General features: G+C 42.6%; 5 protein-coding genes and 2 long non-coding RNA genes across 14 annotated transcripts; 3 read left to right on the top strand and 4 right to left on the bottom strand.

Moving 5' to 3' along the window:
• Positions 1–39,643: 39,643 nt before the first annotated feature.
• KRAS (KRAS proto-oncogene, GTPase) lies at positions 39,644–64,336 on the top strand. Of its 3 annotated transcripts, none has more exons than XM_053942872.1 (5): positions 39,644–39,771; positions 40,622–40,860; positions 46,334–46,512; positions 48,208–48,367; positions 60,744–64,336. In XM_053942872.1, the coding sequence occupies exons 2-5, from the start codon at positions 40,750–40,752 to the stop codon at positions 60,858–60,860; spliced, it is 567 nt and encodes a 188-aa protein (XP_053798847.1). In that variant the 5' UTR covers positions 39,644–39,771; positions 40,622–40,749; the 3' UTR covers positions 60,861–64,336. The 3 variants fall into 3 exon arrangements, with proteins under 3 accessions (XP_053798847.1, XP_053798846.1, XP_053798845.1); XM_053942871.1 differs by lacking the exon at positions 60,744–64,336 and adding an exon at positions 54,328–54,447 and having other exon boundaries at positions 40,738–40,860; XM_053942870.1 differs by lacking the exon at positions 60,744–64,336 and adding an exon at positions 54,328–54,447.
• Positions 64,337–66,813: 2,477 nt separating this feature from the next.
• ETFRF1 (electron transfer flavoprotein regulatory factor 1) lies at positions 66,814–68,508 on the bottom strand. 2 transcript variants are annotated; one of them, XM_053942873.1, is made up of 3 exons: positions 68,442–68,508; positions 67,399–67,504; positions 66,842–67,292 (listed from the first exon to the last, which is right to left on the bottom strand). In XM_053942873.1, exons 2-3 carry the CDS (start codon positions 67,441–67,443, stop codon positions 67,080–67,082), a joined length of 258 nt encoding a protein of 85 aa, XP_053798848.1. In that variant the 5' UTR covers positions 67,444–67,504; positions 68,442–68,508; the 3' UTR covers positions 66,842–67,079. The 2 variants fall into 2 exon arrangements, with proteins under 2 accessions (XP_053798849.1, XP_053798848.1); XM_053942874.1 differs by lacking the exon at positions 68,442–68,508 and having other exon boundaries at positions 66,814–67,292; positions 67,399–67,450.
• A 35-nt stretch (positions 68,509–68,543) lies between these two features.
• Positions 68,544–86,702, top strand: DNAI7 (dynein axonemal intermediate chain 7). 3 transcript variants are annotated; one of them, XM_053943193.1, is made up of 16 exons: positions 68,544–68,637; positions 69,137–69,151; positions 71,128–71,164; positions 72,188–72,279; positions 73,191–73,292; positions 75,538–75,675; positions 76,395–76,541; positions 77,574–77,677; positions 78,921–79,200; positions 80,611–80,716; positions 83,026–83,183; positions 83,891–84,035; positions 84,282–84,496; positions 84,858–85,025; positions 85,202–85,315; positions 85,877–86,702. In XM_053943193.1, exons 1-16 carry the CDS (start codon positions 68,635–68,637, stop codon positions 86,150–86,152), a joined length of 2,100 nt encoding a protein of 699 aa, XP_053799168.1. In that variant the 5' UTR covers positions 68,544–68,634; the 3' UTR covers positions 86,153–86,702. The 3 variants fall into 3 exon arrangements, with proteins under 3 accessions (XP_053799168.1, XP_053799165.1, XP_053799164.1); XM_053943190.1 differs by lacking the exon at positions 85,877–86,702 and having other exon boundaries at positions 72,194–72,279; positions 85,202–85,870; XM_053943189.1 differs by lacking the exon at positions 85,877–86,702 and having other exon boundaries at positions 85,202–85,870.
• On the bottom strand, positions 86,577–88,608 carry LOC128788473 (proline-rich protein 2-like). The gene is made up of 3 exons (XM_053943538.1): positions 88,210–88,608; positions 86,790–87,349; positions 86,577–86,663 (listed from the first exon to the last, which is right to left on the bottom strand). Exons 1-3 carry the CDS (start codon positions 88,606–88,608, stop codon positions 86,654–86,656), a joined length of 969 nt encoding a protein of 322 aa, XP_053799513.1. The 3' UTR covers positions 86,577–86,653.
• An 882-nt stretch (positions 88,609–89,490) lies between these two features.
• LOC128788204 (uncharacterized) lies at positions 89,491–91,469 on the bottom strand. The gene is made up of 2 exons (XR_008430989.1): positions 90,473–91,469; positions 89,491–90,343 (listed from the first exon to the last, which is right to left on the bottom strand). It is a non-coding gene; the product is annotated as an uncharacterized LOC128788204 (long non-coding RNA).
• Positions 91,470–96,567: 5,098 nt separating this feature from the next.
• On the bottom strand, positions 96,568–123,255 carry ARFGAP3 (ADP ribosylation factor GTPase activating protein 3). 2 transcript variants are annotated; one of them, XM_053942438.1, is made up of 16 exons: positions 123,030–123,255; positions 117,252–117,370; positions 116,710–116,782; positions 114,209–114,340; positions 112,691–112,777; positions 111,753–111,834; positions 111,416–111,472; positions 110,271–110,317; positions 109,079–109,224; positions 106,918–107,043; positions 106,358–106,480; positions 103,725–103,862; positions 102,921–103,044; positions 101,899–101,989; positions 98,599–98,720; positions 96,568–97,938 (listed from the first exon to the last, which is right to left on the bottom strand). In XM_053942438.1, exons 1-16 carry the CDS (start codon positions 123,096–123,098, stop codon positions 97,921–97,923), a joined length of 1,554 nt encoding a protein of 517 aa, XP_053798413.1. In that variant the 5' UTR covers positions 123,099–123,255; the 3' UTR covers positions 96,568–97,920. The 2 variants fall into 2 exon arrangements, with proteins under 2 accessions (XP_053798413.1, XP_053798414.1); XM_053942439.1 differs by lacking the exon at positions 123,030–123,255 and adding an exon at positions 122,740–122,829.
• Positions 123,256–123,354: 99 nt separating this feature from the next.
• Positions 123,355–124,589, top strand: LOC128787884 (uncharacterized). 2 transcript variants are annotated; one of them, XR_008430891.1, is made up of 2 exons: positions 123,355–123,426; positions 124,399–124,589. It is a non-coding gene; the product is annotated as an uncharacterized LOC128787884 (long non-coding RNA). The 2 variants fall into 2 exon arrangements; XR_008430892.1 differs by lacking the exon at positions 123,355–123,426 and adding an exon at positions 123,444–123,713.
• Positions 124,590–141,758: the final 17,169 nt, after the last annotated feature.

Below are 141,758 nucleotides of genomic sequence, written 5' to 3'. Positions count from 1 at the left end.
CAGGATAACCTGGCACTCACAAGAGCATTGAACAGTGTAGAAGTGCCAAGAGCAATATAGGATTTGATAGGACTTGGCTGGCTGCACGGTGTGAATATTTACAGATCATAGATCTGAGTCTTTATGGCACTGCCTCTTGTGTGGTCATTTATTATGCCTTAAAATGGGTGAGCAGTCAGCCTTTGAAGTACTTCATAGCAACTTTGCAGTGGAATGGGTGACTGTAAAGTGTGTTATCATTTTGTACTCTAAATCTATTAATGCAACAAGACCTTCCTACCCTAATGCTTGCATTTTCTCACAACCAGGTTCTGGTTCTATTTGTCTTTTGGAGGAAAACTGGCATCTCTGGATGTGCATGTAGACACAGGCAAAGTGATTAGCCTGCCTTGCTGGTGGCACCACGTAAGTAGGTTTTGATTACAGCACAAATCAACTGCTGTTGTGGTAGCAAGAGCAAACAGAGCTGTGTTCTGAGTAGGTTTCAGATGGTGAGGCAGTGCATCTCCACGGGTACCATGGTGGTGCTGCTCCAAAAGGTTTCAACTTCTGGAGCTCTTTGACATCAGCAGGAGGCAAAGCAAGGAAAGGGTAGCTACAAAAGAGAGCTCCCCATTCTCAACCCGCCCTGCTCAGACAGATTGGCTTTTACTTCTGGGGTGGAGGGCCAGTGCTCAAGATGCAAAAATGTACCTCCTTGTTACACACAGGGAGCACTGGGACATGGGAATCAAATCCAGCCACAGCACCACCACCCTTAGGCATGTGGGACATCTCTGAGGTCAAGGAGACTTGAGGGCCAGTGCAAGCAGCCAGCTGGCCTGTGGCAGTGGGACTTTGTGGGGCAGCAGGGTGGGAAGGTCCCTGTGCTGGAGCAGATTTTGCCATCCACCCCTCCCTCAGAGCTGTGCCTATTGGGAGCTACCCAATCTTTGGCTGCATAAGGAGCTAAGTTTGGTGGCTTGGAAGCAGAGATAGAGGGGGCATGGGGGTGAGTCTGACAGAGGTTATGGCACATTACCAGAGCAGAAAAAAAAAAAAAAAAAAAAAAAAAGGTGATTTTAAAAGCCTGGACTCTTTGCCAGCTGAAATAGGAAAATCAGGAGAGAGGGAGAAATATGAACTGCCCATTTTAACTGTTATTTACACAAGAACCCAGCTGCACATTGGGCTGTGAATGCATTCCCTGCTCTTCTCCAGCACACAAATGCAACGCAGCCATGAAACATGAGTTAACATGACAACTGAGACCCGCAGCCTGTGGGTCTCAGCATTATCACTCTGTTTTCCCTTCCCTTGCCCTCAGCACACAAGCCCTGTGAGAGCCCATCAGGCTCAGACAAGTCCCTGGGGCTGCAGAAGAAGCAGAACCCCAGGTTCCACCAGCAGCAAGCAGGGATACAGCAGCAGCTGCCATTCACTCTCATTTACGGCCCAGCTCTTCTTGTGAATGGCAGAGTCTTCACACTGAAGGCCAAATACCAAGGGAGCTCTGGATGTGTTTAAACAAAGCTAAGCTTAATTAGAGCTGCTCAAAAATTAAATGCAGAAGCAGAGTGTTTTTATGTTTTCACTCAGGAATATATAAGGCTCTCGGGCAGATCTAGGTCGCCTCAGCTCAAGCAGAATTACTGAGGAGCACAGCATGTGGGCATTGTTCTGCCTGTTCAGTGGGAAAGGGGTAACTCCTACAGGAGCTGCAATTCCCCCACTCACAGCTCTGGCCTTCGGAGCTGGATGAGGCACAGACAATGCCAAGAACTCAGAAACCTCGAGTTATTGTTCATATAACAGATTCTGGCTCATTTTGCCTTTTGGCTTGTCTTCTCTCTCTCTCTCTCTCTCTCCTTTACAGCTACCACAATGCATGCTCCTGCAGAGTCATGAGATGCAGAAATTCTTTCTTTTCTCTGATTAAAGCTGGGACTCTGTTATAATCATATGGTTCAGAGTGCCATAGGTCTAAGAAAAACACCCCACATAGGAGCCTTGAGATCAATCCCCATATATTTCCACCTCCAAGTTGTGCTGCTGAGCTGTTACCAAGCAAAAAGGGCATTTTGTATCCTAAGGAATACTCAGGCTTTTGATTTTGTCTGCTGCCTTTCAAGCAGCAGTCTGCAGGTCAAGGCTCTGCCTAAGGAAGCTGCTTGCCCCTGAGTCACTGCTTGTGTGGATCCCTTGTTTAGGTGAGGGTGGGATGGGCTGTGGTGGGTGCAGCACAAGGCTGGAGGCACAGCAGCAATTTGAAGGTCCTTCAGATCAAAGGTTTGGGAAAGGTCAAGTGTTTAGCATGGATGGGCTTTGGGGTCAGCTGGGCTTGAGGTAAGGCCCTGTGACTGCTGCAGGGCATGGGAAATCTCTCTCCTGTTTGCCCAAGAGATTCTTCCTCCTGCAGGCAAAGCAGAGAAGGTCTGTGTCTTGCTGAAGAATCAGGGCAACTCAGTAAATTCCAGGAGCTGTCGAAATTCTGGATTTTCATGCCAAGAAATATGAACATTTTCTAATATTATTTCAGGGTGAGTCAGCAAAAACTCAATAGCAGTCGTCATTCTTAATTTGACCTCATTTGGAATAAGATATTCAGCTTGCAGCAATGATAACAGACCTAAAGGAGCTCTCTGAACAGCCCCTTGGGATCTTGGGATATGAGAAAGCAAAATCCTGCTCCCACAAAGCACCTTGCTTTTTTTTTTTTTTTTTTTTTTTTTTTTTTTTTTTTTTTGGCCTGGCACCTCTTTTTCAAAGGTGCTGTGTTCTCAGAAATTTTTGGGCAATTCCAGTGAATACACTAGATTCTAGAAAGTGCAGCTTTGCAAGAAGCAGGTGCTCAGGGCATCCTGCTTTCCTATTTTTTTTTTTTTTTTTTATCATAGACTGATTTGGGCTGGAAGGGACCATAAAGATCATCTCATTCCAACCCCCTGCTATGGTCAGGGACACCTTCCACTATCTCAGGTTGCTTAGAGCCCCATCCAACCTGGAACAGGGCTCCACTCTCCCAGCCAGCTGGTCCAGCCCCAAGCTGGCTTGGAGTGACCTCTCCTGGCTCTGTGTGCTCCACTGCCTTGTGCCCAGCTGTGGTTTGCATGGTCATCATTGACTGTGGTGTGACACACTCTTGACACTCACAATTCCAAGGGTCTTATTTGTCTTTCCCACCCCTCATAATTCCAGAAACACATCACCAGGACATGCTGCTTGTGGGCCAGATCCGAATCCTCTCCAAGGCAGGGGGACAGCACCGTGCTCAGCATCAGCATCAGAGTGGGGAGGTAAGATCTTACAATTTATCCTCCCTTTTGGTCCAGACGCCCATAGATTTAGTCTCCTTTCCCCATGCCCTTTTTTTTAGCACACAAAATCAGGGTCCATTTCCATGACACTCTTTTATGACCTGCACCTCAAATGGAGAAGACATTTTTTAGCCTACAGGGTAGAGGCTTTGCTTGTCAAAAGTAGCAACTCCAATTCCTGTGCTGAGGCTCACATTTTCACAGTAAACCCTTCATACCTTTTATTATCTCCTTGCTAAATGGTTTGGTGCATTAATTATGATTATCATCCAATATATGGAATGTATTTCAACAGCGCTTTGGGGTGAAGAAGCAAAACACAATATACCAATTTTGGAGTAATTTTCATGCATTTTGTGTGCACCCAGATCCCGTGAGGTGGGGGCACTACTTGAACTTTAGAGCTTCTCATTCAGTTTTCACTAATAACTTTTCCGAGGCGCTGAGGGTGGCCTTGAGAATAAGGACACGAACTGAGGGGTGGAGAGTAGTGCAAGGCAGGGCAGGATAAGGCACGGCCAGGCCAGGGCTGATCCGGGATGGGGGGATCGGGGGGCCGCGGGATGGGAGGATCGGGGGGTCGCGGCGCGCTCCCCCCTCTGGCCGCTAGGGGGCGCTGCGACCCCGCCGGGCAAACCGCGCCGCTCGCCCCGCCCTGTGCCCTCCGGCCACGCCTTCTTATGCAAATCTATGGAGAGGCTCAGCCAATGGGAGCGCGCCGCCGGCGTTGTATTTATAGCAGCTATTTAAGGAGCCGCGCGAGCCACTCCCGCCGGGAGCGGCGTCCCGGCCCCGATTCCCGGCACTGGGACCGCTCCGGCACCGGGACCGCTCCGGCACCGGCCTCCAGCTCACAGAGCGCTCGCGAAAGCTTCCCCCGCCGTTCTGCCGATGCCGCGGGTTTCAGTTTCACCGCGTTTCACTCCCATCCTCCCCGGACACAGCTCGGCGCTGTGACAAGGCTTTTTTGCCCACCCCCGCCTGATACAGGTTCAGCGGTGAGGGTTGGAAGGGAGCCTCGGTGATGCTCCAGGGCTGGCGGAGGTGTCCCGGCATCTGTAGGTGTGTCAGATGGCGTAATCCTCGGCACTGGCGGGGCATCGGGATTTTGAAGCTGTTCAGCCCCGAGGGAGGCTCTGGTGATCAAAGCCCGACTCGCCAGCTCACTCTCAGCCCTTACGCAGGGGTTTTCTGTCAAGAGCAGCAGCTTTGTGTCTCCATAAGCTACACTTGTCATTTGTCATACAGCTTGCAGTGCTACTGCAATCAGCAGCGTTTCCCTTCATTTGGAATCCCAGCCTGCTGTTTCTGGGCGTGTTGTGTTTTCATACACAGCCTTTCATCTGGTTGATACCTGTGTTTGTCTCTCCTTCCCACAGCACAGCTGAGTGCTGATTCTGTGAATAAGAGTTGCAAATGTCTTTACTCTTGTTTTAAAGAAAAACATCTCATCAAAGAATCACAGAATGTGCAGAGCTGTAAGGGACACACAGGGATCATCCAGTCCCACCCCTGGCTATGCACAGGACACCCCACAAATCCCACCCTGTGCCTGAGAGCATTGTCCAAATGCTCCTGGAACTCTGGCAGCCTTGAGGCTGTGACCATTCCCTGGGGAGCCTGTTCAGTGCCCCAGCACCCTCTGGGGGAGGAACCCTTCCCTCATAACCAACCTAAACCTCCCTAAGCTGTTGGCAAGGCAGCCTGGATACTTTGCTAAGGTATCACAGAATAGCCTGTGTTGGAAGGGACTTTAAAGGCCGTCTCTTTCCAACCCTGCAGCCTGGATTGATGCCAGGAGTTGTCCTGACCCAGGTGCATCACCAGCCCTTGGTCCTGTTAAACCCTGTGAGATTCCCATGGCCCAGAGCTCAACCTTGCCCAGGTCTCTCTGGCTGCCCTCCCGTCCTTCAGGTGTGGCAGCCCACCACACTGCACATAATTAAAAGAAGGACATGAATGTGGATGGGGACAGGAACTGCTCCAATCCTTACTGCTTGGCACAGCAGAGGCAGACTGACAAGTTTTCCCCCTGGCTTTTATTAAGATTTCCTTCAAACCAAGAAAAGAAGAAAACCCCACAGCAACCCCAGAGCCTACCTGTGTGTTGAGAGCTGGCTGCCATCAGGGCTTTGGGTAGCCTCATGTCCCTGCTGCCAGTTTCTTGCCAGCACTCTGCCTTGACGGTGCTGCAGGGTCATGATTGACTTGACCCCCGTTCCATTAGAGCAGGACAGTGGTTTCCAGAATGAAACTGTAGTGGATGTGGGAAAGGGTGAGATCTTGGGAGTAAATCAGTAAAAAAGGCAACAAATGACTCGTTGAGCATTTAAAATTACAACCAATGCCCATTCAATCAGTGCAGAGACTTATTAGAATAGTAATTTTAAGATCCTGTGGGTCAGGCCCTTGAAGGAACTGTGTGCTAAAGTATTGTGATGGGAAAGTGCATTTTACAAGGGCTTTCTGGAATTCTTAAGCTACCATAGTGGGAGAGAGGGAGAAATGTATTTCGTAGCTGGAATGTGCTCCAAGTGACCTGGTTTTGTTTAGTTGGGGTTTTTCTCTGTTTTTCTAACTGCACTTTTGTAGACTTCTGCTTGAGAATTGACTGCAATGTTCACAAAAAAACTTAAAGCTGTAGGTTTTACTACCTTTAGCCTGTGGTTAAATCAACAGGGAATCCCTGGATATAGGGAAGTTTACGTGGCAATGTATGACCAGTGCATGAAATAGATGCCAGTAATTCTGTACTTTTTTCATGTTCTGGATTATATTCCTTAATAAATGAAAGCAAAAACCAACCAGATCCACAAAGAGTGGAGTTAGGCTGGGTGTGAAGCGTCACCAGCAAATACCATCTGCATGCTCACATTGGTCAGGAATATAAAGGATTCCCAAATCCCCGCCCCTCTACTCAGCGTGTACAAAGAAAGGGACTGCTTTCAAATTGAAAACGACCAGATATCAGCAGGGAGCAAAGCAAGGAAGGAGGTTCATGCACATCCCAGCCGAAATGGGATGGAGCTGGGCAGCAAGGCGTGCGTGCACAGCAGTCCCCTGCGGCTGCTGAGCAGGAGGCTTTTGTTCTGCAGGACAGGATCAGGTGGAGAGGCAGGGCCCGGGCTGGCACAGAGAAATCGAGCTCCATCTGTGACTGAGCAGCCTGTGAGGGTGACTGGCTTTCTGAAAGGCTTGTGTTGAAATTTAGCAGCCCCTTGTGTGTTCTGGCAGGGACTCGTGCTTGTTGGTGAGCTGCCTGAATCCAGCAGTGATGCTAAGGTCCCCCTGTCCCTCTCCCAGGCACTCGCCTGCATGTTTCTGCCTACCTGTTGTCCTAGTAAAGTCTCACTCTAGTTATAACCTCTGATACACTTGTGGTTTGTTTGTTTGTTTGTTTTTAAATCACTACCCCTGATGAAAATGGAATAGCTTAGTGAATGCCTCAGGCTGCTGATGGCTTTGGGAGCAGCACAACCTTGCTTCCCATAATTGTGTCCGCACTTGGACTTGTGCTAATAAAGATCTTTTACTAAAGATATTGAATAATAGTCAATGTAGTTATACTAGTATAGAGATGTATATACAGAGAGATATGTGTGTATATAAACATATATAAAGGGAATAATCCTTTGGGTTTTGCTTCTTTAAACATGTTCCATGAAGGCTGGAATTTGGGACTGTCTAAGGCAGCAGAAGTTGTCTGGTTTGAGCAGTGTTGGTAGGATTAAGCACTCTGGGGCTGTGGCAGGGATACCCTTACATTGATGTTTCCAATTAATATTGATTCACTGAGATCACGGCAAAGTAAATGCAGTTCTCTGGAGTTTGTAGCTATCTGGCAAGGACTGTGCAGATCTAAGTGCTTGCTGGCAGCAGAAGGGAGGTGATCTGCTCCCAGTCATCCCCCCAAAGGCTCCAGGGTGGGTGCTACACAGTCACTGTCTCTGTTGCTTGTCAGTCCACAGGTAGAGCTGCCGGAAGTCAGTCACACAGCACAAGACTACTAATGTTGAGGCAAATCACTGAAAAAAGTCACTTCTATACTTGGTTAATGAGCTGAATTAATTCCCACGTGGTTTTGGTGAGCAATAGAGACAGTGCAAGACCATACAGGGCACCCTGGGGAGGGAAAGGGGGACACACTGCCTGTTTTTGGAGGCCACAAGCATCTGGCTAAAGTGCAGGATCACAGAATCACAGAATGGCCTGCATTGGAAGGGACCTTAAAGACTATCTAATTCCACCCCCCTGCCATGGGCACAGACACCTTCCACTATCCCAGGTTGTTCAAAGCCCCATCCAACCCAGCCTTGAACATTACCAGGGATGGGGATGAGGTTGGGCAACACAAGTAAGACATTGCCAGAATCTGGCCCAGAATTGCCACATTTGCTTTCCCAGACTGGTTATTTCAACAAGGCTGTAGGAAGATGCCATTTTTCACATGCAGCTTTCTGGCTGTCTGTAATTGTCTCCTGGCTGAAAACTGCCACTCCCAGCAAGCTCCCGGTCTGTGGGAGCACATCCTAATTCTTTTCAGGCAAAAATGAGGCAGGCTGGTTTGAATAGTTGCAATAGTCAGTCTGAGCTCATCTGAAGAGAAAGGAGGAGTGCTCACTGGAACTGCTCCACAGGCAGTTGGAAGAGGCCAACATCCAGCAGAGGGGCTTGGGGTGGTAACAGATTTTACCAGCAGAGCCAGATTCAGAAGATGACATAAGTTCACAGCCAAAAGAAAAAAAGTCACCTCTAGATCCAAAATGCCTCATACCCTTACAAAAAGCAGTATTCAAGCCTTTTTTTGGGTTTGGGGTTTTTTTTTGTTGTTGTTTTTGTTTGTTTGTTTGTTTTGTTTTGGGGTGGGGTTTTTGTTTGGTTGGTTTTGTTTTGTTTTTGTTTTGTTTTGGTTTTTTGTTTTTGGAGTAGCACTCAGGCTACTTTATGTACATTTTGCTGAGTTTTTTCCTCCTGTAAATTGCACAAATCTTTGGATCTTTCCAGCAGCTCGAATCCTGCGTATCAATACAAGAACATTAAAGTCTGCAAGCCAGAGTCAGAGTACAAAACCTGGACTTTGTATGGTGGAGTTTGGCTTGCCATCTGCCTGACAGTGCCAAGGAAGTACAGCAGTGACACCATGGTGAGTAGGATCCCACAGGAAACACAAACCATGGGGAGCTGCTGAGGAAGGTGCTTGCCTTTTTCACATAGGCTAGGAACCCAAACAGGGAGGGTGTCACACTCAGTGGACAGCTCTCCACAGCAACATTGCAAGAGTGGCTTTGGGCCTCATCTGGAGATGTGGCTCTCAATGAGTTCATTCTTTTCTCTTCCTTTTTTTTTTTTTTTCATGTCCTTCTGTCTGTCTTGTTAATTATTAATTCAGTGTGTTGAGAGCCACATTCTTCTGAGCGGCTCCTCCCATGTTTCCAACCTGGGCAACTTGTCTTGCCCTATTAGTCTGTAGACTAAAATTGTTCCTTCATAAAGGTCTGTACTCTGGAAAGGAACCCAGGTGTCAGAGTGTACAGAAGGTGTGTCATCCCAGCCTTGTGGTGTGTTATGAGAGCTGCCTGCCTTAGCCATTATGCAGCTTTTTTACATGACCTCAGCAGCGTTCGGTAAAGTGGCCTCAGGTTGTCGGGGACTCTGCGGTCTTTTCAGCACATGCAATTAATCAGGAGGGGAAAATAAATCTAGCATCAGAATGAGCATTTTACTGGAACGGAGTTGCAATTTCTGTGCATAATTTAACACTTTGGGGAGGGACCGTTCTCTGCTTGCCTGAAATAATTTAGAGGCGGTTTTGAAATAGAACACATTTGTGTAAATATGTCTTGGGATTAAAGAGCTCACATTTAGTTCCTGCAGCATTACATCTCTGTCTATAGAATATGCCATACAGTAATCTCTAAACCCTGTTCTGCAAACTGTTTCTTGTATGAAGAGACTCAAAATAGTTCTTCTGGCATAGTTTCATTTTTTCCCTCCCAAATACGAGTCTGTAACATAAAACCCAGTGCAAGGTAACTCTGTGCCTGTTTTATACATGGGGAAACTGAGGGGAAGTTTGGCTGAAAGTGGCCTCAAGCTAGTGGTTCACATTTTTCAGTACTTACCAAGGAAAGGAGCTGTTTTGACATGTGGGTTTCCCCAAATTGCAGCCCTCAGAGTTACAGCTTGCTTTTTAAAGCTGTCCCAAAATTACCTGATTAATCTGCTTTAGACCCCAGTGTATAGTTCAGAGGCCACATCTGTGTTTCATCCTGTGCCGTCTTAGTAACAAACCAATTTATGGACCCTCAGCGAGAAATCCTGCAGTGACAAAGTGGATAATACTTTTTGTATAGAATCTGGAAATATGTTGGGGCCCACTGACATGTCCTATTTACAAACACCTTTGCACCGCCCTTCTTTCTCATTTCCTCTGAGACTGGGGAGCTTGTTTGGGATCAGACAGTGTTCGCCTTACTCTTTGAAAAGCTCACCAATTGTGTGTTCAAGGCCTAAAGGATCTCTGGGATGTGCCAGCACAGCAGGATCAGAGTCTCAGGCAGCAGGCCTTAGCGATGGCATTTAGAGATCCCTTTTTGCTGTGACAATGCTGTGACGTTTGCTCAGCTAAGAATAGTCACTTGTAATAAGTTTCCCATATGGTGCTTTCAATACCAGTAAACAAAAGCTCTCTCAATCAAGTGAGGAGCAGTGCTTTGAGTTAATGCGTTTTTGAAGCCAGGGCTCATTTATTTTACAATTAACCAAAACCTGTTGGGTAGGTTGGGGTGTAGGTTGCCACACTTCAGACTCCAGTCATTTGCACTCCTTAGCCAGTGGCCTCAGCCTTTTACCTTCATGCATGTTATCTGTAGGAGGGCAGAAGATTTGAGCTTCTCCAGGATAAGGAACATCCTTGCTTTATACAAAATAGCATTTTCAGATATCTGGGTCAGGCCTATTTCATGCAGTGTCAGGGGACTTGTGTTGGAGCCATGCAAAGGGCAGAAAGGAAGAGCCAGGGAGTTCATTCTCCTGATGAGACTGAGGGTTCCAGATGGTTTAAGGGCCACAACAGCATTTAAGTGGAACTGAAGGGTCACCCAGAAGTCCCTTGCTCAGCTGTCACTGAACTCCAGAGTTGTCTACGCTCATGTCACACTGCCTCGTTCTGCTGTGCCTCTTCTGGAGTTTCATTTTCTATGAGTTCCATTTTTTTCACTCCAAGTTTCCTAAGGTTCCTCTTTGCAGACAGGTAATCAGCCCAGCTGTTTATCTTGCCATTCCTTATCCCATTCCAGGAACAGACTCCTGGAGATGCGGCATGTGAGGCTTCCACTGAACCAGGCTCAGTGCATTTTCATTTGATGCACTGAACCTGAGTCCCTGCTGCTCCATGGAAAGCTGCAGCTCTGAACCTGACCCCGACAGCTTCCTTGGAGGTTGTGCAGTCAGGTCCCTGCTGCATTAGATAAGGCTCACCTCATTTTCCTATCCATCAGCTAAGCAAGAACTTCCAATCTGCTCAGTTCAGCGTTCGGGATATTCAGGATTGCAGCAAGGGGCAGGACAAGGAATTCGGTTCTCCCCTGCTTGTCTCCCACTGATGTCCAAATCCACGAGGAGCTGCTTTGTTTTGTTCATTTCCCCATTTCATGCCTCTGTTGGAGGAACAGAGCTTGATTTCTGGCTTGATTTCTGCCCCACCCTTGGTACAGCCCTGAATACATTAGTGGTTCCTGCAGAGCCCCAGAAGGGAACCACAGGATTGATTTTGGCTGCAAGTGATCAAAACAGGGATTTTTAAGCAGGTGTCAGAACTGCTACCAGTAACAGGATTTGGAGGGGGGTGATTGCATCATTGTAGAGCAAGTCAGAATTTTGCCAGGAATGAAGTTGGCCAAGGGTTGTTACTAAAACTCACAGCCAACAGCAAAACCCCACCAGTGCACACCCCAGTTTAGCCTGGTGAGCTGTTGTCAGTAGTCAGGGGAAAGGCAGATCTGCAGAGCAGACAAAAGCTGCATTTAACCACCTGCATGCCCTGGCACACCAAGGATAGGGAGCAGGTTTTACATGGTCAGGAACTGTTTTGTCCAAAACACTGCCTGATTTTTGTGATTGAACCCCTTGAGTGCTCTTCCCTTGGCCTGGCTGGGTTGTGTGCATGCATTTGGTGCATAGATTCTTGCACAAGCTAATCTGAAATTAATTTTCAGCAAAGGCTTATGTGTAGAATGGAGGAAGTGCACTGGCTGAATGTTTTTTTGCCCAGGCACCTCCAATGCGTGCAGAAACCTACCACAAAAAAGCTGTGAAGAGTGACAAAAAGATTAACTGAACAAGCTGTGTGTGTTATATGTATTTTGCCTTAGCCCTCACTATGACAACATCTTGTAGCTGGCATTTGCATGAAGAATACACAGGCATGGGACACAGAAACAAAACTCAGCACTTCCCAACTGCTTCAGTAAAGTGTTCACACATCCAAAAAGTGAAGGCTAACAATATGACAAGGACAGCTGCTGTTTTGTAATGTGTTATCCCTTATCAAACTGTGAAATAATGAGAAAATTACAGTTCCTATCATTATCACATCACCCGTGGGCTTTATTGCTGGGCTGGTGCAGCTTTACTGTGTTGTTTTGGGCAAGTGATTTGAGCCTGTGGTGCCTTGGTTTCCCCTGCTGCACAATGTGGGAACACCCACTGCACAGGAGAAGGGGGAATGGCTTCACACTGACAGAGAGGAGGTTTAGACTGGATATGGGGAAGAAATTCTTTATTGTGAGGGTGCTGAGGCCCTGACACAGATTGGTCAGAGGAGCTGTGGCTGCCCCATCCCTGGCAGTGTTTCAGGCCAGGCTGGACAGGGCTTGGAGCACTCTGGGATACTGGAAGGTGTCCCTGCCCACAGCAGTTGGAACGAGATGATCTTTAAGGTCCTTTCCAACCCAGGCCATTCCATGATCTGCCCCTGGGAAGCAGCTTGCAACAGCACCTCACCTGTTGATTGTCTTTGGAAGAGCCCACCTGTGGGGATACAAAATGTTATTCCACAGGTGTTTTCTCAAGAGATTCAACAAAAAATCAGCCTCACTGAGTCTGGACACCATCCCAAGGTGCTGGGCAGTGCCCATTCTCCCTGTGAAGGGTGCAGGGAGAGAAGTGAGGTGCTGCTGGAAACAGGTCTGGTGTCCCACTTTCTGTCCATTAACAGCTCGTTCATCAGCACAGAGGCTCTCACAGCTGTAGGATCACACACGGGGTACTTCTGCTTGCTTCACTTTGTATCACAGGAAAAGCCCAGCTGACTTTTCCTTCCTTCCTTTCTTCCTTCCTTCCTCCCTCCCTTCCATTCTTCTAACAAATTGGTGGGGGCAGGGCCCCATTTCTGAGCTCGCCAGAAAAAATTTCAACACGTGTAAAAATTTAAATATTTCAGGTCATGTAGAAATGCTGCTTTTTGTTTCATGATGTACCAAAATAAAATAATTGCTAGACTTAGGACTCTGTAAGCAAAACCTGTTCTCTCCCTTTTTTGTTTTATTTTCTTTTTTTCTTTCTTTAATGAGACATTTCCTTGATCTCAATTGAAAGTTTAGGGTTTGAGGGTTTTTTCAAGTCCATACAGAAGACAAATGAAAAAATCAAAAAGGTGTGCTAATGCTTATCAGGCATTACAAAAAATGTACTTACACCAATGGTAAGGGGAAACAGCCTGAAAATAAGAGTTAATTCAAACCAGAACCTGAGTTCCAAACACTGAATGTTTTTGAAGAATTCTGAAATCCAAACATTGGTACTGCAGACTTTTATAAAATAAGGCAGAACTATGTGTGAAATGTCAGAAGTCGAGATTGTTTTTTCACATTTGGCTCTCTGTTCTACAACCCTTTGTCCTTTTTAGTCTAAGTCTTTTTCAGTAGCTACAGTGGCCATTTGGGCAGTTTTTTCTTTCCAAAGAGATGCTACAGAAGAGGGAAAAAAAAATTGGAAAAAAAAAAAAAAAAAAAGGGGAGGACTGTTCTGTCAGAAGGAAATTTCTCCAGGATATCTATCAGATGGTGACAGTGCTACTGCAGTCAGCAGTCTTCATCATCTGCAGCATCACAGGGGTTTTGCACAGTTTCTATTTCAGAGTATTCCATATAATACCAAAAACACCCCACTATTTTAAATTATGGAAAACCTGCTGTATTTCTGAGGTTTTGGAGCATCGCAGGGATGTCTTCTCATTTATTAAATGTTCTTTTGCTTATGATATTATCCTGTGATTTTAAAGATAGCCCAATGTCATGGTTCAACCCCAACTGGTAACTCCTTTTATTTATGTCAGACCTTATCTACAGCTTTTCACAGGCTTCAGTTTTAAATGGAGACAAAGCAAAAGGAGGTTATGGTTTATCTTTCTCATGCTGCTGGTTTTTTAGAAGCATAATTTAGTCATGATAAGGGAGGGAACTGCACAGAAAAGTTCTCTCATGGGGACTTCAAAGCCTTTCCAGCACCCTGTGGCATCCTCTTGTGTGGTTTATTTGGGGGTGAAGGTTGGGAAAATGCCTTTGGAGATTTTGTTATAGTTTGGATGGCTAACAAGAGAATGCATGTTTGACTGCAGGGTAGAAATGAGAAACAAAGAGAGCAGTTCACCCCTCCCCAGCCCTGTGACCCCTTGGAGGCTGTGCAGCTGCTCAAAGGGGACATCACACAGCAGAACTGGCTTTCCTTGGGGTTTGTGCTGGAAGAGAAGGTAAAGCAGCCTGTGGAACTTCTGTCTTGCTCCCAACATGGGCACATGTAAAGCTGGGGAGGGCAGAGGTTACCCTGAGAGGGTTTCCCCACTCCCTTGGAAACAGTCCTCCAGCTGCTTTAATTTAGGCTGAACACAGGGCTAGTCCTGCAGAGAGCCAAACATGAGAGGCCACCGTGGTGGTCTAGAACAAGGGAGGTGCCGAGATGTAGGGTCTGATACAAGCCTGGAACAAATCATATGAAATCCTTTCAGCCCTTTGAGCCTAATGTGAGGGTATTGAGGGTGAAACTGATGGCATTAAAACCCTTTCTGCTTCCTTAGTTGCAGAGCAGGCTGTTTACAGCAAAGATTATAGACCATGGAAAATCGATTCAGGGGTTGCTGAGCTCAAATCACGCTGCAGTGCTCTGCTGAAATCATCCCAGGGCCATTAGAACGAGTGCTAAGTGCTCATGTTGCCCGTGCTGCACAGAGCCAGGGGGACTTTGCCTGTCCAGAGGGAATTGCCCAGACAGAGGTATTACAGATCTGAATTTCCCTGAATTTCAAGAGCTGGTTTGTAGTCACACCTGTATTTCTGACAGATATCTTAGTGCTTCCAAATTACATAATAAACACCAGCAGATGGGTTCTCCTTTGGTGATGTAGCAGAAAGTAGTTTTCTCCCAAGGACAGCTGTGCTGAAATAAGTGGTTTGTTCCCACATGTCCACACAGAAACTCTTGCTCTCCTGTAACTATAAGTGGCTTCATTTTAAATTGCAGTCCAGGACAAACACTTGGCACTTTCACAACTGGCAGCTGTGAACAGACATGATGCAAGGACTTGTACTCATTTAAAGTTCTGTTTTATGCCTAATTTACATATACTGGCTGAGAAAGTAAAAAAACACATCCTTCCTAAAACCTGCAAGGTGAATTTTCTTTGGAATGAGAGTCTGAACCTCTTCAGTGAGACTTCAGCAGGACATGCCTGAGCCCTCAGAGTTTAGCACCAAAGCTGCTAATGTTTCCCAGAGAGCTTGATGCAGTTGGAGGGGAAGGTTTTAGAGCTCAGGGATGCTCTGTGGTGACTCTCCTGTTCCATAGAGGAGTTCCCAAAACTGTGGAGATCCTGGTGTCACACTAATAGTGAACTAGGCAATCTCTGTGACCTTGACTTTGAGGCAAAGTCATGTCAGTTCTTTGGACATCCACAAGGTTGTATAAGTCTAATTGTTTTTTAGTTCTTGCTGCTGTTATTATTGTTGCTTTGCAGAGGTGATGTCAGCTGCAGGTCTAGTTTTCAACTTTTACCCAGTTTGTCGTTTTTTTTTTTTTTTAGTTGAGAGATGGGTGCATTGTTCAGCCCATCACCACAATGGTGGAAGAGTAGAGAACAAAATGGAACAAAGTGTTTAAGCACTGGAGGTGAAATACTTGATTCCTTGCCTGTGGGATGTTCCATGATAGGAGAAATCCTGCTGTTTGGCATGAAAGATGGTAATAATGAAGGTGAGGGTGATAATCCAGAAAATGTCCAAGTATTTAGCAGGACTGTGGAAACAGCAGTAGATGCAGGAGAGGACTGGATGAAAACCAGCAAGGAGGGGGTTCTGTGAGACAATCTGATGAATGCACAAAGCAATGTAAATCAAGGCAAACAGGGAGCAGTCATTCTTGAGGAAGACCTCATTAGGAGATACTAGGAAGGTGCCTCCTGCTTTGCCAAGGGCAAGCACAGTTCAGGTGGGGCTGGAATACAGGTGCTTGGTGTGAATCCTGCCCCTGGAGCCTTCCCATTTCCAGGGAATCTGTCCCTGGCTGGGAGGTGCAGCCTTTGGCTCAGCTTAATAAAGGGGAGCACATAGGCAAGAGCTGTCCTGAGTGCAAAGTTTCACTTCAATTACCAGTGGCTTGTAGGGGTAGGAGGTTGCTAGCCTGCTCCTGATGCAGGATCTGGGCCTTTGCTGGCAGAAGTTCTTCTGAATTGTTGCTCCTGGAATCTGTTATTTCTCAATCTTTCAAACATGCCAGAACTTGGCTGGCAATAAACTGTTCTCACCAGAGAGGAGCATATAAAACCTTGATGGAAACCTCTGATCAAACTGATCACTTGATTAGATGGTCTCCCAGGGAACTGATCTAGAATAATCATCGCAGTGAGAGGAAGAGGAACTGTTTTGTCCTGCTGCAGATCTGCTCCCTGGCAGGACTCTTGGATCCCTGGTGAGTAACCAGGTGGGGAGTAGATATTGCCCTCTCAAGTGCATTTTTGATGAGGTAATGAAGAGGGACTGTGAGTCTGTGTTTTTGCTCTTGTCTTCTGAGTAATTATGGTGCTCTTCTGCAACATTTAGAAAATCTAACCTCTAAAATTATTTGTCTGTGAAATATCTGAAATAACACACCCAGCAGAGAGAAAAAAGAGGTTAGAGCACTGACCTGGGTTCTGACTGCAGCTTTAACAGAGATGTTTATGTCCATTTAAGAAGTTTACATACAACTTCCTGTGCCTGATATTTCTATACAGTGGGGATAGTTGTATTTCCTTTATTTAAAAATATTGATTGATAATCTTTGGACACTGTGCTATGTAAGAATACTGTGCATGCACATTAGCCTATAAAGCTCCCTTGGGATTGGACATAAACTCTTCCCTGCATTTTGGATGGGCCAAAAGCATAAAATCATAGAAAGACTGTTGAAATAATAGAAAAATCTGTTGAAGGGAACCTTAAAGCCCATCCAGTTCCAGCCCCTCTTACCATGGGCAGGGACACCCTCCACAATCTAAGGTTGCTCAGAGCCCCATCCAGCCTGGCCTTGGACACATACAGAGATCCAGGGGCAGCCACAGCTGCTCTGGACAAACTGTGCCAGGACTTCAGCACCCTCACAGGGAACAATTTCTTTCTCATATCCAATCTAAACCCATTCTCTGTTAGTTTAAATCCATTCCCCTTGTCCTGTCACTCCAAGCCCTGTCAGGTAGTCTCTCCCCATCTTTCCTCTGGGTTCCCTTCAGGCACTGCAAGGCCACAATGAGGTCACCCCAAAGCCTTCTCCTCTCCAAGCTGAACAATCCCAATTCCCTCAGGCTTTTCTCACAGCTCCATCCTGCTGATCCCCTTGGTGTCCCTGCTCTGACCTGGCTCCAGCAGCTCCCTGTCCTTCCTGTGCTGGACCCAGCGTGGATGCAGCCCTGCAGGTGGTCATTTAGTACTCCTCCGCCAAATTAGAGTCAGAAATTCCCAGTCCTTCACCAAAGTATGGTCAGATACTCCCAGTCCAGGATCCCCTTGGTGTGAATGGCAGGAAGTCAGCCCAGCAGAGGTTAATGCAGCAATGACCTTTTTCCAGCTGGACTCCAGCTGCCAGTCCCAGCTGCCAGCTGCAGAGAAGGGAAAGGGGTGGAGAGAAGTGCTGCTAGTCCAAAGGTAGGAAAGGCCTCATGTTGCAGAAATTAAAGGTCTCTCATTCTGCCATGTTTGTTTGCCTTCTGAGAAGTCCATTCTACTTCATTTCCCTCCTTGCTCATTAGCGAAGCAAGAATCTTTTCTAAATCTGGGAGATCATCCTCAGTAATGAAAGCAACCAGAGCACACACTGTTCAGAATGCCTGAATAAGAACTAACTTTCACATAGTGAAGACTCACCTGTGCCTGGCATAGCTTGGGATCAGCTGATTTCAATCTAAGCTAAAATGGGTGGTCTTTGTGCCTGTTCTCTTCCATTCACTTAAATGCAATTTTTTTTTTCCCTGAGGACAACTGAGAGACTTCCTCCATAAATGTGTAATTTTTTAGATGTGTTTCTGTAGCAGCTGCATAGAGAAGCTTAATTGATTTGTGTAAAGTCTAGGAGTCATAAACTCTAAAAAATGTTTCAGAAATGATATCATTATCCGTTTTCACTGTCAAACCCTGTTTCCTGAGAGACCAAGAGGTCTGACAGCCTCTCTTTAATGTGACAATCAGTTTTCACATCTCTCCCCAAAGCTCTGAAAGCAGACTCTACCTTCACTGCAATTATGAGTCAGCTTTTATACAGAGGGTGACTCAAATATGCAACCCTGGCACCTGTTCCCTGCCTGCCTGGGTTTGGGGAGCGCTGATGGTGGCACACAGGGCAAAGGTAAACAGGAGCTTCCCAGAAGCTGTTTGCCTTGGGTGATAAAGAACAAAAGCTGCTACTTAAAGGTGCTCAGGACACTGAGCTGGAGGAGTGGGGCATTGTAGAGAGGTCTTGTGTCACTTGCCTGGCAGAGGGAGCGGCCTCAGGGATGGATGCCAGGGCCTCTCACACTTCCTCTGGCACCTCATTTTGCCTGCCCTGTGCACGTTCAGGGGGAAGGAGGAGGGCAAATTAAGTTAGCTAATTGTATTAATGCTACTGAGGCACCTCATGGATGAAAAGCACTATTCAAGTGTCTATTAACATTATTATTATTAGGGAAAAAAAATCCTCAAGAGAGGAAGCTACACTGCATCTTGCCCAGTCATGCCACTGCAGACATGTGAAAGGGGTGAAAACCAGAGCTCCACTTTAACAAGGAGGTACCAATGTTAAATTTACGTGCATGACACTGGTTTTGATTTGTCCTTGCAAATTTACAACGTGCAGCTGCAAACAACATTCCCAAACCAAGAACTGGTTGCTCAGCTTTCCCATGTATGTCATTGTCTGAAGTAATTAATGACTGTCACGTGAAATCTCAGCCAGGATGCCTTTCAGACAGGTATCTGCCTTCAGTGTGGTTGCCATGTGCATATTCCCGTGGAAAATAAGTTCAAGTGTAGGGAAATGCTGCTTACTGAGTATATGTGCTTGGTCCTGTCAGGTAGAAAAGGTGTTTTACACCTCCTCAGAGACAGCTCTGACACATCAGGCCTGGCACAGGGATTGGTATTTCCAAAACAAAAGGTACAGTTTTGGGAGGTGAGGCTTGAAACCAGGAAGGAGGGCCAAGTTGGGAGAAACGTGAGATGTGAACCTGAGCAATTCCCATACAAATTCCACACAAAAGTGAAACTGCAGAGCTGGTGTGGTTCTACCAGCTGTAAATGCTGCCTGAAGGCAGAAGTGTGCACAGGGAACAGGGATCCAGTCTGACCATGTGGGTTAAGAGTGGATCTACATCTTATCAGCTTAAGGGGGAAGGAGGACAGGAGGAGGATTTAAGGATTTCATCACATGATAAATGTTTTTTTTTCTGTCCTCTTTGTCACCTCTGCCTTCATAAATCTTTACAAGATGTTATGGATTTTGGATTGCTTATATTTTGAGCTTATTTTGCTCTTATTTGCTTTTACCTCACTCTGGCTTATGCTAAAGGCAATTGCAAGGTGAGGGTCTTTCATTGAGATACATGCTACCTGCAGGAGTGGAGGTGTTAAAATGAGGGTACTGGAATGCTGTCTCTGTGCCCAGCAGCTCAAAACCCTTCTGCAGGGTAGCCAGAAGCTTTGCAGTGATGCACACGGGGCTGTTTGCATCTCATAATTCAGGAGCCCTGGTACAAGTGTTTTCTGGTGGCTGGTGTTAATCATAATAGTCAGAACAGTGCCAGCAGCCCAGAGCCATGGAAGGGATTTTCTGATTGCGGCAGAATTGCGTAGGATCCGTGCGTGTTTGCCAGTGAGCATGAATCACAGTCTATTCCTGATAAGTCCAGTGACAACCATAGTGCTTCAGTGACAGGAAGGGAAAATTATAGTAGTTTCATTTTTCCTGTGTATTTTGAGTGTACACCTTTGCTGGCAGAAAATAGTCTCAGAAAGAAGCATTCTGCCAGGGCAAGGAAGGCAAGAGCCTCCCCGCATGCATTAGGAAAGCTTTACCAGCAGATTCAAAGGGGTGATCTTTCCTCTGTTCAGCACTGCTGAGACACATCTGGAGCATTGGATCCAGTCCTGGGGTCCCCAGCATTAGGGAGACATGGAAATACAGAGTGAATCCAGCAAAGGTCCCGTAAGGTGATTAAGGGATTGGTATCTCAGTCCCACAAGGAGAGGCTGAGAGGCTGGTGGATTTTATCCATGTGTATAGAGAACTGACAATAGGATATAAAGAAGATTAAGTCAGGCTTTCCCAGGGACATGACAAGGGCAAATAAGAGAGAATCTACCATTTACTGTAAGGGTCATCAAACACTGGAACAAGTTGCCCAAAGAGATTGTGGAGTCTCTGACCTTGGGGATATTCAAAATCTAGCTGGGCATGGTCCTGAGCAGCCTGGTCCTTCCTTGAGCAGAGGGTAGGATAAGTTGATCTCTGGAGGTGCCTGGAGAAATGATTACCTGTAAGACCAGGTAGCCAAACCATGGTGTACCATGCTGGAATATGTGTGAGGTCAATAAACCATACTCTGAAAACTGTAGAAAGCTGTTCAGAGAGCTACTGATGGTGTGAGGAAAAGGCCCAGTGAGCTCAGAGTGCTGCTGGTTGCACATGACCATACAGAGGCTGCTGGGTCGGGTTCATCCCTGGTTGGTCAGCCACAATTTGGGACAGACAAAAGTACCTTCAGCTCACCCATCTGGTTGTGTGGCAAAAAGGGACTGGTGGCAAAGCAGGCAACCTGGGAGGCTAAAGCTATTTTAGATCAGGTGTGGGAAAAGCAGACAGCCACCAGGAAGCCTCAGGTTCAGGTTTTGGGAAGGTGAGTGGAGCTGCAGCAACAGGGACAAGGAGCCAGACAGGCCAAGTGGGACAGGTTGCAACAGAGGCAAATTAACATCCAACATCCCAGGAGCAGCTCAGCTGTTGCATCACCTGTCTGTAGGGCACTGTGTTCCAAGGAACACTCCTGTGGGGTAATACCTCACACTTTTCCAAAGGCTGGGAGATGGCTCCACACCACCTGAGTTAACTCACAGTGAAAAGGAGGAGGTTTGGCTTTTTCTGGCTCTAAGTCCAGAATGGGCATTACTTATAGACCTCCTTTTGCCAAAGTTTTGCATTGTTCCAAAGACAGTTCACCAGAAAATTGGAAGCTTCAAGAAGTAAAACAATGTCAGTATCATCATATGTTAAATTCCATATCTTTGTGGAAAAACTGGTTAGTAACAAGAGAGCAATAAGAAACAATGCCTTTCATTTTTGCCTAAACAAGGGACAGAAAGGAAAGAAATCTAAGGTTATCTACTCTCTTCAAGGACACATCCAGGCAGGAAAAGCCCCTTGCTCTTTATCCTTTTCCAGCTGAGATACTTCCTGATAAATACATCCAGACATTCAGGGCTAGAGTACATCCTATATCTTCAGATTGTGTTCAGAGAGTAAAATTCTCAGTCTGGGAAGATATTCCAGCTTTCCTATTTCTCCTCACATTTATTTATGACCACCATATTTACCTCCAGTTTTTATTTAAGGCAGGCAATGGGACTGAATTCTTCTATTTCCACCCTTTCCCTCCCCTCCCAATATTGATCTGTGAGCAATTTCATCGTTTCCCATTGATTCTCCAGGCTCAGTCACTTTCTGGGCTTGATCCCTGCTAGGTTGGTAACTCATGGAGGTTTAGGTTGCATTTCTCAGCAGCGTGCTGACCTCATTCTGAGGTGTGTCCTCCCTCAGAGTACAGATGTGTGAGCTGATGAGTACACGTCATGTACACTCATATCTGGAATCCATGCAGCGAGCTCCTGACAGCAACTGCATCCCAGGGTAGTCAGCCCTGTCTCGGTCACAGAGGGCATGGGGTGAAGAATGTTCTGTTGGAGAGAGACTTCTCCAAACAAACAATTGGTGTTTGTGCCACGTGGGTGGGCTGCTGGGTCCTTTCAAAAGGCTTTCCAGAGCACAGGAGTGTTTCCAAAGCAGTGCTGTGGCTTTGCCTGGGAGCAAGGAGGGGGCAGAAAGTTCTTCATGTTGGGGAGACCCCATTAGCTAATTAACAAGAACGATGAGCTCAAGATCGTTGCCTTGACCACACCTTTGTCCTCTGGGCAAAACCTAGGGAACACAAGGGGACACAAGGCAGCTCATTGAGCTTCACTGTGCTGCGTGGAAAACTGCCTCTGAAGTCATCTTTCCTTATGCTAAAATATTTTTAACTAACTGAGAGAAATTTAATTCTTCCCATATACACATCAACAAATAACTCAATCCCACCCACGAATATGCAAACAAATGCATAACTTACGCCAAGTATTTCTCCCTCTCGCTGCCAAGTAAGAAAGGGAGATTGTTACTGCGACTTCTGTTTCCAAATACTTGGGAGGTGCTCCAATTCTGCAGTGAGGGGGACTATATAATACCTAGGCTGGAGCTGAAAGAGCTCCAGCAGCAGCTCAAAGCCTGGCTGAAATAGCTGAGTGGTGAGATTCTCCCCCTAAATTATGTTAGCAGAGCCCTACCTTTAAGTGAAAGCACACATCCACCTCCTCCAGCACAGCTACCTTGCTAATTGCAAACAGGCTGCAAACATCCCAGCTGCTGCCCCACGGCTTTGTGGGGTGTGAAACTGAGCCCAGCATAGCCCAATCCTTGCCCAGCACCCCCTCCTTGCTCTATTCTATTTTGGGCTGTGGCGAGGTGCTGGGACCGAGGCGGTGGAAGAAAAGGCCGGTTGTTCAGCGCCTGGTGACACAGGGCTGGAGGAAGGATGTGTGCTTGGAAGATGTGCAGAAACCATCAGGAGGGTGTGTGCAGCCAGGGCCGGGGGACCCAGCTACTGGAGGAAGAAGGCAGGGAAGGGAGAAGCAAGGGAGGATGGGGGTAGAAGGAGCAGGGCTGGAGGGACAGAGACTAAGGTGGGACTACAAAAGTCACTGCTGGATGTAAAACATCTGAAGATAAACTTGAAGACCTCCTTTGGGCTGAGAATTGCTTTTAAATGTTGATTTGGTCACCTTAGAAGAACTAGATTTTAAAGCCCAAATGGTTGAACTGAATACAGAACCTCTGGTGAGAGTAAAATCTGTCAAAGTGATCTTTCTGCTCCCTCTAAACTTTGCAGGTCTGGGATCAATTTGGCTTCAGACTATTTAAAGTCATAATTTCTCTCTCATAGGAGTTGTTCCATTGCAGGGGGTGCCTTAGGTTTGGCCCAGACAGTGTCCTAAAGAGTTTCCTGGTCTGAGCTGGGAACAAGTGGATGAATCATCTTTATACCAAATCTGGATTTCTCTTAGTGTCAACAAAACAGCAGCTTCTCTTTTAGGACACCCCTTTGCCATACAGGGCCACCACAAAGAGGTGAACCCTGGTAGCCAGAGCTGCATTTGGCCCACAATGTTAAAGGGAGCCTAAATCACAGAAGGGAGACTGTGCAGCAAAAAACACACCAGAGGGTGTGAGGAGTGAAAGGCCAGAAATGAGCCCTCCTGTTTGCTCTGTGTGCTCCACACCTTCTCTGCCCCCCAGCTTAGCTGTGCCAGTGGCTCAGCCTGGAACCACTAACTCAAATCCTGGCAGGATTGACTCAGCCCCTCTGTAATTTTGAGGCTGAAGGAAACTGTGAAACTAAAGATTCTGTGGCGAGGTGTTTGCCTCAGAACACGTGGCCAAAATTGTCCTGGTGCTTTTTGTATGTGGCATGCTGAGCTGACTGGTCTGCTCCCATTGGGTCTTCATTCCTTCCAGTGCATTAATTACCTTGATTACTGCCTCAGTATTGCTGAATTAGTCACGTGTTTTGAGGGAGGGAGTGTAGTGTATATTTACCATCCACATCTTCAGTGGGTGCTGGTTGATGTAGTCCTGTTGCCATTCCCGGAGTTACAATGATCTGCACAAGCCAGAGATCTGCTCATTAAACCCAGCCATTAAAATTCACAGTAGTCCCTTGATTTCAGCTTTTTCATGGGTTATTAGTTGAGATGGACTATTTACACTTGGATATAAAAAAAGCCTGTGGGCAGTTTTTAAAAGGATCAGTTTGAAATGTCTTTTATTATCTGTCAGGCTGGAAGAGTGTTGGATGGGAATTTTGTTTCTTTTCTTTAAGGGAAAATAAAACAAACATGGGTGTCAAAATGTGACCCAACCCATGCTTTTTAAAACTCTCTAACTTCCTAGACTTAAAAACAACTTTTTATGGTTTTCTTTTTTAAAAATAAAATATTGCTAAAAATATTCTTCTGACCTGAAAATTTAGACTGCCAATATTCAAGGATTCAAATAAGCTTTTATAGCCAAGTTACAAATCTATGAAAAATAGATTTATCATCTAAGTAGAAATTAACTTGAACTAAGCCAAGATCCACATGATTCCTTTATGTTTCAGGATGAAATGTTTGTTGTTCTTCCTTTTCCCTCCCAACTCTTGTAAAGGCTTGATATATGGACAAATGCTTTTTAAAATATGTCATAACTTAGGTTCTTAAAAGATAAAGCTCTCAACATAAAACCAACTCAAAGGACCTTATCATTCAGTTCTTTCTCTAAAGGTTTTCCATGCTCTAAATGAAATTATGAGAAGTAATTTGAGATGTTGCCAAATACAGTGATGAGTAAGTGGACTCCTGAGCAGTCACAGCAGCAGCAGCATTTAACTTGTTGCTCAGGAGTCCCTGTAGTTTCTGAAAATAGAATTCCAGCCCTGTGGGACAGAGATTTCACTCTTAAGGTCTGTGCATGGGAACACCTGCATCTTTTGACATTCTTCTTGGAGGGGGTGTCCTGGGGGTCTCACAGCCTGAATCCCCTTGGATTGCAGTGGTTTCCCAGCACAAAAAGCTCTCCTCAGAGTGTCCCAGCCTAACTCACGTTCAATTCTGAATTCAGAAGTCATTCACAAGCAGGTTTGTGGCTCACACAGATCTGGGGGAGGCCCTGAACCTCTCAAGGCTCCCCAGGGGCTGCAGTAGCCAGGGTTGTCAGCTCTGCTGCCAAAGCCCTCTGAGTGCAAAGAGGCTCCACCAGTAGCAAGCACAGAACTTTGAGCCAAGCTCCTGCCTTCCTCACAGCAAGCGTGAGGATGAGGAAGGTGAAGATAATTGATAGGGTCACCCCTGTTAGACCCCAAGTGTAACTGGGAATGCCTGGGAAGAAGTACATCCATGGTGAATCCAACTTGCTAAGAGCCCCAGACATCCCAGCTCCCACCCGGCTTATCTCAGAGCCCTCCTGCTCCTCCCACCCACCAGTACTTCTGTTTTGGTTGCCTGAAACAAGGTTTGTCCCTGCTCTGCCCGTCCAGAGCCTTTCAGTCCTCCAGCTCCCCACTTCCCACTCCTTTCTGCTGGGATTGTCTTGCCTCCAGAGCCCTTTTCCCTGCAGCACACTACACTCCTTACTAAGCTCAAACCCCTTCCTCTGACCATGCCCCAGCAGCTCCAGGCTCTCACTAACCATGCACTGCCCCTGTCCTGGCTCCTCCAGCTCTGCCTGATGAAATGCTGTTGCCTCACACCTTGGCACTCCTTGCCTGCTACCTGCTTCTGTCACCCCATTGCTTCCAGGCTTAGCCTGATGTGCCAAAAAATGGTAAGTTTTTGTCTTTTCCTTTTCTCTGTCACGATGGCTGAAGTTTAAAGCTGTTCGTATTTTAAGTATTTCTATAGCAACATCTCACCAACACGATCTTTTCTTAAAAAGAGCTGTGTTTTATATGTGGTATTCCAGTAAAATCTATAAAATATCATTCACTGAAGGCATTTCAGAGTGCTTCTGAAAAAGGGAAATCAGGGAAGTTCTCATTTTATATAGCTGGGTAGAGTTGCTTGCAGTTGGTAGCATAAAAGAGATAATAGAAACAAATTTTTATGTAAAACTGCCAAGGTTTCAGTAGGCAATTGCAGAAGGTAATTAGGGTGAGAATAACCATCCCTATATTGGAAGGATACAAGCTATTTCAAGCAACTTTTCTATGTAGACATGTCCATGTGGCTTTAGCATAGGCTCATTTGGAACTGGATCAATTCAAACCACAAAAAAAAAAAAAAAAAAAAAAAGCAAAAACAAAAAAAAAAAAAAAAACCCAAAAAAAAAAAAAAAGGCAGAATAAGAGTGTCCAGATGGGCAGTTCAAGCACAATAACTCCACTGACACCCTGGCAAGTGTCACAACAGCTTCCCCAAAGAGCAATGCGGAATTCCTGCGAGCTGCAGCCAGGCAGGGACACTTGGAGGCCTCCCCTGATGGAGAGATGGCTGCTGTCAGTTGTAGCTGAAAGAGCTCAAGGCAACGGAAGAGGAAATGACTCAGGCTAAGAGAGGAAAATCATCCCATGGCCCTGTTTGTTAAAGGAGGTGGAGGAAAACTCTCTGTAACATCCTCAGCCCCATACAAAATATTTTCAAGATATCCAATTGCTGGTATGAATGACATATCAGTAGATCAGAGGATTCTGTGCTTAGAATATAGATAGACAACAGCTGATTTCCACCTCCCCCCCACCCAGCCTCCCCTCCCTTTTCCTTTTTTCCCACCCACTCTTTTCCTTCTCTGTAAACTTTGGTGGTTCAGATAAACCGAAACATGGATCTTCCCTCACCTCCCATTAGATGCAAAAGGAAATATCTGCAAGCAAGATGTTATAAAGCCAAGGCTTAGCCATGTGCATCCTTCCTTTACAGTATTCCTGTACAGTTCAACCTTCGAGTTATACATTCTCAGTGCCAGTAGGATGTGAAATTTGAAAATGAAAGTATAAACAGTTTAATTGTTATTTATTCATAGCCCAATTTGTAAATGCACAGTGGTGGCATAACTGCTTACATTAGCCTGAGACAATAAGCCACCAGAAGAAATGCCTTTAAATGAACAAAAATACATTTATACATAATTTATAGAAATTCCTTCACACAAAGACATTTCAGAGGCATCAGTGTGTGCCACGCACTGAGCAATTTCCCCCCCCCCCTCACTATTGTGGCTGTGTCATAAGTAGGGCACAGTTTGGCAAAGGCTTGGTACATTTACATTGTAAAAACCTGCAGCATGATTTTTTCCTAATGAAATTAAGTAGGAGAGCTGGGTAGGCAGAGTGCATTTATTTGATGAAGTTTGGGTAGGGCTTTGAGGCTGAGATTACTCCTGCTAGGCTAGGGAAAGTAAGGCTGGGAAGTAGGATTTGGGTAAAAGGTACAGCGATCTTTCTGTAGGAGCCAGCCTCCTCCATAAGGGACCAAAGGGCAATTAGGGAGTAAGCATTCACAAATAAAAGCTAAATCCAAGCTAAAAACCCTGTGTCTGGAAGTTCTCATGGACAGGAGCACTTCACACTGCTCTCAATATTTTGAGGGAGAGCACTCACCTTCCTTCAACATCCTTTAAAACTTGTCCCCTGTTCATGAGATTTTGTGACTCTGGCTTCTTTCCTTGAGTTCCTGAGCTACTTTTTTGCACACAAATAGAATGTTCCATGTATTGAAAATTCTCTGTGCCCTTCACATTGGTTTTTATCATGAGTTTAGCAGCAAAGGAGTATGCTTTGGAAAAGAGTGTTTGAAAAAGACAATAGCATCTCTTAAGGGCTGAGGAGGGAGTCTTGATGTGGCTTCACTAAATGCCGCACAAAATATTTCAAAAATTTGTGAGAACTAGTTCTTGAAATACTGCAAGAGAAAAGATGCATTCTTACCCTGCCCCCACACTGCTAAAACTGTGCTTTGCAAGGTTTAACCTTTGTAGCTCATGCCTTCAGTGTAGGATTTGAGTACCTCAGCTTACACTAAACCCCAAAAAATTCAAATAGTAAAATTCCTTCTCCTCCTCATAGAACAGCTTGTTTGGATGAAAATACAAATTGTTCTTCTCCATAAAAATACCTTTTTTCTAAAATGTAATCTTCTTTTTCTGCTTAAGATAGATCCTCCTTTACTCCCTGTTTCTGTCACAGTACAACTGTTAGGACACCAACCCATTCCAGGAGAGTGGCAGCAATTAAACACAGTGGGCATTGATTTCATTGCCAGGAGAAATGTGAGTTCATTTTTCAGTACAGTCAGGGGTGAAGTGCACCCTCAGCAAATTGCAGATGACACCAAGCTGAATGGTTTGTTTTCACACCTGAAGGATGGGATGGCATCCAGAGGGACCTGGACAAGCTCGAGCAGTGGCCCAATGGACATTTCATGAGGTTCAATAAGACCAAGTGATCCCCAAGATCAATCCAGGCTGGGGATAAACAGATCCAGAGCAGCACTGGCAGAAGGACTTGGGGGAGCTGTGGGTGAGACCTGACCCCGTGCCAACCCAGAACCCCCCTGTGCTGGGCTGCACCCAGAGCCCCAGAGCAGCAGGGCAGGGGGGGGCAGGCAGCCCCTCTGCCCCGCTCTGCTGAGACCCCCCTGCAGGGCTGCATCCAGCCCTGGGCCCAGCACAGGAAGGACAGGGAGCTGCTGGAGCCAGGCCAGAGCAGGGACACCAAGGGGATCAGAGGGATGGAGCAGCTCTGCTGGGAGGAAAGGAAGGCTGAGGGAATTGGCATTGGTCAGCCTGGAGAGGAGAAGGCTTTGAGGTGACCTCATCGTGGCCTTGCAGTGCCTGAAGGGAACCCAGAGGAAAGCTAGAGAGAGACTCTTGACAAGGGCCTGGAGTGACAGGATGAGGGGGAATGGCTCCAAAGTGGCAGAGGGGAGATTTAGATTGAATATGAGGAAGAAATTCTTCCCTGCAAGGGTGGCGAGGCCCTGGCACAGGTTGCCCAGAGAAGCTGTGGCTGTCCCTGGATCCCTGTATGTGTCCAAGGCCAGGATGAATGGGGCTTGAGGCACCCTGGGATAGTGGAGGGTGTCCCTGCCCATGGTAGGGGGTTGGGACTGGATGATCTCTAAGGTCCCTCCCAACACAAACCATTGTCTGAGTCTGTGACCTTGTGCACGGCTGCACATATGAAGTGCCACTGCAAGACTTGCATCCCAGTTAAATGTGTGCATCCAGAAACACAGGCAGGACATACATGTACACACATGTACATATGGCATCTGCAGTCAAGGGAAGTCAATGGAAAGACCAGCACCGACTTTACTATGCTTCATGTTAATCTTCTGTTAAATTGATTCATTCTCCCTTTTGCCTTTATGGAGCAGCCAGGCAGGAACTCTGTCTTTGCAGTGTCTTGCACAATAGACCTTTTGAACAGGATTTTACTATCTGATTACTGTATATTAATGTCTGTGATATACATTTATTACTCACCTAGCCAGCCTTTATCTTGTTTCACCTCGAAACAAAGGAACTGCAGAGCAGGCTTAAAGAGAGTCAGTTGAGTTAGATTTCTGTAATGCTCTCTAATTGTACTGTACTGCTTGGTCACACACAACCTCCATTTCTGCCTGTGATGTCAGATGAGACTACTTATTTCTCTGCCTTCACTAAGTATTTTATTAATGAACACTTAAAGGAATGGTTGAGCACAGGCTGCAAAGTTCAGGTGCTAATAGGAGTTTATGTTTTCAAAAAGAAGTGTTAATTTTAGCCCCAACCGAATTTTCTTTTAAATTAAAAAAAAAAAAAAATAGATCCCAGAACACTGACTTGAACATCATGGAAAAAAAAAGAAATTTCAGGGTGATTCCTCTCACAAAGCTCAGGGGAACTTTGATTTGAACTTCTTCTACAGGGCATCTCTTTGTTAAAAGGAAAACTGATAAAAATGGAAGAGTGAGGTAACATGAAACTGGCCTATAAGGAGCACAGGCTGTAGAAATATCTGAGACACATGCAGACTAAAGAAGAAAATCAAAAGGCAAGCAAGTCAGAAATTGCTCTTTCATTTAGGACTTTATGTGCTAAGGAGGAATTTTTATCTCAAAGTGAACTATTGAGGAAAATAGCAAGGTAAGCTCATTCCCTGCTGCCTTCTGTCAGTCTGACAACAGGCTCTCAAAACCAGTTTGAAATGGTAAGATCTTCCAGCTTTAAGATGATACAGCAAGAATCAAATGGAAGGATGGTAGGCAAAAGGGAGTGTAGGGGGAAAGTCTTGCACAGCACGTGCTGTCAAACAAGAGTGAGTTAAGTGAGCTAACTGGATAAGGTGAGGTTTGATTTGATTTTGTGATAGAAAATCTGAGAGAAAAAAGCATAGAAAACAGAGGAATTATTTTAGTGCCTTGAATATTGCCCATCCCCACCCCCCAGCCCCCAAATCGCTTTGTTCTATTTTTCACAACCACAAGCCCTAAATAAACACCAGCATCTTCACTAATTACATATGACAAGGTGCTCTAAGAACTGCTTGGAGGTCAAATATATTCCATGGTGTCCTAAAATCTGTATTCCATGGTCACTCCCTCCCCATAATTGTAGGGTGAGGACGGGGATAAGTCTTCAGGGTCTTATTTTTGGTGAAGTACACCATATGTACAATGACATCTTGCAGTCCTCTGTCATCTTCCCAAACAGATTTCTAAGCTTTACCAGCAGTGCTGCTTGATGGGGATTTCAAAGACATTCCTTAAAAGTGTGTAAGTGACATTCCTCATCACAGAATCACAGAATAGCTGGGGTTGGAAGGGACCTCTGGAAGTCACCCAGTCCAACCTCCTGCCCAGGCATCTGGAGCAGGTGACACAGGAGCGTGTCCAGGTGGGCTTGGAATGGCCCCAGAGAGGGAGACTCCAGGTCCTCCCTGGGCAGTTGTTCCAGGGCTCTGCCACCCTCAGTGTGCAGAAGTTCATCCTTTATTTTGAGGTGGAACTTCATGTGTTCAATTTATGGCCATTGCTCCTCATCCTGTCACTGGGCACCACTGAAAAGAGGCTGGCACCATCCCCTTGGCACCCTTTGAGATACTTATATGCATTGATAAGATCTTCTCTCAGTCTTCTCTCTTTGAAGCACATCAGTTCAGCAAACTGTGGTACAGAACTTTCCTCTTCAGGCTCTGACAAAGAAGGAAGACCATCTCCTCTCTTCTTCTGATCAGCTGCAACTCTATCCTCACTTTGCTTAACACACTCTCTGGTGGTTTGTCTTGTCTGGTTTTGAATTATTCATATAGTCAGACTTCAGCATCAGATAAAAGAGCAGCAATTTCCTGGGACAGAATTTTGGAAATTTTTCCATATTAAACAGCAATTAGTGAGAATAAATGAGGAACCTATTAACTGATCAATTACTCGATCATATCCTTGCTTTACTTAGGAAGCAGTTCCTTGAGGATTGGTTCTTTTCTCACTGCCAATTGTATAATTATTGAGCAACTCTAACTGCAGTCACCCCAGAGTAAAACTGACTTCTGTGAGAGCTGAAGGAAGCAAACTCTCCAAGAAAAGCAAGCAGCAGTCAGGCCTTAGCTAGAATATTTCTGCCCCTTAGCCAAGAGACAGCAAATCTTGGTGCCTTGTAGGTCAGGTTTCCTCTCTCACAGCAGGATACAGAGGTGCTGACTTGGGTGTTTCCTTAGGGTAATGTGTCTATTTAAAGAACATACAGACACTTGCTGATCACCACAAGGGTGCTTATAAACAGCACAGAGCCAATTCCCCTTTGCAGAAACACCACAGCCTTGTCCCAAGGAACAGATGCTTTGGTGTCCTTTTTCTTTGGGCCACTCACAAAACCAAGAGGCAGCTGTTTGGACACATCCAGCAATCCCTTCTCTCCCCCACCCCTGACTGTGAATGTGGGGAACCTTTGCCCAAGGCTCTGACCCCATGGTGTGGAAAAGCATCTGGATCATTAAGCTTGGCTTTTATAAATCTGGGCTCAGTTTCACAACGGCTGCTCAGAAAGCTCATACAGAGTCAAGAGCTTCAAGCCACAGAGTATCCTTAATGATTTTGTGTGTGTGGTTACTGCTTGGGATTTTTAACTTTTCAATGAAGAATTTTATCATGGGTGTGATGCATCATGTGCAAGCCATTAACTCCTCTCACCGTAGCTGTACATTTTCAAATACAATGGAGCTCTTTATTAAAGCACTTAAAAATAGCGTTCTGGTGCCAAAGGTTATCCAGTTTTCCACTGCAGAGCATGTCAGCAACTCTTTGACAGTTTGCAGTGCATGGCAGTGATTTATTTGTGGAATTCCTAGAGAGCAGGGGCAAGCTGTGTAGAAGCCCTGATGCATCAAATTCAATGATGTGTGATAAAAGATGTAATAGCTGATAACGCAAACGTATTGAGGAGGTCACAAAGAACATGCTCTCAGTCTGCAGAGCTGGTGAGAGCTGGGACCTAAGGACAAGAGAATAAGAATCATTGCTGCAAAGCTCACGTGGTGTTTTAATGTGGTCAGAGAGGCCTTGACAGATTGGTGGGAGGAGGAAGACGCTGGCATGTACCACAGGACACGTCCCATGTAACAAGGGACAGGGACCCCTACCTGTCTGCACAGCTCCACTCTGGATGGGAGCTGGAGTGGATCCTAGCACAGAACCCTGGGCAGACCCTGATGCAGGATTCTGGTAGTGCCACCTACTCAGGGCCTCAAGTCACCACTGCCCTATTGCTTTCTATTGGTACAGGATGTGAGCTGCTTCCAATAATTTTAACCTAGCCTCAGATTTATACCAGCTGAAAACCTGGCCCCAAGCAGTCTGTGAGGGAATTTCCTTGACTTTTCTCCCTCTTCCCTTTAGAAATAAATTACTGCTGCATGTTTTCCATTTTCCTATAGGTTTTCTATCCAATGATCCAAACACTCCAAAATAAACACGTACATTTCCTTCCCTGGTATTCTATGTCAGGATCTATTTAGCTGCCTCTGCAGGAGCAAGCAATCCTAAAAATCCCACCACTGGTATTAAACAGAAGTTTCTTTTATTTTTAGAACCATCTAAAGGTGTTACACCTCAGCAATACTTCCCGCTGTGTTCACATGCCCCATCCCTGGCAGTGTTCCAGGCCAGGCTGGATGGGGCTTTGAGCAACCTGGTCTGGTGGAAGGTGTCTCTGCCCATGGCACAGGGTGGAACTGGATGAGCCTTGAAGTCCCTTCCAACCCAAACCATTCTGTGATTTTAAGATTCTAGGATGATTCTTGCAGTGCTTCCAGATTTCTTGCCTAGGGCTGCACGCTGTTGTGGACTTACTAACCCCCATTAGACACATTTTGCTGTAATTTATTCTAATTCAAGTCTGGAGTAAAGGCAGCCACTCCCAGAAAACTCTCTATGTGTAAGCTGCTGAATGGACAGTGGACTCTCCTGAAATGAAGCCGAATGAAAACTGAATTACTGCACAGCAAAGCAGGACCTGCAACCTCGAGTGCAGTGAGCTTTTCTTGATGTGAAATTCTAGCCCTGGAGAGTATGTGTGTGTGTGTATGTGTGTGAGAGGAAGCAGGTAAACAAACTGCTGCTGCTGCAGCATGACACTGTTTCTTCCTGTCTTTGTTTAGTTATTATGGTAGTAACAACCAAAGGCATAAACTAAGGACAAAAGAAAAAAAATTTAGGTTGATATAAAATACATATTAACACATATAATTTATTTAGGCTGGCCCCAGGTGTTGAGTGAGAACAGCAGACCAGGCTGGGAAGAGGCAGGAGTAGTGTGGGCTCTATTTTTTTGCCCACGGCTCTGGCAGCGTGCAGAAGCTGCTGTGCCAAGAAGAGCTTGGTTATTTGGGATACAGGTGATTAATCTGGTTGGCATTGGCCATACCCAGACGTAACCACTGTCCAATGCCTCCTTGTGCCTGAACAGCAGCAGGAATGAACAGTTCAGCTCACCAGAGGTTCTGTGCTTGTTGCACATCTCTGCTCCCACTGCAGGGATGGAAGGGTCCCCTCTGCCTCTGGCCACACATTTGAGTTCCAAAACTTAGTTCCAAATATAACATTGTGAAGCCCAAACCTGGCTGCAAGAGGGTTCTTTTGTATCATTCTACTCACATTTCACTCCTTTATGCTGCTGAAGAGTCTGGCTATGGTGTTCCTCACCATTTACCACCTACCAGAAAGTGTTATGTGACCAAGAGGAATGAGTACAAAATTTGTATATTTAAGCTTAGTTTCAGTTCACAGAATGATCTGCTCAGAGACCACATGTGTTTTAAGCTCCTCATGACTGGCAACGTGGGCATGTGCGTGCCCCCCTCCGTGTGTAGAATCCCACCACTTCCATTTAGTGGCCTTGCATAAGTGCCCTGCCCACACAGATTTTGCCACAGGGCACAGGGAATCCAGTCTTGCATTATTGTGACAGGCCAAAAATGCCGCTCCATATTTTAGCTTTTGGGACAGCAGTGAATGAGAATCATTGACAGTTCATGAAAGTACCACAGCAAGAGATATGTACATTTTCATGGAATAGGCAGCACGCCGTTTTCCAAATAAAATGAGCCAAGCATGCTCCTTGCCCTCTGCATTCGGGACTCCCAGCAGGAATTAACACATCCCTCTGCTAACCAGCCTTCTGATGGCAAATAAGGGCATCCACATGATGGCCCTGATGGAGAAACACACATTTGCCACCTGGAATTTTCTGTGTGGAACTGGTGATTTCAATTTAAACTACTTGCTTGCTCCAAAGCCACCACCATGCAAGCCTGCATGCCTTGGCTTTTCAGGCTCCAAGCTTTGAGAGGTCTGTGGATCACTGAGGTCAGAAGCTTCCAGCCTTCCCTACGTCTTCAAATTGTCCAGCATCTCCAGAGAATTATTTTCCCAGTCTGGCTCATACTCCCCAAACAGCTGACACCCAAGCACAGCAGTCAATGAGAAGGGCTACCCTGGGATTCTGCTTCGAGTTTCCCAGGGGAGCTGGGGAAATACATCCTGTCCAAGAAAAACATGAGCTGCTACTGCTGCTGGAACATTTTTTGTTTCTTTGAAAAATATTAGCTCTCCATGCCTTGTCCTGAGCTGTAGCAACATACTCAGCTTAACAGGTCTAGGCAAAATAGGCAAAGGGCTGTTGAGGTGGAAAAAGGAACATCATTTCTACAGCGCTGACAAGAATCTTCTTTTTTTCTCCTGAAGTAAAAATTCAGCAGTAAAAGTCTTGGAAAGAAAATATTTCTTCTTTTTTTTTCTCTTTATTAACCATTTAAATATTTTTCCATGTGTTTCTGATCATCTCAGGGTGATGTATAGTTTTTCCAAACTCCAGAGAGGTGAAGCTCTTGGTGAGGTAGAAATCAGCTCGATCCCAAAGATTTTAATAACACCAAGGGATGCCTGCAGAGGCCAGTGATGCTGAAGGGCAGACAGTGCTAATATGTGAGGCCAGGCACAAACAAGTGGCAGCAATGCCATTCATTGAGAGCAGGACTGAGCTCTAGGCCATGCCAAAAGGCAAAACCAAACCAATGTTTTACTTTGGGTTTGCCAAAGCTTGGATCAGCCCCACACACAGATTCCTCTCACCCACAGACAGGCTGCTTTGTGGCAGGACAGACTTAGCTGGAGCCCAAGGGTTTGTACAAGGCCTCAGAGCCCTCCTTGCCTGAGAGCACACACTCTGCCAAGGCACCAGTTCTCCTCCACAGCCCTCCCCTCTGGAAGACAGAGCCACAAAACTCACGAGGAGAGCATCAGGGGGCAGCTGATCCTGGTGTGATGCAGAAACCTGGGATGAAGACAGGTTATGCTGCAACCCCCCTGCTCTTCCATGCTGTCTCAGGTAGCAGAGATCTACTTAAGTCCTTCTTCCTTATGTTTCTTCTAGGGAGCAGAGGGATGGTGGACTTCCACTGTGCCTAATGCCCTCTTTTCCTTGCCATAGGATGGTCCTCACTCCCCTGAGGGACCCACCAGCCCTGCACCCTCAGTTTTGGGTGCTGAGCTGCTGGTGCCAAGGACAGAAAATAGGCATCGAATCACTTGGTGTAGAGAGGCAATTTGGACACCCCACTGATATTTTCCAAACATTTCTGGGCCCCATTGGGATGAAACGCATTAACTTCAGTGGGCTTTGGATGATTTCCTACATACACAAAAGTTGAAAAATCGTGCTTTAAAAGAAATGCTGAAGTCAAATTGGGAAATTTTAATGATTCTCTTTGTATTTTAATTTGGTGGCTGTATGCTGACAATATAATTAGAGAGATGCTATGTTAATTAATGCCAGATGACATTAGTGGGATGGCAAAAGCATCCAGTTTTGTAAAGAATAGCACACAGTTGAGCTGTTCATTTCTCCCCACCCCATTTTTAGTAGAGAACTATATTCAAAAAGTCAGAGACAGCTGAATTAAACCAAAGGTCAAACCATTCACAAATACCATGTATCTTAGCATGTTATTTTCAAGCCAAATCTAATGTTATTGCAGAAAAATACATTAGCCATGTTTCCTTTAGTGCCTACATGTTTAAATAAAGAAGGAAGGTTTGCAGGACCTCGTGCTATTCTTGTGCTTGAAGTAGGTAGTGGCCAACCAAGTTGCCACTGAAGCCAATGGAGCAGGACCTAGACTTGTGCTTTACATAGCTGAGAGTTTGAAATGTGATTTTTGATTTAGTGTCTGTGGATTTCTTGGGGTCCATCTGATAATTTGAAAGAGATTTGCAATGATGGACCAATACACGTTCACGTTCAGCGTGAGCCCAGACATGCTGTATTCATATCCTGTGTGAGTTCAGCTTCTTTAGACTTCAATCTATACATGTAAAATTACTGGAGCCCCCCAGACCACTCCAGGAAATTTGACAGGGCATTAAAGACACCATATCGTGAGAACTATAGCCTTTATTTTAATATAAATTCATATATTCCAAATTGCACATGTAGAGATATTTGGATGATATGGATGCAAATATTTATATATTTAAGTTCACTGTATAAATGTCTTGTAGATCCTGTCTTGAGTAGAGTTAGTGAGTTAAAAGTCTTGGGGAATATAATTGTATCCTGCTGTGTCAGCAGACAAAAAATTGCAAGCACATTTGTACTCTTCTAAATAGAACTTAAAATGAAAAAATCTTCTGTAGGTGACCTCAACAAGAGAGCAGCCGAAAGAAGTTGGCAGGACTTCCTTAAAAGTCTTAATTTTCCTGGGGGGAGAAGAGGCAAACGTAAAACCTGAAGGCTAGCAGATCCCAAATGGAGGTATCACTACCACCCTTGGCCTATCTAAAAAAAAATTCCCTTTACTATTATTCCTAATTCACAGCAGGCAAACCTGAAGCTGCACAAAACCCACTCACCTTTCTTTGCTAACACTACACTGGCTTTGCATCTGCTTTGCATAGAGTTCAATGCCAGGAAAATCCACAGGAAAATTAACTCTTGTCCCAGCTTGTCTGATGCTCTCTGCTAACAGGGAAAGCTTACTATTCATCCCCAGGCTGGAGCTGAATTTTACATGTCCTGCCCCCCCAGCCCACAGCTGCTGACAGGTGAGGAATGCTCCTATATTCTCAAAGTCAAAATGTCACTGAATTTATTGTATCATGTTTAGGAACAGGCAAATCTTAGTTCTGTAAATGTGGAATTGCACTTGGCCTAGTGCTCCATATCATAGGGGAGGCATCTTGTTGGAGTAAGGAGCTGTGACTGATGCTGCCCACAATGTTCCATACCTATGGAGGATCCAGAAGACAGGGACTGGAATATTTTATTGACATTGTGAAGAAATCTTTGAATTGAAAATATGCTTTGACTTAACAGGAGTATGTAGCTGCAGCACACTGAAGTGTTCTGGGATCTGAGGGTGTGCATTGTCTTTGCACATGTTCAGAATCCTCTGTGCAAATTACACCAAAGAAACAATCACTAAAATGAAGATGGTAACTCATAGAAAAAAACTTCCACAGAATCTAAGAGTTTTTCCATCACTTGTGCTATCACCAGCTTTCATATCAATGCAGTGAATGGGCTGGCATTTAATGTCCTTGATCAGCTCATTCATTATCTTGTTTTCAAACCACTCCACACATGAGCATGAGAAGATATTTCTAAATTAAATGCAAATACAGCAAAAAGCAATTTCATAATAGATATTTATAAACAAAATCTGTGCAAAAGAAAAGCAGCTTTGCATTCTGCTTTTTCCAGAATTCTAACAATTCATTTTCCCTCCACACGACATGCAAAAGGATTGTTTGCACATTTTGCTGAGATCCTATGGAGATAGGACAGCACAGGCTGTCATCAGGACCTGAAGTTTTCATGGAGAAGGTTCTGCCATCTGCTCTGCGGATACTCTTGTGATCCCAGCTGTGGCTGTGTGGGTTCAGGGCTTCCCACATCCCAAGCGTGTGGTTTTACCACCAGGCTACTTGTTCTTTGAAAGCAAGTCTGACTTTTGGGTTTTACATCTGCTCATGTGAGGCAACCTAATTAATAACCCTGATTTGTGAGATGGTCTCATGTTACTCTGTCACATGGATTCTTGTGAGGGTTTTTTTTTGTTTGGTTGGTTGGTTGGTTTTTTGGGTTTTTTGGGGTTTTTTTTTGTTGTTTTTTTTTTGTTGTTTTTTTTTTTTTTGTTTTTTTTTGGTTTTGCTTTGGTTTTTTTTATTGTGGCTGTTGGGAAACAACCTAATAACCTTTAACACAAAAATTACTAGGTTACTGACACCTAAATTTGTGGGAGAGGTGAAATGGGGATCATAAAGAGTTTCCCGGAATATCCCTGGCAGTGTCCAAGGCATGGTTGGACGGGACTTGGCGCACCCTGGGATAGTGAAAGGTGTTCCTGCCCACAGCAGGGGGTGGGACTGCATGATCTTTAAGGCCCCTTCCAACTCAGACCATTCTATTATTCTGTATTTCACTTACAGGGAGTTATGGTTTTAGCCTTTTAGTAAGAAATTATGGTTTACTATGCAACTGTTAACTTGTTTAAAACCCCCAAACACTGTGTTTATTAACTTCTATTCAGAGCTAAAAATCAAGCTGACCAACTCTATTTGGCTTGTAAGTGACGCAGCAGTTCCACTGCCTCTGCTGACATTTCCATGATGGATAAAATCACTCTTTATGTGTAACCAGGCCCTGCCTGTCGAAGCACTCCACATGTCCCCTCAGGATGAGCCTGTCCTGGGCCTTACGGTGGCTCTTGTGCCTCTTCCCCTCCAGGTTCCCATGGGCAGTGAGGGAAGGGGGAAACGGTGAGGAAATGCTGGAATTGTGCACATTTCCCTTCACTGCCCTCGAGCGGACAGATTCTTCTCGGACAGATTCTTCCCAAATGTCTCCTCCAAGCCTCTCCCCGGTCCCAAACCCGCATCCTCTGGCCCCAGGGAATCCCACAATGGACGGGACCTCAGTGGGGCACCTGGTGCCACCTCCCTGTTCCAGCAGGGCCGTACCGGAGCACAGGGCACAGGATTGTGTCTAGATGGCTCGGGAATACCTCCAGTGAAGGAAATTCCCAGCCTCTCTGGGCAACCTGTGGAAGTCGTTTTTCCTCCTGTGCAGGTGGAACTTCTGGGATCACTCCCTGTCAGTACCTCTGGTGCCATTGCTGGGCCCCCCCCGGAGCACAGCCTGGGCCCTGCTCAGAGCCCTCCCTACAGACAGGGACACCCAGGGCTGAGGGCCCCTCTCGAGGCTGATCAGCCCCAGTTCCCTCAGCCTTTCCAGTCCCTATATCATCTCCGCAGCCTCGGCTCCAGAAGCTCCCTGTCTCCTTCATCCTGAGGATCCCAGCACTGGACACGGGAGTGGCCGGGTGCGGTCTCGAACCCGGGGCTCTCCGCTCGGCAGCGGGAGGGCGGTGCCGGCGCTGCCGCAAGGGGCGTTGGAGCGCCGAGCGCATCGATCGCGGCCGTCCATCGGTGCTCGGCTCCCTGGGCAGCGCCCGCCCAGCCCTGCCCGTCCCCCGCCATTTCGCACCGGGACGGGAAGGGAAGGGAAGGGACCCGGAGCGGGAAGGGAAAGGAGAGAGGAGAGCAAGGGACGCGACGCGGGCACGGCGGGTGCCGGGAGCTCCCGCGGCACGGCCAGACAGGTATCGCCTATCCCCACCCCGCCGAGCTGGGGCGACCCTCTTCCTTCCTCGCTTTCCCTTCGAGGTGGGAAGCGCAGCCGGCGCCCCCTTCCTCCGCCGTCGCCGTTCCCCCTCCCGTCCCTTTTCCCCTCTCCTATTCCGCTCCCCCGGTGCTCCCGCCGGCATCCCCTGGAGCCGCATTCCCGGTCCTTCCCGGCGGGAAGGGGCAGGTGGCCAACGCCCTGCGGGACCCGGCGCTCGCCCGAGACATCCCCCACCCACCCCCGAGCCCTTATGGATTTATTTTTTTTCCCCTCACCCCTTCTCGCAAATCCTTAAACCCGGAAAGTTGGGGCGGCGCGGGCGCGGCGCTGGCGGGGCAGAGGGAGCCGGGGCGGGGCAGGCGATGCCCCGGAGCCGCGGGGGTCCCGCAGGCACGGCTCGCCCGGCAATTAAAAATTAATAAAACCCACCCTAAACTGTGTAGGGGAAGCCGTCGGGGGAAGCCGTGCTCGCCGTGTCTCCTGTCCGGGCACGGGAGGCGCGTTCCCGGCTGTGAGCTTCATCCCGAGGGGAGCTGGGACGCTCCGAGAAACCCGGGCGGGCTCGGCGAGGCACCGGGAGGAAGCAGCGGGAACTAAATCCCTGCACGGATTAATTCCCTGCACGAATTACTCTTTTGGCTTTTCCTGGAATTCAGTGTCTTTTAAATTTATTTATCATGGTTTTTAATTTTTTTTTTATTATTATTTCGTGTGCTTTCAATCTCGGTGTGACTGCTGCCTGTCGACCGAGTGCCCGCTCTACATTCCCTGTGTGTGTAATGTTTGAGGAGCAGCATTCCCTCATCCCTTTTTGTCTTGTCTTGCAGGGAGGGAGCTGCTTCCCGGTAATAGTAGAGGATCCTGACGCTGAATGAGAAGGCACCGGCAGCATCCTCGTTAGTGGGAGCCCAGCTCTGCTTAATGTTGGTTTCTTTGTCATCAGGTCTGCTAAAAAATGACAGAGTATAAACTTGTGGTGGTTGGAGCTGGTGGTGTAGGCAAGAGCGCCTTGACAATACAGCTAATCCAGAATCACTTTGTGGATGAATATGATCCCACAATAGAGGTAAACACTTCCATCTCATACTTTCTGTGAGGGGAGATTATCAGTGAATAATGGTGCTTGTTTCCTTTTGGATACTTACCACAAGGACAGGGCTTTATAGTAAAAAGAGCTCAGAGATAAATGTTCTGCATTGGAGACGTAATTGCTGTGCTTCTTGATCTGGCTGTGGAACAACAGCTGCAGTAATAAATTACCAGTTTTGGTCAATTAAAAGCATGGTGTTAATTGCCATGTATCCTTGGGCAGTGTGGATGCGTGTGTTTAGGATCTCTACGACGAAGTATTTGCAAACTCACTTGAAAATGCTTGGTGAAACTCTTCATAGTTTTGTGCAACCTCTTAAATGGGACATTTTTCCTTTGATAAGGAAGAAAATTAGTGGTTGTGAAATGTGTGTGCCAGTCTTTCTCAGCTCCTATCGCTCGGATCTGTTTCACACAGGGAGAAATGTGTCCTAGGATGTTGCAGTGAATGAAGCAAAAATTGGAGCCTGTTCTGTTTTGTTTTTCCTCTCTTTAAAATGAGTACGAGTTTCTCTATCTAGAGAAGATGTTATGCGATAGCTTCTGGAATGGGTTCTTTGAAATACATGGCTCAGTACCTCCAAGTTTGAAATTGTATATAATCTTAGAAGTTGTGCTGTTTTAAAGGTTTATAATGAGCAGGCAAGCTCTGCCTTTTAAATACAAGAAAAATACTGGTGTTGTCTGAAATCTCCTGTGGATCGTTGCATTTAACAACCTCAGACTCTATAAAAGGAGAAATGACACCATAACTTACCCCAGGTTTTTATGTTCCCGGCACTGAGGCTCTGCATCTCATGACTTCATTTATATGTTTATCCAGCAAGGCACTTTCAGGCTCACTTGAAGAAATCACAAGGGTTTAAATCTGGGCTTAAAATGGAGACTTGGGAAGTGTGTAGGTAGTGATTTTCAGGCAGACATAAGCAGGAGGAGCCAGTGCCCTGAGGTGGCACAAATTTAGTGAGGGCCTGAGCCCAAACAGAGATGTGTTGACTTGAGGTTCTTTCCATGTGTCTTCTTGTCTGTCTCTTGCATGGCCAAATAACATCTTGCTTGCAGGAGGTTTTGTAACTAGACCTATACAAAAAAAACTCTGTTTGACTTGCACCAGCAGAGTAGCTCTTTCAGTTACTAAGATAGGAAGTCTTAAAACAACAACCCCAAACACTCTCTAAAATTGCACCAAACTCGCTGAGAGGAACAAGCCAAATGGGATTTTACTTTTTCCTGCAAAAGGACCTTCGGAGGCTGTTGGTCTTCGATAATTTTTCATAATTACCTGGGTTTCTCTTAGGTTAGAGGTGTGTTTAAGCCCTGCAGAAAGTGCTATGCAGGGTCCATCTTATAAGTTGTCACTGTGTAAACAATTTAGGAACACAGAAACTTAAATGCCAGTATTCCTGGAGCACTTGAGGGATTTTGCTGTTCTACCAACTGAGTGATTTGAAGGACATTAAATAAGTTTTTAATGTAAAATAATAAAATGGAAATACAGTTCCTTATAGAATGAACCTGAAAATCCCAGATCTGTGTCTTTTATTCATGGAATTATAGGCTGGTTTGAGTTGGAGGGGACCTTAAAGATCATCTTGTTCCCATGGGCAGGGACACTTTCCACAAGACCAGGGTGCTCCAGGCCCTGTCCAGCCTGGCCTTGGCCATTTCGAGGGATGGGGCAGCCACAAATTCAGTGCTGTGGTCCAGAATCTATGTGTTCTATAAGAATGATACCGAGTTGACAGGGAATTAAGTAACCTAATAGGTTTTGCCAGCTTGTCACATGCAGCAGCATTCATTTCATTCATTCAATTTTACAAGTTGTCTACTAGATCCTGTTCTTATCATGTAAATTCTGAGACCTCGGGGATGGAAACTGTATTTTCCTCCTCCTGGTAACTGACCTTGTGTGTCCTCACATGTGGGTAAGCAATAATTCAGTGCCAACAAGGGCAGGCTGTGATTTGGAGTGGCAAACAGAAATAAAAATTGGGTTTAAATGCTCCAGTTCATGCTTGGGCAGGATCCACTTGATTGAGAAGGGTTGGTGATGGTGCTTCCTGTGTAGGTGCAGTTGTGATGCTGATCAAAGAACAACAATGGCTGTGGAGTGGGTTTTAGGCAATATGAGGAGACAAGGCTAAAATTGCCTTGACTGGTAAATAAGTAGGATGGTTCAGTGGTGTCACTAGTGTTGTTCGCCACTTACTACTGTTGCTTTCATTGCCATACAGCAGAATACTCCTTTTCCCTGCAGATAATGAAGCTAAATAATTTGGGGTAAGATAGAGAAGATAGTTTAGTGTTTGTTGTCCATGGTATATTTCATAACAACACAGTTACTGAATAATTCTAAATATTTCCTGTGATTAACAGAATGAAACTCCACACTTTTAAAATTCTCATGTTGTGAAGACATAATATGGTGCAGCAAAGGAAAAACCACACTAATTACTTAGTCACAGGTGCCTTTACAGTGTTAATTTTGCTGCTGTTTTTTGATGGAATAAACCTAATGGTTCAACAGATAACCTGGTTGCAAAAGTCAAGTTTCAGTGCCTGCTTGAGTGTTTTATTAAATCTGAGCACGGCAGATGGCAGGGCAGGGGGAGGACTGAAAATGAGTGTTTGGGTGGCTGCAGTTGTTCAGATATCGATGCTTTATGTGCGTTTCACAGTCCAGTGCTTTTATTTGAAGGAGATGTCCGAGCAAGGATTTATAGCCAAGTAATTTTAAATGTTTTATTTTAAATTAAATGGGCAGCAACCGTTGTAAATCTGGCCTGAGCAGTTGGGGCAGTGCCCTCTACCGGCCGAGGCTGGGTAAATCTTGCTTGTGCTCACTTGAATTTCCTTCATTATTTAGCTTTTTTACATTTTCAGGACATTTCAGCCCTAAATGTGTGTCGTCTTTAAAATGTCCCAGAGCAAAAGCAGCTTTCCTAGCTGCTTGTCAAAGGTTTTGAAATTGGATTAGCCAAATCCCTCGGCTGATTTAGGAATACTGATATTTAATTCTGTGTTCTTAAATGACCTGTGCCCTTGTGAAACAAGCACCAATATTTAGTAATAGCTTAGTCTCAGGAGCTGTAATATTTTAGCATTAAATGTCTGGTATAATGGAGTTTTGTGGAATAATAATTACTTGCCTAGGTGAGATTTATTAAGCACTAGGGGAGGGTTTTTTTTTAGCTAAATTCCATATGTAGTGTAAAGCTGAGATTTCATATCACATATTCTTATCAGTGCTTGTGAGCAGATGGAATTATTGCTCCTTTAACGTAATTCTTGCTGTTTTTTGTGGCTTGTGAAAGACCAATAAAAGCAGGTTAAGTAATCAATCAAATTTTTAAAAGTTATATAATGTATACTGTGGAAAAACTGGAATTTCACATTTGAAGCTGGGTAGGAATCAGGAATTAATCTTCTAGTTTACTTTTTTTTTTTCTCAATAGTGTCAAATGTGAATTTCAGGTATGATGTTTTGCAAAGTGAAGGAGGAAAAAAAGGCCAAAAAGAAAAATACTTATTATTTCACTCATCTGGAAATCATAAGCTTCAGTTTTCTCTCCCACATCTTTCTTTTCCTTCTGCTTCAAATCCCCTCACTAGGTAGTCACTAAAATTTTGTCCCCAGAAGTGGCAAAGCAACTTAACACCTCAAAATAGTAATTTTTGTATCTGTGCTGTGCTTTATGCTGGTGCATCTTTGCTGCTACTGCTAACACGGTAGGCAGTTCTCAAAAGTGATTTTTTTTCTCTTAAAAATTATTTTCTATGATGAAAATTACTTAAAGCTGTTGTTTAGCTCTCAGTTGAGGGGATTTTCTTTCCTTTTGAAGTCTTTAAGATGGAAGGGAATAGTACAAGCTTTTCAAGAACTGCTTTTCATATTTTTGAACTGGCAGTCAAATTGCAAGAAGAGAAAATGCAAGCTTTGTAAATATGTCTGGTATAATGATAGAAGTTCTGCTAGTACTGTGATAAAGGTATCCTAGGACATGGGGGATCTGCTCTTGAATGGAAGTGTTGGAATGAAGCTGCATCCTTAGATGTGGGGTTTTTTTGTAATTTTTTCCCTTTAAACAGCAAGATAGAATATTAACTTTATTTTAAAACACGTTGGAGTGTGTGTGTTTCTCAGCTGTATCAATATTTAAACATGGCTTATAAGTTTCTGAAGTAACTTCCCCACTTACTACCTGAACACTGAATTTGCACTTCTGTGAAATGAATAGTCTCAAAATCATGTTTGAGGCAAACTTCTGTCTTTAATGTAAACAGTAAGTATTGTTTTACCTGATATCTTGAGCCTAGATGACATTTAACAGTAAATAGGAGGTTACAGAGTTGGTCTGGTTTAAAATACTGTATATACAATTATCTCCTGCTTGTTTCTTAGCATGAGCAACAGGAAAGAAGAGAGTCTTTTATAAAATTACAAATGGATAGAAATTGCCTAAGAGTAGGTGTACTGTGCCTTAAAATGGGTACAAAGGAAGGAAGGTTGTTCAGAATTCACCTTGCAGCTGGCTCGAACTGCAGTTCTCATTCTTTAATTCCCTTCCCAGTAGCCTAGGTTCAGTGCAGTAGCCTAGGTGTGCAGTGTCAGAACAGCAGCAATGTTGTGTTAATCTCGAGCTAAGGAAGCTGAAAGGTGACAGCAGCTTGTGTTCACACCTTTTATTTGTTACAAGAGCTGCTTACTGGGAGTAATTAATGGTGCTGGTTGATGGCACCTTTTCCAAGCTCATTGCTGTGGCTTTATTTCAAACACAGAGGTGTTTATAGAAATTACTGGGCATGTAATGCTCACCTTCTTACTGCTAAAGCTGTGTACTTATAGAGGCCTAGCACCTAAACAGGGATGTAATAAAATCTAGCTGGTGGGACTTTGGACAGATTTTAGCCACTTGAGTCAGTGACCTGAAAGCTTTGATTTGATAGCATTGAAATAATTTGTTCTGACATCTCTGTGAACTAGCCCATCAGGGTTTTAATACGGCTCTGTTAGTCTGTCCTGGCTGAAAAGCCTCAATTTCAAATATATCAGCTCAACTTTGATAACTTAATAACAGATATCATTATACACACCTGCTCTGGCATACAAAACAGATTTCCTGTCTCAAACACTGAAGGCTTTTTATTCTTCACTTTCTTTTCAGTGGCAAAGATTTTTGGAGTTGTCTTACTTGTGTGTTCTTTCTGGTTTATTATTTTGTGCATTCTTGTAGCATGGAATGAGGGACAAAGTGTAGCTGAAAAAACAAAATTAGTAGATTTTATTTTATTTAAATTTAAAAAAATACTTTATTTAAATTAGCTAGCTTAAGTATGGTCAAACCTTTTCAGTCACTCTTATTGCTGGTAAATAATTTGATTATCTCCAGATTTACTGATGTTCAAAACCTTACCTGTTTTGGTTAACCAAGGTGTATTTTTTTCCCTAGGATTCCTACAGGAAGCAAGTAGTAATTGATGGAGAAACCTGTCTCTTGGATATTCTTGATACAGCAGGTCAAGAAGAATACAGTGCAATGAGGGATCAATATATGAGAACAGGGGAAGGCTTCCTGTGCGTGTTTGCCATAAACAATACAAAGTCTTTTGAAGATATTCACCATTATAGGTGTGTATATGAAGAGAGAACCCACTCACCAGCTCTTGTTTTTAGGTGGGAAGGGGGCTTGTTCTTCCTTTGCATAATAGAGTTATCTCCCATGAAATAGGGAAAATCTGAAAATTAACAATATTGCAACTTATTTGTGCATCCTATTATCTGGAATTTTGGGTGATGTGAAGATCTGCCTCACTCATAAATGAGGTGTAAATTATTGTGGCTTAGTATTCTGAGTCAATACTTACCCAAAGATAAATTCTGTCCATTCCATTGATGAAATTGTTTGCTAAGATGGAAAAACTGAAGCTGTTGTGATTGTACAGACAATAATGTCAGTTGCTGGTTTTGTTTGGGGCTGGAGGCGGAAATACCTGGGGAATGCTGTGAAAAGAATAACCTGTGTGAGCCCTGATGCCTGAGAAGGACAGACAAACAAAACCAGAGCTCCAAAATGACAGTAAAAACCAACTTGTTATTAATTTCTTCATATTATCTTCTTTTAAGTAATTAGTTAAGAATTCCAACTCATGCTTTCTTTGTCAACTACACTAATTTAGAAATAGGAGTCTCTGGTGATTACCATAGCAGATCATTTATAACTTAGTACCTTACTGTTATCCTGACTTCTCCCTGGGTATTCTATTAGAAGCCAATGCAATTCCCACAATCAGCATCAGCCTAAGGTTAGTCCCAAACATGTGTTAATCTATCCACAGTTAGGTAGTAATAATAATAATATTAATAATAATATCACAAATGGGTTTCCTGTGGGTTTAGAGGAGGAAGGAGGAAAAGGCAACAAAGATGTTGGTGTAAGGGGAGGAAGGAGCATAGAGGTTTTCATGAGGATTTTTTGTTTTTAAAGAGAGTTGCAGATTTGCATAAGAACTTCACAGTTTATTTCAAAGAATGTTGGGAATTGAGTGCTGGAATTTCTTCTGTGCATTGACAGACCTGTGGGTGACCTTCCAGGCTTGAAGCTGAATAATCATAAGGAGCTGGAAACAGTGTCTATTTTAATTAAAGAACACACTGCTAGATTATTTGGGAAGGCAGAAGTAATGAAATTAATGATATTTATTCAAGATTCCTCACAAGTACATCTTTCAAGTTCCTTTCTAACTAGTGCTTGGAAGGACTTTTACCAAATACCTCTCTGTAGAGAGCCAGTTCAGTGGTCTTCAGAGTTTTAAACCCCCTAAGTGCAGAATTTTTAATGCTGTCTTTACTTAAAGAACAAAATAAAATCACAACCTCCCCCCAAAACCAAACCAAAATCAAGACAGCAGACATAGAGTTTTGGCAGTGTTTTGGCAAATTAATTGAGTGTTGAATATGAGAGGTAAGTATTAAGATTAATACCAGAGTTTGTTAAGCTTACTCTGATATCAGCTGCTAAAAAGTTAAAAAAAATATTTTAAAACAACAGTGTAATGACATTAGCCTCTATAGTAGTTTGTAAAATGTCAGGCTTTTGGTTAGTTGGTTGGTTTGTTTTTGTTTAATAAGATGCTAAACTTGATGGTGACTGGCTTGGTCAATTTATTGTTTTTGTGTCTTCCAACAGTGCATGTGCAGTAGATTAACATAAAGAATGATGTTTGACTCTGTTAATTTAATGTTTTAACTGTTTTTAATTCTACCATATAAACTGTTAATATTAATACTTGTTAAATGCAGTCTTGTCTTTTTCTTTGTTTTTAGGGAACAAATAAAGAGAGTTAAAGACTCAGAAGATGTCCCAATGGTGCTAGTAGGAAACAAATGTGATTTGCCTTCCAGAACAGTAGACACAAAACAAGCTCAGGATTTAGCAAGAAGTTATGGAATTCCTTTTATTGAAACATCAGCAAAGACAAGACAGGTAAAGCTCAAAACTTCCCAGATGCAAAGGCAAAGCTCTCACCTGAATTACAATAATGTTAATTATTCCAGGCATTGACATTTGCTTACTCATACCAATGGATGCATTTCTGCAGATTGGAAATCCTTGGGGTGTTTCTTCCTTTCTGTCAACTTGCTTATAATTAGTAATTGTTTATTGATGAGTGATTGATTGGCTTCAAGTGGGCAGACTCCGAGTGAGACCTGGCCTGCTGTTGCTCTCTTCTGTCAGGTGGTTGCAGCATTCTTGACTTTGTGAGAGGTTTTAATAGAATAAAAGCACTTCTGCTTAGAGGTGAAATGTTTTTTTTTTTTTTTTTTCCCTTCAGCAAGAGGATTAAACAGACAAGCAACTAATTAGTTTATTCTGATTTAAGTGTTTTCATTAATAACAATGGATTTTTTCCTTGAGGCATTGATTCTCTAATTAGGGGGACATGCTTGATACACCTAAGCAATTGACCTTAAGGTATTTCTGAAGTTCCTGAATTAGTTGTTAGAGTAAAATGATACTTTTCCTAAGACTTCAGAGCTCACTCTTGATATATGGTAACTCACTGGTCCTTTCAGTGCTTCTTGGGCTGTATGAGGACACAGGTGACAGAGTGGCACATCTGAGCTTTCGGGAGAAGAGAAACTCTGTGGCTAGAGGTGGAACTGGTTCAGTACTTCTGGAAGAAAGCAATCTTGAAAAATGCTGTTTGGTGTTTTCTCCTTAAAGAGCAAAGATTTTACTGTCAGTACAAATTAGATCAGGCCTGAGTGGCTCCTACTCTGCATAATCAGAAGTGTTATGTGCAGGTTGTGCATCAGAAATTCAGGAGGTAAATAAGGACAGAATGCTGCAGTTGGAGTAACTGATCATAATTTCTGTAGAGATCCAGCTACATCACTTGGCAGAATTTCCTCATAGCTTGTAAGACATTTTTGGATCTGAGAAATGAATATTTTATTAGTGCAAATTTGCTCCACCACCCAAGTTTTTGACAAGTTGAAACCTGGGCTAATTAGTCAAACTTCACAAAGCAATGCTGACTTCTGGCAACAAAGAAAGTCTCTGTTAGGTAGAACTGAAAAACCCAAAGCAGAATTACCAAACTTGAATGACTGAGAATAAATTAGGCCACACAATTGTCCTGAAGAAGGGGGCATACAAGTGGACTGAATAATGACAGTGGCTTTGTTTGGAAGGTGCTGTATTAGTGGCTGTCATGGAGATAGGAGGGTGAAAAAATAACTCTGAAATTACATTTTAGGTTTGAAACAGAAGTGCAGTACCAACATCTAGGTTTTACTTTGTTCAGACTGTCTTTTACAGCATCAGGCTTTGTTGGGGAAATACTCCTTTTGCATAACCACTTCTATTAGAAAGGATATTTGAAAACAAAGATGCCCAGTAGACTGTTTAGAACCTGTTGGATTTGAAAAGTTGGCACCACTAGGGATGGCTGCTGATTCTTTTCTAGTGCTGTTCTGAGCTTGTTGTGCGATGAAATTCCTTCATAGGATGCCATGTAAAGAAAATATTTTTGAGAAGAGAAAGAACTGGAATTTAGTTACAGCAAGAGGATCTAAATATTACTGTATGTGATTGTATATAAATGTGTGTATGTGCATAGAATGCTTTTTCAGTCACACTGTCATATATATATATATATATATATATATATATACACACCTTCTTGAAAAGTGATTTTAAATTAGGGGAGTCCAACCATTTTGTGAGCTGCATATGGCCTATGGGCTATAGTTTTATTCACTCTTTGTCTAAAAGACAATATATAAATAAAACTCTGATCCTCTCTGTCCTCATGGAGACCTTCCAAGTATGAACAGATGCAGCTGGTGGTCTTCTGGAATCTGTGGGAACTCTGTCATGAATCTTTTGAAGTAGGAACCTTATTTTCGTTTCATGTCTCACCTTCCACCACATGGAAACATCATCACTAAGGCCCTGCTGAATTTTCCTGCCTCTGCCCTTTCCTGTGCCCAGTTCTGCTGGAGCTCAGAAGGAATGAGAAAGGTTTCTGCAGAAGGAAACTGGGAAGGTGGGAATAGGAGGGAGTTGTCAGACTTCTTTGATTGCCAAGACACTTTTTTAAAAGGATGGCATTGCATGCTCATGCAGGATGATGTCTCAGTTCAAGAAAGTTTTTAAGATTTTCAAAAATTCATAGGCTAGGACAGAAAAGAGAAGAATATTGAAACAAAGTACAGAAATAAGTTATTCTAGAAGTTAGTGTGTTTGGGTCCTGACTGAGAATAAAGACGTGAACTTCAACTCACAGCAAGAAGATCGTGTTTTAAGCTAAATCCCTCTGGGAATTTTCAAACAAATCATTGAATTCATCAGTGAAACCTTGCCTTAGTGGGCCCTACAACTTGGGTATAAGGCTACAGATTATTAATACTTTCAGTTGGGCCACTGACTGAAATCACTATAATGTAATCTATGAAAAATAGTGATAATCCTGTTTCTGAATGTAAGCAAGTGGCAGTACTGGTGGTTTTGTAAGGCCATGAACATTTATTAATCCTTTCACAATCATTATGGAGAAGGGGATGAATGGCTTAGGTTTATTTTGATTGCTGATCTTTCTTTTCTCTTTTTGACATAGGCTTTATATTCAGGTTCTTCCCTGTCTACATGAGCATGTAGCTCCCAGTATTATAAATACCAATGTGACTTGAGGGACAAATTCAATTTATCCCCACCAAAGCTGCACCTGCCATTCTTTACTGTGCTTCCCCTTGCCTGGGAGTTACACAGGGTAAAGCTGTAAGGCCAGACCACCCCAATGTGGTTGAGTGTAGGGCTTTGTTTCTCTTGGAACATTTCAGCTCTCCTGCTGGTATTATATTCACAGGAAAAGCAGATCAATGAGCATTATTGCAAGCATAGTAGAGGGTTTCCCAAAGTTTGAGGTCTCATTATTTGGAATACATGCTTAAACACACTTTTGAAGTGTGTAATGAAGAAGTTGACCTAAATCAGCAGAATGCTGTTAAAAAAACCTTTTGGTTATTTCAGCTGTCTGGTGTACAGTAGGTTAGACCCAGCCTTGTGATCACACTGATTTGAGAACCTGTGCCTGGTCTGGTGAAGTAACTGGGGCTGTATTTACAGAAATTCATTCCTGCATCTCAGTTAAAATTAATGGCTAACTGATAACTTAGTTTGCTTGAACCATTTTTTAGGCGTTTGTCTTATCTGTTTAATGATATTGTATTACTCCAAGCTGTTTTTAATCCATCTCCTGTGTACAGGTTTCATCTTAAAGCTATGTTTTCAATGAGCTTTAACTTGGTCAGACTTTTTACACTGTGGGTTGAGTTTTTTCATGTAGAACTTTTCTGGAAGAGCTTGGTCTTCTCCCAAGGACAAAACTCGAAGGGAAGAAAGTTTTGGTTGCTTTTAGGAGATCAGCTGTGATCAAGTGTATAAGGATGGGCACAGAACAGTTCAGAGTTGTCAGGGCTAACTTTCATCAGGTTCCTTTAAGCACTGCAGAAGTGGAACTTGTGAAAATTCCTGTTTGGGATACTTTGGTCTGGGTTTGAAACAGCCTTTCTTTGCACATGGTCGTATTTTAAATTGAGTGTTTGGCTGTAATTCAGTAGGCAAAAGCACCTCAAAAACATTGCCTCAAGGACCTGGGTTCCTTGGGCTATTTAGATTTTGAAGTTTTTAATAATTGCCAAAGGTATTTTTGCTTCCTGCTCTGACAGCTAAAAGAACTGGTTAGTCCCATTTTATTTATATGGTCATTGCTTATTGAAGGAAAAAAAATACTAGAGAGTCTTAAATTGGTATTAAAATGACTTAAGTTTGTAGGATTGGCATGTGGCCCTTTAAAGTGTCACCTTGTGCTAATGATATAAGCAAATATGTGTCTGTACAGATTTTCTTTCAGAATAATCTCTTTCAGCAGGGTTCATAAGTCTATTCTTGGTGGTGGCAGTAATAGCATTTTCTTTTCTCACTCTGTGTCTCTCCATCTCTCTGCATTGCTAAAGCAAATTACATCTCCTACTGGTGATGGGAAAGTTGGCAATAAATGTTGACTCAACAATTGTTACCTAATTTTTCATGTGAAAGCTCCATAATCAAATGACATCTTTCTACTGCAAAAGACTAGATTTGCAAAAATGTTGATTTTTGTACAGCCTGTGCTTTGGCACATAGCAGCTGATCAATGTTTGCTGTTTCCACTTCAGAAAGAAACTTCCATTCCTTCCAGAAAAACATGGAAGTACGAGCTTTACTTGGATTTTGCCTGGTTTAATGGCTTTCTTTACATTTTGCAACCTGTCAGACCTGGAATATAAGACTTGTCCATACTTCACTACATCATAAGAGGGCACATTATGTCTATACAGGGAAATACAATCCAAGAAATAAATCTAATTAATTTAATCTTCAAATTGAAAAGGCTGTAGTTCAGAAGAACTCTCAGATAAGCAGCAGTTTGTTAAAAATGAATGTTCAATGTGATAACCTGTGGCACAGGTCATGCAAAATGACCCAGTAATTGTGGCAGTAAATGCTGGCTGTCTTTTATTATTCAGTGTATAATACAAAGGTGAAATGGAGAGAGAATTTGATGGAAAACCTGCCAAATTAAAGCCTAGACTGTCCATTGGTAGTAATAAAGCTTTGGGGCTTAAGTAGTCATGCTGCTTACCATGATCATCAGTGTGTTCTGGTTTTATTTTTAAATAATGAGTTTGTATTAAATTAATAACCTGGTTAATCTGATTGAGGAGACAAGTACTGAGATTGGTAGTAAGGCAGAGGAGAGATTTGCTCTCCCCTTAAAAAGCTTCAGTGGAACATTTTTCATTTTGTTCTAGTAAGAACATCCTCACAGATTGATCTAAATTCTTAAATTTATGCACAGATACACTAATTTTGATATATTGTAACTTAGAGTTGCTGCTGTATCTTTTTATATTGCATTTGGTTAAAGATGCCTTTGGTCTCCATACATTTTTTTAAATGCTTGTAGTGTCATATCCAAGTGGCTTAAATGCAGAGCTGCAGAAAAGTAAGGTGTGAAACCAGAGAAGTAAAACACATAGCTCTGTGTCATCCCTGAACACATGAGGAGCATTTCTGCAGCAGACTAAAATCTGAGCAGCAGAACTTCACAGATTGTTTGCATTTAGGTGTTGTTATGGGACCCTTGTTGCTGAGTCTGGCCCAGAGGAACAGATCAGGTGTGTCTTGTTGATGTAACAAAGCTCTTAAAGATTACAATAATGAACATTTGCAGCCATGGCTCAGATACCACTTTTCCTAAATTTATTAGCACAGTGCTTGCTTTGTAAATTTAGTAGCTTTGAAAACAACACTGCCCCAAATTCAGTGTTCTTAGAAAATTTTATTTCTTTATAATGGATTTTTGCAAAGTTCCCCTTCTGACCTAAAGAACAGAACATGAAGGAGCTTGCTTTTCTTTGCCCAAACAGTAACTTCTTCTCACTTTGGCTCAAAACTGCAAGTGGGTGGTTTAACTATGTGTGTTCGTAAGTACCCCCTAGTTCACAATTTAATAAGTTTTATGCCTACTGCATACATCCATGCCCACAGAAATGTGGGAATATTCAGTTACACAAGCAGTATCATTTTCAGCAATGGAAGAAAAGAAATCTTACTCTTTTTTAGTGTTACCATGGTAGAAGAAGATGGACAGAAGAAAAACAGGGCTTGAAGCATAGATATTCACAATAATTGGTAATCAATAAATTAAGTATTTATCAAGCAGCAAATGAGCAAGCCCTGCATTTTAAATAAATAAATGAAGCTCCATATACTTCTCTCAAGTAAAGCTCATCATTTCAGTGGTTTTGTTGTGGTTTTTTCCCCTTCCATGGGTGTCCCAGTTGGTCTCAATCATTACCAAAGTGATTTTTAAGGAGTTGTGTTTTACAATGCAGAGAGTGGAGGATGCTTTTTATACATTGGTGCGAGAGATCCGACAGTACAGAGTGAAAAAAATCAGCAAAGAAGAAAAGACTCCAGGGTGTGTGAAAATTAAAAAATGCCTTGTAATGTAACAGGGTAAGTTTGTAATGTACGAGGGTAAGTGTTGCAAATCACTTGCCAAATAAAACTGATTGAGGGTGTCTTGCCAATCAGACTTTTTGTGGCTAATCAGTGACATAATTTCAGATATAAAACCAATCACATTTCAGTGTCCTCAATATGGATTTGCTTTGTTTTGTGGGATTTTGATAAATGGATTAACAAGAAGTCTTTACTGCATATTGAATTCTCCAGCTGGGAAACAGAGGCTCAGTTCTGAGTGGGAAGAAGTTAGGAGGAAGGAGTTTTATTAGTAATATATTCATTATGCTGTTGAGGTCAATATTGGTTGAAGCTTCAGGCTGATGAACTGAGGGGAGACGACTGCAACACTTAAAAGTCCTCCTCAGATACAGAAATAGGAGATTCCTAATCCAACAAAACAGTATTTGACTGGTGTACAGGATTTTTTAATTCTCAGGCCCTTCTTTATGCCAAGTTATTTTCCCCTTGTTCTTCCCCAGCTTAAAAAATTTACCACTTCTAGTTTTTTTTTGGTTGTTTGGTGTTTTTGGGTTTTTTTGGTTTGGTTTTTTTTTTGTTTTGTTTTGTTTTGGGGTTTTTTTTTTTTTTTTTTGGTCAACTATAATGCCATGAGTGATCCAGATTTGGACAAAATAAGGTTTCACCTTTTTTTGAGAGCATTTACAGGAGGTGGGTTGAAGGAACACTGGAGGAGGAGAGGAGACTAAACCAAAGCCAACAAGAAAACACAAAAAAGCCCCAATACCCAAATTCTCACAAAATATTTTTTAATCTGTGTATTCCGCTGTAAGAAAAAAGGGAGGAGGTGAGGAGAAAAGAAACTGGTATGGAAGAAGTGCTTGTCTAAATCACTTCCAGTGCTTTTTGAGTAAAACATTGGAGCAGCTCCTTGCAGATATTCCTAGCCTATTAATTCTTTACCTCCTTCTGCACCACTGCAGAGAGTGAGAGTTGTTACTCCTTATATACTTGTCCAAGTGGAGGATGACCTAGAATTTCCCATTGTGTAAAAGAAAAACTTCATTTTTCAAGGTATGTGTTTGTACTTCAGAATATGTGGCAGAGAAGTAGTAGAATTTGGGTTGTATCCTCCAGACACTGTCACAGTGTGGGAATATTCTCCTCAGTGAAGGAGTTTTGTTTCTCTGGGGAAGAAATTTTGATTCATATCAGTTTTTACTAGATCTGCTCAGGCTTGTTCGTCTCAGCTTTTAAGTGATAAATGACTGCTCAGAGGTAATTATTTAGATTTTTTTTCCCCTAAAGAAAATGGTGGAGTCCATTTTCCTGGAGATGTTCAGGAAATGACTGGATGTGGCACTTAATGCCATGACATAGTTGACAAGGTGCTGATCAATCAGTTTAGACTTGATGGACTTGGAGATCGTTTCCAGACTTAATTATATGATTCAATCACTTTGTGATACACTGTATCACAGGTTTCCACTGCAGGAAACTGGAAACTTCAGTCATGAAGCTCCCTAGTATTGCATCCAGATATTACTAAAATTGATGCCGTGAAAGCACCTTGTTCTATCCTTCCCTGCTATCAAAAAACAACAAAGAGAAGCTGGGCAAGATGACTTTTGATGAGAACAGTAGAAATTATGTTGCTTAAGCCCTGTAGCCTTCTAGAAACCAACTTTGCAGTTACTAGGTGTGTTACTGATGGAACCGTACCACAAAGTAGAATTTATTTTTTTTATGCTGGGACTTGAAAGATGCTGAGTCCTGTTATGCTGGGACTTGAAAGATGCTGAGTCCTGTCTGCTTTCTCTTCCTGTTGGGAGAATGGGAATAAGATGGTGGGAATGATGGTTTTCAGTGGAAGGATTTTTCAGATTGTAGCATTCTTATTTATGTCTAAAAACATGCTTGCTTTCTGCCAGCTTCCTAATGATGTCCAAGAGAAGTATTTTTGGGGGGGGGGTTCACACCTTCCCCCCCCCCCCCAAGGGAAATCTTCTGTCAACAGTGGATATTGCTGAGTTTTGGATGCTTTTTGTTGTGTTTTCTTTTTTCCCTGCACCCTGTTTAGAAAACAGTCTTGGATCTAAGGCTCTACAACTTCAGGAGTGTGCTTAGGGAAGGAATCATTTGCCTTTCTTCCCAAGTGAATTCTGCATGGTATTGATGAGCATTTTCAGCAACTTTGTATTTAGGGAGTTGAGCTGGAAGAAGCATGTTCCAAAATTATTAGGGCACAGCTGTAGTTCAGTAGTGATTTGAGTGGAATGAGAAGTCTGATATTTAAACCAGCCGGGCTCATATTACTTTCCAGTCAGTAAGAAAATGTATTATTTCAGTCTGATGTGTAGTAGGTGGCTAAGGAGAACAGCACCTGATGGTGTGAGCCTTAGAGCTGGAATTTTAGACTTCAGAAATATTCATTGTAATACAGACTGCAATGGCAGTATTCTGGGAATAATCAAGCTGGATGGTTCAGAGGGTTTTTCTCCCTTTTGGAACGTTGTTTATCTTCTTGCTGCCTGTGGGATGCCTTCTGCAGTTCTATTAGTCTTGCCCAAGGAAACTGAAAACTTTGACTGCCCAGACTGCAATGAACTGCTGATGCTTTCTGAGAGTTTCATTCATTTGGCTGTTACACAGTAAAGCAGGAAGGACAAAACATCTTTTGCTCTATTTGTAATTTCCAGCTAGCAGGGAGAAGTTTCCAAAACTCCATGTGAAATCCTCAAAAGAACTTGTTCAGTGAAAGAGTCAGATTTCTTAAATAAAAAGCATGCTACCAGCAGACATCTAGATAATGGAATTTGGGTTGAGCTGAGTTAGTAGTGAAAAGTTTGAATTACAAAAGTTCTAGATTTGAATTCAAAAATGCCTAAATTCTTGATTCAAACTGCAATTTAACCGTTTCTCTCCATAGTACTACAGAGGTGTACAAATAACTTCTGTTCCTCATGACTGATACATGTGTGTATGTTTATATTAAAATATGTATATATTTTATATATAAAAGATATCTTGATATATATTTTATATAGAAAATAGATTAAAAATATAATATATAGATAATATATTTTTATATAGATATATTTTTTAAAAATATATAAGAAAGAACTCCTACAATTTAGAACTTGTTTAAGGGTTATTTTTGGCACTGGGATTTTAAGGAATTCCAAATTCCTTAGGATTTTGGTGTTTGTTATTGCCAGCCAGGTTCGTTGCCCAGTCTCATACATGCTTGTGGTGGTGCTGCCACATCTCCAGACTTTTCTGCAGCCGTGGAACCATGTGGGGCTCCAAAAGCAAACTTGTAGCCAGGAGCAGGCTGTTCCTGTGGGATCAGTTCTCTTGTTTCTATTCCCTCTGCCCTTTGGAAGAACAAGGGCCAGGGGCAAGGCCTGTCAGTGCACCTTTAGTGAGGCTCTGGGGTTTGGTTCTGAACCTGTGCTGGGAACCGTGAGTTTCTAATCTGAGCCTGGATTTAGTGCTCTCATTCAGTTCATCTTAGCTTCCTCAAAGGCTTGCACACCATAAGTGCATTGTGAGAGGGAGGAAGGTCACCTGCCTGCACTCCCTTCGTACTGAAAGAGCTGACTGGAAAGGTTGGTAGCCTTTGATCTCACAGCATTGATGCCTCAGGGACCTTCTGCAGACAGAGTATCCACTACTTGCATGTAAAATTTAATAGGTAGGCTGCAAAGGGAAAGACCTCCCTTTACCTTGTGTTCTTCACTTCTCACTCACAAGTGGTCTAAGCACAGTTTTGTATGTCATGTTCTATTAACGATCTGAATTGAAGATGAATTGTGGCAGGACCAAACATAATCAATAATTAGTGAGGCTTGGTCTACAGAGGTGTCAATGCAAGGATGAAAGCCAAGTCAGTTCTGTAATGTGGTCTAATGAAAGTGTCCCATCTCATGCTGGGAATGAGATGATCTTTAAAATCCCTTCCAACCCAAACCATTCTATGATTCTATGTGTCAACGTGTGCTGTATTTAACAGATCATCATCTTACTAGGTAGAAAAAAAATTGCAACCTTTGATTGGGAAGTCATGTGTTTAAAGGTTCATGATAGTATCTGGGTATTTGTACAAGTTATTTTCTCTGCATTTATTTTAAAACAAGTTTAATAAGGGGGGATTGCTCATTTGAATACTTAAATTACAATTTTAAGTGTGTCTCATTTGAAGGCACCAACTGAAAGCCAGTTCTGAAAGGTGGTTCTGTAAGGCAGCATGAGCAGTCTTGGGCAGAGGCTGTTCTTATATGGTTCTTGTGTTTTAAGAATTAAACTGTTGTTTTGTCTGTTGGGATTGATTCTTAGTGCTGTGCTCCCCCTTAGTACTGAGACCTGCATTGGAATCATGAACTTCTATATCATTTTCCTACTTGAACAGTGCTAAATATTCTCTTTGTGCATTAATGCTGGAGCTGTAAGCAAAATACACTAGTTATCTCTAAAGTAATACCAAGTATTTTTAATTTTCCAAAAACTAATGAGTGACATGACCTTTTGCAGAAATAAGGCTATTCTCCCAGTAGGCATGCTGCATCAATTTTATATTGGTCAATAGTCCCTTAAAATGTAGAACAAGTTGTTTGCAAGGTCTTGTAATATGCAAAAGTGTACTATTAATATTGGGAGATACACTGCCAAGGACTTTGAACATAAGTTGTGTGTAAATGTTTTATGAACTTGAAGATTTTAAATAAGTTTAGATTATACTGAGTGCTGCTTTTTAAATGAAGCTATTTCACACCTCCCTGTTTGGAATTTTCATACTAGGTTTTATCACCACTTGGAGTTTGGCTGAAACAGTAATGAATTAGGTGATTTTTGGCTTTCTGTTTTTTTCAGCGTTCACTTTCAGTTCTTTACTGAAGTAGGCATAGAGGAAGAAATGCAGAGTGGTTTTTTTGGTTTTTTTTTTTTTTGGCAGCTTGAAGGCAAACTCGTGTGGCTGAATTTCTATAGTGATGCATTTGGCTGCTGTGATACAGTAACATTTCTCAAAGGTATAAGGAGTAAGGCAGCAAAGAATCAAGAAAATTTTTGTCTTAAGGATTTTAAGACCACCTGTACTCATTTTTAAATGTAAAAGCAGACTGACAACATGAGTACTTCAGTGGGACTTGAAGCAAGGCCATAAATTGTTTCCCATAAGTAACAAAGTAATTGTACTTGATAGTGGTCCATAACATCCTTTTGGATATGCTGGTCTCTTTAGATAAGAGTTAATTTTGGTCAGTTGTAATTACCTCTGAAAATAATGAGAAACTACTCAGTGTGAACAAACTTTAGCTTTTGTGTCTGTAGCTCAAATCTTGGAGTCGTGGAGATTTTAAGTGACTGTCCAGCACCAGAGAGAGTGTGTTTCAAGTGTCCTTAACTTTCAAAGTGAATAGAATGATTTATCAAATAACTTATCATTGGGACATGGGGTTGATTTGATCAATTTGCATGTGTAAAGATTTATAAAACTGCGGTGTGATTACTATACCAATGTGTCTGAGAAATGATCAGAATATGTGGATTAACCATAACTATGTCTTTAGTATTGAATTATTGGTACAAATATTAGAATTCATGTTCCAGAGCTGTATATAGATTACTAAAGCATAAAGATAGTTAATGCCTCACAACTTCCCTGTGAGGGTGGGGAGGCCCTGGTACAGGTTGCCCAGAGAAGCTGTGGCTGCTCCATCCTTGGAAGTGTCCTATGTCCTAGGCCAGGTTGGATGGGGATTGGAGCAACCTGGGACAGTGGAAGGTATTGGGGGTGGAACTGGAGGATCTTTGAGGTCCCTTCCAACCCAGGCCATTCTATGATTCTGTGATAATATATACTTCCAACCTAACTGTGAGGTGTTAGTATATAAATGCACACTCTGTATATGATACTTTTCTAGCTTGAAGTGAGGCAAGGTGTGCTCTTGGAGATGGAGACGAGGGCAGCACACACTTCATTACCTTCCTTCCTACACCAACAATGGAATTTCACCTGTGGGCACCTGTGAGTAACCTGCAGGATGCCCTAAGCCCAGTTTAAGAGCAGGAACAGGGCAGCAGGTGTCAGCTCCTGCTGGCACCAAAGCAGTTCCCTTAGATGGTGGTGTGAGTGCTGCTCAGAATTTCAGGGAGGAACAGGATTAGTCCAGCAGCCAGGATTCATGGTTCAAAGGATGGCAGGTAGGCAGCAAAATGGACTGATGGAACCCCCCTCACATGGCCAGGGAGGGACACAGGCTGTACTTCAGCAGGCCTGTGAGTCTGAACCTGATCCTAATTTGTATCTTCTGTGTCTTTTCAGGGTGTTGATGATGCCTTCTACACATTAGTTCGAGAAATCAGAAAACACAAAGAGAAGATGAGCAAAGATGGTAAAAAGAAGAAAAAGAAGACAAAGACAAAGTGTATAATTATGTAAATACAATTTATCCTTATTCCTAAGAAGTACTGAAGTAATTTTGTACATTACACTAAATTATTAGCATTTGTTTTAGCATTACTTTACTTTCTGCTTCATGATCCTGTTAGCTTTACCTGAATGCTTGTTTTAAATGACAGTGGAAACTTCATTCCTCTTAAAGTGCCAGTATTCTTTGACTGTTGGTTCTTGAACTAGCAATGCCTGTGAAAAAAAAAAAACAAACAAAAAGAAAACAAAAAAAAAACCCCACAAAAAACCTGAGAATTGTCTTAGGACTCTTTGGTGCATGCACAGTTGCTAACTTCCTATTTTTCTTACTGATTGTGAACTTCTGTTCTGTGTGCAAAGCAAACAAATGATGCTCTACACATTTTAACATCCCCTCTGAATTTTTGGGTTTATAAATTTGGTTGGATAAATGGACTAGTTAGCAAAAGAAACTTTCATTTCAGCCTTTCCTTTGTTTTAGACTGATTGCAATAGAGAGAGACCAGAAGCCTTTATAGTCTTCCTGTAGATTTTGCTTCTAGGCATCTAGTCTTGTAGCATTTCAGATCAACTTTAATGAATGTAAAGAGAAAACTGTCAAAAAAATTTCACTGCAATTTGTCACAGTCATTCCTTAAATATTCTATTTTTTCTATTAAAAATTAAAAAAAAAAAGGAAAAAAAATCTAAAAAGACAACAATGCACACCTGGCAATGGAAAAAGTAAAAGTTCTAATTAGGTTGATTTGCTATTGTTAATGCATTGCTTTAAGAGTTTCACTGACTTTGTGTCTGAAGAGCAAGGTGAAATACCCCTGTGTCAAAGCTTTGAGTAGCTTTGTTCAGTAGGGTCAGGATTTTACCCGGAGTGTCCCTAGGAAATACTAGAATGCCTTAACAGAGAAGTTGATTCAAATTCTTAGGTTAATTCATACTTGGACCCAGAATTTACTGTAAGAATTAAATAAAAATCAGTCCTAAATTACAGAGTGGAGTAAAACCATTCTTTTTCTTTCCCCCAAGAATGGCATTAAAGATGCCCATTTCATGCAAAATAGCGGAGAAATTCTAAATTCTAGCAACATCAGATGAGTGAATGAAAGAGTTGAATTTAGCTGCTTCATGCAAATAATTTGGAAATCCACTATGCCATGGAAATGGTGTGGAATTTGCACAATCTGTCAGCATAGAACATGGTTTCCAGAGTCAGTGTTTGTGTGATGTCTGTGAAGTACTGATTCAATGGTTGGTGAGTGGCATTCCAGTGTCTGCACTGTCATGAAGCTAAACCAAGAGTTTAATGTTGTCTTTCTCTGTGATTAAGTTCTCTTGTGATTTTTGTTATTCTCTCCCCCCACCTTGTTTTTGGGTTATTTTTGGTTTGTGGTGTGGTTTTTTTTGTGTTTGTTTTTTTTTTGTTGTTTTTTTTTTTTGTTTGTTTGTTTTTTTTTTCTGATTGGAATTAATGCAGGATTTTTGCAGGAACTTTCACTTTTTGGTACTGCAGTAGCCTAGTTATCCACGGAAGTACAAGCCAGTAGTTGCAGTTTCCAGTTCCTGGTATCTCCCTGTAAATGTGGAGTTGTTTCAGGCGAGCTTTGGTCCCTGAAGGTGCACTTCTCCACAGGAGCTAGCTCAGCTGCATAGTGACACTGGAAAGTGTGACTCTGGAGTACCCAAAAAATAAAACACAAGACACTGAGGTAGGAGAGTTCAGGACACTGGAAATTTTGGAACAGGGAATAGCAGCATTGCCCTAAGGTATTCCATAGAAACTTTACACGTGTATGTAAAAATTGGACTGTGTAACTTGGACCACTTCTGTGAAAAGTATTATTTTGCTTCTGCAAAAAAATCCCAGAGTGACTGTTATAGGTGGGGACCTGCAAAGCTGGCAGGGAACACAGAGTGCTGTGCTGATATATCTGAATTGCTTCCATAATCTTTTAATTCCATTGTGTCTGGGAGAAATCAGGCCTTTCCCTGCCTGTGCCCCCTGCTCCCACCCTTCACCAAAATCCAGACCCCTCCACTCCTCTCAGCTTCAGTGTGAAATCTAAGTTATGAAATACTCTGAAAAACAGTAACAGGAGAACTTAACTTTATACTGTAAGGACCAATAATAAGGAGTAAAAACAGATTCTTGATGTTACAAAATATTTCAGAGCTTCCAAGGTTAAAATGTGTTGGAGACAATTACTTGCACATTTTATACACTCTTGATAATAGATGAAGAACGTTGCAAAAGTGGGTTGTAAGCCTTGAGCAAATGGAAGTAATCTTAAGGTTATTTTAATTTTGGTAACTGAGTCACACTGCATGTCAGATTAGGACTGGTCTAAAATTCTGATGTTAATTTAACTTAAAGCTGTTTGGAGAATTTGTAGCTGAAATGTCTTATTCATCAAAAGTGGATTTCTATAGCTCTACTATAAAGCTATATATGAACCAGTGTTGGGGTTTTTCAGCAAAAGTGAGCTGTAGCTGCCAGTCTAATTAAATTAGTACAAAATCCATTTAGATTAGCCCTTATTTACTTGAAATTAAATCCTACCCAACCCCATCTTTGCCACTGTTGTGCAGTTTTGTCTTCCTGTTTGTTGAGATTTGGTGAATCATGTTGGATTGCAGCTTGCACAAGTTGCTCCATCATCACTGCCCTGTTTGAGATGCTTCCAGAGAACATCCCTGGGTGCTGTGTCCTGAGAGCAGCTCCTGAACAAGCCTGGGAATCACTGCCCATATCACCATGTCAAATTGCCTTGTGTCAGGGAGTAACAACCTTCTTACAGTAGCTTTATGTAACTCTGCTAAATACCTGGATCCTTGGTTTGCTCCAAAAGGAATTATTCTGACCAGTTTCAGTGCCCTGAAATTTTTACTCTTTTGCTGTGTGGGCTTTGTTGCAGTAACAGGATAATGGGTAAATACTGACACACACAATCTTCTGCTCTTGTCTAGACTATGAAGCAATACAATTATTATCTTCAAAGACCATCAAACTGTAAAACAAATCATTGTGTCTCAAGTTTACATAAAGCTACATAGATGGTAAATCTTTCCTAACATTTCTTTATTCCACTGTCTTGTGTTTTCATGTTGAAAATACTTCTGCTTTTTCCTCTTGAGTGCCAACTTCTTACTAGAATGACTTCTTAATGTAATATGTTTACCTGGAATGTATTTTAACTATTTTTGTATAGTGTAAACTGAAACATGCACATTTTGTACATTGTGCTTTATTTGATGTGGAACATATGCAGTGTGATCCAGTTTTTCCCTAATTTGGTTGTGTGACCTAGGAATGTTGGTCATGCCAGACATTAAGTTAAAAAAAGGAAAAAAAAAAAAAAGACCACTGTTTGTTTTAAAATTTTTAATGTTTTTAGGAGTATGTGCTGTGAGGTGATCTGGAATTTGTCATTTTTTTGTCAAACTGTACTGCTCCTATTTATTGTAATGTAATAAAAAATAGTTATTGTGAATGTCTGTCCCAGTTTCCTTTTCCTCTACAAGAATTTCAGGTAACAGAGCATCCCACGAATTCCATGTGCTTGGCACTTGTTCTCCATTCTTTCTTGCACTTCTGCTGGTGCTGCCTGTCCCAGAGCTGCTATCCTTGGTGTCCCTGTCTCTGAGAGAGGTGGTTACTCTGAGCAGGTGGAAGTGCAGAGCGGCAGCTGCTCAGAGCAGGTGGAAGTGCAGAGGAGCTCAGCTGATGTGGAAGTTTTTCACATCAGTGTGGTGGCAGAAACTGGAGCATGTGTGTTTCATCACAAGGTACTGTACCCTGCCATCACTTTTTAAATTCTGTCCTAGAATTCTGTGAGGATGGTGCTGCATCCCCCCCCCACCCTCCTCAGGCCAGCTGTAACTTGAGAAATGCTTGTGCAGCACCTGGGCTGAGCTTCTCTGGAGCTCTTCAGGAACAGTTCCCAGGAACTGGTGCTGTCTGAAGAGCTCCTGCTTTGTAACCAGTAGCCCTGGAAACTTACTTTGCCTGCCTGAAGAACACCCCCAGTGGAACAACATTTTTGCTTTTGAAATTTCAAAGGGAGTTACCGACCTGGACTGTAGTCAGGATGGAAAATCGCTGTGACTAAACCCACCTCTCTTGTGACCCTATAAAGAGTAGGCCTGAGTGAGGCCCTTGGAGCTCTCCTGGACTGCAGTAGGCAGTGACCAGAAGCCTCCCTGTGTGTGCAGCCCCTCAGAGCCAGTGAACTCCTGTTTGCTGTATTTGGAGGGCCAGCAGTGACAACAGAGCCTGGAATGATGCCCCCTTTCCTTGAGGCTCAACCCTTCAGCCACTGACAAGATGCAAAGGTATCCAAGGTAAGTACTTCAGTGGATTCCAGGGGAATTTTATAACTTGTACATACTCCTTCAGGACTGTGAGTGTGGATATGCTGTAGAAAATGTACCATGGGTAGTGCTCTCAGAGATCCTAAGTACTGTACATTTGCAAGTAGCTCAGGCCTATGTGCTTACAGGGAATTCTGTATGGTTCTTTAGTTAAATTGTTTTAAATTAAACTATGGACTAAGTGCTGTTAAACCTTAAGGCATAAACCACTGGTCATATCTGGGGCTCAGTTTCACAAGGGGGTCCACTCTGAACTTTGTGACTCAGTGGGAGCATCTCCCTTATTCATTTTATCCTTGCCCTTTTCCATCCTTACCCTTTTTGTGTCCCCAGCATCCTCAGAGACAAGTTTTGGTTGATTTGGGTTTTTGATTGATTGTAGATTTTAGTTTGCTTTTTCTCTGTGTGCTTTAACCCCAAGTGAACCTTGTTGAATGGACTTAGTTAACACTTTCACTTTTATATTAAACCTGGTTTTGCTGATGCCTTTGCTGGCAATTCTTTGAGTGACCTTAAAACACTCCTTAGTGCCAGTGAGACTTGCTGAAGACTGCCAACAGCTCTACTGCAGTGATTCCTTACCTATATTTCAAAGATTGTTTCTCACTCCAGTGCCATTTAGTTGGTGGAAGCACCAACCAACCCAACAGAGTATCAGCTCTCACACAAGTGTGAGTTGAGCCAAGGCCTACAGACAGCCTGGAGCAAAGAGCCATGGCCAAACTTCCCTTCCAGGGGCAAAGATCAAGTTTTCTTATTCCTGCTGCAGCAGTTACACAACAGCAGAAATCAGCAGTAGCAGGAACTGTCTTCAGGGCTCAAGTGCTTAAAGCACTATTGTTCAAACTCACCCCTTTCCTGACCCCACAGTAAGGGAGACACAGGAAGGTGGTGCCTCTGTAAGCTGAGCAGATGAGGTTAAAAGCTGTAAGAACTTGCTTTCATAGAATAACCAGGGTTGGAAGGGACCTCTGGAGACCATTTAATCTAATCCCTCTGCCCAGGCAGGGTCACCTGGAGCAGGTGACACAGGAACAAGTCCAGGTGAGTTTGAGATGTCCACAGAGGAGACTCCCCACCCTCCCTGGGCAACTGTTCAGGGCTCTGCCACCTTCAGTGTACTGAAATTCTTCCTCATGCTGAGGTGGAGCTTCATGCATTACATTTATGGCCATTGCTCCTTGTCCTGTTGCTGGGCACCACTGAAAAGAACTTGGCATAGTTCCTCTTGACACCCACCCTTGAGATATTTATATGCATTGATGAGATCTCCTCTCAGTCTTCTCTGGACTAAACAGGCCCAGCTCCTGCAGTTTCTTCCTCATAAGAGATGTTCCAGACCCCTCATGTTTATGGCCTCTGCTTGATCCTCTCCAGTAGCTCATCTTTCCTGCACTGTGGAGACCAGAACTGAACACAGCACTCCCTCTCCAGGGTGGGAACCTCACTTCTGAGAGGGTGCTCATTTCCAGCAGAAACGGATCATTCAACATGGAGGAATCAGGTTCATCTTTCAGGTAACAAGCACAGCACCTTGAACTGACACACCCAAACACACTGCTATGGGGTGAGAAGAGTTTCTGTTCAACATATACATTGAAGTGAAACAAAACAGGGCTGTGCAACCACTCCTTCCTGCAAAATCCTTTCATACCTTAAGTTTTAGTTTGAGGAGGTCAAAAGCAGCACAGGAAAACCTATTACCCATAACCTGCAGACCCCAAACCCTTCAAGTGACCTCTGGCAGGGAGGCAGCTCCCTCATTTGTGCTGTAGAGGGGTTGGAAGGATTTACATGTAACTTTGCAGTTAGAGCTCTTTTATTGTTACCTTTCCTGGGTGTGTGTGGTTACAGCAGGCGCAGTCAGGGCTTGTCGCTGTAGTAGCGCTGCTTCATGGCTCGGTATTTCCTCAGGAAGTACAAAGCCTCCAGCTCCTTTATAACAAACTCTCCCCGGGCAATCAGCTGCTTAATTTTTTCAGGGTCTGTCTCATCTTTGTTTTTTAGAAAAGCTGCTTTCAAACGGCTTCTGAAGTAGTCTGCTCCTTTGGGATACTCCCTTCCAAGGTACAGCAGCTTGGAGAAAAAAGAATAATAATGTGTTTGTAATTAACTGAGTGCACAGTCAAAGGGGGTTGATTTTCTGGTTAAGGAAAGTGTTGGTGGCATTTAAGACACTTACATTTTTGTACAGTTTTATCACTTCACCTCTTAAAGAATTGGCCATTCTCACATTTCAGTGAACTCTGTCCTTGTGTGATCTTTTTGGTTTGTTTGGGTTTTGTTACCTGAAGGATAATCAGTTTGAAATTAGCCTTCTCTGGGAGTCAGTAAACCGCCTCAGCCTTCCTAAAATTTCTGTACCCTACCAAGCTCCGTTTGCTCTGATTCTGGTTCTACTCTGTCTGTTCTTTCTTCTTCTTTCCTAGTTTTCATTCTATTTAGCTTCTCATTGTCTTCTCCCCTCCCCCCTCAAAGAGAAAACAAGAAACTCTCTAATAACTTTCAACAACTGGGACACTTTGTGCAGTCATTGTCTGCTTTCTCACACCCTTACAATTCTGCACCTGCTGGCCTGGCTGCTTCTATGGTCTGCTAAAAAACTGTATCTACATATATATATATACACACATATAAAGTGGTAAAGATATCTAAATAGAATACATATTTATGTATTTTATATATTCATATAGCAGTGTTTATAATAACATTTTTGATGTATTTTTATCTCCATATATATTTATGTATTACATATTCCTACATTGTATATATGGGTATATCCATTTTATACATATACTTTTATATTCCTGCAAGTGTCACATTCATAAATTTTGCTTTTTTAAGGACTCTTTTAGAGCATTACAAATTGAATCCAGTGTGCACCGGCAAAACGTAAGGGCAAGTGACAAAGTAACTGATTTTTATTTCTGTAAACACAAAATCACAGAATAGCCTGGGTTGGAAAGGACCTTAAAGATCATCTCGTCCCAACCCCCGGTCCTGGGCAGGGACACCTCCCACTATCCCAGCTTGCTCAGAGCCCCGTCCAGCCTGGCCTCGGACACTGCCAGGGACAGGGCAGCCAAAACCAAATCACAAGCGACTGGAATCCAATCCAGCTCCCGCTGCCGCCTCCCCCTGGCTCTGCCTGCTGCCCCGCTCCCCCCGGAGCCACGCCCGGGTCCCCGCGGATCCCGGCGAGGCCGGACCGGACCGGGATCTCACCCGCTCCTCCCGGAACCGCCGCGGCGCCGCTTTACGGCAGCGCCGGGAGCGCCCGGCCGGAGCTGCGCCTGCGCCGCTGCCGTGGCTGCGGGTGGGGCCGGGGGCAGCCGCGGGCGCCTGAGGGACACAGACACGGGCACTGCCACCCACAGCGGGATCGCATCCTGAGGGACACGGGCACCTGCGGCGGGACATGGTGGGGCGGGGAAGGGGCTTGGAGTACTGGTGATGATGAACGGGGGAAGGATGGTGGGATGGGGAAGGATGAAGTGGTGGAGTAAAGCGGGGTGTTCCTTGTTAGCTACCAAAGTCCCAGGAGGTGAGTAAAAGGCTCTGAGGGTGAAAGAAGCACCTGATGGACGCGTTATCGTTTGTGTGAGCCCCGGCTCACAAGGACACTGTGAGTGCTTGTGCCGTGATTTGCCGCTGTGGTTGTTCCGTGTGGAACCAGCCACAGGGAGGTGGCTCACACTTTGCTGCCAGAATGGCTTCGTGGTAAAAAAAAACTTAATTCCAAGAGTAATGTGTTAGTGGCTAACCTTCTACAATATTGGAATTCTTGTCATTATAGTTTTTTAATAGATGATCACATCTAATTTTAACAGAATAGTAGCATTTTTCTAATTTTTCCTTTCTAGTTGATATGTTGTTGTCTGATGTTCCCTTTCCCTTTTTTTCCCCTTCTGATCTTTTAGGGTCCGAAAAAAAAGGTAGGTAGACAGAAACACGCTGTAGTTCACTGTTGTGTTTATTTTTTTAATCTGATTTTTTTGTTTTTTTCCTGGGGCAGCTGGCCAGGGTTAATGAATCTGAGGGAGGAAGAGGCGTCTCCAGGACACCAAGCTTTTGTGCCTTTAGCAGGGAAAACAAATGTTCCTGCAGCGCTGCTGGAGGGAGCATGGCCAGTGCAGCCACTGCTTGTTTGGCTTGGCAGTGGGTGTCCAGGGAAAGAGGCGGTGTGCTGGCTCTGTCCCAGCCATGGGGTGGCAGCAGGACCAGGACAGTGACTGCCCCTGTGCTGGGTATTGGTGGGGCCACTCTTCCAGTCATGTGTCCAGTTCTGGGCCTCGCACTGCAATATGGACATTGAGGGGCTGGAGCATGTCCAGAGGAGGGAACGGAGCTGGGCAAGGGTCTGGAGCGCCGGGAACAGCTGGAGGGGCTCAGCCTGGACAAAAGGAGGTACAGGAGAGACATTCTGGCTCTGCACAACTCCCTGACAGGAGGGTGCAGCCCAGGGAAGTCAGGCTCTGCTCCCAGGGAACAAGGGACAGGACAAGAGGAACGGCCTCAAGCTGTGCTGGGAAGGGTCAGGTTGGACATCAGCAGGAATTTCATCACAAAAGGGGCTGCCCAGGGAAGTTTGGAGTCCCCATCCCTGGAGGTATCCAGGGAAGGCCTGGACGTGGCACTCAGTGCTCTGGGCTGGGTGACAAGGTGGGGATCGGGTGCAGCTTAGACTTGATCTTGGAGGTCTTTTCCAACCTGAATGTTTCTGGGATTCTGTTATTTGAGTCATAGGCTAGACACAGAATAAGGGGGGTGAAGGGACAACAGGCAGAAGTCCATGGGAAACTGAATTGCAAACATTTATCCTGTGGGTTATTCTTAATTAATTGATAATGAATTTATCTACCCCTCCCCAGCTGTGCATCTCACTCTTCTCAGTACTCTGTTAAGTCAAAGGAATGTGAAAAAAAAGTTGACTAAAACATGATTGCAAGTAATTGAAACAAGCAGGTTTTCCATTTTCAGTTTATTTATTTATCAAAGTGAAAAGAATAAATTCTTCCCTGAAATCCTAATGGGTAGAAGTGTGAGTTTTACTGACTCTATTTTGGGATAATTTTGCAAATGAATGCTTTGGTACCAAATGTGATAAGATGCACTCAGACTCTGGTGACGCTTAATTGTCGCCATTGTATTTGTCCCAGCTTCATGGCAATCTCTCTACTCAAAGTTGCATTTATATATATATATTTATGCCAATATATTTATTGCCATGCCAAGTAGTGTGAAATGAACAAGTAGTTATTTATATCTGAATGTGTGATAGTCTAAATCAAAGTGTGAAATAAGTGTGTGTGAAGAAGGACCAATGGTCAGATAATTTCTGAGAACCTCAAATTTAAAATACAGTTACTCTAGGATTATGCTGGAGGTGAACAGTGAACTGTCTGGAGTGAGATTTTATAACAGAAAAGAAACTCTTTGCTATTTTGTCTTGTGAATTAGATGCTTCCAAATGCCAGGCTTGTCCCAAAATTCATTTTCCAGTATTTCCTAAAATATTTGAAGTTGTAGCATCTACTTTCTTAGCATATCTGCCTATTATTCAATTTCTACATTAAACCAAAAGATTTTAATACAATCATGTTGTGGCTGTGTTTGGGAATGTCTAGCATAGAAAAAATACATTCATTTTAAGACCTTATCATAAAAAAGAAAAGAAAAAGAATGAGTCCAGAATGTGCATTACTATTCTGGGGCCTTCATTGGCTGTCTAGGGAGTCTAAAATCTTAATTGAGGGATCACATTGGAAGGGCAAAGTTACAGAGTGATGGAACTGCCAAATTCCATTTGGCATTTTAAATTATTAAAATTATACTGTATTTGAGTATTAAAATTATACTGACATTTGTTTTCCTCTCCCTTATTGCACATATGAAATCCAATGGCAAAAAGGAAAAATCAAAGAAAGGAAAGGAAGCAAAGCTGAAAGGTACTGTGCACTTCATTTAGAGGGAGTGTGATGGACAAGTGGTTAATTTTAAATAAATGGACAGAAGGTAACGCCCTGAACTAGATGTGAATTACTATCTCTGTTTCACAAATGGAAATGGTTCTTCCCTCTTTCCTGGTGTGGGCCAAACTCCCTGTTCCTTGATGTTGCATCTCACTTCCCTATCAGAGCAATACTCTCTTCTGTAGTTATTCCTACTGCATTTGGGAAGTTGGGAAGAATTAACTTGCCATGAATCCATCCTGGCAGAGGCTTGGGTATGCTGTAAGTGCCAGTGAGTTATTGCTAATCACTGGTAAGCTTCTGTGGTGGGAGTAGAAGCTCAGGTGGGCACAGGCAGATTTGGGAACTGCTGCTGCTCTTGCCTCAGTGCAGCACACACTTGACATGATTTACTTGGAGGTGATGACATCAAGTCTCTGTTTAGGAACATCTGGGTTGAGGCACAGGCTGTGCCATCTTAGGCTGAAGGCTTAGATGTTGAATCAGTTTTAGTTTTCACATTCTCTCTAATTTTCTAGTCCCTATGGCAGCAAAGAGAAGCCAGAATGTGGAGTAGCAGATTCTGAAGTGGATTTCAATGAACAAACAGCTGTAAAATTGAAATTGTAGGAAATCAGTGGTTATAGGAAAGAAGAAGAGGAATTTGGGATTAAAGCACTGAGTTTCACTCAAGACTTTGGGTTGAGAACCTGTGTCCATTGAAGCTGTAGATGGAGAGAGCACTCCTGCTGCTGCACTTGCTGGTCCTTGTTTCCACTTTTATCCTCACAGGCTGATGGGGCAGTGCCAGAGACAGTGGCACTTTAGTGGCACTTTAGTAGTAGTGGCAATTTAGTACTATTCAAATTAATTTGGATCAATCTTCATATGGGAGATTTCTGTAACATTTATGTTGCACATTTTATAGTGGTTTTACCATTACAGGCGGTAACGAAATAATTTCTTAGATTTTATTTAGGAAAGCATAGTTATGCCCTTGATCTCTTTCCCAATCCTAAACTGAAGCCCTATTACAAGCTCAACAAGAAGAAGCAGAAAGACTTGAAAGGGAGAGACTGTATCGAGAGCACTTGGAAAAGCTTGAGGCAAAGGTCAGTCTTTTACTCAATAAAAATTCTAATCCTATTTCTAAACTTGAGACAAGGCCTGTAAAAACACCAGTAATTTATAGGAATTAATTTCCTTACGTACTTATTGTTGGGAACAATATTGAGGAAATTTTCCAGTTTTAATAAATTTAAATACATTACCTTTTGTCATATGTGTTACTTAAGTTTGGTTAAATGCCTTTTTTTCCCCCCATTTCCACTGTACTTTCAATTGAATGTATTTTTTGTATTCCCCATGAGGATGTTTGGTACAAATTCCTTAATTGGTTCCCTGTTCAGGCAGATCCAGTGATTTGTATTTGTATATATATGTGTGTGTATTAGACTATGTATATTTCATTTTCTGAACAGTCTGGCATTCAGAACAAAAACTGATTGATGATAGACAACTATTTTTGTGTTTAAAAAGAAAAAAAAAATAGATTTACAACAAACTATTTTTTTGAAAGAGTCACTCTTGTCTACTCCTCTTGTACTTCACAGAATATTTTTTTCCTCCTAGGGAGAAAATGACCTTAAAATAATAGAAACTAAAAGGGAAAAAATAAAACAATCTTGCATGTTTTTTCCAAATCATGCTTACATTTTTTAGCATCTTCCATTAGACCTGGCTCCAGGATGCTGATAGGGAAACTGTTGAAGTGAGAGGTTGCAATCATATGTCACATTATGTTTATCATATGGCTCAGCAGCTACTGTGATGACAATAACATTGTAAACTACTGCAGCCTTCTCAATTGGATGTTTCATTAAAAAAGCAAGTTTTCAGTGTTTGGATTTGTTTAAATAATAACTTGTTCAAATATCCCCAATTTGTTTCTTCTATGTAAAATAATTGTAAGAAATAAGCCAAATATTTAACTGCTTTGTTTGATATATGTATTTTTTAACAGTATCAAGGAGAGAGGGAATCTGAACTAGCAGAACTTAATTCACTGGAACAGAAGTTTCTTTCTGCACAGCAGTGGAAAATGGATTACAGAGAACAAGCCAAGGTAAGCTTTCTTGCCAAAATCTGCCCAGAGGTTTGGCAAGGAAGAGATTTCAGGAGCTTCCAGTTCTTGAATGTATGTGTGTGCTATGACAGCATTTCAGATTCCATCTCAAAGCACTGACAGGCCATGCTCACTGTATCTTTTTTACTTTGGAGCACACAGAAAAGACATGTGGGCAAAGAGGAGCCTGTTTGGTGATCAAAGTATCAATGCCCCACACCTTACCCAAACAGTCACAAGGAAATTCTAATTTCAGATATTCTGGTACCTGTTCTTACTCTTTTATTCCTTTAATTCATTCTGCTTTTAACCATTTCACCAAAAAAGTTCTGCCAGGGCTTAAAAAGAAATTCTGTAGAACATTTGTTTCAGTGGCTCCTTGATATCACAGGTCATCATTCAGAGAGAGAAGTTTGCCAGACTTTTGAAGGATGTGACACAAGCCCAGGTCAGGGCTGGAAATGTCTGAAAAGGCAGCTAAAAGTTGATGTCTGCAGTTTAGGGTGACATCCATGGTGGTTGAATGATCACCCAATGGCATTGTGTACCTGTCAAGTTCAATTTGAAGTGGTAAGGTGTGGAAATACAGTTGATTTCACTCTTGAGAATCTTACAGACACATCACTCAGTAAGAGTCGGATAATGATATTTGGTCAGGTAAGGAAGCAAAGGTTTAATATCCTACAGGCTTGTGGACACAAGGATTTTGTCTTGTGTATTGTTTAATCCTGTTAAAGTCTCTGCAGAGCAACTTCACAATCATAGGATAACCCATGTTAGAGAGGACTTCTGAAATTCCTGCAGTTCAGCCTCCTGCACCAAGCAGGGCAAAGTCTGAAGTTAAATCAAGGTGCTCAATTGGGTTTTGAAATATTTAGAAGTTGGAGGTACCACAGGATCTTTGACAGCTTTACCACTCTCACTATAACCATTTTTCTCTGAATGCAATTGGCATTTCCCTGTTACAGCTTGTGATCATTGCCAGCTCTTGTTTGTGGATGTTTTTGACAAACTAGAACTATTGATTTTAAAATAGGTCTGATAAAACACTGGTACATTATGGGAAATACCAGAGCTTCTTTTAGTCTGTTGTTAAGATTATTTAAGATAAAATAAATACATAATACCAAATACTGAGTTTCCAGATCTATTTCTGAACAATTTCAGTTCAGATGAAGACATGTATTTACAACTTACCATGAAATTTATCCTTTTTCTTGAAAAAAGTGCTGTTACTTCTAAGAATGTGTTGATAAAAGCAAAGGTCTCTTTTAAGTGCAAAGATGTAAAAAAAAGAAATCAGATGTCTTACTGCTGAAAATTGATAAGTTTTCTATGCAGGAGTTTCCAGTGCACTCAGCACTCCCCTATTGTTGCTTTGTTTGAAGTCAGTGGGAGTGCTGGTTGAAGTGGTTGGGAATGCAATCCTGTAAGTGCTTTTGCTTTAAAAGATACATTTTCCTTTGCAATGCAATTTTCAGTAACATGGGGTTATTAATCTTCACAGCAAACAGGGGGGCAATGTTTTTTTAATATCCTATTCTATGGATGAAAACAATTCCATTATGGGTGATAAATTGATCCCATGAGCCAATGTTAGGCTTATATTTGGCATTAAGTGGGTTTAGTCTGCCACTGATTTTTTCTTTCCACCTCTTATAGGAATGAGCAAGAATTGATTTGCAAATGAAATTATTTTTAAAAAATCCTAATGCAGGATTTCACATTCCTACCAGAGGTTTCTGCAATAGGAGAATTGATGCTGGTAAAGGAGAGGAAATCTCCTTCAGAGGCAGAGAAAGGAGGAGTAAAAATGTTGCAGTAGAGGCTCTTAATCAACTTTATTGCCAGTGTAGGAATTTTCAGTTTTCTTGGCAGAATCTGATCTGAGACCCACCTGCCTCTTCCACCTGCACCTTCCTCGTTTCTGTTTTCAGTCATTTTATTCTTCCAGCCCCCACCTTGTTACAGGTACTAAATTCATTGCTTTTGTGGAACAGAGGAGAGCCCACTGATAAACAGGTATAAACAAGTGTGAGATGGGCAGGAGCGTCTTAACACATTAATATCAAAACAAACCTTTTTTTCTTGGCATAGGGATAATAAAGAAGGTGGTGTTAGAATCCTGTTTAGATGCAGGTGTGAATTTGTCACTATAATATATTTGTCTTTCAGAATCCTCCTTTTTCTTGTAATAGCAGTGTGCAGCACACCTGTATCCACTTTTCTCTGAACTCTTCTGCAGTGGGAGCACTACCTCAGCTGTGATGGGACCCCTGACCCCACTGTACCTCAGGAAATCAACACTTTCATGAGCTTGTGGCGTGATGACCAAGATGAGGACGTTCAGCTTGTGATGGAGAAGGCGGAAGTGGTGCTAAATGTAAGTGTTAAAATGGTGTATTTCAGTTTAAGCTTAACATTTCCTTAACAGCCCCCTCTAACTCTATTTTCCCTTTTTTCATGGCCAAGTGACTGAAAGACATTCAACACCTAGAAGTTTTTTCTTCAATTTTTCTTTAATTACAGATTTGTTGTTAACCCTGAAGAAGATGTGCATTGACTTTCAATATGCATTTAAGGGATTTGTGTACTGTGTTTCTACACTGAGGTCTAGCATTCCAACACCCATGTTCCCTTCCACTTTAAACCAGAGCATACAAGCTCATGTCAGATATAAATGCTTTAGTGGACAACAGCCTCATTTTCTAACACTTGAGACAGTAAAATGTCAGCAAAAGTTCACAGAATTGATTTTTACCAACAAAAGTCACCAGTCACTGATAGCTTTGAAGCAATTTTAAGCAATCTGTGCCTGCTCTGTAAATTTAGGATTTTATTTTCATTTATGCTGACTTTATGGTGTTTTTCAGAAAGTTAAATGGGGTCTTCTGTAAACTGGGGGGAAAAGTTGCATGTGTAATACAGGTTTCATTGGGTTGGTTTGATTCTGAGTTAGATTTCTTATCTGTCTATTAAAAAAAAAAGTTATTTTTGTGACCAAAACCTGTTTAGGTGCAAAGGTCATTTTTTATGACAGAACACACAATATGTTAAGGATGGTGTCAAAACAGATGCTTTTTCCATGTAAATGTCTTCTAGATGATTGAGAAGTTGCAGTTTCTTCTGTTGGAGGCATCACCAGAAGAGATCACAGACAAACAACGAGACCAGTACCAGGAAGTTATTCTGCAATTGCAGGATCTGCTTCATCAGAAGTACAATGATGCTACACAGAACCTGCTCAAAGTGAGTGAGATCTACTGCTTCAAAGCTGTGATATGTGCACATAAGTTAACTCCAAGTGTCCTTTAATGATGGTTGGCTCTGATTGGTCCTAAACTGTCACAGAGATGAGTCTGTGAGTTTCCAAATCATGTTTATAGCACTCACCAGACTTTGTAATTGTTCAAAACCCCTGAAAATACGAACTTTACAGTGGAAAATCTCATCGTTAAGTCAGACAAGAATAAACTGCTGGGAAATGTTGTGAGATTGGGGATGATGAAAACAAGAGGTGCCGTATGAAATTTGTTGACTGTACAAAAAAAAATGTAGATGTGAAAAGCAACTCATAAGTTTGCCTTGTACACAATTCTTTAATACAAGTTTATGTAATTAAAATATTTTTGAAACTAAGATCTTGGGAAAGGTGAAGAGTACTCAAACAGGAAAATGAAATTGTGCTGGAGAGTCAGTTTTTTGAGCTGCATGTGTAAGTAGTGACCTTGCTATTTCAAGAATATTAATCATATATAAAAAGTATGTTTAGCAAAAGGATATTAGTGAAATAGTGAACCAGTTGTATGTGCGCAGTCAAAACCCCCTGCAAAATAAGAAATGCTTAATTCTTGTTTACTGAATTTAGGATTAAGCTCCCAATATAATTATTATTTCATAGATTTGATGTTACCTAAATGATAAAATAATCTGTGCAATTACTCTGGGGTAGGAGTCCATTATTGCTCAGTAAATCCTTTTTTTGTTTTTTTTTTTATAATTTATCCTGAGAATTAGGGAAATAATGGAAGAACCCTTATTTGGCAGTACTTGGCTCACAGAATTGATGAAGTCAGAGGCAAAAAAGCAATGTAGTTCAAATTTTAAGCAATAGATTTGAGTTTATAACTGTTGTGCTTTAACATGTAAATACATGACAACTGAGCTTGGTCTGCTATATTTGCATTCTTACATGTATTTTTTATTGATTTATTCAAATAAATGTAGGTAAATCAAAGTAAAATATATAACAAATTATTTAATTGGCTTTTTTCTTTGTAGGTAGCTAATATGTATGAAGATTCTGAAACTGGGAATATGCACACAGTCCTAAAGGATGAAAACATTACTTTCTGTATTTGGGTCAATCTGAAGAAGAAAGCAAGGTACAGCACACTGAAATTAGTAATTTGAAATGAGGCCTGGCCTGGTGGCCTGGTTGTGTAAACACCAAGAATCAATTTATCTTTTTTTTTTGTTGTTGTTGTGGTTTTTTTTTTTTTTTGGTTTTTTTTTTTGGTTTTTTTTTTTTGGTTTGTTTTTTTTTTTTTTTGTTTTTTTTTTTTTTTTGTTTTTTTTTTTTTTGTTGAATAGCATCCATTCTGCAGACTCTCACTGCTGGCTGTTGCTAAGGAATGGTTTAGAGATTTATAAATTTCTTTCTTAAAATCCAGCAGCAGAACCCTGTTACTGCCAGAACAAATTTGGAAGAAGAACAATAAAGCTTATGCAGAGAATTGAAATTCCTCTGGAAGCAGTGTTTCTTGCTGATGCATTTAATATTTTCTAAGTTCTTTCAGTTGCTTGCAAAACAGTGAATGATGCTTGGTGCTCAGTAAGAGAAAATATTTTAGAACCTGGGATGCACTATCATTTCTGATTCTAAGTTTTGTGTTTTTATTAGATTACCATTTAAATGGTACATTTTCAAAATGAGATTTTTGAGCAGACTTCCTACTCCCACTCATAAACATAAGGAATAAGTTATTAAAAGGACTTTAGCTTGACTAAGGACCTGTTGCTGTGAGTTTTGTTAAGATAAGTAGAAGGGTGGGTGCTGAGCAATGTCAGACTGACCTGCAGGAAGAGCCCACATGAGTTAACTGTTAAAGCCTTTTGGCCAGCAGAGAGATGCACTTAAAATATTCAACCAACAATTAAAAGCTAAGTGTTGCTTTACTGGAAAATTTCTAGTACTTGTGACCAGCTTATCTTATCCAAAAATAAGTATTGTGTGAATTATTTTGAAATATATTGAAAATATATTGATATTTTGAAATATATTATATTGAAATGCTGAGAGTGATGTAACACAGACAGCTGTGCAGGGATTTTCCCAATAAATTAGTCAGTTTTACCAGGAATGTAGTTTCTAGAAGAGCTGCCATCTGATCCTGCCTTGTTGTCATCCTGTCAAGACTTATTTTGAAACTTCTGATCCCCTTGATGCAGTTGTGGCTTGCTGGAGGGTCTTACAGACAGCTGCCAGCACAAGCACTGTGACATCCCACAACATTTCTCAGACGCTGCAAAAAAATCCCAAAAGAGATTGGACCATTTGTGAGGAAACACCAAATGAAGTGCAGCCAGTCTTACCAGGCCTGTTGCTGTTGTCACTGCCCTTGCCAGGTTCAAGAACCACGTGTTCCAGGAGGCAGGGCATGGCTTTGAGCTGCCCAAGTCCCTGGCTCTGAGCAGCGTGGCCATTCGCGTGCTGCACACCCGCTACGACCACGTGTCTCCCCTGTGGGTGCAGTGCCAAGGGCTGCCAAGGCAGGAGGCCTCAGACAGCATGGAGTTTGCTGAGCATCCAGAAGACACTGGGCAAGGACCAGGAGAAGAGGAGGAGAAAGGCAGGGAAGAAGCCAGCGTGCCTGCTGCAGAAGAAACAGGTTCTAAGGGGAGAAAGGTGGGTAAAAACCTCCTCAAAGGATACCCTGCTCTGCTCTTGTAAACTTGAGGCTCCGTCACAGTGTCCTGTGCAGGACAGCCAAATCCTTAGATGTTTCATAGGAAAAGGCAACTTGTGTCAACAGTGCCATAGATCTTCTCAAGGGAACACAAAGATGGAAAGTAGAAAGGGAAGTTTGGACAGGGTGTGCAATTGGCATTTGGTTGGTGGTTTAAGAGAAGGATCAAGCATGAAGTGCCATGGCAAGATATTTCTATCAATCTCTGGCATATGTACAGATTAATGGATTCTGCTTCTGCAAAACTAACAGCCCCACAAAATCCCTGCAGGAATCCAATTTTAGGGAAATTTACAGCATGCAGAGCAAGATTTGAGAGTTCAATAGGTGCTGGCTGTTCCATGTCTGTGTGCTGGCCCTTTGCTTTAGAGCCTTTTCAAATGCGATTTCTGGCTGCCTGTCCTCTTCCTCAGCTCTCTTCCATGGAATATGTTGGCTTTAGGTGTGATGAAGGTTGCTTGGTTTTGTGTTGTCCATACTGCATTTGGGGATTTCACTCTGTGTGTCACCTGTGACTTTCAGATAAATGCCCTGTGTTCTCTACCTAAAATTTCTGCAGAAATAACTGACAAAACATCAAGTTTTAGGCCTTCTTACTATGTTTGGAGCAATTCCATGGGATATTCTGAGTGGAAATCCACAAGGATTCTTGAGTCCAGCTCTTAAGTGAATAAATTCTCGGATCCGTACAGGGATCGAATTTCTGTTCATGATCATGGCTTTTCTCCTTTCCAGTCCCCAACACCTTTGGAATGAATCAGTGCTTGAAATCCTGCTTCTCTTGGTTCCTTTTTTTCTTTTTTTGTATGACAAATCTTATCTTTTGGCACTTTTCACCTATATTTCTCAGACTTCTTTAAGCTGCTTCATTTTATTCCCTCTCTTTTTCTTTCCCAGGTCTTGGCGCTCTTTCTCTCAATTTTGTGAATTTTCCCTCTGAAGGCTCCACTTCTATCAGCTTCTGTCCCCTCACCTCCTGTCCGAGAAGATGTGTGTTCTTCCCATGTGCTGGCAGGCACAGCCAGGGCACAGAAGGTGCTGTGCCTCAACACTGAAAAAGTGTTGGGTGCTTGTTTGGTACTCAGGGAGCTCAAGATGGAATTTGCTGTGGAAAGGAAGTAATTACTTTGTCTCTATAAATCCAGTTCCAAATTAGAGAGTACCCTTAATCAAAGTATTTTTGATTGCTAGGTACAAATTAAATAATAATATAAAACCTTGACTGTAGAAAAATTGATACAAATGTTTCTGTATCCCTTCTCCTTGGGCCTCCTTGAAGGAGGTGATACCTTCTTCTTCATTGTGTTTGTCTCTGACTAATGGAAAAATGTCTCTTGCTTTTTGTCTAGGAGAGTGCTGCCTCACTGAAACAAAACAGCAGTAACACAGATGATATAAAAGAGACAGAGGAGGAAACTGAGAAGAATTCAGACGTTTTGGATGTGCCGTCACAAGGTATTTGGTTATTTTTTATGTGCAGCACTACAAAAGTACTTAGGCTAAGTATTTTATGTGTTAAAAATTGTTCCCTGTGAGTGTAGGGAGGCACAAGTTGCCTACAGAAGCTGTGGCTGCTCATCCCTGGCAGTGTCCAAGGCCAGGCTGGATGGGGCTCTGAGCAACCTGGGATAGTGGAAGGTGTCCAGGGGGCTGGAACTGGACTTTAAGGTCCCTTCCAACCCAGGCCATTCTATGATCCATGGAAACACTGCAATATCTCCATGTGAATGAAGCAAAGTTTATAAATATAGGGGTGTTTTGATAAGACTTGGGTTTTGTTGACATTTCTATTAATGATTGTTAAATCATATGGGGAGATAGCAGGACAGATAGGAAAATGGAGTTTGTCCTCGCACTTATTTTTATTTATTATTTATGCTTATGTACATGTTTATCATGTTTATATAGATATGTGTATTATTATACATATGTTTATGGGTGAGACACACAATCTTTATGAATCTGTCAGGCTCTAGGGAGATTTAATTCCTCAGAAAAATGATGATTCCAATGCGTATCATGGTACGCATTGGTGTAGTGTGGGGTGTTGCTGAGAGTTACCTGAATGGGTGATTAAAGTGAGAGGACCTAATTCTAGGAAATAAAACTGCTTGTCTGTCCCACATAAGTTACAAGTGCCTCCAGTGTTGTGGTGTTGTCCTTTGGTTTAATAAGAGTGAGTTTTCTTGTGGTAGTGACTTAAATAAAACAACTGCAAAGAACTATTAGCATAATTTAGCTCTACTTTACAGCAGTTTTCTTCTGGTAAAAAACCAAACCCCACCCCACAACACTTTGGACTGAGCACAGTCTAGAGAACCAGTTGTCAGACTAGACCCTAAAAGCAAGGTTTTCAAGAGAATATCAAGAACTTGGGCCTCATGTGGAAGAATTTGTATTTTATTTGTCAGGCTTTGAAAAACTCTACCACAGTATTAGGTGAAGTGGATGTGCACAGATACCAATAATACCTAAGTGTTTTCCAGCTTGTCCTTGTTTTAATAAGGAAAGAAATAAAAACTGCTTTTTCTGGCATCACTCATGATTTGCAAACTCTTTCAATTACTTTTGAGAACAGCAGCGAAAGTATGCTCAGTTACCTTAAGTTCAAAACACAGAGTCAGGTAAATGAGGGTTAAAAGCCAGAAATGCAACAACAGAGAGAAGTGACAGTTTCTCTGGATTTAGCCTTATTGTGCCACTGTTAAGGAGATAAATTACCTTGGGACAATAGTTTCTTTAGAATGTACTTAAATATTTTTGTATTATTATTTTAAAAAGCAAGTTAAAGTGTAAGCTACCACTGTGAAATGCAGGAAAATGTTTTTTACTTCTGGTAAGTTTGTTCAGAATAACTGTAAAAAGACATTCTGGTGGTGTGTGATACAGAAGAGTAAAACCTCTGCAGAATGTAACTAAATCTGACATAAAATTAACACCATTTTCACTTTTTTTTTTTTTTTTTAAGCTTGAACACAATTTTTAGAGAGTGTTCTCATTTTTTTATATGGTCTTATTCTCTCAGAGCAAATTTCATAACAATTGCAGTAGCTGTTTTGACAGTATTGAACACATTTTTCTTGATTCCTGTCAACAATAACTCCTCTCCTCCTGTACCATCCCCTCTGATGTTTTATGTGGGCTGGTTTGCTTTTTGAAAGAAAATATTTATGGCCCTTTTTTCCACAGTGTTTCTGCCTTTTACTAATATTTTCCAACCAATTAAACCTTAAGTTCATACATTTGTGATATATACATTATTATGTGCAGGAAAAAAAAAAGGAATTATCTTTGTTATCTGAAAATTGTGTTTCATGTTAAATCCTCTTGCTCTTCCTCACTACCATGTCTTTCACCTTCAGCACATGACTTCTTAGTGCCTTATTTCTATATATCTCTTTATTTGCTTCATTTCTTTTTATATCAATACAATCTTACTAAACCTGTCCAGAATCTACTGTACTATTGTGCTTGTGAAATTCTTCTGTGGGTAATAACAGACTCATTTTGTCAGTGAAACCTTATTCCCATAGAAAGCATTTGGAACTGGCTACAAATCCAGAAGCTCAGCCCCATATGCAGAAGTGCTTTCCACTGCCCAGCTCTCTGCCTGTGCCACCTTTCAGAGAGTGTTGAGGAGCACCAGCAGATGGGGCTGAAACGCTGCAGAGCGAAGCGCTCCCAGCACAGAGTGAGAAGCAGGAGCGGGGAATGTCGGTGAGTTTGAGCACCTGGTTAACTCTGCTGTCTGGTGAACTTTCCAGAAGAGGAGGCCCTGCTGCAGGAGGAGCCAAGAGGCAGAGAAGAGGCACCAAAAGCTGTGGATTTGCAGCAGCTGTTGCCCTTGGGGGGTGTGTACCACATTTCTGCCCTGCAGCTGCCACCCCAGGCCCAGGACATCGGGGACTGGAGCATGGTGGAGGTGAGGGAGGACAGGGATCAGCCCCTGGTGCCCCTGAGGAGCTGCTCCCGAGGTTTGGCACTGTTGTCACATGCACTGCACATGGCTTCCTGAGCAGCAAACTAACCAGGCAAGGTTTGCAAATCATCAGTTTTTCATTTGTGAAGGGTAAAATCACAGTGGTACCAAAAATCTCTGCTGGTTCACTCCAGGCTCTGCAGGCTGGTTGAGAACTGTGGTTACTGGGTTCTGGTTTCCTCTAGCACTGACCTACCCCACAGACGCACTGTGAAGCTGGAAACCTTTAATAAGCAAAGTTCCCAAAAAGCCAGACTCAGAGGGCAGGACTGTGGGCAGGGGAGAGGCACAGAATGTTCATTCCCAGCTCCTGTGGTCTCTCCTTCCCCCTGCCATGGTGGGGACAGAGTGGAATCACACCAGCCTTTGCCTCCCCTGCTCCTGCTTCCTGAGGCTGTGGCTCTGTGAGAAACGGCTGTGCCCACACTGTGGCCCTCCCTGAGGGTACCTTCAGCAGCACAGGAAGGGTTCCAAGACCTCATGGTAGCCACTCCTCCACTGCCTTCAAAGTTGTACTTGGAAACGTGCAATATTAGCAAACCATTTAAAATGGGGCATTAGAAAGCTTTGCAATGGTTAGAAGAACTCAAAGGAAAAAACCTGCACTTTCTGATGTACCCCTTAGCTGTCCTTTTCCTCTCTTGCCAAAGCTGCTGGATGTTGGATTGGAGCTGTATCCATATTCCCCAGGAAAGGCTGAAGATGGCACACAGGAAGCAGTACAGATAACCCTGAGGCTCCCTGATAATGTGATTTATTTTAAAGTGCCTGTGGTAGCCCGATGGGATCCTGCAGGTATGAACTTAAGACATAAATTTATTTTAAATTTCAGTAGTGGAATTTATACCTGAGTTGGACTGTTGTTAGAATCCAGCTGTAAAGATAAGGGCGAAGTTGGAACCTAGAAATAGTTTGAGGATGTCAATGTTAATTGATTTGGGGATTTTAAGGGTTTTGTTATTATTACTTTTTTGATTTTGTTTTACTTTAGCATTACTAGCAGAAGCCTTCCATGTACATCTTTCCATCCTCTTTGTCCAGGCCAGCAGTGGAGAACTGATGGCATCAGCAAGATAACCTATGAAGCAGAAGAAAAGAGCATCACCTTTAGCATGGGTGCCTTTTACACAGTAGCCCTTCTCCAGGATGCTCACCTGAATCTGCCCTATCAGGCCTGGGAATTGCACCCTGCTGGTGTGGATGAAGGGCTCTTCACAGTTACTGCAGTCTTTGCAACCATTCAGATACAAATTAAGGTACTGTCAATAATCTTTTAATCAAACGTTTGCAGTTAAAAAAACCCATAATTATTACAGTGTCCCCAATTAAGAGTTTGGGATGCTTCCACAAGAGCAATTTGAATCTCTCTTCCTTTCCAAGCACTGCACTGGTTATTTAATTTCAGTTATTTACCATGAGACAGCATCTGTGCATTTGCTCTGCAAAGTTTCAGTCACTGCTTTGCTGCCTTAGGATCTGTAAATGAAAGGTCACAGCCCAGAGTAGCAAATGATATATCATATCATACCCAGGATAGCAGAAATACCAATATTTGAAGCCTAAACCAGAAAGGAGCTTCCATGACCAGTAAGTTGCTTTCACTGGTTTGTACAACAGGATAATCAGTGTATGTTGTCTTCAGTAGTGGTGGAAGAAGAGGAGATGCTTTCCCACATCACAGGAAAATGGATGAGTCCTTTTGCCCTCAGAGCAGCTTTGAAAAGAGCTGGAGTGAACATTTTCCCAGCAGAGTACTCTCCCAAGTACGTCCCTGTGCTCAGGAAGGTGAGTGCCAGAATTTCCTGGTGGTTTTTCTCTGTTTTTCACTCAGGTCACCCTCTCCTGCACTGGGAGCTGCTGTGCTGCCAGCTGAGCCAGGGACTGAGTAAAGCAGGCCCTGGTACTGCTGTAACACAGGGAAACAGAGATCTGTGTGTCTGATTTGTACTTGTGCACTGCAGGCTGCCCTTGCAGAAGTGAAGGCCTATGAACAGATGGCTCTGCTTGCAGCTGCTTTTGCTTTTGCTCACAGCAAGTGGAATGGAGAAGCAGGGCCAGAGCAAGTTGTGTTCAAGGTTTGTGGAATCCCACCAAACTCCCAGAGCAGACCAGCACTGACCCCTTCCCCAGTTAGACACCCGTGCTGGCTTCAGCCCCTGCCTCAGACTGCACCTGGGAGCTCTCAGGGGACACAAGTCACAGCAACAAAGACACTGGCTAAGGAAAATGGAGCTGGTAAGTCACCGAGGGAGGCTTTAGCCAGAGCTGGGGTGACAGAGCTTCATTGCTCTTCAGAGGCCCCTCAAAAATCATCACTCTGCTCTGCCAGCTTTGTAAAGAACAGCTGGGACTTCCTTCCTGCCTGTAGGGTGTCTTTTGCTCCCTGCTGCAAAGGAGGGAATAAGGAACCTCAGTGTTGGTTTGTCTCCACCTGTGAACTAAAACACATGGTTAAAACTTCTCCCAGCCAGACAAACACTCCCACGTGTGGCTGGAGAAAGGTGACACACCCCACTGCTGAAAGCTGCAGTGGCTCTCTCGCTCTCAGGTTAAATGCATGTGACACACAAATATTAGAATTTGTACTCTGACCACGGCACAGGCTTCACCTCACCGTGCATTTCTTCCTGCAACAGGTAAGGGAACATCTCACAGCAGGGTCTGCCAAAGACAACGACTGGTCTCTTTTTATGTTCAATGGTGAGAAAGTACAAAACCTCAAGCTCCCTGAAACCAGTGAAGCTTTTTCAGAAGAGCTGGAAGAAGAGTCTGAATTTCACTCCACACTCTACCACATGCTCAAGGATTCTGCCAGCAGTGAAGCCATGGATAAAGTGGAAAGAGCTGGCTTCCTGTTTATTGATTCTGTGTATCAGCTGCTCCTTGCTACCAGAGTTTTAGCATACTCTTAGATACTGCATGCATGTTTCAAGTTTCCTTTGAAACTTTATTATCAAAAGCTTTCAATAAAGTTACATTTCAAGTCTTAAATCCTTTTCTATTCAAAACACTGAAAAAAGGTTCTGAAATGCAAACATTTTATCTTTGTTCAAGCAAAATAAATTCTTTATTCAATTGTGGCTAGACCACCTAAACATGTTAGCTATGTTCAAAATTGCTGTTCTACTGTAAACCTCTACAGAACTGAGACCCTTTTAGCTACTTTTAAAGATTACTTTTGTCAGAATGAGAAAAAGGGTTTTTTCCATCTCAAGTCATGCTTTAAAGAAAAAAAACTCATCTCCCCTCCACAAAAACTACCCACAATCCAACAAAACAAATCCAGACATGTAACCTTAAATAATGCCAGGTTGGAGCAGGGTGCTGACAAGGCCAGGATTCTGAATTCAATCCCCACGTGGGCCAATGACTTATCACCATTTGACTTGATGATCCTCGTGCCTCTTTCCAACTCAGAATCTCCTGTACTCCGGAAATAAAGAGCAAACAGCTTTCACTGGCTTTTTAAACTCGCGGGTTTTTCCATTGGGGAGTACGAGCCACAGAGAAAGGGGGAGGGGGGACAGGAAGGAGAGCATCAAGTCTCACCCAGCAGGTGTCGGATGAGCGGCTGGAGGAGGACCGAGCCCCGGCGGGGTCCCGGTCCCGCACCGGGCGCAGTCCGGACTCGGCCCCAGCGCCTGCCTCGGAGCGGCTCCTCCCGCCCGCGGCGATCCAGCCCCGCTCGTTCGGCGGGGGCGCGGCGGGCGGGAGCCCACGGGGGTTCGGGCACGGGAGAGGAGTAGGAGGACGCTGCTCTGCCCAGGGGGGTGCGGTGCCCTCGGGGCTTCGGGGCCGGGGGGGGGGGGGCTCCGCATCCCCGGGGCGCTGCGGAGCCGGGACCGCACCGGAGCGCGCTGCTGCCGCCGGGGGGCGCTGCGCTCGCGCCGCCGCTCCGTGTCCGCCAGGCGGCGCCCCGTGGCGGCAGGGGCTGTTCGTTTGGCGATTTCCCTAAGTGTGCTCACGCTGCAGTTACGTGACACCCTCTGCTTCCCTCCCCCACCCCCCGGTCCGGAGGAGGGGGTCCGGGCGAGGGGGCCCACCGCAACACCCTCCTCTGGAGGGGGCTCTCCCTGACCGCCCCGTTCAACCCCCCCCCGGACCCCCTCCTAAGGAGGGAGCCTCTCTTAAACCACCCCTCCACCCCACTCCCCCCCGCCCCCTCCTGAGAAGGGGGTCCCCCCCTAATCTACCCACACCCCCTCCCCCCTGGACCCCCTCCGGAGGAGGGCCCCTCCCTGACCCCCCCAGTGTGATGTGTGGATCCCCGACCCCCCCAGTGTGATGTGTGGCAGCCGGAGTGCCGGCGCTGTGCGTGAACAGCAGTGCGGACCCGCCGAGCGGGTCCGGCCCTGTGTGGGGACTTCAACGAGGGCAGGGGGCGCCGGGCTCCGGCCCTCTGGGCTTTATTCTCCGACACCCGCGGCTGCGGGAAAGAGGGAGAGGGAAGGACGGGGAGAGAGGCGAGATGGGGGAGGTGAAGAGGAGTAGAGAAGGGGGTCAGGGTGAGGAGGAAAAGGGAAAGGCCAGGGGAGGTGAAGAGGAGTAGAGAAGGGGGTCAGGGTGAGGAGGAAAAGGGAAAGGCCAGGTGGGGGAAGAGAGAGGGTGGAAAGAGGAGGAAGAAAGGGGAATAGAAGGGGATAGCGGGGTAGGGCATTAGAGGAAGGAGTGGGGGTGTCGGATTTGGGGGGAGAGGAGGGAAGTGTTTCGGGGCGAGAGGGAAGGGGGAGAAAGGGGGAGGAAGAAAGGGAATACGGGGAGAAGGAAGGAGGGGTAGAGAGAGGGACAGGAGGAGAGGTCGAAGACCCCGAGCCTCACCTGCGGAGCCCGCACAGGAGCTCCCACCCGCACCGTGCTCTAAGTGAGCAAATGGCGGCCAAGGCGATTTCCGGGGTTTAAATTACCTCGGCCCCGCCCCGCGCAGCCGCCCTGGGGCCCCGCGCACCTGAGCTGGCCCCGCCCCTCACACCTGAGCCGGCCCCGCCCCTGAAGCTACGGCCCCGCCCCGGCCCCACCCCGGGCTGAGCCCCGGGCCCGCCTCACGGAGCTCCGCCGTGTCCGGAATGGGGCCGGGCCCATCGCTCGCGTTCCCGCCCCTCACACCTGGGCCGAACCGGGGCTGGGACCGGCAATGGGACCGAGGCTTCGGGTCCGGGTCCTGCCCGTGTCCGCTGGGGTCCCGGGGCCGGAGGACAGGGGCGGGATTGGTGCTGGGATGGGGACCGGGCTCGCCGCGGGCGGGAGGAGCCGCTCCGGGACGGGCGCTGGGGCCGAGCCCGACGCTGCCGCTCCTGCTCCGGCTGCGGCCGGAGCCCCCAGACCCCGCCGATCCCCGCAGAGCCGGGGGAATTTGTTTTGATTTTTTCATCCAGCCTAGGCAGAGAATTCTCATGGAGAAACCCCAAAAATAAAGGCTATGGGGTCGGGGGACGGGGGGTCGTGGCACGGACAATGTTCTGCTTTAAATTAAAAACCCACTGGGAAAAATAAATCTGTGGATCTAATGCAGCTCATTTCCAATCCTGGACCGGCTTCTGTGTGATTGCCGTGATTCCAGCTGCCCCCATGGGATTTTAAGCCTGTGGGTCTCTAATGAAGTGTCAGGTGCTGAGCACGACAGAAAATAATGATCTCTCGGGATCAGGCATTGTCCCAAAGAGCTGGCAGTGCCCAGCATTCTTGAATGGATTTTGGGGATCCCAGCAGAGCCCTTCCATAGTGTCCCTGTGGAGCTGACACTGGCCAGCATTCCTAGCTGGAATTTGGAGGTCACAGTCTCCCCTTCCATGGTGTTCCTATGTCTCTGGCACTGCTCACCATCCCTGCCCAGGGTTTGGAGTTTCCAGCACAGCCCCCCCAGCACATCCCACTGCTTCCTCAAGTCCCCTTGAACCAGGATAATTTTTTGGGGTGGGGGCACCCAAACCCAGCAGAATTGGCTTTTACCAGTTTTGGGGATCTCCCCTCTCCCCTCACTGAATTCCTGCTGCCAAATCCCAGCCTCAGGCTCAGCTCCCCATCCCCTCAATCCCTCTGAGGAACTGGACTTGGATTTCCCAATCCAGCAGGGCAGCAACGCTGTTTCTCCTCACTGTGTATCTTGATTGCAGGAACTGCTTAAGAAATAATTCAAAGAAATTCAGAGAATGAAGAGACACAAAGGAAGAGCTTCCAGCTCCAACCAAGGGCTGTTCAAATCTCTTCTCACTGATTTGCTTTAATTAAGCAATGCAAATGAACCAGTCCAAACCACATTGATACGGTTTTATTATTTTTAATCAAATTATAAATACTGCAGAATATAAAAGAACACTTTTAACCCCAAAACTCTTCTAGGAGATACACAGGGCAGGGCTGCACTGCACCCCCAAAGTGAGGATTGGGAGAACTGGGAGAAAAGAAAATCCAGACTGAGATTCCTGGGAGATTGGTGCAGCTTCTGCCAGCCAGAACAACCCTTGGTCTGGACACACTTGTGGGATGTCATCAATATCCTCCTGGGCCTTTTTATTAAAAGCAGATTTCCACAGAGAATTAATTAAATACAGAAAATTAAATGGAAACGGAAAGGAGCAGCTCCCCCAGCCCATCAGGCTGCAGCATCCAAAAGAAAATTAACAGAAAGATTATGGAGTATGGATTGGGACCATCCCAAATCCCAAATTCCCCATGTGGAATACCACTCTGCTTTGCTATATAGATCACCACCTCTCTTGGTGGACAAACCCTTCAGCTTTGCTTCCAATTCACCGAGCTCCCAGCTGTGGCCACCGAGATTGTCTGCACCGTGTCCAGGGCGGGATCCAGGGAGACTGGCAGGGAAATGCTGTGGGAACGCTGCCCAGGAAGCTCCCGGCCCTGCCCTGTGCCTGCAGCCCAGAGGGAGATCTCTTCCCACAGCTCCGGCTCCGCTCGGCGCGTCCCGGCGGTTCCCACGCTGAGCCGCACGGGTCCCTCCGCCCGCTGCCTTGGGAGCGTTCCTGCGGTGCCAGCAGGAAAGGAGCCTCTCCAGGACACGGACTGGAGATCCAGGGGGAGAAAAGGAGTTTTCAGTCTTTAGCATCTCCCATTCTATCGGCACTGACAGCAAACACGGCTTCAGCCTTGGCAGGACACGGAGGGTCAGAGGTGTTATAGATCCTGGTCTCACCTCGGCCTTGCCGCAGGTGCAGTCTGACAGGGAGACAGAAGGAAAAAGGTCAGGTTGGGTTAAAGTTCCAGAACATCCTTACCAGGATTTTGTCACCTTTGGTTTCACTGATGCCTTTAATGTTCAGCTGCTCCTTCTCTGGTGCAAAAGCCACAGCCTCCACTGTGTGAATTCCAGCTTCTTCCAGCTTCTTCCCATCACTGTAATTTGTGCCACATTGCTGGGAGTGAGGGGAGAAAAAGGATACCTGTTAGTATTTTTGGATTGTTTTGGATTTTTTTTTTTTGACAGAAAACAAGTAAGAATGTAGCAAAGAAGTTTTCAGATTCACCTTGTTTTGAAGGACAAAATTAAGGTTGGTTATTAGGAAGAAATTCTTCCCTGTGAGGGTGGGGAGACCCTGGCACAGGGTGCCCAGAAAAGCTGTAGCTGCCCTGTCCCTGGCAGTGTCCAAGGTCAGGTCGGACAGGGCTTGGAGCAAGCCGGGATAGTGAGAGGTGTCCCTGCCCCATGGCAGGGGGTGGAGCAGGATGAGCTTTCAAGGTCCCTTCCAAGCCAAACCCTTCCAGCATTCCACCCTTCCATCCACTCAGGGGACAGGGATTTCTTTCTGTCAGGTTTGGGGGAAGCTGCTGTTTTATGAACTGAGTCCTGCTGAGTTTTGTTCCTCACTTTAGCCATGTATCACATGTGCTTCCTATACAAAGTCCCGGCAGCTTCACACATTGAGGGAAGGAAGCAGAATGCTGTAGCTGTGACAAAAAGCTTTGCAGAAGTATTTTAAAGCCTCAAAGCCACTCCCAAACCCAAATTCAAATAGTGAGCCAGTGTTGTCTACTCATCTCGGCAGACTTGCAAGCCCACAAACTTTCCCAAGCATGTGCCTGAAAAAAGCATGTTTGACCTCAGCAGCCCCTGCCTGTGGCTGACCACTGGGTTTTGGAGCAGGACAGGCCCCCCAGAGCCTCCTGCCCCTCCCAGCAGCCCAAGCCACAGCACTTGCTCCCCAGGGTGGGTGTCTCTGCGGTTGTGGTGGGGTATGACCCCTGGATCCAGGGATCCTTTCCCTGCAGGCACCCAGGCTCGGGCACAGATTCCCCATGCGCTGCTGTGGCTGTTCCACCATCTTTTGCCTCGAATTGCTCCCTTGGTGGGGCTGTCGCTCACCTGGGGACACAGTCCTGTATTCCATGGCTGGAGAGGGCAAATGGGTCCTGCCAAAAATCACACCAGGTGCCACTGATGGACCTTCTTTCCAGGACACCCTTCTGCTGTCCTGAGAAATCATAGTGGCTGTGTTCCTGTATGGGGGCCAGAGGGCAAAAGCTTGTTTCATCTTACATGGAGGGCCTTGTGCCAGAGAGATGAGGAAAAAGCTTAGATCACCCTCCATCTGGCCATCCTGCTGGGGGAAATTAAGACAAAAGGGAGGAAACCCAATGAGGCAGCTGCTGTGTGAGTGTTGGTCACCACATCTCACCTCACTTTTCCTCTGGGACCCCTCTGTGCAGGTCTCCTGGTTGTGGCCATCACAGAGGAGGGATCAATGCACCACTGGAACAGTGGGAATCAGGACATGAACCTTGCTGCTGCAGGATTTGAAGAGGCTCAGGCAGAATTCCTAGTTACATTCATTTTATTTCCTCAACTATGACCATGAGATCTTTTTTAAAATTCTTTTTTAGTGAAAACTTGGATTTTGCATAACATGAATAGTCTCATGTGAGCAGGAATCTCCCTAAAGATACTTTACTGGATGCTTTTTTGGTGTAGCTTCCTTGCATTCCTCCAGTCTGAATTTCTGAGCTCATTCTGGACATCTTTTATCTATGGCTCTGGTCCTCCCTTCATCCCTAGGGAAGGGATCTCTCCTCTCCTGTACCAGTGGAGAAGGAAGACTGGAAGCAGTTTGGGAAATGGGCTGTAATTAATCCTGTGCACACAGTGAGGAGGATAATGAGGAAAAAATAGAACAACAAAAAACCCCAAACCCAACAGAATCCAGAAGCTTTTTCCAACACAAAATGAGGACTTGATGTTGACAAAAAAAATTGTGGATTCTGGTCTGCTCATGAAAAAAAAAAAAATGTGGGGAAATAAAAGAGTCAGACAAGAGAGCATTTCTTCCTGGTTTTTGATCAGTCTATTTAGTTTTCACTTAAGATGTCCTTCACCTGAAAAGTCTGATTTGAAAAGAAAATCACCTCTTAGGTTGAGTGTGTTAAACCCCAGCCTGCTGGTTCAGTTCTGCAGCCCTGCTGCCTTTGCTGCTGCTGGGCACCTACCTCCCAGACTGCAGGAACCCCCTGCAACCCAGGAGAGGTCCTCAGATCCTGCTGCCACATCCTGCAAAAGCCAGAGTGTCACAGCTTCCACGAGAGCAGAGGGAGGTAAAAGTATTACACCGTATTTCCATGGATGCTTAGAAAACCTAGGAAAACAATCCAGAGAGGGCAATCTCTGAGGCAAGGCAAAAAGCCACTTGCTATTCATTTGCTGCATCAGCTCCTCTCTCTATCAACCCAATTTGATCAGAGCAGCAGTTAAAACTCAAGTTATGCAGCTACATATGAATGATACACTTCAGCAATGCCTTACTTAACATTTCTGCCCACTCCCCATTTTCCCCAGCCTTGGGGGTGTGTGCTCCTGCCTCCCTGGCCCCTCACCCCTCCTTTCAAACAAGCACATTTTACTTGAAGCCTGCAGACTGGGAACCTCAAACCTGGGGTGTTGATCCCAAACTTCTTACATTTGCCTATCAGGTCCTGGAAAATGAAAAGAAACTGAGCACAGAAGTGCAACTGGCATTAGTAAGTGGTATTAATGTCATTAAGGAAGGGAAGAAAATCCACCAAGCTGGCTTCATCATGCTGAAAGCAACTGCAAGGCAAATGGCACTTGAGGGGAAGGGAACAAGGCAGAGAAGGGTGGGTGATACAAGTGCTGAGAGCACGAGGTCAGAGGCTACAGAAACCAGTGTGTCCTAACTGGGAAAAAAGATTGCTGAGACATGAACACAGGTAACTCCAGACAGGAAATAAGGAGAAGGCAAAGTGAGCAAACAGGACAAAGAAATCAAATTTCTGAGGGAGAAAGGACTTATTACTGTCCTGCTAGGAACAACCAAGAGCCTGTGAAGTGAAGAGGATGAGCAGGCAAGTTTGTGGAGGCTGTTTTCTGACCATGATGCTGTTTCTGCTCCTGGAGGTGAGTGAGGGTTCAGCTCAGCAGGCTGATGCTCAGCCCTTGATTCTGCCCATCCATGCTCCTCCCAGGTTTCTGCTTGGTCAGCCCTCCAGCAATTCCTGGCAGAGCCAGTTCAAGTCCAGAGGCTCTTGAACCCCCACAGTCTGTGCTTCCAGGCCTGGCTGGTGAGCCATCAGTCCTTCCCTGCCTTGATGCCCTGTCTGGGGTTTCCAGTCATGGTCTGTCTTCCTGCTGTGACAGAACACCCAAAGCCAGGGGGTGGGGGCACATAAGCCTGGGGTGGCTGGGTGAGGTGCCAGAAAGGCTGCAAATGACTGCCAGAGCACAAAGCCTTTCATTACAGAGTCACAGTGATTTATTAAAGAAATATGGATATTGATCTAGCACCGGTATCCAAGTGTGATGGACAAAAAGTCTCTAAGAGTTTAAAGTTAGAAAGTGTATGTTTATTGCGACGCCGGGCAGCGTGCGGGATAGCTCCCAAATACATGTGCCTTTCAAATGATTACAGAGTCCTTTTATGAACACAAGAATTGAATACCCAAAATACAAATACATATTCATCATTTTGGTACATCCCATTCCTCACTTTGTATGCTAATCATTTCAAAAGCTATTAAGCACGCGTAGTTTGTTCCTTGAAATGGGTCGGTGGTCCCTTTCATGGGGAGGGGTCCCAAAATGAGGAAGTAAATGAAGTCTTCCTCATTCTGGCCTTTCTACCTTTTCAATGCAAATATGACACATGAACCTTGGTAGAACTCCCATTCCTTATCTTCAATTGGTTTCAGAACAGAGGAGGCCCACAATTGTCTTATGTTCCTAAAAGCTATTTGTCAGTTTCTATATTCTTCATTATAAACCCAGCCAACTAAACATTGTGTTGACAAGCAATCAATTATTAGTTAACTACTAACTCTTAACTTCATCAAGGCCTACTTAAGAATCCCTTTATTTTAATTAACTCTAGTAAGGCTTATCTCTAACTAAAATCTTAGCTCCTCTAAAATCTCTACGTCTCTTAAAGTTTATGTTTCAACAGAATCATTCAGGCTGGAAAGATCTCTGAGATCCTTGAGTCCAGCTAATTTGGACAGAATTAGCTCTGCTGTTATTATGGAAAATGCAAGTCTAAAGCTAGCAGAGATCAAAGATAATTAATTAACTACTCTAATTGGACTCTAAACTAACTGCATGCTGAGTATTAATACACTAACAATTACTATCACCCACTCATTGGTGAAAATAATTACTGGTATGTCTTAGTATCAAATATGGGATGCTGTCAAAGGCACAAATCTAAGTAAACCAGGATCACAGAACAGTGATCACAGAGACAACCACAGAAAGGCCCTGGGCTGGAAAGAACCTCAAATATCATGTCATTCCAACCCGCTGCCACAAGTGACCAAACGCCACTTTATCAACCAGGCACTGAGTGTCACGTCCAGCCTTTCTTTAAACACCTTCAGGAATGGGGACTCCACCAGCTGATGCCAAATCAGCCTTTCTGTGAAGAATTTTTTCCTGCTGTTCAACCTGAGCCTCTCCTGGCACAGCTTGAGGCCATTCCCTCTTGTCCTGTCCCTTATTCCCTGGGAGCAGAGCCCAATCCCCCCTGGCTGCACCTTCCTGTCAGGGACTTGTGGAGAGCCAGAAGATCCCCCCTGAGCCTCCTTTTGTCCAGGCTGAGCCCCCCAGCCACTCCTCTGAGCACCCCAGTCCCTTCCCCAGCTCTGGGAATAAAGGTGATCACTGACAGATGCAGCTGATCTTACATCTTGCAGTGCCACTGAGTGTCTGTGAAACTGTAAGCAGCAGAACAAAGAATGGCCTCAACTTTTCTGCTCTGTACCCATCCAGGTCTGCTTCACCATTACTCATCAAGAGAATCCAGTCTCATATGCATGGATATGCAAAAGGTCCTGACTCCTGTAGAAGCCTGTTTTAGGTGGCCTTCAGCTTCAGCCCTGATTCACGACAGCTGCACTCCTCTGGCTCGAGCAGGACAGCAGCAGTGTGACAATACAGGCAGCTACACCAACACTCACAGGCTCCCATGCTGGGGAGTCACTCAGCTCATTCTTGCACTGCAAAATCCTTCTAAAAAATATCTGGGATGGCTATGAAATTCCTTCTCTCAACAGTGGGACAAACTGATGTGGAACAGACCAGAGTGACAGCATTAAAGCAAGAGCACAAGAAGATTCCGTTCACAGCTTCCTTGGGGAAGGAGAGTATAGGACACAGAATTAATCCTTGTTCTGATGTTTAAATATTTTTTTAGCTCTTTCAATTTAACCATCCAAAATAAAATTCCTGAAATACAAAGTATTAAAAATAACCCTTTTTCCCCTTCCCTTATATGCAGTGTCCTTACAGGACTTTAAGAGGGAAGCTTAACTTGCATGGTTCCCTGCTGCTGCTGTTTTTGGAGAAAGCAAGATGTGAACTAGTGGGAAGAGGGAATTAAGGGAAGAAGAAATGCAACAAAACAACTGGTGACCAATGCCAAGTCTCCCTTAGAAGCCTGTCACAAAAGCATAGATAGATGATAGTATTTTTCCATCTAGGAGTGGTTTGCAACAATGCATAAAACCAGGACACACTTACTGCAGTGTAGCTGATGTCACAAATTGTTACAAATGAGGAACCAGGAGACGGGACAGAACTACACCTCTTTACACTCCTCTGTCCTAATTGAAGCATCTGCATCCATCCTCAGATGTCTGAATATGTACCCCAGACACTGGAGGAGCATCTCTTCTGCAAGTTTGGATGCTGTTTGTGTATCACAACTCCAAAATGTTGATCTTAATCAATAATTATTTGTAATAAATTTATGTGTACAGTCAAACGAAGAATGCTTCGAAAGCCAAAAACTGCTACTTGTAATTAGGGAAAACCAAAGCATGCTCTAAGTACTGCATTTTTTTTTGTTACATTACCAAAATCATCTCTATAGGGTAGGAGAAGTGGGAAAACAATCTTTTATTGCAAAGCTGTATCATTAGGCAGAACAAATGCTCATCTTGGAACTCTCTTAAAAAATAAAAGTAATTTTTTGATTAATAAATTTGATCAATAAATCTAAACCAAACAACCACAAGAACAGGTTATCAGAAGTGCGAATTAGATAAGAGGCAGGCAGAAATGAAATCCCAAATACAGCTACACTGTTAACTGTATTTAACACAGTATCTCAGTTCAGTAGTTTATTTTCTACCCCACCTTCAGTGTTTAGATTTCTAAATCACTACTGCAATTTAATAAGAAAGCAAGTTTGACTACCTGAAACTAAAGGCTGATTTTACCAGACCACTGTATAGACAAAATACAGATGACAGTGTTTAGAAAGCTGGATGCTGATACCACACAAAGAAATTGAATTCAAAACTGAGTTTATATCAATTGTTTTTATTAGATATCAGCAGTTTACAAATTTGAATTAAGAAAATTACAGAACAGAATTAACTTGAATTCATTCTTCGTTGAAATGTTTTTTCTTTAAGGTCATAATAATTTTTATGCAGGAAGTCATCAGCAATAAATTCTAGACTGTCTAAAACACAGCCCCACTATTTCCTTATTCAATAATTGATAATTTATCAAAAATCTAAGATTGTGCTAAACATTTTTAACAAGTATTTAATTAACTACTCTATTAGGCCCTTAGTATATTTCAAGGGTTTTTTTTTTTTCAATTTTTTTTTTCAATTTTTAAAATTTTTAAAAGCACTTAAGGATTCTATATTGCAATTTTTTTTTAACTTTCAAAATTAGGAATAAATAGACTGTTCCCACAACAAGGTGAAATCCACTATTTAGCATTACCACATTTTGACTTCTCCACATTTCACATCTAAGCACAGAACCTTCTAGCTGGAATACTGTTTTAAACCACTAATTCCTCACCATTTTAATGCACACCAATTTATGACTTCAAGAGCTTTCACTTCCTGGCAACACAGGTTTAATTTAAATGCATATTTTGCTACAGTCTACTAAACACCACCACCTCCTTTCTCCTTCCTGCCTCACAGACAGAGCCAGTAATAAAACAAAGCTCCCACCTTATCTAACAATAAGGCTGTTAAGAAATAAAGACTGGAAAGGAAGAAAAAAGAAGTAGTATATGCAATGTAACAAGTTGGTGCAAGATTTCTGCTTCGTTAAGATGAAACAGCACAAAGAAAAGGCTGAGTCAGAAATCTGCACTAAGAAACAGGTAAAAAACATCATCAGTCTTAAGGCAACCTTCATTTGAATCAGCAGAGTGATTACTTGTGTGCCTGAAGAGGAATCCTTCTTTAGCTTCATTTAGGAACCATATCGATCCTAGAAAAGCAAAAACAAATAACAAACCAAATATGAATGGGTTTTCCATGGAAAGAAATCAGTTTTATTTCCATTTGTGCAATAAATAGCAGCTGAAGTCTTCAAGACTTTCAGAAAATTGACCAGTGCTTCCAAGAACTGGAGTTTGGGGTTGAATTCCAGGATAATCAGCCTGATTTTCAAACATTTGAAAGCTCCCAATGACCTCATACAGGAATTGCCAAGTGACTGGAGCACAAAACATGCTGGACACTGAGGCCAGGATGGCTTATTTCGTGCATAACCATGGATCAAAGGTCAACTAAAGAGCCAATGCAAGAGTTGGGCTGGATGATCACTGCAGATCTCTCCCACCCAAACTATTCCATTCTGAGTTAGGAACTGTGATGAGTTTAAAATAGAGTGACAACAAATAACTTTCATGATGGGATTTTTTGCTTTCATTGTAAGAAAAGAGATATCCTAATGAAGGTGAGCTAGCAGATACAGATTTATTTTCTAAATTATAAAGATTTACTGTCTACTTTGAGAGGTCTACAGAGCTCAAAACCAAATGCATTCGTTTCTCCCTAAAGATAATTCAGTGGCAGGATCCATGGTACTAAATCCCTAAAGAAAGGCTTCAACTGATGGTTAACAGATTATGACATTTTTACTCACCTGTATAGATGTCATGACTCCATTAGCAAGGACAGAAAGTTTTCCAGCCACGGATTTCACTCCTTGTTTAAACTGAGCCATATCAGGAGCTGAAGACAAGACATTGGTAATATTGTAGCTTCCTAAAAGGAGAACACACACATGGAGGAAACAGCATTTTATATTAAAAATCAACCTTTTTTTTTTTTCTCTCTGAAGTACAATGTATGACTAGGACTACTAGACAGAGATCTCAATGTCTTAAATCCATCTTCCTTTGGATTGTTTTCAGGTTTTCATAATTCCACCCAAGAGTATCATCCTCTACACTCTGCATTCCCAGCAAAGCAATTCATGTTTGGATAGTAGATGCCTTATTCTGTACTTCCAGTCTGTGACAATGCTGTTTTGTATCCTCAACAGCTGTCATCCCCTTGCAATTTAAAGATGAATGCACTTCAGAGGTGGCTGAAATGATGAACCCTATTTGTGTGCATGCAGAGGGGTGATTTCTATGCTGTATAAACACATACATTTTGCCTTACTACATTGGAGGCTTGGAAAAATCCATAGAAATTACAGTAAATGTAAATAAATTAGGTTTTAAATTGAACAGAATTGAACAGAACAATGCTGGCAATCCAGCCTTCCTTAAAATTTGGACAGAATTAGCTCTGCTGTTATTATGGAAAATGCAAGTCTAAAGCTAGCAGAGATCAAAGATAATTAATTAACTACTCTAATTGGACTCTAAACTAACTGCATGCTGAGTATTAATACACTAACAATTACTATCACCCACTCATTGGTGAAAATAATTACTGGTATGTCTTAGTATCAAATATGGGATGCTGTCAAAGGCACAAATCTAAGTAAACCAGGATCACAGAACAGTGTGATCACAGAGACAACCACAGAAAGGCCCTGGGCTGGAAAGAACCTCAAATATCATCTCATTCCAACCCACTGCCACAAGCAGGGACACCTTCCACTATCCCAGGTTGTTCCAAGCTCCATACAACCTGGCCTTGGACACTTCCAGGGATCCAGGAGTAGCCACAGCTTCTCTGTGCCAGGGCCTCCCCACAATTTTTTTCCCAGTATCCAATCTAAACCTCCTCTCTGTCAGTTTAAATCCATTCCCCCTTGTCCTGTCACTCCAGGCTCTTGTCAAGGTTTCTCTCTCCATCTTTCCTGTGGGTTCCTTCAGGCATTGCAAGGCCACAATGAGGTCACCCTAAAGATCTCACGAATAAATGGGGCTCCAGGGACTAACCATCCCAAACCAGACATTTTCTAAATGGAGACTCCTTTTAATCTTTCCAACAGGGGCGGAGAAGGAAGAGAGAGAAGGAGAGGGAACCTGTAGTTCCTCTGTCCTGGGAAGTTAAAGGCACTGCCTCCTTAGCAGGCTGAGACAGACAATCCTGGAGATAATTTGTTTTACCTAAGATAAGAGGATGGTTTGTAGCACAGATGCCTTGTCACATTCAGAAAACTTCCCACTCCAATCCTTCAACCCAGCATGGTTTCATAGATACTATAGATGCTCTTTATAGATTTATCTTCAAAAGTTCCGAACTCAGCCCTATTTCTGAGCAGTAATTTGGACTTCCTTACGATCTGTTCCACTGATCAAATGCTTAGGGCATTTTTGTTACTAAGATCAGTCATAGAAATAAAATCTGCAGATATAAATAACCTGAGAAGCTCTAACCATTTCTCAGCCAGAAGAATTCCCTCATCATTTGCTGGCTAAGTTTGGTTGGTCTGAAAAAGTCCACATAAACAAGACAGGAAAGCATCTCCTTTTCCAGTAGTTTCCTTCCAAATCAGCACCTCCAAGTCAGCCCCTTGACTTTCATATAAGCATCAGCTTTGAAATAATGCAAAAAGGCCTTTTCTTTGGTTAAAAACCTCCCCACAGCATTCTGTGCAGAAGCAATGAGCCCCACACTGTTCTAGCCTGACACCTCATCAGTGCTCATAAAAACAACCTTAGAGCAAAAGATGTTTTATTGTGGCAAGGACCCCAGAACTACAGTGGTGGTTTTGTTGACAGTGTCCTGATTATGTTTATTTTATAGAACTAATGATAGTCTGGGCATTAATCCCACACCAGACAAACTGTCAGTGCAGTAGCATTTCTCCAAGAAGGGCCACCCCACAGTTTTTGGGGTGAGGGGTATAGCAGAGACACGCAGGAAAGGAAGTTTCTATACATTTGAAATAGTGTGAATTTATGACATCATGTTGCAAATGCTTTTTCAAGTGGTTAAAGCAACTTACTGTGATTTCTGCTTGATATCTTCTTCCCTCTTTTTTTTTTTTTTCACATTTCAAATGTCTAAGCCCTGCTTTTACTTAAGCAACCAGTAACAGGAGTTACTTCTCTACTAGTCAGTGTATTCAAACTTGCTTTCAGGGGACCAAAACTAAACAGTCACATATTTTTGGGTTTTTTCCCCTCCTACTTTTCCAAAGTAAAATCAGATGCTGCACACTGTTTTTCCAGCCTATTTGAATAATTACTCACAGATTTCAAGTTCTTCAGTAACTCTTTTTTTCCCAATTTCTTCAAAAGATAAGGAATGAAACTCAACTGATTAAGCCTCTACAATGGTCCAGCATTTGTCACCTTTTCCATTGCACATTATTGCACAATCCAAGAAGTGTTGGAGAGAAAACATGAGACATTTTCAATACCCTAAGGGGCTTCTTTTCACTCAATCTAATCTTTCTCCCTTCTGATTTGAAGAACTACACTCTCCCATGTGAGGTGCTCCAAAAAATCTTTGAAACAGACAATCCAAGTGAAGATCTTCCTCAATAATTTTGCAAGATCAGAGGTAGAAGCCAATATCCCACTGAATGGATATGCCATGTAACAGATTACATGGGAATTTCAAGTCCACCAACATTTTATTAATGATTTTTCCTAGATCCAGTATTATGGTGACAGCTAATGAGCTACTTATGGTAACTGATCAAAAAAACTACCTGAGAGTCCATTTTAGGGGAAATAATACTGTTTTCCTTTGATAAATGTTATTTGCAAAATAACTAATAAATATGTTGTTATTTGCATAATAAAATGTTGTTATTTGCAACACAGCCCCAGTATAAAATACTGAACTTACAGAATCAAAAATAGCGAACTTTACTTTTAAGGGGTTAGTTTTTAAACAATGACTACACCTGCCATGCCTGTTTGAGCTATTAGCATTTTGCTTGCAGAACACAGTGATGACTATGATTAGAAGCAGAGTCAGGGCCTGCACCCCCCACATGCTCCAGTTTCTCACTCTGTTTGGTATGTACCTGTTGATTGTTTTCTCTGGTCTTCAAACAAGTCAGCTGAACTTATGGATGTGCTTCCAGAAAGCCTTTCTAGCCGAGCCCTTGCTTCATACTGGAAAAGAATTGAGAATAAAAAGGATTTTATCAGCTTGCTGTCACCTTTGGAGGTCATGTCACATAATCTAAGAGACTACAGACATTTAGAACTGAAGTGGACCATACTGAAAGTTGTGTACATTTCAGTTTTCACATCACTTACACTGAGTTTGCCACCATCTCATTTCTGAGTTACCCAAGAGGGACATTTATCACTGCAACCCCAAAGGTCCCATTAGCTGTTAGTTACCCTAAAACTGCTGGAAAACTGTGCAACCATTAAAAACAACAGCTAAAAAATGTGAAACCAAGGGGAAAGCATTGCAGTTAACATCCTGCTGACCCTTCCAACCACATGACACTTTTAACTCAACTTTTTCCAAGTTCTCTGCAAACAGTAACTATACTTTTAATTAGTATTTACACAGTTAGTTTTTCATTAAAAATGTGTATCTCACCTCCAAAATGCAGCACAATACTAATCTCCTTTTTCTAGGCTGATTCAACTCCATGCAATTCACTGAACAATTTCTTTACTTGGTTAGCTTTACAACATTAATTATGTTTTCATGTAACAAATCCACAGCAGGAAGATGTTTCAGCAGGTTTCAGGTTAGTTGGCATCAGTTTGGGTATCTAGAACCAATTAAGCCTGATTCTATCAAAAATCAGGAGTGCTAAATCATAGTCTACCACTTCTATCATGAAAGAAGAATGATGGAGGTACAATCCTACATGCAACTGCAATTCCTTAAAATTAAATTATAAACTATCAGAAATTTATACATTTCTATCAAACAAATACTCAAGGGGACATAATTCCATAGGCTCCCTAATTCTACCAATTTTAACTATTTATTGCCTTCTCTCTTACTCACATGAATACTATTTTTATAGTCAAAGCATATTTTACCATTTAAAAATACTTATCACTGTTTTCTACTTACATCAGCCTGATCTTGCCTTCCAAAGTACATGTCTGATGAAATGGCTTTGACATTGCCAAATTTTTTCTGTGCCTCATCTGTGTTTGCAGAAGGTTCATATTCAGGCTTACGCCGGGATGCAGGCCTGGAAGGAAAATAAACTGCATCAGGGAGAGAAACCTGCTTCACATCATGGCAGAATGAAAGGAATCAAACAAGAAGCACTGGAGTGCTCAGACTGGATTGTACAGGCAAATGAAAAATATGAAGAAGAGAGGCAGAAAATACCAACCAAGCATATAACCCTCTCCCTGCCCCCATTCTTACATCTTCTACTTGGTTACAAAGATAGAAATATTCTTGTCATAGAGAAGGTATTTTTTATCATCACAATCAGACCTGTTGTTTGTGTCTGTAGTACCTTCATCCTCATAACTGAGCACCCCGAATTTTCATTCATTTGTTAACAAGGTTTCCTTTGATTCATCACACAATAAACAAAGCAGGTGTGAGCTCAAAACAGGGCAAATATTTGAGTTTCTCCCCATATCTTTTGTCTACTTCCTCTTTTGCTGGAAGTGTTTGGGAATTACCTCAACTACACGCACTGAACAGCTCTGAGCACAACAGACAGTGCTTAAAATATAAGGAAGAAATTCAGCTTACAAAAGAAATTCAGTCAGGAGATCCCTTGACTGCTGATGCAAGTTCTGGCCAAATTCCCGTTCTATAGATTGAAGAAAATCCCACTACTATGACCAGGACTCAAATCACATTATAACTTGGGCGTTCTGGACAAATATCAGTTTGGTTTTCTTGGTGTACCTGTCTGAAAATCCTGTGCTTTTTGAAGTTAACAATATATCAGTGTCTTTACTATTACTTTCTTTCTTCCAAAAAGCATCTGAATTGTCATCCCATTTAGAGAAAGTGCTGCTCCTCAGATCTGAAGAATCAGAGTACCTAGAATAAAACAAAGAAAAACCTACTGAAAAGTCAGAACTTTGCTATTTATTGAAAAGTGTGAACATATTTGTTGTTAGATAATGACTGTTGTAAGTGTTCACTAGCAAGTATTTTCACCCAAATTTCAGTTATCAGTGAGTAATTTGGATTTGACAATACTGCTTTAGAAGCTTTGTACAGTTGAATCCAATGGCTCAGAAAAGGCAGGAAAGCCTTTATTTCTGGTTCTGTATTTTTTTTAATCCAAATATTAAGAACTTGTGAGTTTTGCCGCACATTTTATTAAAATTAAATGCTAAAAACATACTTCTTGAAAGTGAGTCTGAATTTAGTAAGGCAATCTTCTCTTGCACATCAGAACTGTGAGGAAAACACAAAATAAAGAAAAGGAAAAAAAATAAAACATGTTTGTAAATTCTGGTACATGATTTGATTTTTTCCCTTTTGATTACACATACCTCAGCATATGTGGAAAGTATTTTGAAAAAAAAAGAAATTACCAAAACCTATTAAAATACCAAAGATTAAGATTTTGTGCTTGAAGAAATTTACCTGAAGTTTGGCAATGACCAGGATGGGGAGAAAAATGATCAAAACCACAGGGGGATAGGAAAATGGAACCATTCAGTAGAACAAGATGGGATATTGAAGTCTGCACCTGCATCTTGTGAAAAATACTCTCAAAAAAGAAAGTTTTCCATGTTTGTACTATGAATGGTCAGGCCACTCGTTTTTGCAGTTTATGAGCATTGTAACCCCTGCAGCAGCAAAGTCTGAGCATGGAAAATATAAGGGACAGATTTGGAATGAACTTCTACAAAAAGCAGGAGCCTCTCTCCTGACAGACAAAAAGAAACCACAGCAATTTTATAAATTCCATAATAACAAACAATCATGGTGCTTTTATGGATTTGAAGCTTTCCAGTCTCACAATGGCCACCAAAACCATGGCATTGGGCAGGGGCTGCATGAGCTGATTTAGGTAAAAGTGTTTATTTTCTCTAACTTTTCCTCTCAGATTTTTGTAGCTTTGCAAAATACTTCTTCAGTATTTGGGGCGGGGAAGAGAAAGAAAAATGACATTTAACAGAAAACAAAATTTTACATTGTGACATTAACAAAGATTTTATTAACTGTAGCAAAAGCAAAACATAAAAATTCAGGATTTTCAGAGGCCTCAATTTTATGTCTAAACCTTGAGACCTTTAGCTTGCTTAATTCACTTATCAACACTCTAATATCCAGTGTAATTATTTTGCTTTTGGGCATATACTAAGATGATGCTAAAGCTACTTTGCCTCTATTTCAAAGTCACAGCTTGAAATAAAGGATAACAATACCCTTAAGAAGTCCAAATCTGACTGTTCTTTCTTTAAAGAGAATTAACTTGTGTACCAACTCCAATTAGATCCTCCCAGCTCGAACCAGAACAACAAGAGCAGTGAACCGCCAGGTTACAATTTATCCTCTAATCATTGAACCACAACACATTAAAAGGCTCCTCCATAATTCATCCTTTGCCTGCTGGTAGCTGATGAATAATTTGAGAGCAGTAACAGTTCTTTTCAGGGAACAAACAAGGCAAGCACTGAAATGCTATGTTTTATTTTACAAGACTGCTGCCACTTTCCTTGGACCCACATGTGTATTTCTGCTGCAGTGATTGCACTACAAAATAGTGACACAAAAGCCTTTGTGCTTTTATTTGCCTGTCTACAAGCAATTAGGTACAATTTCTCATGTTGCTGTGGCAGGGATCCAATAAAGGCAGTTCATGAAAGCAACACCTGTTTACATGTCTCAGTCCAGAAACTGCTGGTTCGTTGCAATTAGTGCCTGAAAGATTTAATTATTTTTCTTCTCCCAAAAGCAATATGTTATAGTGTGCATTGCATTCATCCTCTGGTAACAAATGTTTCAATTATTTTTCACTTACATTTTATGATCCGATACATAAAGTCTCTGAAATAGGACTGCAGACATCCACACAACACACTCAGCACAATACCTCAAAAAGACTGAAGTTTGTGCATTTGGCATGCAGAGAATGATGCAACTGTAGTACATCTAATATCAGACTTCAGTGCTTATTTAATTTGAAAGACAACAGCACAAGAAAGAAAGAAAAAAGGAATGAACACAAGTCATTCTGACAAAAAAGTTCACTGGATTTGGAATACAGCAAATAAAAGTTTATATGGCAATTGTCTGTGCAAGCACAGACTAGACTCTGGACAAGATAAAATCTACAAACACATAGTTCAGACCAGTTTTCCAACAAAGCTACCTCCCCCTCCTTCACAAACCCATCTGTCACAGAGGCAAAGCCAACTTTTCCACCACTCTTCTGATTCAGATGTCCCCTGAAAACATGCTGGGTGTGTACACAGCTTCAAACTGCCTTCATCTCAGCTTTCCAAAACACTGTGCATATTATTATGGAACTTGCATACACTTCTGGGCCCATCCAGAATCAAAGGCTTACAGAATACCTCGAGCTAGAAGAGAAGTAAGAGTCTTCCGCATCATCCATGTACTTCTTCTTTGGCTTTGCAATTGTAGGTGTTTCCTGCTCTATTGTCTGCATCTCTGAGGCCACTGAGTGAGAAATGCCACTGGAGACAGGAAGAAAACAAACATGTAAAGAAATGAACAAAACTCACACCCTAAAAGAAAAAAAAAAAAGAAATCAAAGCCCAAATCTAGTTTCTGAAGCCTGCTGAGAAACCCAAGCTATACAAACATTTAAGGAAAGAGGAATCAAAACAAAGGAAACCCTTGGAAAACTGTTGTTCTCTCAAGTAGGGACAGGATTTCTGGACACAAAGCCCATTCTGGCAGCTGGAAAATGCAATCTAGGCTGACCTCTGTCTGGCAGGTTAGAACTTAAATCTATCAGAAGCTTCCCCTTGACAAAGAGAAGATTCTTTGCTGATATTGCTCAAGCTTGCATAACATGCTCTAGTCCATTTCTTCATTTCCTGAGTAAAATGAGGGATAAGTGCATAAAACCACAGAGTATTTAGAATACAGTTTCCAGAATTTCACATACCTCCTGTTGCTGCCCAATCCCATGCCAAGCCTCTCCAGTTCTGTTTTCTTCTTACCAGAGAGGTTTAAGGTTTCTTCTCTTGCTTTAATATCAAGATCTCTGTAGGCCAACCTTAAAGATGATACACTGGAAAAAACCACAGTTACCAGAGAAATGTCCAATGCTACTGGAATTATCAGCCCAGGAATATTAGTAGAAAATTAACAATATTTATTGTAGCACTGTATTTTCTAATGTCTTCCCTTAAGGCACATCTAGGCCCAGCTAAGTCTCTATCCCTTACCTCTAAACCATCTTCATATTTTCCAGTCACACCAGCGCAGCAGAAACTGAGGTTTTTCATCTTGATTACAGAATTGCAGAAATACTGCTTAAATGTAATTTGTCAGGTCAAAAGGGATACAATTTTAATTGATTTTAATGAGCAACTCAGCAATATTTTAATCTATAAGTCTCAACTGGCATGAAATACAAATGAACTATCAGAAGAAAGGCAAATGAAATTTTGGATGTTGCTGGCAGACATGCTGCAAAGCAGAAGGGAGTAACTGGTAACATCTACCAGCACTTTATGCAGTAAGATTAGCAGCCCTTCTCAGGAAATCTATTTTATGAGCATCAAAATCTTATTTGCTGTTGATTAAAACAAATGGGAATACTGATCAAGTTTGTAGATGTAATTTCAGCTATCTATTCTTGTCAGTACACAGCAGAAGATAAGGGAATTGTGTAAGAATTTAAAATCACATTTAAGTCTCAGAACTCTTCCTCCTTCCAAATATTAAACTACAAAAAGAATCACTTCCACTCCTTGTCACATAACAAAGTAATATTGAATTAATTTAGTAAAACTTATTACTCAAGCTTTTAAAATTAAAACCACCACAAACATTAGTTGGAAGAAATGCAGTTTTAGCAGAGTTCACCCTTCCTTTCATTTTGGCATCCGCCTAACTGATAATCTCAGGGAAATACAGTTCTCTTGCCTTCACTGGGACTGGATCCATAAACTCAGTGTATGTGCATCCCTCATATTTACAAGCATTTTTAGAGGGTTTTGACTACTGCAGAAAGGTTGCAGAACTTTTTAGTAAAAGTTGGCTTGGATCTTTAGATTTATACATATCTGACACAAAACCCAAGACACTGCTTGGGACTTTCTTCCAAACTAAATTATACAGTCAAAGACAATATTGATAAAGAACAATAATACATGAATAGTCCTTTTTTTTTTTTTTTTAGTTGTTACTTCAGAGTCTCTCCACTGGTAGTTTTTGGCAAACACCAAGAACCATGATGTTGTGGTTAAAACACATCAAATGATCCCCTTGTGGTTGGCACTTTTAATGCAACCAAAACATTCATTTCTGCAAGGACAACATAAAAGTGAGCAAAAGGAATGGGGAGGAGATTATGAGCAAAAAGTCATCCTGTAATTATGTAACAATTCAGAAAACTTCTTAAAATGTTATATGGATGGATTCTCTAGCACCTGACAGGATGTCCAGCTCTGTAACAGTAGAAGTGTACACTGACCAACTATTTAGTAGTATAATTTTGATGACAATTAATGAAATCTTAAAAACCAAAAGCACATAGCAGAGGAATCAGAAACAGTCCCCTCTGAGCTTTAGGGCTGAGTATCTATTAATTAAGGTGGACCAATAGATTTAAGACCTCAGACAGAATTATTCAAAGGGTTTTGGTAAAAGTGAAGGCAGTTCCAGTATAAATCAGTTGAAAACTTAATCAGGCAATTTGAGACATACTTAAACTTCCCCTGCTCTTACCCAGTAAGCATAAGCTGAATATTCCCTATGCTCTTAGAAAGATAGCTTTCAATAGTATTGAGCTCACTACTCCAAACCAAAATAAACTAGGTAACTAGCATGAGATGAAAAAATTTCAAGAGCCAAGAGTCTTCTTAATACTTAATTTTCTACAGTAGCCCATCAACTGTATAAACATATATTTAGTAGCCAAAAAAAGGCACTGGGGGAATTACTGCTTGGCTCATCTTAACCATGTCTGTTTGGGCATTTTTTTGAAGAACTGAAGTTTTATTTGCATCTGCTAATCTACAGTACTATTTAAAATGCTGTCAATTAGTTCATTAAATTAGGCTTCATGGTTTACCATTGTATAATTAATTCATACTTACAGTGGCTCTTCCTTCTCAGTTTTCTTACTACTGTGAAGATCCTCTTGTTCCTTCATTTTGTTTACAGCTTGTGCTTGTTTTTCAATCTCATTAAAGCTTTGGCTGCTCACTTTTTGGGCTCCCAAACCACCTTTTTTGGCACCAAACTGGAATTATTGAAAAAGAAAAAACCAAAAGCCCCAATATTTATGTGTGTCACTGGTGGGTTTGAACCACCAGCTGACTCAACATCCAGATGTGCAAGCAACAGCAAACACTACATCCCGTCTGGGAGCAGTCCTTGCAGACAGCAAGGACAATTTGAAGCATAGAAAATACTTCTTTCCATATTTTGGACTTCATAATTCTGCTTCTGCTAATTGTTCTAACAAATTTAGTTAGCTTTGCAGTGAAGTCCCACAGAAAAATTGAAGTATTCAGGTTTTAACTGTTCAGAGATTGGCAGGCTCTAACAAATGTAACACACAGAACAACTTTGGTTTCTTTTGTTATATAGGAATAATATAATAGATTTTGTTGCAATGGAACCATTATCAGATTTATAAAACACCTAATACAGCAAATATGGATGCAATGGTGCTGACTCAAATGGTGGCACAGCCCTCAAACTGCTGCTCTCAGTCTCCTCTGTGTTTAGTTCCTCACCTGCAACACTGCAGCAACAGTAAAATTCACAATGCATTTATCTTCACCTTTTATTGGTTTAAAGCCTTCATGTAAAAGCTCCAGGCCATGCACACACAGATCACATACTGTACCTGCGCCTGTCAACCCAGTTCTGTTGTTCTCACTGGAAGGGAACAGATCTGCACAAACCACTCAGAATAAAAAAATTCCTCTTGGGTATTAGGGTCTTCTAGAGGGAGCACAAAATCATGGACTTAAAAGGAGTGTGTCCCTGTAACAAGCTGTCACCCTGACAGCCCATGATTAGGGTGGCACTAGGGTGACTATTAGGGCTGTTTCTTGAGTTGCAACAGCCACACATTCAAAACTTAAGCTGCCTTCCTCAGTTTTCCTGTGCCTTGGACCATCATTCAGAGACACTAAACTTTCTTCCTGCCTTTTTACAGAGACCAGATGCTAAGAAAGTGTTAAGACCCCACGCAGAAGCAAGTCTGTAAATTATCTTTCAACTATTTTATATAACCTATAATACAGTTAAAAATACTTACTGTTTACATGCACTTACCCCCTTCTTAACTTGATTTGGCTTCTTTTTTATGAAGGTGGTGTTCTCTGCAAGGATTAAATGTCTATTAGTTAACATACAATTTTTATTAATTCCAGAACTGCAGAAGGAAATTTCCATAACATCAACCTCAAAACAGTTTTTGCCATTTATTTTCAGGCCTTTCTACGCTGAGGGGTTGAGATACTAAACCAGGCGATGTAACAGAGCTGTGAATATCTCCAAGAAAACGTGGGGAGCTACCTTTGATTGGCATCTCTTGAAAATATGCAGTAAGAATAAAATTACAGCTCAGTTGTCTGTTGCAGATTTCTGCTAGTAACAGAACAGGAAAGCAGGACTTGCTCTTCTGAATCAGACCTGGGGTCCACCTGACCTCATATCACTTCCAAGATGAGTTTTTTCCTGTCTAGAAAGGCACTGGCTGTGTTCAAACCCACCAGTGACACACATAAAACATACCTGCATCACTAAAACATCACAAGCATTATAAACTGCTCCTACTGTTATATTACCAACTGCTCCTACAGCACCCTACTGGATGTCTGTGCACACAGAAAAACTACTCTGAGCTGAAATTTGTGTGGAAAGGGGCATACACAGAACAGAAATTCTTCCCTTTAGACAGAACTTGTGATGTCCAAACCATTCAAAAAAAGCACTTGTTTTAGGAGAACGTGCTAAAGATACAAATGAGAAAAGCAGAAGTGGAGTTTTTTGTAGTCTACAGCTCTAAAATAACCAAACCCAAATAAAAACAGTGATGAAGACCATACCTGTCCGAAGTCTTGAAACAGACCCAGACAGGACTTATACTGTGCTGCTGAGAATCAACATTTGTTCTCAGAAGCCTGGTTCTGCAGGACAAGCCTCACAGTGACAAATCACTGAGGTATTTTACTCTATTCTATTTCCATCAGCTTTTTTTCCTTACTCACGGTATGACAAACTGCTCAGTGTTAACTGGTCACTGAAGATACTGCATTATCAACACAGGATTTTTCCAGTCCAAGTTTTTATGTTCAGATTTCTGAAAAGGGAGCAAAATCTATTTCCACGGCTCTTCCTAGGCAGACATTCTCTGTCCAAAGGGATATTTGGGTTCCCTGCACTTGCTGCTCTCTTCTGCTGCTTGCACTCATTACCTAATGCAGGCTGTGGGGATGTGCTAAGGCCATCAACACTTGGTCCATGTTGCGATCCTAAAAGATAAGGAATAACAAGAGTAAGAATATCAGGAGGCTCTTTAGAATGAAGTACTAAAACACATCTCACTGTACTCAGGGTCGTGCCTGGTAGAGACACCATAATGTGCTATTTCCATCACAGCTTTCCCAGTCACTAAAAGGGCAGCAGGCACCCCAAATTCTTGTGTTATTAAGCATGCTTAGGTTATTTAACTATTAAAGCAGGGTAAAAAGAGACTAAACTAAGAGAATATCAGAAAAATGCAACTTATTGTTAACAAAGAATCAGTCATACCTTCACAGGATTCTGGAATGTTTTCTGAAGTTTTCGGCTGGAGAGAAACTGGTTCTGGTAACATCCACTCTGTATCCTTTGCCTTGGAAAAAAACAGAATCAAAAGTGCACAGAAAATAGAATACACCGAATAAATATGAGCACTTAGCTAAAGACTGCCTAAGCATCACTGGTTTATTAATATTGAATTCTTATGATTACAGCTTTTAGGATTAAAACCTGTACACATAAGGGCAGCTATTAAAATTACAAGAAATGCCTACCTTTACTAAAAACAAGATGGTTTCAATCCACTCCTGAGCACTTTTATTTCTCCTCTCAGGAATTCTGTTTACCATATGTTTACCATCAAAACCAGTAATATGCATTTTAACTGTGCTATAGATTTATTTATTGTATGCTGGATGATTTACTTACATATCATCACCACATCTTCTCCCCACTAGAAGCTCCTGCACTTCTCACAAATGTGTTTTTTACACATTTTTGACTGTGAGCAGTCCTCCCAATATTCCTGATGCATCCTCCCACTCCCTTCAAACACATCCCCCCTCAAAAGGCAGGTTTGTGATCAGGTCCCAGCAAATGTTGTAAGAACTGTTACACTTTGCTGATTGAAAATGCAAGGTACCACACAGTACATTTATATCAGAGCACTTCCAAGCAAAAAATCCTGGCTCCAAGTGGAATTGTTGCGTCTACAAAAAAAAATACATTTCCATTCCATATTTAGCTACTATTTGGGTCATTTAAAATGGTCATCTTAGGAAGTGGTTCACATCCAGGAAGAATTCACAGAAAGAAAAGCAGATAAATATTAACTCTCTGACCTACCTTTTCTCTATAAAGTTTTCTTTCAGGGTTTAATCTTCACCATAGAGCTCAAAGTCAACCAAAGTGTTTAGAAAGCAAACAAGAATTAGACAGGTAATTTGTACCTTGGTAGAAACATGGGATGCAAAAAAATCTTCCTCCTCTTTGTTCTGAGGTGATGCTGGTGCCATTCCACACCCATCTGTCCACAGCTGAAATCAAGGGCCATAATTTTATAGGTAAATTGCATGAATGTATTCTTTTTCAGTGCATTAATCTTAAAACTACTCTATTTTGTTTTCAGGTTAAAAAAGTACTGATTTTTTTTTCTTGTCCATATTTTTTCCTTACAATTTTATCCAGTGTTCAATAGATGACATTCCTTTTTTTATTGAATTCATATGTATTTCATGTGTTCCTGGTGGATCAGCCAAGAGCTTTGAGCAAAGCCAGATCTCAGGGCTGGGGTCCCCAGAGTGCTCCAGGACAGGACTCCAACCTATGACCTGCACTTCAAGATCACTCACAGGCAAATCTTTTCTCACTGCTCTTCCTAGTCCATGCACAAATAATGACCTCTGTCAGAAAGGACAGTGAAGGTACAAAAAGCTCACCTCACCATTCAGCAATCAGCTCTATCACTAAGTCAGAAAAGGAATTTTTTAACATGTGACAGAGGAGGGGATGGTTGGTACTAAATGCAATTATCTGAATAATTTACTTCAGTAATTTAAATAACACATAATCACTGTAGTTTGCAGTGCACAGCTAAAAATATTTACTAAATATTTAGTGAATTAAAAAAAAAATTATATCAAACTATTGGATGGAATCTGTAATTGAAGCAAGATAATCACAGTTCCTCAAAGAGTCATTTGGGGAACTTGCCATAAACTTAGAGATACACACAGTATATTGTACTTGAACACATTTTACATCTTAAGCTGTTTACTAAGTTAAAAGAAATGTTCTCTGAACTTCATGATGTGAATTCTATTGTCCGTAGTATAAATAATTAAGATTATAATTATCTATTAAATTTCATGCTGCTTGATGCACAGATAAGAGAAAAATTTAACTCTTCTTGCTTTTAATTTTCACTCATCTCATCAATTTCAAATGAACCAGTCACAAATTTTAACAACCTGAATTAAACAATCAAAACATGTTTTCTGTGTATGAAGAAGAGAACTGTTGTCAAACTCATTTAACACTTCAGAAATCAATTCTGGATACTTTGCTTAACTCCTGTCAGCAATTTAATGATGTTTGACAGCTTGCATGAACTGCCTCAGCATTTCTGATGGAGAACAGCAAGTTCTACACAACTTGCTAATTTCCCAAATATTATTTTTGTAAGGAAAAAAACAAAAAATACATTATTTGCCTGTTCAAAACAAACCCCATTTAAATCACACACACTCTGTAGTTAATTACATTACAATTTTTCATGCAGTACTCCTCTAAACATTTAATTTCAGATAAGCAGAAATAAAACCACTACTTGGTTCATGGAGAAACAGCCATTTTATCTGAAGACTGATAATCTTTTGTATTACTGATTAGAAATTTAAAGTGACTTCAGAGGGAAAGAAGGGGAAGTTTTTCAGGAATCTCCAGGCCTCAGGACACACACTACTCACATCAGTCCCATGCTTTCTCGTGGCCTGTGTTGCAAGAGATTTGATCTTCTCCTTGTAGAGCTGAGCAGCACGACTGTTGTACTTGGCATTGCTGTCATTGGTTGTGCACCCATGTTGGTGGAAAAAAGCAGACTGGGAAGCAGAACACAGAAAATGCTGTGAGGATCAGGCTTAAAAGCTAATGACACTTGACACAAAAATATATTGCAATGCAGCAAACTACTCTGCTCCTCTGCCTAAATCTGATCTTTTAAATTATGGAGTCTAAGTAATCTGCAAAGTACAAAGGAAACTCCAGTCGGGTGACTTCTTTACATGTAAATAAAACAGAAAAAAAAACCCAATACATCAGTCTGATGCTTTAAGAGCATATGCAAATGGAAGCTTCCATTACATACAAAAAATCCTTGTTCTGGAATTAAGTGATTAAGAGGAAAGAAGAGGTAAAATTAATTGCCAGTAGCTGTGCTCCACAGAACATTCCTAATATTCTAAAAGGCACTGCTTGGATTCATCTCTCAGGCAGGGAAGATCAATGTATGTTCAATAGTATCAAAATGAGTGTATAAAGATGGTCTTCCTAAAAATGAAAGAGTTGTCTGTGCACATATCTATGTTTATAAGTGTGTGTATTTATATAAAATTAATAAATGAAGATTGTGCATTTCTGCATGCAAATGTATACACCTATTAACTTGGTACTCAGAGGAGCTTCTTAGAAACCCTAATTCCAATTACCATAGAGATTTGATCTGAAAGCACAAGGAACTAAGGACTTTCTAGCTATCTGAAACACAACAGGATGCTCAGGACTGCCGTTATCCAGGATTCAGCATCATCAGGCAATTACAGAACACGAAAGATTGATGTTAATCTAGCAATGCTTCTAGCCAAAAGTTAGTAAAATTAAAATTTAGAATTTAACTGGAACCAAAAGGTAATGGTTTTTCAGTGCCATTAAAAGTGTTAATTTTACTTCAAATGTCCAGACAATTTACCAATCTGTTTTTTCAAGTTTCAAGTATTAATCTTCTGAAGGAATCCAAACCAGAACATTGAGAATTTAAGGTATTTGGGGAGCTGCTGAGGGTATGCTGCACCCCTTGGTACAATATATGACAGAAAACAGGGATACCCAAGAAAGAAGACAAAACCCCACAAAATTAAACAATTAAGGTTTATTGTTATTCTTCTGCTAATAGGCTAACAGAAGACTTTTTCAGACTTTGCCATCTCTTCTTTCCAACTGCCTCAAACCCTTTACATAGCAGAATTGGTATCATTTAATCAAGGCTTTTAAGCATTTGGCTAAAAAAGAAACTATTCTTAACAATGAAATTTCTCTCTTCTCATTAGTCAAAACTGTGATTTTTATGTACTAAGTGGCATAACAGAAACTTGATGAGGACATTCATATAACAGCAGTACTAACATAAAAAGGAATAACTTAGCAAGGACAGGCAGAAGCAAAAGAGGGAGAAGACAATATGTAACTGCTCAGATCTGTAAGCCTGAGATAGTGACTTGCTGCATGCCAAATTCAAAGAAAAATATCTGACTGGAAAACACAGAAGTAGAAGATAATAACAATGACCCTGAACTCAGCATTTTTGTATGTAAATAGGAAAAAAATTAGAAAAACCCTAAAGACTTAAGATGGTTAAAACTGTCAAGGAAAACACTATGGAAAGCAAGCTTGGCACAGCTTCCTAAAGAAACAATATTAAGGACCTAGCACAAATGAAAAAATATAAGCAGAAATTGCTTTTGGAAGTTATCTTCTATGTTCCCACACTGGGTGGGCCAACTTAAGGAAGCACTCTCAGTTATTTGTGGAAAAAGCTCAGAAAAGATTGCCAAAGAGCTTACAAGAAACAAAAAGGGAGACTGAGAACAAGACAGCTGTCAACAGAACTTCAACTTACAAACACGTTGTGTAAGAACATAAAAAAAAAAATCAAGTTGAAAGTAACAGCCAATGTGAATTGGCCCAAACCATGACACTGCTAGTCCCCCTCCAACAATGCAGCATGTCTTATCTTCAGTGCTAACTGAGGTGAAGTCAGATCTTTACTCCAGGGTGACTTTTGGCAGTTCCATGGGTTTTGGCATGGTTTTTTGCGAGCCATGGAAGGAATGATGGTCACAGGAAGGGGCCATAAGCTTTCTTTACAAGCCATCTTTGAGCAGCTGTCTAAATTAGACATATACTGACAAGGAATCTGATCTGGCCTTTCCAGTGATTTTCATCACTGACTTCTAAGAAAAAAACAAAACATTTTCAGAGTATACCAAAATGGATAAGGTGCAAGAATGGAGGATGAAATCAGAATCAAGAGGAATTCTTTAATGATGGGGAGGTGGGGCCAGGGGGATGTTGTAACAAAGAAAAGGGACTGGAAAAATAAAAATAATTCCAGGAAGAGAGGCAGTAAGGACAGGCAACATGTTCCATGCCTACCAAGCTTCAGTGTGCAAAGCAAACACTCGGGAGTACATACAGCATTTGCATTTCCTCCAACCTGCATGCATCTCAGCTGGAACCAGGACCAATTGGAATCCAATTCTGTTGACCTAAACACAAAGAAATATTTTTACTGTCACCACCAAAGCCATTTAAAATCACTCTGTTTCTGTTTTATTGCCAAGTGTTTCTCTCCCCACCTCTTTTTTTTTTTTTTTTTTAATCTGTAGTTATTTATCAGATCCCAAAAGGCCCTAAGTCAGCAGTTGGGACACTCACCTGGAACAGGACCAGCTCAGGGTGCAGATATACTGCACCAGCTGACTGCCTGAGCACTGCCCAAGTACCAGAACCACAGAATAGTTTGGCTTGGAAGGGTAGAACTCAGGTGCCACCACAATGAGCTGGTTCAGGAAGCAAAGCTGGCAAATGTAACACAATTCCCAAGAAGCTATCAGATATAGCAAAGCCAACACAATCAGAAGCTGAAAGAAGAATGGGTTTCCTCTCTGAGCAGGTCTGTGAACAAACAAGACTATTAAAAGGTGAATTTTAGTGTCAAAACACACCAATACTTACCGAATGAAACTCAAGTGAACTCCAAGGGACCGGTGGGTCCCTGAGCAATCGATACATAGAAACACTCCATAGGTGATGCTTGCCCAGCTGGGGTTCTTTGCTCCACAGTCAAAACACACCTTAAAGCAAGCAAACAAACATCAGTAACAGGACTTGAGCATAACCAGGCCTTAGACTTTTATTACAGGTCAGTGTAACACTCCTGCAGTGATCCAACTTTGTGAACTTATTCTTACAGCGTTTGGTGACATGACAACTTCATGTATCCTAATTTTAGACATTTAAAGAGTTACACAATCTGCCCACACAACTACAGCCTCCCCATTTCCAAAAATAACCACTGTACACAGGTTGAGAAATCAGGTCAGAGAACCCACATCAGCCTAGTTCAAATACACATTTAACACAGCACTTCCAGCACTGCTGGAATAGGAAAGTGATTAAGAAATATTTCCCCGAAAGCAGGCTCTCCTCATGCTGTACCTTTGAGTCGCCAGAAGGTTATCAGCAGGACTAATTCCATCATTATTTAGCTTCCTGTATTAAAACCTTGACCTTCAGGGCAAGCCATGGCAATCCAGCCATGTGAAGGCCTCTAAGCACTGCTTATCCAGACAGCCTCTGCAGATATTCACATGATTCATCACACACCAATTGCCACATCAGCCTTTCCACTGTCTGTGCCACACTGGTTAAAAAGCAACCAGGTCTACAATTACTGCATGGACCAACCCAGGAATTTCCTACCCTCTGCTGCCACATTGGACCTCTAACATTCAGCCAAAACAGCAAGAGCTGTGTCCATGTGTGTCTCATACACTCTGCAGGTCAGCAGACCATGACTTTCAAGTCCTTTTTCAGCTATTCTGAATTTTGTGCTTCTTTGACCAAGGAAAGCAAGAACCAGAAACAAATTGTCTAATACAAATCAATTATCAAACGCAAGGAACACAACAACTTTAAACAGAAACAGCTATTCTAAGTTAATTCCATGTGTACACATCTATTCCTGTATGACAGGACTTTATCTCATCAATGCTTTTTCAGAGGTATCTGCAAAGACTGCACAGAAGTATTTTTACAATAAAAGCATCTACCCAGGGCCACCTAATAAGAAATAACTCCACAGAGAGATAAGCTTTTACACACAAATTGACACCATTCCAATTTGCAACTTTATCCTTTAACATCCTCCTATAAAGTTAATGCATCCTCAGATAGCAATGGAAGTTCTAGCTATATGCAGATATAAAAAAGAAAGTTTATTTCAGGACAGGTGAGGACATATGGAACATCATAAACAGGCCAGAGCTTCTAGCACCTCCTTGCCAAGCTGAACAACAAAATAAAAATAAAATTAAGAAGTCTTCTTGACAGAAACTCCCTCTGGAAACCTGGATAGAGATTTTTGTCTCTAGTTTTTTGTACATACACAGTCAAACAAGCCCTGAGTCTGGGCTCAAGTCATGTCACCCATCACCCATCCAAATTCATTTCAACTACATGCCCAGGAGCAGCATGAGGCTAAACTCCTCAGTTTAATGTGTGTCTATTCAGCTTGGACAGTCCAAATTTATCAGGCACAAGCACAGTTCACCAGAAGATCCAGCATTAACTCATCCAACAACTGAACACTTTAAGGGTGAGCTTCAGTTAGGTAATGACTGGTAACACACACAGAAACCATGGAGATCACAGCTCCTGCAGGTGCAAGTCCTGTCTTTCCCTCTCAAAAGGAACCTAAGACTTATTAATGTTATCTCCATATCCCACTCCTGTCTGTGGAAATGGGGCATTCACTGGCATCCAGCAGAAATGAGAGCAACACAGAATGGGTGACAACAGGAGGGGTTAGAGAGTCCCTGAAACAAGCTCAGGTGGAAGAATGGCACAGAAGGGGTGGGGGAAAAAGAAGAATGAGTAAGACTTCATGTATGCCATATTCTAAGAAAACACACAGCCTAAGTAGCCAGAACTTGTTCTTTTTTTTCCAAATTCTTTGAAGCAGCTCCTTAAAAAACATGAGATCCATCTTCCTTTTAAATTGACTATTTTCAAGCTTTTTCTTACAAGGCCAAAGGAGGATGGGGACAACAAAAAAGGAGAAGATGCTGCTTGAAACCAAAGCCAAGAGAGCAACCCTGGTCTCATTTCTGATGCAGGAGAACAAAGCTGACTTACAGCTGGAAGTCTTGTGGAAATTCCCTGGAGTACAAATGGGAAATGAGAATCTGGAGTTGGCGGTTAAAAAAAACACCCATCTTTTTAAGAGTTCAGTCATAAGCATACCTGAAGATTTTCTTCTTTTCCCTTTTCTATCCTCCAATTATGAGCACTTTGTAATTTCAACATCTTAAAGTCAATTGCATCACCTTGGAGTTGGCTGCCACAGCACAGTATCTTCACTCACACAGGAGTCCCTACCAGACACACGTGGAGATTATTCACAGGCATAAAAATGTACCTTTCAGGACTGAGATGCAATCAGGAACATCCAATTTTCTTCTGAAAGCAAAGGAGAAGCTGCTATTTCCATCAATGCTATGCAACAGATATAGATGCATGTTTCACTATCATTTAGACTAATTTTGCTTAGTTTTCTCAATTTTTAAAGTGCTTCCCACCAGATAAATTTTAAGAAGAATCAGGGGGAAGAAATTAAAATCAATTCCAGAGCCACCTTATGAAATTGTTTCCATTTTAAAACCAGACAAATTGTAATTTTTGTACAGATTTAGGTACAACTAAAATATTGATTAAAAATAAATTTGAAGGATATGCTTAAATAATCTAGTGCTTTCAAAATACACTTGCATGCTTTTTGTTTATTTTGTGTTGAAACACTTCACAGTGTAGATTCAGTAAGAGTCACTTTGGAAAAAAACAGCCAAAGACCTGAGATGTTTGTACAAGAGCAAACACAGAGATTTGGGTATAATCCACAGCAAGCAGTTAATAAATCATAAAACATCCACCTTGTGTAAAGCACCTACATAAACAAACAAATAAATAAAATATTGACTCTGGCTATGGAAATGCAGTAATAAATAGCTGATAGAAATGCTATTTTTGGCAGAAGCAGAAGAGGTGAGTGGGCTCAGCAAGAGCACTTATCCCTGAGGTCAGGGTTACACGGAGTCTTTCAGCCTCTACTTTTTGAACCTCCCCCAGAGTGGGGCTCCAGCCCCAGGGCAGATCCACACCTTGCCATTCCTGGGCTGTGGATCCAGCTGCCTAAACACTGATCTGCCTGCAACTCAGGAGGCAGTGCCACACTCAGCCAAGGGAATCTAAACCCAAGCAGCTCCTCCTAGTCACCAGCCACTGTCCCCAGATATGCTTTCCTTCTTCTCTTGCATCAGCACTACCAACCCCAGCAGCTGATCCCACTGGGAAGCAGCTCTGCACAGGCACTTGGACTGGGAGCAAAGGTAGGGTCAACTCACAGCACAGCCACCTGGCCAGGAATGCCACCGTAAGGGAGGGAACTGCAGTGCTGGCCACGGGAAGGCAAGAGGACTGCCCGTTTTGCAAGTGTCATCGTCTCAAAATGACTTCAGGGACACAAGATAGTAGAGTCCATCCTGGGGCAAAACCCAACACAGACACAAACCACACCCAAACACACACTGTAATAACAAAACTCAACTAGTGATAAACCACCAGCACAACACGCACACTGGGAGTCCAAGCAGAGAGAGGATCAAAGAAATAAATGAAAAAACTTTTTCAGAGGAACAGATATAAAAGATCTGACAGAATCAAAGAGACTTTCAGCACATCCTGAGTGTGCAAGTCTTCAAAGGGGTTGAGCTGTACAGCTCACTCAAGTTAACAATATCAAGTAGCTTAAGGACTATGAACATTTTTATGGGTACAAAATACATCCTATTTAATAACTGTAACATGTTCGTTAAGTCATCAAGCAGCTGATCAACAGTCTGCTGTCATCAGGCAGCTTTACACTATGTAACACCCAAAGACACCAAGAACTAAAAACCTCATCATAAAGGGAACTAACATCAAATTACAAGATAATTATTCAAGATAATAATTTCAAGATAATTATTAAAACATCACTTTCAACACACTCTAACCCACATACTGAACTGCACAATTATTTAAATGAGAATTCTTTTCCTAAGCTCACATGCACTAAGAACTACTGCAGAGCACCCAGAACACTGTAAATCCACACGCCTGCCTAGACCAGGCAGTTCTTCCTAAACTCTACACATAAATTGCACAGCTAAAGCAAATTACTAAGCTTTTAATCCAGAATCCTTTTCAATATTTGCACTTTCCCATGTCTTTCTTCCCCCCCACCAAAAAAAGAGACTTACAAATAAAAGGGGCAGACAGACTGCTTAAGAAGAACACAAAAGAAAGGAAACAAACAGAAAGGAAACAAACATGAGAGGAGAAACTGATGGAAGAAACAACTTTTACTTCAGGAGAACGGTCACACAGGTGGGAGTGGGACAGTTGTGAGATCTAAGCTGCTGTTTTCCACTCTCCCTCTCTGCCTTAGGTCACCCAGACCGGGCACCACTGCATTCTTATCGAGTTCTCTGTGCCTGAGCCACTTCTTTGCCGCTGGCCCATGGTGAGTGGCAGCACGCATTGTGCTACTATTGCTATGTCAACACTGAATTTCTCAGTAGCATCTGACATGGGGAGACAGATACACAGCAACCACAGGTACCACATCCACCTGATTAAATCTACACAGTAACAAGGAGTCCAGCACAGGGGAACTGCTCGAGGCACTCCATGCTTGCCAGGCAGGGGCAGTACTTTCTAGTTCTCCTGTGATCCCAATACAAAAAAAAGCACCACAATAGCCCTAAACTACTCAATTTCCAGGCAGAGTGGAATAGGCAAGTGAATTTCAGAAGCTTGTAAGAGATCTCTCACTCTCGTTGCTGGGACTAGGACCTTTCCTTGATAAACTTTTTACTCCACTGTGAAGGCAAGTTTTAAGAACAGTTTTGTTAGAAACTGAGTGCTCACCTCTGAGCTCTGCTTTGAGAAACCAGACCCGTACAGTCCTAAAGCATTGTGTTCAAAGAGTGGAAGTCAGTTTTGGACCAGAGACAGACATCCGGATTCCTATTCCCAGAGAACAAACCCAACGTGTTCCTTCATAACGCTAATCCGAAGTTTCCTGGTGGGTGTATATTTCACATATGCTCTCAGCGTACATCGCAAAGCCAACGCAAACAAGCAGCACAGAGCAGCTGAAGGCACTTGTGCCGCGTCACCTGGCCAACCACCTTTGCCAGCCCAGTGGGCACTACAGAACCACCTTCACAGCACGGAAAACTCGCCCCCCTGAGCCCGGGACAAGCCCAACAAGAGTAAAAAGCAACAAACTTTTATCACTGTAGAAGTGGCTGTGCCACTTCACTGGATAATAAAAACAAGGAAAAAAAACCCCAAAATAAACACACACTCAACAGCCCGTTGCAACTGGTTGGGAACTTACTTTTATGCTTAGCGGAGCTGACACTCGCAACGGAGCTGAGGCACCCGGTGGGCGCCGCACCTCCCTCCCCAAGGGCTCATCCCTTCGGGATGCCGGCCGGAGGGACGGGGGCAAGGCAGGGAAGAGCTCCCCCGCTCCCGGGACAGCCACCCCGAGGACCCACCGGGCCTTTCCCTGCTGTCCCGGCCGGGACGTGCCGGGCTGCGGGCCCCGCGCCTCCCCCGCCCCGCCGACTGTGCGACGTGTCACCGCGGCGGAGCGCTGCCCGCCGGCTCGGCCCGGCCCCTTACCTTGTTGGTGGGCACGGAGCGGAGCCGCTTGAAGATGGCGGCGATGTCCTGCTTGCTGGGCTCGCACATGGCGCCGGGAGAACCGGCAGGGCCGCAGGGGGAGCCGCGAGGGAGAAGGGCCGGGGCTGACAGGGCTGTCCGCGCCACCGCTCCCGGGACGCTCCGCCCGCCGCTGCCCGGCCCTCCCCGCGCCTGGAGCCGAGGGGCGGTGCGGCCCCGCCCGGCCCGCCCGGTTGCCGCGGAGACGGGAGCGGAGCGAGGCCCCGGGGTGCGCGCTGCGAGGAGGGGGGGGGGGGGGGGGCGGGGGGGGGGGGGGGGCGGGGGTGGGAAAGCCGCACCCACCGGCTGCGCCCTCCGCAGAGTCACGGGAGCATTCGGCCTGGAAGAGACCGCGGAGGTGAGCGAGCCCAGCCTTTGAACGGCTCGCCACCGCGCCATGGCCCTGAGCGCTACGTGCATCTTTCCAACAGCTCCAGGGATGGGGACTTCGCCGCCTCCTTGGGCAGCCCGTTCCGATGTCTAATCACCGTTTCCATGAAAAAAACCCACCTTATGTCCAAACTAAACCTTCCCTGGCACAGCTTAAGACCGTGTCCTCTCGTCCTGTCCCTTGTTCCCCGGGAGCAGAGCCTGACCCCCACCTGGCTGCAACCCTCCTATCAGGGAGGTGTGGTGAGCAGTAAGGTCGCTCCTGAGCCTCCTTTTCCTCCAGGTTAAACACGCCCAGCTCCCTCAGCCACTCCTCATCAGACTTGTGCTCCAGCCCCTTGCCCAGCTCTGTTCCCTCCTCTGGACACGCTCCAGCCCCTCAATGTCCATCTTGCAGTGCCAGGCCCAGAACTGGACACAGCACTTGGGGTGAGGCCTCCCCAGTGCCCACGACAGGGGGACAGTCACTGCCCTGCTCCTGCTGGCCACACCATTGCTGACCCAGCCCACGAGCCATTGGCCTTCTTGCCCTCCTGGCCATGCACTGTGGACCAGCAGGCCCAGGCTCTTTCCTGCTGGGCTCTTCCCAGCCACTCTTCCCAGCCTGGAGCTGCTGGGGGTTGTGACCCAGGGGCAGTACCTAGCACTCAGCCTTGTTGAACCTCATTCCTTTGGTCTCAGCCCGTTTATCCAGCCTGTCCAGATCCCCCATCACGGGATGTGGGAATGGGAATCAGCCCCTCTCAGACCTCCAAGACATTTTTTTGACTAAACTAGGAGGCTTGACATGAAACTTTTAATATTTTTAGGATGATGAAAAGGCCAGAAACAAAAATCCTTTTTCCTGTCTCTTCTTATACTTCACAAAGGAATAGGCTACGAAGCCAATATCCAGGAAATTATCATAAAATCAATTAAATTGTCCTCCTTCTCTCTACAGGTCATCACACACTGAAATCTGAGGGGTGTATGACCCAGGGTACTTCTGAAGCTGTTGGCGGACAACATTTGCAAGCAGAAGAGTAAAAGAAATGGATGTCCCTGGAAATACCAGTCATGTAGCCTTCCTCTGAGACAGAGTTGTATTCAACTATTAAAAAATATAAGATTATTAAAAGTAATATTGGTATATATGGTTTTGACACCTCACTGATTGCCTTGTGTTACCCTCACCTTGCACTATCTTCTACCACCCATCTAGTATTTCTAATATTCTGATATTACCAAATGTCCAATCTCATGATTTTGCCTGTGTCTTGGGTCTAATTTCTGGCTTTTGGGGTTTTTTTGCTACATTTTTATCTTTAAGAGGGGAGGGCAATGGTAAGTCTGAAAAAAAAAACCGGGTAAGTAGCAAGATCTATAAAACAGGTGTGCTATAAATGGGCTACCCCACAAAAACTGGCACTCATACAAATACTAAATGTTATTTTTCCTCCAGTCTGACTAACAGAAGACTGGAGGAAAACAAACCAACCAAACACCAGCAAAAGTGCTTTACTGAATCCCTTCATTGACTTCTGTGCATATATACATATATATATATAATAAAGATGGGGTTCATTACCAACAGCAGCAACAGCTAAAGTACAGGTAAATTTAGATACAAGAAATATTCTAGAAATATTTGCTATACAGACTTCTCCTACTCAGGGTCTGCAAATCCTCTGCAGCCTGCCACAAAGAAGTTATAATGGATAAGATCCAGAAATAATATAAAAACAGACAATAAGGTCATAATTACAAACAAATGCATTTGAACTTCAGGTGCCTCAGTTCCAGTGGAGGACCCTGTTTTAACTGAAGCTATGGCATGTGGGGAAAAAAAAAACCCAAACAAATACAAAAATCAATTACTGCCCCAAGACAGAAACAGTATATTGTGAGATGCTCTTCTGGACAAGTGGAACAAAATAATTTAATTCAAGCCAATGAGGGGATGAAATTGAGACCTCTACTAACTACATTTAGTATCTTCAATATCCCTTTCATATAAATCCAACTAAAGGCTGTGAGAAGAAGAAAAATCAAGTCCAAGCCCAGGCTTTATATAAAAGCTCAAGTGCAACCTTTCACATTCCCTGTTTTGTCTGTGAGTTTTTGCACTTGCATATAATCCAAAAGCTTATCTGTGTTGCACATCAGTGCAGAATCAAGTCAGATGTGAATTAAAAGTATGTCTCCACCTGGTCATTTTTGTTGTCTAAACAAGGCCCAAATCCACTTTTTGGTGCAGGAGCTTGAGCCCATGTCTTGCTACATGCACTGATACAGTTGGATGGTTGCTGGTATTACAGGATTAAGAAAATTCCAAATAAAATTAATATATGTCTTGTCCATTTATGAAGAGGTTAGAGGTTTAACAGAGATCTGGGATGACATAACTGGAGAGTGGACAGACTGATGGCATGTCTTCATTTTGTCTCTTCAGCCAAAATAATGTAAAATAAAACAAGCACTATGTCCCGTTCCACTGAAGAATCAGAACCTTCCTGTGCTGACTTATCTGGAAATAAAGAGACAAAAGCTGCTAGAATTAGAGAACCTCACTGAAGCTCAACCTGCTGTGAGTGTTACTGACTGCCTAAAAATCCCAGCCTTTGATCTGGGGGCTAGTGCTGAATGACAAGGTATGGCATGGGAATCCAGCAGGGCTGGGAAGGGCTTACCCGGAGTGGCAGCAGGGTCGGCGGCTGTAACATTTCACCGCCAGCAGGATGACCGTGAGGAGCAGAACCGCCGCGCAGAAGAGCAGGGCCAACACAAGGTAGCACCAGGGGGAGTTCTCCGAGCAGGTCACTGCCAAAGGGACAAGGGACAGGGGTGTCACCGTGGACAGAAGCAAGGCAACTTTTGTTCTGAGTTATGGAGTATGAAAAATCATTGTCCCTCCTACTATAGATCCAGCACACACACACACACACATATATATATATATATATATATATATATATATATATATATATATGTGTGTGTGTGTGTGTGTGTGTATAGGTTTATATGTATACAAACCTGTGTGTAACTATTAAAATCACACTTTCAAGGTCAAAAGAAACCTTTTCTTGCCCAGTCCTAAATTTTATCATCACAGCCATTGAGAATGAACCTAAAAATACAACCTCTTGCCTTTGGTGGCAGAGCACAGCTTTGCCAGCGCTGCTGTGCCAGCGTTTTGCCACATGCACACACAGCACTGCCAGTGCTTCCCACTCTGGAAAATGCCCTGCCTTTTCCTTGGAAAATGGCTCACAGTGGTTGTGCTATCCTCTGTTAATTGTCTGAGGTTGCACAACTGAAGACCCACAAGGAAAGCTTGAAGGTCCCACTCAGGCTTTAAAATAAGATATTATAGGTAATTTGCAATTCTAGAGACTCTTCCCAGATTACCATAATTTTAAAGTACAACAAAGACACTTGTTTAATTGGTCTTTAAATCCCTGCTTCCATCATTTCCTTCTCCAACTTTAATCCTGACTGGATCATTGTGTTCATTTGATCCCCATTCCTTAATACTTTCCATTTAAATTGTTCCCCAGTCTAAACAAGAATCAGAACAAACATTTGGCTTCTGTGGTTTTAAAGAGGTTCCAGTTAAGAATGTGAAGGGACAGATCTCTCCTAGTAGCATTTATCCATATGTAGAGCATATATGGATTTTGATATTCCTTGAAGAAAATTCTAAAAACCTGGACAGTGTAGCCAGAATCAGAGAAAGGAAGGGAGGAATTGAGGACTGGGATATAAAAAGGACACAAAAAGCAGAAGGTCAGTGGCCCAATATCAAAATTGCATTTCTAACAACTTTCCATGCTGCATTCCAAGCCTGGATCCACTGGGATAGAATCATAGGGCATTTCGGTGAAGCCAGTAAATCAGTTTTGTCTCTGTAACAAGGTCTCCACCTGGCCCACTCCCTTGTCTGCCTGACTGCACTTTTATTCAGAAAAAATATCTGAAGCTTTCAGTTTCTTTTTCCTTGTTGTGAGGCCAAATTAAGCCCCAGTGGAAATGTTTGCTTGCACTAGTATTTCCCACAGCTAACATTTGTTCCATACATATGTGAATTGCTCTTATGCATCACAGGAATGCAATATTCTCTTCTTCATTTTCATCTCACACACAAGAGTCAAAACTCATATCCAATCTATTATTTCACTTTGCAAAACAAAATTTTCTTTCAGGGCTGGTTGCATGGCTTGAGACAGCTTAAAGTATGTTAAAATTTTAACTTAAGAAAAGACACACAATTTTTCTGGAATTGTCAAAAAGCTGCTCAGAATTTTTGCTTTTTGGCTATTACTTTTCAAAAGTAGCTCAGTTCGGCTTTAAATATTATTGTTGGCCTGTTCATTCACCCAAAATTCATTTGGAAGAGAAAAGCAGTACATGGAAATTCTATTCATTTTAGGAACAAAAGTTTTCAAGTGCCTCCAGTGTAAAATGAATTTTAAGCATGTTCTGAGCATCCTTCAGGAGGGGGGAGCAAGGAAAAATGGATTGAAATCACCTGCAGCAAAGAGAGAAAGTGACTCTCTCCCATACTCTGGAAAAATATGATTTTTGGCTGCTGAGATATAATGAAAAAATGTGAAGCGTTCTGCGGTGTTGCCATACCTGAATGCATAATTTTGGTTGTGCTGTCAGGTCTATCAGATCTCCATTTCATATTCACCTCAGCATAGGTGACTGGATCACCTGGAGGGACAAAAAGGGCTGAAAGTACTAGAAGAGTTCCTGCAACAATGGTTCTTCAGTGCAGTATTCCAAATAAATAATACATAAATAATTTATTAAATTTTAACCAATTTTACAAATCTTTCTAGGTGACTCTCAGTTACCATACACTGAACTACTCTATTATGAATTCAATTTTTTCATTGTCATTCCATATCTTACACACACATTTATATATTCTGTCAATCTTTAAGCAGAAGTTAATCACTGGCAACTTTTCTTGGCTAAATTAATTTTTTTTTCCATTTACTTCTTAATAAACCACAAGCGGGGCTGTGACACTCATGGTCACAACTATTATAAAAATTACCACATCCTGTGTTACAAAATTTTTGCAACCAACAGAGCATATAAAAAGTGATGTCAGGGTTGGCTTCCCCAAAGTGACACACTGGGATATGTCACTGACCCCAGCAGTTTTTGGTAGGTGTGACAGCAGAAGGAAGGAAGGAAGGAGCTGTATATTTATATCAACTGCAAAATACCACAAACTCCAGCGCTGCCTGCTTTGCATGTTTTGCCTCATTCCCCAGGAGCTACTTTCAAAAAATTTGCTCACTGATAGTGTATGAAATAAAAATTTTTTTTGCCTGAAGAAAAGCAACCTCCTAAAGCTGCCAGAGCTGCTAAGGTCAACCTTAGATTTACAAAAAATATTGAATCCAACCCATTTTCAAAATGAAGCATCTTTCACAGGCAACAGCAGAGTGGTCAGAACAATTTAACAGCATCTGGCAGAAGATGAAGGCTCAGTTTCCTGCACTTGTGCTCTCAAGTACCAAAGCGATGGAACATGCAAAGAAATTGAAGATTGTAAGAATGTATAAATATAATTTTATATCTATAGGAACATGAAAAAATATTAAATATATAGGTAGGTGATTTTTTCTGCTATATCTCACTAGGACACACTGGTGCTGTTAATAGGTGCCAAGTTCAAGTTTGATTTAAAGTATTTCTTTGTGCAAGATATTACAATCAGCCTGTGGAAATCCTTGCCAGCCTGTGGAAATCCTTGCTTTAGGTTGCTATTTAAGTAAAGCATTTATTGGGACACCAACAGGATGCAAGATTCACAGAAGTGACAAGAATATATATATTGCAATTTAAAATATTTTTAAAAAATGTTATGACAGGCTAAACACCATGCTGGCATACTCTAAAACATTAGAAAAACAATTAGCCTCATAATTAGCCACTAGAATTTTTTAGATTCTGAATTTCCAAGGACCTTATATTGGCAAATTTCAGAAGTATGATCTTGGCTTAGGGGGCTCTCAGTTAATAATTTATACAGCGTTTTTTAAGCATGATTCACTGAAGTGAATTAAAAGCTGTGTGAAAGCACTTAAAACTATAACATATAACTGGAAATTTAAGGGACAGGTGAGGAAAAAAAAAAAACAAAAAAACAAAAAGAGATGGAACACACTTTTACGCTCTCCAAGTCTGAGACAGTTTCACAGTGAGTTGTCCTGGGCATGAGGGTGCATCTCCAAAAAATCCTTAGGGAACAGTTCTACACTGGAGTTCCAAGGATTGTCCTGGCAGTGCAGCCCTTCTGCAGAGAACTGTCCATGTAATTTAAGGGGCAAGCTGAGTTAACAATGAAAGAAAAGGATTTCACACCTGTACAGGTGCTTTTCATACTCTGTTCCAATGAGTGAATAGACATATTTAATTTTTAAGAATAAATATTGCTTTACTGGCATACTCAGGACATATTTTTCTTTCCTATTGGAACCTCTGAATATTCTAATTTAAAATAAATTTTCCATGCTCAATTGTCTTACAACAAGAAAAGAGCTAATTTTTTATCAGAATTGAAAAAGTAAAACATTATACTTTTCTCTAAAAACCATGAATTATTTCCTACCTAAATCCTTTAATGGCCATATTTTGCACGCTATTTTTTGAAAATAATTTTTAAGCAATGCAGTTTTATAGTTGAAGGCCTCATTAGGTTATACACAAATTGCAGTACTAACAGTTTTCAAAATGATAGAAAGTTCTATTAAATCTTGACTTGTATTTTTCTCAATGCAGAACTTTTAGAAGAGAAGGAGAGACAGAGACAGACAAAGACAGAGAGAGAGGGAAAGAAAGAAAAAATAAAGAGAAGGAAAAAAGAAAATAGAAACCGACCTATCATTTCAGAATTTAAAAATATTTCTGGTGTCTAAGAAACTCAATCAAATTAAAATACAAAATGTAAGTGGACTGCAGGAGAGAGAAGTCCATCCAGTGAACTTCAGCTGTCAATGAGTTTCCAATAATCTGTTAAAGATCTTCAATGTCTGAACATTAATGTGTTTAAGATCCTATTTCAGCCATCTTACTGAAAGCCAGAATGAGATTTTAAAGGTCAGTCTTCACTTTTGCTAGAATTCAGCATTCATTCTATCAATAAACATGAATCTGCCACGCCAATAGATATATATAATAAACAGAGTCGGGTATTGATAGTTTTAAAAGGCTTTCCACATGACTTCAGCTGCTTGTGAATGATTTAAGAAAGAGTGAAAGTTTTAAGAATGCATCAGTGAGCAAAGAAAATAAGTAATATTAAGATGAACATATTTTTTACCTGTATCTGAAGCTTCTGAAATAAAATTCACTCTTTCCTTGGGCGACACCACGGCGTAGAGCACCTCACTTGCCATTTTGAAAAGTTGCTTTCAGCTCTCAGGTCTGCCATCAAAATGGATTCGCCGAAGAAAACACAGCCCTATTTCTGATCTCCTCCCATCACACCACATTAGGTCAAAATAAGTGTTTAGAGGTCTGCAGAACGGAAGGAAACCAGAACCTTTCTTCTCCAAATATAAATTCTTACCTTGTAGCTTTTGATAAACAATTCGTCATTCTTACTCCCTTCTCTTGGTGATTTTGATCAATTTTCTCATAAACTGTGACTTTCAGCCCACACATAATTTTCATTTAGAACCTGAGCTGGCAACATGCTGAGTGTGTTCATATTCTCCTCAAACCAGCTGGGCATTAAAATTTGTTTCAACAGAAAACTCAGTTCATGATTATCAGATGGCTCATTTTGTGATTATTAGATTGCTTTCGCTTGTGATTATCAGATCACTTCCTCCTAAACTTCCACAGTCCAGGGTTGAAACCAGAACATAATGATATGGGGAGGAACAGAAAGAATATCTGATATTGCTGAAAAAAACCCTAAATACTTTTGAAATAATGTTTTTCTGTTTTTTAAAATAATATTTCATACAGCATAAAATTATTTTTAAAAGCTGGGTTTAAAAATGTTTCTATAAGGCCCACTTACTTTTTTTAGTTGGATTTTCCTCCCCATAGAAATTTCTAAGTTTTGGGGGTTTTTTTCCTAAATTTTTGGGATTTTTGGTAACTTGGAACGATACCAAAACTTTGAATTCTTCTCACAGAGGAACTTCTGCTCTTCAACCAGCTCTATACCACATGCTAATCCTCATATCCCTGGGGCACTACTGAGCTCAGAATTAAACCAGGGCTGAGTATGACCTATGCTTCCTTTGCATGTTGATTTTCAAATTTTATCAATAAAGGCAGAAAACAGGGTTCTTTGGAGTTATCATGGTGGCAAGTCAAGGAGTGCGATATTTTGCCCTCCTGGGACCAGTCATAGAAGAAGGATGAACGCTTTGGCATTTCCAGCTTGTATCACTGAGATGTTTTGAGAATGGGCCTTCACAATCCTGGTAAGTAAAAGCTTCTGCATTAATCACAGGATGCTTTGGATTAGAATAGACTTTAAAGATGATGTTGTCCCAACCCCTCTGCCATGGGCAGGGACACCTTCCACCAGACCAAGCGTCTCCAAATCATATCCAACCTGGCCTTGAGGGATGGGGCAGCCACAGCTTCTCTGGGCAACCTGTGCCAGGGCCTCACTATGCTCCCAGGGAACAAGTCGTTCCTCATATTCACTCTAAACCTACTCTTGTCACTTTGGAGCCATTCCCACTTGTCCTGTCACTCCAGGCCCTTGTCAAGAGTCTCTCTCCATCTTTCCTCTGGCCTCCCTTCAGGCACTGCAAGGCCATAGTGAGGTTACCCCAAAGCCTTCTCTTCTCCAGGCTGAACAATCCCAATTCCCTCAGCCTTTCCTCCCAGCAGAGCTGCTCCGTTACTCTGATCCCTTTGGTGTCCCTGCTCTGGCCTGGCTCCAGCAGCTCCCTGTCCTTCCTGTGCTGGGCCCCAGGGCTGGATGCAGCCCTGCAGGGAAGGGGGTCTCAGCAGAGTGGAGAAGAAGCACAATGTCCTCTTCTGTCATGGAAAGAAGGGCAGCAAAGAGAGAAAGTGATACTTTTCCATACTCTGGAAAAATGTGCTCTTTGGCTGCTGAAACACAGTGAGAAAATGTGAAGTGTCCCAGAGTGCTGCAGTACCTGACTCACCTTTCAGGAGGAAGTGGGAGGATTGTGGAGGTACCAACTGGAAAGCAGAAGTTTGTAAACAGATGAGATGTAGGCATCCAAGTGAGTGAGCAGGAGATTACAGGGTTAAAGCTTTTCTGTCCAAAACAGCATGGAATCAATTCCTGGATGATTTGGGTTGGAAGAGCCCTTCAAGACCATCTAATTCCAAACCCAACATCCTTCCCCTTCTTATTCCAGCATCTTGCCCTTCCCTTAGCAGGCAGGTGATGGTTCAGTAGAAAAAGACATTTTTTGCGTGAGATTGCAGCCAAGTTGGTCTGAGGAAGATTCTTTAACAAAGTAACATGAGTTAGTAACTGTGTTAGTACTTACACACTAAACTGTCCTCAGTGCCAGAAATGCAAAGTCAGACTAAATTTATTTTATATATAAAGATGTACCTATTGTTAGATGGCTATTCAAGAATTTGGAAGAAGTTTTTTCCTCTCCTATATTAATCCTTTGCATTTGAATCACACAAAATAGTCACTAGATGTCCCTACTTCACCATAAAATGTATCAGAATTTCTATTCCGTTTAAACTGATGGAAATATGAAGTGCTTATGTAGCCTTTTTTTTCCAGAAGCATGAGTTACACAACACTGACCTGCTTAATTCCTGGAGTTCTGCAGATAAACCTGCTCTATTCCAGCACCTAAAGCTCTGCTATAGCTCCCAGTTAAAGGAAATCCTCTGGTTTAGGCTAAAAAATCCCAGCATTTTCCCTCCCTGAAATAGATAATGGCAGGTTGTTATTCGTGCACTGGGCAGAGTAGGAAGGGGAAAACCTTTCTTTACTTCATGGTTTTAAACTCTTCACTATGGAGAATAAATTCATATCATTCATATCCAAAACAAGCACATTTATGGCTATAAATCTGCATGGATTTAGGCCACTGTTTCACTTAAAGTTTTCAGCTTTTGAGTATAAACTGAGGAGCTGACTAAAGCTGAACAAGCAGCATAAAAGCCACTGAGAATAGTATTTAAAAAATCCCCCCCTTTTTTTTTCCCATTTAAGCAATCTGTATGAGTTGGCAGGTGCTTAGTATCCCTGGATAATAAATCCTCTATTTTCAGGAGGGTAGAGGCCTTCCCATCTGATAATTCACCACCTTTTCCCTTATCTGTTTTCCTAGAAGGGAAAAAAATACTTCAAAAGTACTGGATGCTATACCTTCAAGATTTCCTCTGAGTAACCTTACTTCAAATATTTGAAGACCTTCCTGAGTCTGAGCAGATCAATCTACAATGTATATCATTAACGACACTGACAACAAGGATCTGATGCTGGGTTGAAATTATTAATATCTGCCTTCTGCCAAAAAGTAATGCAGTATTTTAAGCACAATGTTCAAAAAGCCTTGATCTTAAAGATTTTATGATGCATTAAGATAAACTCTGAATGGTTCTGAAAGCCACTGGAAGCATTGATACTTCAGGCATATTTCCTGTGAAAATTGTAGATAGATTAGTATTAGTGGATAAATTAGTAGTAGTGGAGAGATTACCTGGAATTTTTAATACAGCATGAGACATCATATTCATGCAGGAAACATCATATCAGTTTGTTTTTTTTAATTATTCCATTTGTTTTTTTATTATTCCATTTTTTATTATTTCATAGTTTGAATATGGGCTTAAAAAGCTAAACTACTGAATTCTGGTCCATTCTTTGCACAGCTGACCTAAACTGTCATTTACAAGTTTACTTTTGATTGCATAATTGCATGATTTTGAACTAATATTATTTGCATATTAAGGAATGAAAAGATATATATCTTGTAATTGTAGTTGTAATTCTACAATGAATGAAGTCCCATATTTTTTCTGTTTCAATCGATTAAAGCCTGACTGGCTCCGATAACTCATAGGAGAGCACTCAGATGAGGATGGTGAGTGTTCCACTAGTGACAAGAAACACTGGAGGTGGACCTGCTGAGAAAGTCCTGAAGGTCCCACTGATGCCAGCTTCACACCAGGAATTTCCACAGTCAACTGCCCTAAGGTTATCCCTGCTTTACTCTGGTGCAGCTGAAATCAGAGCTCTGCATTTCAAGAGCTGTGCAGGTGGTTTATGACTTATGTAAATAATTAATTTTGATGCAAACAGAACTCTAAGAGGAATGCAGTGTCTCTAACTTACAATGCAGAAAGCTCCCTCCCTGAGTTCCTGGGAAGTGGCTCTGTGAGAGAGGAGGAGTTGTAAAGCAGTTTGGGGCTTTTAGCTGTTGCACCTTGATGTTTGCTCTGGGATTCTGAGACAAAAAGACAGTCAAAAACTGTCTTGAATAGACTGCACTTAAGTACAACTACAGATTTTGGTTTGTGTTTGTCTGGGCCAAATGGAGCTATTTTCTGTTATGAAAGACCTTCCCCATGCTGGCATTTTTCAGGGATCATTTTTATTGTTAGAAGGAAGGTTTCATTTGCTCTCAGCAGCTTTCAGGCAGCACAAGCAGCTGTTTGGCCATCAGTGATATTTGCATACACTGTCCTTCTGCTTGAAACTGCTGTTCAGGAGCAGGTGCTGAGGACACAGAATACTGTGCACAGAAAGCTACAAAGGGAGGGAATTATGCAAGAGTGACTGATACAGCAGCAGTGATGCCTTCACACAAGCCCATGTTTAAGTATCCAACATTTCAATAACTGATTGAAATGTTTCTAAAAGGAGATGGGAAGGTCTAAGTGCCTAACCTTGCTCGATTCCTTGAAGTCCAGCAGAATTATCATTTTTCTTATAAGGTGCATAAGAACTCATCAAACAGATCCCTTTCTTACAAACACCCAGTTTCAGCTATTTTCCAACCATCCAAGGTAAACCTAAAAAATAGAACACACTCCTCAGAGATGTCAATCTCAAAGCCCACAGTCATTCAAATATTAAGTCTTTAGTTGCCAATTATTTCTATTCAGAGGTCGTTGGATATAATCCTGTTCCTGCTGGCAGTAAAACTCTCTAGAATCTTGGTTATAGGGATCTACTGTGTCCAGAGGTTTTAGGGTGCAGAAACTGCAGTGACTGTAGTGCCCAGCAGTGCTGCCCACAACCTCTGAGGTTTGGATGTTCTCAAACCCAAAAAGGTGACCCTCGCAGCCCTCCTGACCAGGCAGGTGTCCAGGACAGCCAGCCCCTCTCATTCACAAAGGGGAAGGAAGGGGAGGTGGTGAAGTAGAAGCTTCTCATGGGTATCACCACAGCAGCCAGGCAGCTGGGCTGCCCCATGGCAGGACACACTGATGTGCTGCTGGGGCAGGGCTCTGACAAAAACAGCAGCAACAGCTTTTTTCCCCTGTGTCAGGGCTATTTGCACCCACAGAGACCTTCCTTCCTTCCCTTGTTAACCCCAACACCCTTGAGGATTCCTGGAGGGTCCTCTGACAATCCTCCGGGTCAGGTAACATTTAGTGCCAAACAAATACATGTGAGAACTGTGCCTGAGGTCTCACATTCCAACTTCCTATCCCATTTGTAAGGATTCCTCCTGCAAAAAGGAGAGCACCAACTGGACATAAATGGCAAGTTAAAGAACTTGTGCTGACTGGCACAGAAGGTGCTGCAAACAGAAAGTCTGAGTACAGCGGAGAGGTGGGCATTTGTCAAGACTCAAGACACTTTTAGCTCCACTCTCAAGGCTTCACCTCTGACTTGGTACCAGTAGATCCATCCAGCCTTGATACAGCTGGAAGGCCATAGATGAGACAGGCAGGGCTCACCTCAGCCCTGGCAAGGAGAAAAGAGAGGCTGCCCATGTGTAGAAGTTACCTCCACTTCCTGCAGCAACCATTTTCATATTACTCAGAGGCTTAAAGGTTGCTGAAAGCACAGTACCATTTTCTGGTGGCACAAATCAGGTGGTCCAAGAGCTTCTTCACACTCTATTTGCATTATTTTTCTAAATATCATCCACAAATAAGAGGTGGCTGCAGAATGAGGACCTATTTTCCAGCAAGAAAGCTTTAGAAGGAGCTGGTTAGGAAATGAGCCTTTGTGCAGCTCTGGGGATCTGCACAGGACAGGGACCTTGTTAGCATGGGTCTGGAGGAGGTTACAGAGATGCTCTGAAGATTGAAGCATCTCTCCCACAAGGACAGGCTGAGACAAATGGGGCTGCTCAGCCTGGAGAAGAGAAGGTGTGGAGCCCTCAGAGCTGGATACCTTCCAGTGCCTGAAGAAAGCTGTAAGAAAGCTGGAGAGGGACAGTTAGTGACAGGACAAGGGGGAATGGCTTTAAACTGAAAGGGAATTGATTTAGATTGGATATCAGGAAGAAATTATTCCTTGTGAGGGTGGGGAGGCCCTGGCACGGGTTGCCCAGAGAAGCTGTGGCTGACCCATCCCTGGAAGTGTCCAAGGCCAGGTTTGACGGGGCTGTGGGCACCCTGGGATAATGGGAGGTGTCCCTGCCCATGGCAGGGGATTGAAACAAGATGATCTTTATGGTACCTTCCAACACAAACCATGCCATGATTCTACAACACAACACATGGCTCCAGGCTGCTCTGCAGAAGGCAAAATTAAGACGGAAGTTGCAGAAGTAATCCAAAGGCAGAGTGCAGGATGGAAAAAGAGTGTGCCAGCTTTGTGACCACAGTGCTACCAGACAAGAATGGTTTTGAATTTGTGAACACCCATAGCCTGATAAGAGCCTCCATGGGCAGTAGTAAAGTGAAAGACTTGCAAAATTTAGTTCCTCTTATTTTTGTTCTGACTGTATGAGAGCATCTACATTCTATTAAAGCATCTTTAGGGTCCTTTGATCTGTATCATAAAACTTCTAGGCAGCTTCCTGCTTCTTTAGATGATGCCAAAGCCACTTACAGGAATTTGGATCTTCATTTACATGAAACATGTTTTGAAGTAGAATTTTGAGAAGTGGGGGTTTATTACATGTTGCACTGTAAGAACATCCACGAAAGTAAATGTTATTACATGTCAGACTTAAACAGGTTGATTTTATCAACATATCTGAGTGATAATGAACCACTGAGACCTGCTAAACCATGGTTGCTTTCAGGCATGTTAAGAGATTTCTCAGACAAAGCCCAAACATTGCAAAAAGTCTTCACCAGCTGTGTGACCAGAAACTCTGAGCTCTTGTGGTTCAGAATTTTCATAGCATTTTTGTATTTTATGGGCAACATCACCGACCCAGCAGAGTATTATAGCATTTAGGAATTAGATGCTTCCTAGCTAGAAGATCAAAATAGGATTGCAAAAGGAACAATGCATTTACACATTGTGCTAACTGTAGCCAATTCAGGATCATTTGCAAACTCACTTAGCACCCCTTCCAGTCCTGTGTCCAGGTCATTTCCAAAGATGTGGAAGAGAGCAGGGCCAAGGATGGAACCCTGTGGAACCCCCACTAGTGACAGGTTGCCAGCCTGATAGAAATTAGAGTTCTCTCATTTTGCTTCCTTTCAACATCTGCCTTTCTGTAGGCTGGCTTCTTGCTGTCCTTGCCTGGTTGCTTATCTCTGCCATTGCTCCTGGATCTGTCATCTCAGTAAAAGGAGCGTGACTATCCTTCTGAAATAAAGGAAGGATCCCAAATATTTGATTTGCATTCACAACAGCACGTTGTGAATTTGTATTTCTCAGAATTGCTCTTTGTTTATTCAGTTAAAGCATGTGCTGGACTTCACAAAAAAAAAAAGGAAGTGATAAAGCATTTTATATATGTGTGTGAATGGCTTTGAAGTTTTCTTTCGGGTGAAATAAAAGCTGAAGCATGAAGTGTGTTTGCATAACAATAAGCAGGATGAAAAATGAAGCCAGTTCTCTGAATGTGCAGAAGAGGAACAAGGTTTGTGGTCTCTAAAAGCACTGCACATCATCTGCAGGTACACACCTACTCAGAAAATTCCAGGGGAGCATTATGATTAAATGTAAGCATGCCTGGTTTTTCCTGGATTGCTCCCCTTTGGGACCTTCATCCTTCTGTTGAGACAGTGCTCTGGATTTTCAAGACCTGGCACTGCCTCTTCTGACCTTCATCCTTGCAATGTTGGTATCAATTTCTGCTGCCAACCTGTGAATAGCCTTCAGCTTAACTTGGATGGAGATGAGAGGGGTGTTACTCTTGTCAGAATAAAAGACTGTTTTTCCTCTCCCTGGGTGGGCTTTTTGCTATCTTTATGTGTCATTACATGAACATATTTTCACTTCTACTCCAACCTTTCAAAAACTCATTTGAGAATGAAAGGGGATTTAGTGCAAATGAAACAAAAGACTAAAATATTTGAACAGCTTTTTTAGCAGGTGACTGACTTTTAAAACTGGTTTGCTCCTCTTCAGGAGGATAATTCATTCAGGAGTCTATTTCTGTCAATATTCCTATGGGTGGTCTCTTGCTAATATTTTTAAGATCTTCTTGAGAGAACCACAGGATCCACTGCCTTTGTTTTACTAGAATTTTACATAGCTTAGCAAAAATATATTTTAAAAAAAGGAAATTGTAAAGTAATATAGGCTGGTAAGATTGACCTTAGCTGGCAGCCAGACACCCATCCAACCTCTCTCTCATTCCTGCTTTTCAACAGGACAGGGGAGAAAATAAGAGGAAAAAGGTCATGGGTCATGATAAAAGCACATAAATCACTTATCAGTTACCATCATGCACAAAACAGACTTGACTTAGGGAAAGTGAATTACTTTTACAAATTGAAATAGATTTGGACAGTGAGAAATGCAGACAAAAAGATTTAAGCAAGACCTTGCCCCTGCTCCTCCTTCCCTCAGTTTCATTGCTTTATTCCTGCCTTCACTCCCCTCCTCACTCAGCACCCCAGAGGCACAGGGGGATGGGGCAATGGGGTCAGTCCATAACAGCTCCTCTCTGCTTCACCCCACACTGTTCCCCTGCTCCAGGGCTGATCCTCCCTGGACTGCTCGCCCATGATTTATCACCATTAGACACTCTGCTGGCACATTAAAGGTGAAGCCAGGATGTAATCCTGACCCCTCAAAAAACTGGTTGAACCTTGCTGAATCTGACAGCAGACAGAAATCATTATAACCATTTCAGAAGCAAAAAAAAAAAAAAAAAAAAAAAAAAAAAAACCAAACAAACAAAAAACCAAACAAACAAAAAAAAAAAACCACAAAAAAAAAAACCATAAAAAAAAAACCAAAAAACCCACCCAAAACCCCCAAAACTTTCCACTGACCCCTCAATTTCCAGAAAGAAATATTGCAGACAAAGCACTTAAAAGATCACCAAGTATTGTAAATGTAGGTGAACCTGGTGGGAAGAAATGATGATGTCTGACTCTAGTTTAGAAGGTTAAATGATTTCTTTATTATAATCATACTACAATACATTAATATAGTGTTTAAAGGAAATACTAAAACTACATACCTACTTTTCTAACTACCATATCTCACTAACTCCCAACTCGTGACCCTCTCTCGAGAGTTTAGACACAGGTGGATTTGATTTGCCATCAGGCTCAAACAATCCTCACCAGAATCCAATCAAGCAATCACCCCAGGTAAACAATTCTCCAAACACATTCCACATGGGAAAAACAAGGAGCAGAAATAGAAATAGTTTTCTCTTTCTTCTCTCTGTGCTCCTCTATGAAAAAATCCTGAGAGAGAGAAGAATGTGCCTGCTATGGCCAAAGTCTTGCTAGAATGCCCACTTCACTTTTGTGGAAAAGACCTTGCCTGTGAATTTCCAAATTAACAAATCTTTGCTGTTACAAAAAGCCCAGGCTCATCTTTTTGAAGTGCAGCAGAAATATTGCAAGGTTTCAACAGAGCTCCTTCTGCAGTTCCAGGCCTCACAAGTCTCCATTTAAGTAATGGCATTAAGCTGCTCAAATGTACCTAAAGTTCCTCAAGTGGACAGGAACAAAGCAGAACTAAGGATCAATACATTTAATATTTAAATGTCCTTTCCAGCTATTTAGTGAGACATATGCACACCATCTTCTTCTGGTAAAGTAAGAAGCAATTTCCAGCATTTGAAAAAAACCCAAAAGTTAAGACAGCTGATTTTAATGTAAGATAAATGAAATTAAACCCACAAGTCCAGCAAAATGGGGCCTGAGAGGCTCAAATCTGTTCTCCCTGCAGGAAGGAGTGTGTGTGCATTGGAAGAGTGGTTCTGAGGACTGTGAGATTGCACAGGAGAAAGTGCAGTGTTAGAACCACCTGTTAAAAGGGTCTGGAGTTTGTCAGAGAAGGACAGAGGAAGAGAAAAGGAACAGAGAAAGAGTTCACTTGTCTGTGCCATTTACACTGCACAGTTTCTTTCCTAGCCCTGCTACTGCCTGGCTTCAGTTCAAAGCACAGTGGCCACCTGCTGCTGCCTTCTTCAGCACATTTAGGATCACACTCAGAGATCATCTCAGTTTTGGTGGTTTTTATAGGTTTTGGGGGATTTTCTCTCTGTGTGTCGTTGTTTGGTTTTGCTTTTTGTTTGGTTGGTTTGTTTACAGGAACAATGTCTAAGGAAAATCTAAGAATAACTGAAATTAACACTGTAAGACAGTAACTTACCATTCCCTAAGTTCTTTTCAACAACTTCTGGGGATTTTGTCAAAAGCATCAGGAGCAGTAAGGGACAAAGATTTGTGCTGGAAGACTTCCAAGCTTCTCTCAATAAACTGTATTTCTTTTAAGTGTCCCAGGGAAGATCCTCTCAGATCATAAAATCCCATCCCTCAGAGAACTCAGACATTCCAGTTTCCAAACAGTTACTTAGCTCTGATGTTCAGTTCATAAGCAATACCAGCTGGACATTCATGTAAGAACAGTTTTTAACAGAAGAGAACTCAAGAGCCAACATCAATTACTCAGCATAGCAGGATAAATTGTGTGCAGTGTTAGTGATGTGAATTGTTCCAGTTTGTCCATTATTACAACTGCACTGAGAGTTCCTGGACTGGGGCCAGCAGAGGATGCAGAGATGATTTAGGGCCTGGAGCATCTCTGGAAAGGAAAGGCTGAGGGAGTTGGGGCTGTCCAGCCTCAAGAGGAGCCCCAGCTGAGAGGGGGCCCTCAGCCCTGGGTGTCCCTGTCTGCAGGGAGGGCTCCGAGCAGGGCCCAGGCTCTGCTCTGGGGGCCCAGCGATGGCACCAGAGGAACTGGCAGGGACTGATCCCAGGAGGTTCCACCTGGGC

This window comes from Vidua chalybeata, chromosome 5 (assembly GCF_026979565.1).
Source record: "Vidua chalybeata isolate OUT-0048 chromosome 5, bVidCha1 merged haplotype, whole genome shotgun sequence".
NCBI classification, from domain to species: Eukaryota; Metazoa; Chordata; class Aves; order Passeriformes; family Viduidae; genus Vidua; species Vidua chalybeata.
The sequence above is the reverse complement of the archived record's forward strand: the minus strand, read 5'-3'. Positions and strand labels throughout refer to the sequence as shown.

Coding starts and splice junctions, on each gene's coding strand:
- KRAS (XM_053942871.1), top strand. CDS start 40,750: ATGACAGAGTATAAACTTGTGGTGGTTGGAGCTGGTGGTGTAGGCAAG. Junction 40,861..46,333: donor AATATGATCCCACAATAGAG/GTAAACACTTCC, acceptor TTTTTTCCCTAG/GATTCCTACAGGAAGCAAGT. Junction 46,513..48,207: donor GAAGATATTCACCATTATAG/GTGTGTATATGA, acceptor CTTTGTTTTTAG/GGAACAAATAAAGAGAGTTA.
- LOC128788473 (XM_053943538.1), bottom strand. CDS start 88,608: ATGAAAAAATCAAAACAAATTCCCCCGGCTCTGCGGGGATCGGCGGGG. Junction 87,350..88,209: donor CAGGGGCGGGGCCGGCTCAG/GTGTGAGGGGCG, acceptor CTCCCTCCTTAG/GAGGGGGTCCGGGGGGGGGT.
- DNAI7 (XM_053943189.1), top strand. Junction 72,280..73,190: donor TGGAAAAGCTTGAGGCAAAG/GTCAGTCTTTTA, acceptor ATTTTTTAACAG/TATCAAGGAGAGAGGGAATC. Junction 75,676..76,394: donor AGGCGGAAGTGGTGCTAAAT/GTAAGTGTTAAA, acceptor AATGTCTTCTAG/ATGATTGAGAAGTTGCAGTT.
- ETFRF1 (XM_053942873.1), bottom strand. CDS start 67,443: ATGGCCAATTCTTTAAGAGGTGAAGTGATAAAACTGTACAAAAAT. Junction 67,293..67,398: donor TGATAAAACTGTACAAAAAT/GTAAGTGTCTTA, acceptor TTTTTCTCCAAG/CTGCTGTACCTTGGAAGGGA.
- ARFGAP3 (XM_053942438.1), bottom strand. CDS start 123,098: ATGTGCGAGCCCAGCAAGCAGGACATCGCCGCCATCTTCAAGCGGCTC. Junction 111,473..111,752: donor CATTCCAGAATCCTGTGAAG/GTATGACTGATT, acceptor CTTATCTTTTAG/GATCGCAACATGGACCAAGT. Junction 110,318..111,415: donor ATCCCCACAGCCTGCATTAG/GTAATGAGTGCA, acceptor TAATCCTTGCAG/AGAACACCACCTTCATAAAA.